General features: G+C 51.5%; 4 protein-coding genes across 4 annotated transcripts in view; all 4 read right to left on the bottom strand.

The window, feature by feature from the left end:
- Nucleotides 1-3,053, bottom strand: part of PLK3 (polo like kinase 3) — a 19,005-nt gene extending 15,952 nt beyond the window's left edge. Inside the window, exon 1 of the mRNA XM_078615312.1 lies at nucleotides 2,832-3,053. The gene's annotated coding sequence lies outside the window, so the exon portion shown is untranslated. The remainder of the gene's footprint in view (nucleotides 1-2,831) is intronic.
- Nucleotides 3,054-15,461: 12,408 nt separating this feature from the next.
- Nucleotides 15,462-51,539, bottom strand: AP1M1 (adaptor related protein complex 1 subunit mu 1). Its single transcript, XM_078615082.1, has 12 exons — nucleotides 50,858-51,539; nucleotides 40,525-40,681; nucleotides 37,865-37,932; nucleotides 35,207-35,337; nucleotides 32,245-32,392; nucleotides 31,672-31,798; nucleotides 29,292-29,434; nucleotides 27,515-27,586; nucleotides 26,333-26,491; nucleotides 24,023-24,148; nucleotides 22,901-22,976; nucleotides 15,462-20,968 (listed from the first exon to the last, which is right to left on the bottom strand). The coding sequence occupies exons 1-12, from the start codon at nucleotides 50,897-50,899 to the stop codon at nucleotides 20,946-20,948; spliced, it is 1,272 nt and encodes a 423-aa protein (XP_078471208.1). The 5' UTR covers nucleotides 50,900-51,539; the 3' UTR covers nucleotides 15,462-20,945.
- A 22,845-nt stretch (nucleotides 51,540-74,384) lies between these two features.
- On the bottom strand, nucleotides 74,385-84,810 carry LOC144733277 (uncharacterized). Its single transcript, XM_078615081.1, has 2 exons — nucleotides 84,711-84,810; nucleotides 74,385-77,769 (listed from the first exon to the last, which is right to left on the bottom strand). Exon 2 carries the CDS (start codon nucleotides 77,757-77,759, stop codon nucleotides 76,413-76,415), a length of 1,347 nt encoding a protein of 448 aa, XP_078471207.1. The 5' UTR covers nucleotides 77,760-77,769; nucleotides 84,711-84,810; the 3' UTR covers nucleotides 74,385-76,412.
- An 11,890-nt stretch (nucleotides 84,811-96,700) lies between these two features.
- On the bottom strand, nucleotides 96,701-143,394 carry LOC144733275 (very long chain fatty acid elongase 7-like). The gene is given in 9 exon segments (XM_078615080.1): nucleotides 96,701-97,717; nucleotides 97,719-97,898; nucleotides 100,132-100,268; nucleotides 101,584-101,689; nucleotides 101,960-102,016; nucleotides 106,846-106,926; nucleotides 107,578-107,768; nucleotides 108,351-108,624; nucleotides 143,263-143,394. Coding segments are annotated over 8 exon segments (930 nt in total). The 5' UTR covers nucleotides 108,412-108,624; nucleotides 143,263-143,394; the 3' UTR covers nucleotides 96,701-97,600.
- Nucleotides 143,395-144,179: the final 785 nt, after the last annotated feature.

The following is a 144,179-nucleotide window of genomic DNA, read 5'->3' as shown; positions in this document are numbered from 1 at the left end:
GGTTACAACACACGGCACTTCTGTGCGCGCTGCGCGTGCCTCGCCGCCACTCACGACCCCAACAACAATTGCCGAAAACAAATCTCAGCAAAGCACCACGAGGATGATTACACGGATGACACTTTCACATTCATTGTATCACTACGGTAACATTAACACCAATCATCTCGCATACATCTTTCGGCACAAGATACTAATCACACACACACGCATCTCATTTCACTGGCCACTTAGCTCAAATAATAATCATGACCACCATCGGAATTCAAGAGACTGTGATGGTGGTGACACAGTAGGGGGCAAGGGTGGTGCATGGGCCCAGTCATCTCAGTCAGTCGATTCGTGGCACCTGCTGGGTCTGCCCCGTGACCTCCTGCCAGCGGGCGTTCGACACTTCACGTGGCCTCAACGTGCACCTAGCCTGGCACAAGCGCCGCGGTGACGTTACCACCACTTAGTGGCGAATGGTGGTTGTTGTTGGTGGTGGTGATAATGATGATGCATTTGCACAATAACTTAATGACACCGAAGACTCGCTCGTCCACCTATCTCAACCGAGGGTGTAAAACACCGACGTCAAATATGTACCCCGCGAAGCCCACAGCACTTAACCTAATCAGCAGAATCGATAGAGTTAATGAAGAGGATGATGGTGGTGTTGTATTCAATGTAAGTGTCAATATAGCCTCTCCCCACCGAACATCAACCCAAGATGAATAACACTGGTCAACAAAAAAATCTGATCTCAGATTTGCTCTATCACATCATTTTTATGCTATCGGCATACCCCATTTTCATTGATTTTACCCGAAATTAACTCTGTCACTTATGATTGCAAGTTGTTGCGAGTCGGTGACTGCTTTAGTGTTAAAACACGGCGCTGTATTTTTGGGATAGTGTGTTTATAATATCATTTTATGTAGATATCCACATTTATTTAATATTTTTCTTCTGCAGTTTTTATTGAAAATGCAATATTTGATCTCAAAAACCTGATGTGATGGATAAAAACTGATGCCAGATTTGGAATCGGCACCCCAAAATTACCTTAAATCCCTTGGAATACCTGATGCCAGAAAGAGTGTGTTGACCAGTGTTATATATCACTTATAACAGTAAATTATCATCTTCTTGGTTCTTTCGGTAAAGTCACGTAGAATGGAAATAATAAAATAATAAAAATAAAACATAATAAAATAATTCTCACGACGTTTCGGCCACAACGCAAGCAGCCGTCCTCAGGTGGAGAACAGGTCTGTCGAGAAGACAGAGTCTGAATGACACACCCCAGGCTCTGTCAGACTGTCTTCCCGAGACCTGTTCTCCACCTGAGGACGGCTGCTTGCGTTGTGGCCGAAACGTCGTGAGAATTATTTTATTATGTTTTATTATTTTATTATTTACATTCTACGTGACTTTACCGAAAGAACCAAGAAGATGAATCCCTGCAGTCACGAAAGCTTTAAATCGAAAAGTAAATTATCATTCAGAGATAGTACATGTTATTTACCCAGGAAAGCCACAGGCTGTCTCAATACTCTTTTTCAGGAGGGTCCTGCTACATTGAGGATGCTTGGCCAACACCAGTGTCACATTGTATGTTGTTGTTGTTTTATGTAGCTATGGAAGGAGGAAATCCCACGCAGAGCAGGGCGAGGTGGGGAGGTGGTGTGGTGAACATTCAAACTCGAGAATCGATCCCCAGGTTTTTCTTCGCGCCGAGGCACGCGTGTCACACACCACCTGCACTGCCACCCCCACACCCCCACACACTCATTGAAACCCGACCACCGCGTTTACACAGAATCGTGAGCAACGATACCAGCAATGCAGAGGATGGTGGTTGGTGGTGGTGGTAGTGATGGTGATGATGGTGGTGGTGGTGATGATGATGGTCCATAGCGGGGGGGGGGGGGGGGTCCGGGGCTCGGAGCAAACCATCAACCGTGTGCCCCCCCCCCCTCCCCAAAGTGCAGGGCCCGGGACGGTCGTCCCGTAGCCGAAGGACGGCTCGGATGGCGATGTTGTGAGCATAGCGGAATAAACTATTCTCGCTTGCACGGATATCTTAGCAGAAGATTTTCTTTTTTTAGGAAAGACATCCGATTTAATATCGCTCAGACGGATTAGCAGAAACAATACAAGATGATGATGGCGGTGTTGATGTTGGATAGAACAACGAATTGGCTCGATTCTCTTTGCCGAAGTTATATCCCAGGCCGAGGTTTAACTATAACATTGCAACAAGGCGCAGCTTGCAGCCAACCACAGAAGACTGGTGATGATGATGATGACAACAATCAACGATGGAAGCTAAAATAATGTACAGTATGAACAAAGTCAATTCACGACTGTTCTCCGTTTTGCAAATATATTCATCTCGGCATAAGATCTTTGTTTTTAATTGCCCTCCTTACACATCCAACCACCACGACCGATTATTTAAACAACGCAAGATGATGGTGGTGGTGGTGGTGATATTTTAAAATATAATTCACCACACTCTGCGGGGTGTTCCAGGGCGCAACATTTAAACCAAACATCCCCCCCAGCCCCCCCTCTCCTCCTTCCTTGGAACCCCACTTCAGCGAGAAACGGCAGCGAGAAATTCACACGACAACAATTCCTCTGGATTACAATTACAACAGTGGTCATCCATCACCACCACCACCAACATTAACACTCATTATATCGTGGTCATGTATTTTATAAAATATAATGTATAACCGCATCATCCCCGTCTCTCTCTCTCGCTCTCTCTCGCAGCCCCCCACACACACAACCTCATCAGAATGTTTAGAAGCACAATGCGATTCGCCCCGAACGCTTGCCTGCAAACACCAGTGACGGTGGTGGGAGTGTCGACCACGACGATGTTTGCTGTTGTCGATGGGTATAATGCTGCTGCTGCTGCTGCTGTAGAACAAACAACGGAATGAATGAGTGAATGAATGGGTGAATGAGTGAGTGAATGAATGAATGGCTGAGCTGCGTCCTCTGCGCCTCTCTCCGTGCCGCTCCTCTCGCCTCGCGACTGGGGTGCCGACGTCACAGCCTATATCGAGCCTCCGTGCGTGTGACGTCACCAACTAGACGTGCGGGGGAGGGGGCGGGGGGAGGGGAGAGAGGGGTGGGTGGAGAGAGGGGGGAGAGGGGGGAGTTCGCTTCATTTGTGGGGGTGGGGTGGACAGGAGGGGAGGTGGAAATGGTGGGGGGGTGGAGGAGGGGGGGTGGAGGAGGGGGGGTGGAGGAGGGGGGGTGGAGGAGGGGGGGTGGAGGAGGGGGGGTGGAGGAGGGGGAGGTGGAGGAGGGGGGGTGGAGGAGGGGGGTGGAGGAGGGGGGTGGAGGAGGGGGGTGGAGGATGGGGGTGGAGAGAGGGGAGTTCGCTTCATTTGTGGGGAGGTGGAAAGGGTGGGGAGGTGGAAGGGGGGGGCGGGGTGGAGGAGGGGGGGGTGATGGGGGTGCGGGTGGGGAGTTCCACATGGCACATCGCGCAGCCTGCGGTCATCACCAGCAGCTGCAGCAGCACGATGGGAGCCACTTACACTGAAACATTTCCCAGCGGGCGACCAACGTGGAGATGGAGCTGATGAGAGAGACCAGCTCGCGCGCGTGTGTCGGGGGGCGTCTCGTCGGCCAACGCCGGTGACGATTATCTGAATGGGTCCTGGGCCTCCTCCCCTAGGTCTACTCAGCCTCAAATGAGCACCCGGGGCAGTGTGTAGTAAACATCGCCACTGGGGAGACAAAGGCGGCCGGGCGTGGTCGTGGCCACACCTCGCAAACAGCACTTTCCCCTACAGTCTGTTAAAGGCTATACGGGGGAATTGTTCCCCCTTGTCTTTGGTATGTTTGTATGTGACCTCGAAATGCACCTAGCCTGGTACAAGCGCTGCGGTGACTTCGCCGTCACTTCGTGGTGAGTGGCAGCTGTCGTTGTTGTTGTTGTGTGCGTGGGGAGCGGTGGCGCGATGGTTAGCGCGCTTCAACTACCAAAAAAACCCCTACCGCTACCCGCGTTCCATTCCCGCCCACGGCTATCATCAGCGGGCGCGAGATATAATCTCTTAACTGGTCCCTGGCCTCCCCTATGTCGACTCAGCCTTAAAAAAATAACCTAACGCACGACTTGGAAGATCGCGATTCAATTTGTGAGCAGGTGGAACAACTCACCAAGACCAAAACTCATTAATTGATGAAGAATTGCGCACGCTTCTCTTGATTGTTCACGTTCCGGTCTGGGTGCGTTCCGTCGCCTGCTGATCTCTCACTTCCCCCCCCCCATCTCTTTCTTCCCCTCTGTTCGGAAGCCACCGGCGCTGTGCACTTTTAAATCATCGAGAGCAGTGCTTCTAGAACTTTACTGTAGCGTTGCACCCCTTCTTCTTGGTTCTTTCGGTAAAGTCACGTAGAAGGGAAATAATAAAATAATAAAAATAAAACATAATCAAATAATTCTCACGACGTTTCGGCCACAACGCAAGCAGCCGTCCTCAGGTGAATAACAGGTCTGTCGGAAAGACAGCGTCTGAATGAATGACGCTGTCTTCCCGACAGACCTGTTCTTTACCGAAAGAACCAAGAAGATGAATCCCTGCAGTCACGAAAGCTTTAAATCGAAGTTTTGCACCTCTTTGGTTCTCAATAGTATTTTTTTCATGGTAATAAATACGTCGGTTTGATCAAACAAAGTAAGCTGTAACTTCCGTGCCCCGTGCTTAATTTGTGTTGTCGATTGTTACCGTTGTTACGTTGTTTTATCGCTTTATTTTGGTGAAAACATGGTTAATCTAAATTGTCTTATGGTTGCTCTTGTTGACTTGCACCACATCGGGATCTTAGCACCAGAGGTGGGACAAAGTCATTGTTATGCAAGTCCAAGTCGAGTCGCAAGTCATCAAATTCATGACTCGAGTCTGACTCGAGTCCAAGTCACATGACTCGAGTCCACATCTCATAGGTGGGACAAAGTCATTGTTATGCAAGTCCAAGTCGAGTCGCAAGTCATCAAATTCATGACTCGAGTCTGACTCGAGTCCAAGTCACATGACTCGAGTCCACATCTCATAGGTGGGACAAAGTCATTGTTATGCAAGTCCAAGTCGAGTCGCAAGTCATCAAATTCATGACTCGAGTCTGACTCGAGTCCAAGTCACATGACTCGAGTCCACATCTCATAGGTGGGACAAAGTCATTGTTATGCAAGTCCAAGTCGAGTCGCAAGTCATCAAATTCATGACTCGAGTCTGACTCGAGTCCAAGTCACATGACTCGAGTCCACATCTCATAGGTGGGACAAAGTCATTGTTATGCAAGTCCAAGTCGAGTCGCAAGTCATCAAATTCATGACTCGAGTCTGACTCGAGTCCAAGTCACATGACTCGAGTCCACATCTCATAGGTGGGACAAAGTCATTGTTATGCAAGTCCAAGTCGAGTCGCAAGTCATCAAATTCATGACTCGAGTCTGACTCGAGTCCAAGTCACATGACTCGAGTCCACATCTCATAGGTGGGACAAAGTCATTGTTATGCAAGTCCAAGTCGAGTCGCAAGTCATCAAATTCATGACTCGAGTCTGACTCGAGTCCAAGTCACATGACTCGAGTCCACACCTCTGCTTAGCACACAGCGTTTACATAAGTTTTTTAAAATAGATTTGCTGGTTTATTCTCGGATGTTTATGTTACGCGTCGTCGCTTTAAGATGTTCTGTGTTCATATTTTGTTTGTTGCGGTTGCCCCCGACTTAGGAGCCGCATGGCTCACAGGGCTACACCTAATCAATGAACTTGAACGATTTACCTTCTAAACAAAAACATCTGACCACGTCTCGCACCCCCAGAGAGGGCATCTCACACCCCCAGGGAGTGCCGCGTGCACCCCCAGGTGAAGAAGCGATGATCTAAATTCAAAACTCATTTCTTTAGAGACGTTTTGTGTGCGAGTGTGTGGTTTGTTGTACCTGATCATTTCTCAATCAGAAATAAGCCGGGGGGCTACTCGGTCCAGCAATTGCTAGAGCACGATGGATCATTATTATTTTATTCAGTAAGCGTGTTTAGGCAGGAGAGGGGCCTCACCGATGCGCCTTGCGAATTTTTTTTTATTTCGCTCACGAAACTTAATAACGAAATTAAGATAACGGCCGGGTATATGGTTCAGGAACCAGATTGAATATCAAGATTTTCTATATATACTGTACATGGAAAGTGAGATGTTAAAAAAAGAATACACACACACGGAAGGGCAAGTTGATTCACACACCCGGTTTATTTCGTAAAGCGAACGGATGTATCAGCACTGATATCGTGATTCAAACTGTCCTACACGCGAACGAGTGAAAGGTTTGAAATAGCTTGGGGGGGAAATACACACACACACGTCACCCACCCCACCACACATCCACACGCACAAAGATTCACCGTATGGCCTTCACAGACTGTTGGGGCAAGTGCTGTTAGCGAGCAGCACCGATGAAAGCCGGCACGGCACACGAGGGGGTGGGTGGGTGGCCAGCACCACGCCCAACAGCCTTTGTTTCGATGTGAAGCTTTCGTGACTGCAAGGATCCATACTCTTAGGTTGTTTTACCAACGTGACTTTACCGAACAAACCTAAGAGTATGAAGCCTTTGTCTCCCCCCGTGGCGATGTTTACTACACACCGCGCCAGGTACTCATTTGAGGCTGAGTCGACCTACGGGAGGAGGCCCATAACCGGTTCAGATAATCGTCACCGGTGTTGGACGTGAGCGGGAATCGAACACGGGTCTCTGCCAGGTTCGTAGCGGAATGGAGCGCTAACCACCACACTACCGCTCCCCACACACATCCACACAAAAACAACACACTCACTCTGCATGGGCCAGGGCAGACATCGGTTCCAACCGTGACGGCAACGTGTGTTGGTATAACGATTAAACACATTCCTGCGGAGGGAGCTGGTAGGAACGTTGGGTTGTTCGGTCAATGGTCAGGGTCAACGGCGGCGTGGTGTATTCCGCAAATATGCCCGACTGTGAGGGCAGGCACAAGCCGGCGTGAGTAGGTTAAACGTTGAGTTTTATAAGGGCACCACGGGGTGACCAGCCCCTCCTCACCCAGCCCCACCCCTCCCACCCCCCACCCAGCCCCACCCTCCCCACCCTCCCTACCCAGCCCCTCCCCACCCTTCCCACCCAGCCCCTCCCCTTCCCACCCAGCCCCTCCCTGCACGACGGACACAATAATCCCCTGTGGGCTGGTGTAACCAGGAGGTTCCTACCAGTATTATACGACCAAGAATGCGTCATTTATTATACAGTGGTGTTGTCACCCGAAGTAGGTGGCGACAACTGTCGTGGAATATCTGATCTGTGTCCATGCACACATGTGACGAGATATCCATCCATTCATTCAGCCTCACAGACTGCTGGGGCAAGTGTGGTTAGCGAGCGCCTTGTGAAGGCCAGCACTGCATACAATGGCAGTGGTGTGGCCGGATCAACAATACCCAGCCACCTTTGTTCCTGCCCCCGGCGCCGTTTATGTGGGCGACACATTGGCTAGGAGATGTTAACTACCTCGCCTGGTACACAGGAGGTCGTGGGTTCGATCTCGACCCTGACGCCTGCTGTATATTTGGAGTTTGCATGGTGGCGAGCTGTTAACTACCTCGCCTGGTACACAGGAGGTCGTCGTGGGTTCGATCTCGACCCTGACGCCTGCTGTATATTTGGAGTTTGCATGGTGGCGAGCTGTTAACTACCTCGCCTGGTACACAGGAGGTCGTCGTGGGTTCGATCTCGACCCTGACTCCTGCTGCTGCATATTTGGAGTTTGCGTGTCTCTCTCTCTCCCCGTGGTCGAGTGTTTTTTTCTCCGGGTCCTCCGCTTTTCCCCTCCACATTTATAAACACGCGTTTCGAGTCTTCGGCTGCTACAAATGTCCACGTGATAAGCCATCTCGTGGAGCCGTCACTTGTGGCCAGGTCGCTTCTGAAAAACGAGCCGTATACCTCAGAGGGCCTACCTAGTAAAATAATAGTTTAGTGTTTGTACAAGCCTTAGTGGTTATTAAGGCCGAGTCAACTTAGAGGGAGACATATTTTTAGTTTTTTTCGGTAAAGTCACGTAGGTTAAAACATTTTAATAAAAACGTTAAATTAAAATAAAATTAAAATAAAAATCACGACGTTTCGGAAACGTCGTGATTTTAATTTTATTTTACTTTTATTAATTTTTTTTTACCTACGTGACTTTACCGAAAAAACCTAAGAATATGAATCCTTGCAGTCACGAAAGCTTCAAATCTAGAATTAGAGGGAGACCCAGACGCGGCCGTGATTAAACTCGCCACCTTGACGTTGGACATGGGAGAGGACTCGAACCCCGGGTCTCTATGGAGGTGGTTCTAAGTGCAGTCAGCGAACCACCACAGCACACATCACGGAATCTTTTTGCCAGCGTCAAAGTATGAACAATAAGAATTGGTGTTCAAATCAAGATTGGTGCTTTACCCTTTCTGGCAGTAAAACATCAGGCGTTAAGATGTTCAAATACCAAATAGATACCTTGTTTTGCGAGGAATCAATTACCGCATTAACCACACACACAGGACTTCTGCTGAACGTGAACTGCTCTATGTGCAGTCTTCTTCATCGTGCCGCTCACTCCGAGCTGTCAATGCTCTGCTACGTGCATTGTCCTTGTGCTGTTCGCATGTCGGCGCTGTCCTCTGCCCGTGACGCTGGCAGCGAGACGAGGACAGGGAGAGGTCCGCTGCTGTTTCTGATGTAAGGCCGCTCAGTTTCTAGTTGGTGGATGAAACGTCTTGAACTCCCCCCGTGTATTGGCACCACCGCACGAACCCCACTCGCCACAATACATCAACGACAAGAACAACAACAACATCAACAAGAACAATCACAACATCAACAACAACATGAACGACACCAACATCAACAAGAACAATCACAACATCAACAACGACAACAAGCACAGTCACAACAACATCAACGACAAGAACAACAACAACATCAACAAGAACAATCACAACATCAACAACAACATGAACGACACCAACATCAACAAGAACAATCACAACATCAACAACGACAACAAGCACAGTCACAACAACATCAACGACAACAACGACAAGAACAACAACATCAACAAGAACAATCACAACATCAACAAAAAGCACAATCACAACATCAACAACGACAACAAGCACAGTCACAACAACATCAACGACAAGAACAACAACATCAACAAGAACAATCACAACATCAACAACAACAAGCACAATCACAACATCGACAAGAACAACAACATCAACAACAACAAGCACAATCACAACATAAACAACAACAACAACAAGCACAATCACAACATCGACAAGAACAACAACATCAACAACAACAAGCACAATACATCAACGACAACAGCGACAAGAACAACGAAAACAATCACAACATCAACAACAAGCACAGTCACAACATCAACAACAAGCACAATAACATCAACGACAAGAACAACAGGAACAACATCAACAACAACAATCACAACATCAACAACAACGACAACGAGCACAATCACAACAACAGCAACGACAAGAACGCCAACAACGCCGCACTGTTTATTCGCCACCCCCCCCCCCCCCGGTGCGTAGTGAGCGCGTATCGGACACAGCGCACATTGCCACCAGCCGCGTGATAAGAGTCGAAGTCGCGTCGTGGATTTGGTGCTCGTGTTTTTCGTTTGCTTGGTCTGGGAAGAAGATAAAGGGGCCGGGGTTTTCCCGCGAGGGAATTCGTGAGTATTTAACAGCCGCCAGTCACCACGTCGCTTTTATAACCCAACTCACACTTAACACCGGTCAAAGTGGTGGGGTTTGTGCGTGGTGTGTGGACATTTACCCCCCCCCAGCACTCAGCTGTGTGCGTCAGAGCAGAACACGTGGCACCACATTGCAAGCGGAAGATGTTTGTCGGTACGAGAATCTCTCTGAACGCGGCCGATAACGGTGGGGTTGATGTCGCCAATGAATGCACACGAGAGATATGAAACAATAACATCGCTCACGATATGCCCGTTCGTGTCGTATGTCCCTAAACCCTTGACGGCGCTGATGCATTTGGGGGATGAGGCCATCAATGCATTACAACAACCGGGTTGTCGGAGGCTCCCTGCTCCTTCACTAACCCACGTTGACCAGCGTGGTGAAGTATGGTCAATGTTCTTGGTTCTTTCTGTAAAGTCACGTAGAATGCAAATAATAAAATAATAAAAATAAAACATCATAAAATAATTCTCACGACGTTTCGACCACAACGCAAGCAGCCGTCCTCAGGTGGAGAGCAGGTCTGTCGAGTAGACAGTCTGAATGAGAATGATTTTATTTTTATTATTTTATTATTTCCATTCTACGTGACTTTACCGAAAGAACCAAGAAGATGAATCCCTGCAGTCACGAAAGCTTTAAATCGAAATTTATGGTCAATGTGTGAGAAGCCAGTCTAACACGTAGTATAGGGCTTTTCGCGACCGATAAATCGTGTAAATGTGTCGTTAAACCCGCCACCGCCCGGAAATCAAACAACGTGAATCAATTAACCCCCCCCCACACACAAAGTTCTTGCCACAAATGAACCACAACACCTGGCTGGATGCGCTTCTGTGGCCGTCTGGAACGCTCTTCCTTCCGATATTATGAAGCCGCTGGGATCTATGGCACTTTTTAATTATCCAGATGGAAAACTCAGGTCTGTCGAGAAGACAGAGTCTGAATGAGACTCTGTTTTCTCGACAGACGCTGTCTTCTCGACAGACCTGGTCTTCGCCTGAGGACGGCTGCTTGCGTTGTGGCCGAAACGTCGTGATAATTATTTTATTGTTTTATTTTTATTATTTTATTATTTCCATTCTACGTGACTTTACCGAAAGAACCAAGAAGATGATTCCAAGGATACTACCGCGAGTGTAGGAGCGCATTTTTAAAGAACCAACCGATGGCACGTGACACGTTTGATGGCTACATCGGCACGCTCTGGCCAAAAACCACACAAACGGAAAGTTCTACAACATCTAAAACAGGTAAGGCCCACTGAGCTATAACACATTGTCCTGCGGAGGGAGCTGATAGGAACGTTGGGTTGCTCGGTCAATGGCCAGGGTCAACGGCGGCGTGGTGTATTCCGCAAATATGCCCGACTGTGAGGGCGGGCACAAGCCGGCGTGAGTAGGTTAAACGTTGAGTTTAATAAGGGCACCACGGGGTGACCAGCCCCTCCCCATCCAGCCCCAGCCCCACCCCTCCCCACCCAGCCCCTCCTCACCCTCCCCACCCAGCCCCTCCTCACCCTCCCCACCCAGCCCCACCCAGCCCATCCCCTCCCAGCCCCTTCCTCCCCACCCAGCCCCTCCCTGCACGACAAACGGACACAATAATCCCCTGTGGGCTGGTGGAACCAGTGGGTTCCTACCAGTATAAGCTCTTTGTCAGCAGTGATCTGGCCACAAGTGAGAGCTAGGCCAGGTGGCTTATCATCTGTGACTCATGCTGCCGGCTATGGCTGCAAAGTTTGGTCGTACATGTTTATGTATATCGTTTATTGTTAAATTTGAATCACAGTTGCCATGATCACTGTTACATTGTTTTTATAACTTTATTTTGGTGATTTCTAAAACGTTTTGGTTTAGCCATATTTGTTTGTTGTAGTACAGAGTTAGCCTGATAACTTTAATCTAAATTGTCTTATCGTTGTTATTGTTTGACTTGCATCCCACTGGGATTTCTGCACACAGCATTGATATGCGTTGCTTTTTCTGGAAGACTTTGCTGTTTTTTCCTGGATTTTTCTGTTGCGCGTAGTCACTTTAAGATGTTCCTTGTTCATGTTTTTGTTTGTTGCGGTTGCACCCGAGTCAAGAGCCGAATGGCTCACAGGGCTACACCTAATAAATGAACTGAAATAAATGAACTGAACGTCGAAATGTATAGCAGCCAAACTACTCTAAACGCATATTTCCTAAATGTGGAGTGAAAAACCGGAGCACCCGGAGAAAAATCCACGCGACCACGGGGAGAGAGAGAGAGACACGCAAACTCCAAATATACAGTAGCAGGCGTCAGTGTCGGGATCGAACCCACGACCTCATGTAGACCAGGCGAGGTAGTTACCATCTCATAGCCACAGTGATGATGATGATAGAGAGAGACACGCAAACTCCAAATATACAGCAGCAGGCGTCAGTGTCGGGATCGAACCCACGACCTCCTGTAGACCAGGCGAGGTAGTTACCATCTCATAGCCACAGTGATGATGATGATAGAGAGAGACACGCAAACTCCAAATATACAGCAGGCGTTAGTGTCGGGATCGATTTCACGACCTCCTGTAGACCAGGAGAGGGAGTTAACATCTCGCCACAGCTGTATCTATATCAGGCCTCGTGAGTGTGAAGAGGCAATGAACCGCATCTTAGGTGTTCCTCGTCGCGCGTGTCGCGCAAACACACACTGGTCTACCGGCACTGGAATTTCACGCGCTCGGTTTTTGTTTTTCCACAGTCGCTCGTAATCCACTGCACAACCGAGCCGCGCTGGCGGTCGTGCCGAGCCAGCCTCAGCGCGGCTCGGGAAGGCACCAGTTTGTTTTCCCACTGAAAAAACCGTGCCGTAAGAGGGTTAGATCGCGTAAATATGTGTCATTAAACCCGCCACTACCCGACGCAGCAAATTAGTACGGTTTCTCACGCAAAACAAACGTGTCAATTAGTTACTATTTCAGCACAATGGCTGCGTATTGGGAGAGTAAACCCACGCTAATTCTAGATTTGAAGCTTTCGTGACTGCAATGATTCATATTCTCAGGTTTTACGTGACTTTACCGAAAAAACCTGAGAATATAAACCCACGCTACATTTTACAATCCGGGTCCTGTGACGTTTCACCGGGTATCGCGACCAGCCTCATCAGGGAGCGGTTGGAGGCTGGAGGGGACGACGCGGAACGATCACCAGTGACGTCACACACAATTAACGCGTCATTAGTCCCACCGCTGGTTCCGAGCCAGATGCACGCGTGTCTCGCGACACCATCGCATCACAGTTTGGTTCTGGCCCCGCTTGGAAAATAGCCTGTGGAAGAAAAACAAAACCCCCCACCCCGTTACCGTGACGGTTCCTTGGCTCGGCTCGGCTCGGAATGTGTCAGTGGAATGAGGGGCATAGGAAGGCAATCAACTCCACGTTGGGTTTCCAAATCTCCGGTGAAATATGCCGAATAAACGGAACCGGTTGTTCCACGCGGAAGATTTCGCATTCACGCACTACTTGATGGAGGACCAGGCGAAGTTCCTCAATCCATACTCTTAGTTCTTTCGGTAAAGTCACGTTGGTAAAAAACGAACTTAAAATTATTTGTTTACCTACGTGACATTACCGAAAGAACTAAGAGTATGAATCCTTGCAGTCACGAAAGCTTCAAATCTAGAAATCCTCAATCCAGCTCACAAAAACCAGGTGAGATTCCTCAATCCAGCTCACAAAGCCCAGGTGAGATTTCTCAATCCAGCTCACAAAACCCGGTGAGATTCCTCAATCCAGCTCACAAAGCCCAGGTGAGATTCCTCAATCCAGCTCACAAAGCCCAGGTGAGATTTCTCAATCCAGCTCACAAAACCCGGTGAGATTCCTCAATCCAGCACACAAAGCCCAGGTGAGATTCCTCAATCCAGCACACAAAGCCCAGGTGAGATTCCTCAATCCAGCTCACAAAGCCCAGGTGAGATTTCTCAATCCAGCTCACAAAACCCGGTGAGATTCCTCAATCCAGCTCACAAAGCCCAGGTGAGATTCCTCAATCCAGCACACAAAGCCCAGGTGAGATTCCTCAATCCAGCTCACAAAGCCCAGGTGAGATTCCTCAATCCAACTCGGAGATGCACGCGGTAGTGCGTGGTGGCTGAACGCTTAAGAAGAACAAGCCATGCCTAACACGCGGTCTCTAAACCCAAACGACTACGCTGTGACGAACTGAAAGGTTGACAGAAGCGACTTCGTCACACATTCCTCCAGCAGATGCTCGCGGTGGAATTTAAAACATCGAAATCCATGCAGTTACGACCACAACCGGGCGTGGACAAGAAACCAGCACCGCCGAAATATTGCTACGACCACGGTACAATTAAAACACATGGTGTCTACATTCCAATGATGTGCCCTTTAACATTGACATGTGCAACGTGGGAAAGCAAAACACCTGGGATGGATTTTATTTTTTTATTTCAAATTTTCTTGCTGTGGATTTCACACCTGCTGACGATTGCTTGTGTTGCAGTCGAAACGTCGTGAGAATTTTTATTGTTTTATATTTACATTATTTTATTATTTCCCTTCTACGTGACTTTACCGAAAGAACCAAGAAGATGAATACCTCGGATGGAGTTCGTAGATTACTAAGCCCAGAGTCGGGTGCGGACTAAGTCTACTCCGCTGGAGGCATTTGCTCTGCGTTTTTACCAGAACCCTCACTTGATGCAGCAAATCTGGCTGTGACGGTCCCACCTGATGACGGAGACTTGTGTTGCCTCCGAAACGTCGTGATTTTATTGTTTTATTTTTATTAATTTTTATTTCATTTTTTACCTACGTGACTTTACCGAAAGAACTAAGAGTATGTATCAGGGAATACTTAAAATGGCATGAGCAGTGGGTCCTCAACCAAAGTAAAACGTGGAATGGATGCCGCGTTATCCTGGGACTGGATCTCGACGCTTTGCCCCCACGCTTGTTGGTGGCTCTCGTGAAAATAAAACGTGGAATGAACAATCCACGAAATGGAGGATTAAGTGTAGAAATTTAGGGAAATTGAAGATCAGTGATTGGCTGTTAATTAAAAAAAAACTATGTTAAGAAGATTAAATACTCCATTTGGCTGATCTGAACACGTTTACAATCCTTCTGATTACTCAAACCTATTTGAATAATCGCAGCCCGTCAACTGGAATGTATCCTCTTGGTGACGGTGAAAACCGTGTTGTTTTAGTTGACCTGAAATTCATCACAGATGTTCACTCGCACAATGACTTGCTCCCTCAAATGTACCAACAGCACAATCAAGACCCGTCACTTCACGCAACGATAACATCCCTACAGGCAAGTGACCTTCACTCGGTGAGATCTTTCCTTTCCGCCGAGCGGAGTAAACAATTGGTTTACGTGTGTGCTAAAGTAAACCGACGATTTTAGCGACCCCTTTGAGAGCAGCATGCGATTGTGACAATTTGACATCGAGCAACGAACGTCGCACGGTTAATCTCGTCGAGACGCAGCAACTCGGCGGATATATCCTGACTCGTCGGGGTGTAGGCGGGAGTGCGAATATGCTCGGATCTGTGAACGTCAACATGCAACGGGAAACCAGGACGAGGGAGGTTACTGCACAGGAATGAAATTAAAAACCGCTTTAAAACGTGGGAGGGGGGGAAATGCTTTTAATTCGTTTCAACAAATGCACGCGATATTAACAATACATATCACTGCGCATGAAAATGCCAGATCTGAAAACGCCTATGGAAAGTGACGGTGACACCGCGTCCCATTACCGCGCTGCGCTAGGGCGGTTAATTGGCGAGGGCGGACAAGTGACACAGACGCGCGGCGTTGTACCGCGTCGTGTCGTCCGCGGGTTAAATCGGTCAAAACAGCCAGGCGAGGAAATCTCCCGACAAGAAGTTGGAAACGAACGCCGCGTACGGTTGACCTTTCGGGATGACCCACTCGAGGTGGAATCCAATTAGCGGACAATGTCACCGCTCGCATCAATCGTAGTCACGCGCCCCCCGTCTCTCGAGAGAGCGCGCGGTCACAAATCGTCTCTAGAGAGAGCGCGGTCACAAATCGCCCCGAAATCTCAAGTTCTGCTCGAGTCTTCTCGAAAATGTCACCCTCGTCAAATAGTCGGTCAAAGTCACCGAGTGACAGGGATGTCCAAAAAAACAAGCGAGCGAGAGACAAACTGTAACAGCAACAACAACAGAATAATGCGGCCAAAACAAAAACAGAGACATTTATTTCCAGTACTCCTGTTCAGTACTGCACTGCGCGCGTCAATGACTTTCCGGTTGGGCAAAATGCTTTCGTCGGCCAGAGTTACAACAACAACAACAAAAATACGCGTTTCAGTTTGTAAGAGACAAGCATGGTGCAGATCTGGGGTCCCACCGTCAGTGAAGCTATACACGTGGCACGTAGCAGGCTCGGTTCAGGACCCCAGATGTCACGAGAGGGCCTTCAAGTAAAGCCCTTCCATAGAGGGCATCTGGTCGACTCATCCACGCGGGTCAGACACATTTGAAGAGATGGGAGTACCCACACTTAACCTCCCACCAACACACGACCTGCTGCTGCCGATCGACGGTGGTGCCACCCAATCATCCTGCAGGATGGACGGATGTGGGGGGGGGGGGGGGGTAGTTTTAGAAACCCAGTTAAAATAAACCCGGTTATAATTATTTCTCAAAATGTTGCGTGGAGGTGGCTTATTCTGTTACTTAATCCGACTTATTTTCTCATGTGAACGGCGATGTAACATCAATAGATCTTCTCCAAAACGCAAAAGTTCATCTACAGGCACGTTCATAAAAAGACGGTGGTGGGGGGGGGGGGAGAAGTGAGATATGTAGACATTCAAAAATTGGAAACGATATTGTCTTGAGCCGGTGTTCACGAAGCCATTCGTACGAATGCGACGCCACACTCGCAGCCCCGGCCTTCACCCCGTTGTCAAACGGAAGGGCCACTCCTATCGTCGTCCTTCAGCATCTCTCGTGAGACGAGCAGAGCGCATCGAGCCAAGCGGCATCACTTCCTGCGACGTCTCCTACCGATGAAATGTAAATAATAAAAACGATGGAATCAGGGCGTCAAGCCACATACGACATCATCATCATCATCGCCGATTGGCCCGTAGGTAAAGATAGGCGGGGATTTTATATCGTCCGGTTCGCTTCCACAGCAGGGGCATGCGAGGGTGCACAACTTGATATGTTGAAGACGCAAATGCAATCGAAGTGACCTCGGCAGCAGTTCTGTGATGTCATCTTCCGGTGGCCGTCCTTTAACAACGGGGAAGCTGGTGGTGACGTCACAATGCATTCTGTGGGGCGGGGCGGGGGGTGACGTCACACCGCTTTCTATGAGGGTTCCGAATGGAAATCTCTTCGCCTTGGTCGCGCAAATGGAATGTAAATAGCTCAAGTTTTTTTTTACAGAAAGTATAGAAACCCCAGAGCCCTGTGGCGTCTCTCCTCGTGTGAACGTGGCTAGGACGTCACCCACAGCCTCACGTGGTCAGCCCTGAACTTAAGTCGCGAAAGACAACAACAACAAAAACCTGTTCTTATCTCGTAATGAAAACACAGGAGAGAGGCAGTGTGTCCGGCTGTTTGATGCAAATCTGAAGCTTTGTTAAATGGGCGAATAAAACATACTTCGCTAGAGTTTATATTTCGATTTAAAGCTTTCGTGACTGCAGGGATTCATCTTCTTGGTTCTTTCGGTAAAGCTACGTACAAGGGAAGTAATAAAATAATTTTAAAAAAACTATCTTCCCGATAGACTTGTTCTTCACCTGAGGACGGCTGCTTGCGTTGTGGCCGAAAAGCCGTGATAATTATTTTATTATGTTTTGTTTTTATTATATTTTTATTTCCCTTCTACGTGACTTTACCGAAAGAACCAAGAAGAAGAGTTTATATTTGTTTCACGTTGCCAGAGCAAGAAACACTGACGGTGGCGGAACGCTCCCCACGCGCTTGTCGGTACGTCACCAATGCTGTTGGCACCGGAGCGTCTTCCCTTCCAAGCACATTGAAGGCCCACCTCTTTTAAATCAACCCACTGTTGGTTCAAGGCCTCCTCCACCCGCACGCCACGCGGATGGTGGACGGGTTGTTGTCCGACCGTACGTCATCACGCTGGTCAGAGCGGAGTTGGTGAAGGCGGAACGTACAAGTGTGAGAGCATAGAAGTACAGCACAGCAAATGGATTTTGTTGCACTGCCCTTTTGCTGCTTGCCGCTACGTAAACCTGCAAAGCCCGACTTGCGTGGCGATCACCCCCGACAGCACGATCCAGGCTCAAACACTGCTCGGCTTCTGAGATCTGACGAGATCGGGCAAAACACCAAATTCTCGGCAAGAGAAGACTTGGCGTGGCGTAATTTCCACGCTTGTTAAATACGCCGCCGTAGACACGTTCCTGGAACACGTTCCTCCAAGGCCATGTTAAATTACACTTTCTCAACACTCTTGCATCAAGACGCACGCGTCCCGCACCCCAGGGGCACAAAGCCGCCAAAGTTGCGTAACGGCAAGAGAGGAGCTGTTTTGGTTATTGATCGTTTCCCTTGCAAGGAGCCGTGAAACCACGCGATGTTTGTGCGAAGCCCTTGGCGAATGGTGCGAATGTTTCGCGAGCAACGCCGTTGCATTTCAACGATGGAAATGAGCATTTGTCTCGGTTTTTGTTTGTTTGTTTGTCGGCATTTCTTTTGTACAGTTCTCTCTCTTCACTACACCCCCCCCCCCCCTCAAAGAGTGATGGGTAGCAGATACGGGCTTTTAATTTCAGCCTGGTCTGCCCAGCGTGTCGGAAACCCGGGAAATATCCCCGCACCTAGCACACCACATGCATGATGTGCATCGCTGCGGCGGATAGGTTCACGCAAACATTTCAAAAGAAATTAAGCCCCGTGATAGAATAAGAAAAAACGATGTGCGCGAACTGTAAACGATCGATGCTTAAGCGAACGATTCGATGCGCGTTGCATCGAGCGTCAGAATCCATGAGATTATTAAATTGATAGGGACCACGCGGGGAAAAATACCACCCCTCCACCACCCTTGTCGTCGCTGTGCAAACGAGCAGACAGACATCCCTTCTAATGCGGCAGGAGCAACGCGCAATGGTTCAGCATACGGTACACGCCACAGCCGTGGGCACGCGAGGCTGTAACGGCATGCCTCAAAGGTTTGGCCCGACACCTCGCGCTCAACCGATAGGTTCATTACTGCGGTATTGATTGGCAATGTTGTTTCGGCAGGTCGTTAAAACGGCGCGTACTTCCACGCGCTGTTGCGAGCCGCTCGAATCGAAAAACACTTTCACCGGCCCGTACGAAATGTAACATCATCTCCGGGCGACAGACAATGGGACGAAGCTCGGAGTAAAAAGTTAGGCCTTCGTTTTTCCGTACAAAGTTAAATAAAATAAAAATAAACAGAAGAACCCTGGGCGGGATAAACCCGCAATCAGGTCTCTCGAAAACGATCAACGAATTCTACGCGACAATACTGACTCCGTGGCGGTATCGGGGGGTTTCCCTTCAACCGCCTGCTACAACATTTTACACTTTTTACTCAGTAACTGCAACAAGGACAACACTTAAATGGGGAAGACGATGACCAACTCGCACGCACACACAGGTCGACCGTGGCTCAGAGACCCACACACGCACACACACACTGTGTTGCGACACACACACACAAGCACACTTCATTGGCAAGGTGAGTTTCACAGCAAGACGTGGGGGATGGGGGGAGGGGCAAAAGTAGTCCATGGCCCAAACCGAATATTTCACCTGTTCGTACAAGATTCGTAGGGTGGCGCAGTGGTAAGACTTGGGTTCGATTCCCGACACAGGTGTGGAGTTTTTAGGAGTTATTTTGTCTACTCCCCCCGTTATGCATGGGGTTTCCCTCCATGTTCTCTGGTTTCCTCCCATAGCTAAGAAAAAAAAACACATCCTATGTAACTGATTTTATCCAAACATCGCAATGCTGATAAATTACTCAATTGAGGCTACACAAAGGAGCAGCAGCAGCAGCAACGTCGCCCCCAACTTTGAAACCTTGTCAAGGACCCTCTTGAAAAAAAAATAAAGCGTCCTGAGACTCGGCGAGGCTTTCCTGGGTAAACAAACGAAACGATAATTATAATAATGGTGCCGTCTGTGGATGGCAAAGCTAGAGTTGGACCAACATCTTTAAATGGCCAATAAAAGTGAATGATGCAATAGCCCCGTGTACCAAGTACGACGTTATTACACAATCCGTCGTTATTAACCGTGTAAAGATCTTGATATCACAGAATATTTTCCACCTCTACTGGTACCCAATTCCGCTCTGGCCTGGCCCATGGAGTCAAGGTGGTCTTGGAGAGTCGCCGACCACCTGGATTAGGAAGCTACCCCGTGCCACTCGAGATCTCACGACCAGCCCAGGTGCTCGTGTCAATAAACCCCAACCTGTCTCGCACAGCCACAACATTATCATCGTCATCATCATGATAAGAGACGAAGAAATTCCTTTTGTTGGGCAGCGACATTTCTGGTGACAATCAACGAAATCCGGTCGTCTCCCTGCGGCGCAACACCACGATCGCCGGCATCCCACAGAGACGGTAGCTCAATACGTCCGGCAATACATTTGGGGGGCAAGTACGGCACCTTAAACGAGACCCGGCATGGAGTGGGAGGTGGGGTTTGTCTGGCGACTCCGACCTTGGGGGACTCAACCGACAGAGGAATTTGTAATGAAGTGCGGGGGGAGGAACGGGACGATGGTGGGAGGGGGGGGTGCACAGGAGCAGCTTTGCCTCGCTCATCCCCGGCAGACGAGAAGCATCCGCAGGGAGCCACACGGTGGCAAGCAAGCGGCACGGGCGACCGGGAACGTCACGGCAGCCCCCGGGCGCGGGTGCTGACGAGTTGACGGACGGACGGATGAACGGGCAGTTTGGAAAAGCGGTGAGGCGGAGGGAGGAGCTGGTGCTGAGGGAGTGGAAGGACCGGTGTGCCGTCGCCACCGACCGACCACCGACGTAGAGGCGCGTCTGGTGGCACCCTCCGTTGTCGGCGTCGCAAACGGGAGCCAGCGTAACCGGGAGACTCCGGTGCCTCAGTTGGTCCGGAGCTGGTAGTCTGGTGCAACAGCGACAACGCGGAAGGATGCAGAAAAATACTAATTAGATGTTTCAGTTCAAGAGCCATTCGGCTCTTGGGATGCAACCGCAACAAACAAAAACATGAACAAGAAAGCATCTTAAAGTGATTATGTGCAAACAGAAAAATCCAGGAGAAAACTTCAAAGTCTTCCAGAAAAAGCACCGTACACCAACGCTGTGTGCAAAAATCCCAGTGTGCAGAGTCAATAAATGCAACCGCATCTCCAGAGGCTGTACAAAAACGGTGGGCATATTCATTTTGTAGAGAGAGGCAGTCACTCATAGGCAGAGGGAAAAAGGGAGTTCTTGAACCTGGACTTGGGAGCAGACAGTCAAGCAGCACAGATGGTTGGGAGAAAGGAGTTTCAGGTTATGGGGAGCAGCAGAGGAGAATGAGCGACCTCCCCACGGAGCGAAGGTCGACCGGAGGCATCAACAGAAAGCCGTGGTTGCCGGAGCGGAGAAAGCACGCAGAGTGGAGCGAGGGGGATGAGGAGAGTGACAGGGAAGAGATGGGATGAACGAGCACGGGGAGCCGACAAGAGTGAGAAGAGGTGATGTTTACCAAGTGACATCTGCAAGTCAGCTACTGTGCAAGCTTATGGCAGGGTTTCCCAAACCATGGTGTCATGAATACCGGAGGGGTCGTGTTTTAGAGGCCCGTTAAGGGTCGTCAAAGGGGGGCCTCGCGTTGCAGCCGGAGCGAGCGGCGAATTAAAAATAACATGGCATGGGGAGTCTCCAAAGAGGCAACGGGCTTTGAAGGGTGGTGTGAGTTACAAGTGCTTTGGGAAACCCTGGCTTACTCCAAAAAGCCTGCTGCTTGTGTACACGTACGTTACGCCAAAAAAATTTAACTAAAACCGTTACTGGATATTTTTTTTAACTTGCTCCGTTTGGGAAAACACTTATTTTCAGATTCATGCCGTGGTCAGAAAGAGGTGTTGAGAAACGCCCCTATTTTGCTGGGCTTAACGCAGCAAATTCAAGTAAAATTTTCTTTTATCACTTTGCCCAATTTGATTCCGATTGTGCCATCTGCATCACGCCGCGAGACGAGGCCTCTGTTCGGATCCCTCGCGGGGGCAGTGACACGCTGCGTGCCAGCCAACGGCCCAAATAAGCAGATTAGTCAGGAGGTGCCACCGAAGATTAGCGGGATGAAAGCAACACACACGAGAGGGAGAGAGAGAGAGCTGCAAACGAGATGTACAGGTTGGCGGCCACACGTAGGAACGTTATGATGCAACAAAACCCATGACACGTAACGCTGTCCCCGTTCACGTAATATATGACGTCACGTGAATTACCCGCGGTAAAGAAATAACTATTGCCAACAGATTTTAGCGGTATCTTATTAATAGTGGTAGACCAGCAGCTCGCATGTCCTACTCCCTCCCACTGACGCACCCTCCAGCTAACTATCCAGCCAGCCAGCAAAACTTTTGTCTAATGTAGCATGAGAGTATGACAGTAACTCCCACACATTTGCATGGGATACATGACCGGGGTGGAGGCTGGCTGGCTGGTCGGGGGAGGGAGAAGCGTGACGCCAGCGCGTACGAACCCGGCTCAACGCCTGTGGGATGCGGGTGCCGTCATCATCACGCCAGCCAGGAATCCAGCCTGCAAACCTTTTCCTAACATTGTATGACGATAAGAATGACTCTATTTATGATGGGCATTGTGCAAATGCCTCGGCAAATCAAAACGCCTTCACGTCACATCTCATCTTCAAACATTCGAAGGGGTGAACCCCCCTCCCTCCCCAGTGGCAGCCTGCAAGTGGTCATTTATCCTGCCAGTGCAATAATTGCTGTGTGTGTGCATACGTATGTTGAACTTATGGAGTAATTTGTAACGTAATTATAATCACACAGGGCTGCGACAGGGCACGCGGCTCTCTCACCTCCGTTTTGCGTGATGTAGCGCACCCACGGCAGGGCCTGGTACCCACTCTTTTCGATGATCTTCAGGTATCGCACCTGGGATGCGCACAAACAACAAAAGACACAAGAAACCTATTCAGCACAGTAGACTGTTGAGGCAAGTCCTGTTCGTGAAACCCCTACTGCGGAGGCCAGCGGATAATAGGAATCTGAAATATTGGACACGGGTCACAGAAAACAGAAGAAAAACAGAACATTGCATAATGAAGTAACGGGAAGGATGCGTGCTTGGATTTACTGAGAAACAGACAGGCAGGCATGGATTAGAGGAACATCACATTGAATGCAAAGAAAAGTAAGTGGGCTTGGATAGAACACGCCATGGTTATAAAGGAACAATGGCCGGCGCTAAAGTCTTTGACAGTCAAAGGAGAGAACAGGCCAGAGAGAACGTGAACCGAGGAAAGATGGAGAGAGATGAAAGCAGCTTTTGAGCAGGAGCTTGACGGATTGTTGCGTCGTGGAAAACGCGCGAGATCACGATGGCTGGGGGAGGCATTCGTCCAGCAGTAGAGAGACCATGGCTGTTGCACGGTGCAGCCGTTTCCATCACGCACCGTAGGCTCTTAGGGGGCTTCCCACCTTCAGGAGGTGGGATGTCGGGATTGCCGTAATTGTACAGGTAGGAACAACAGTTCCACACTGCCCACCAGGGTTTATTTGTCTGTCTGTCGTGCATAGCCACGCCCTCGATTTGTATTTCATAGAGCGCTTCGGGCGGGCTCGGCACCACATGACGCGCCGCCCCACGCAGCTTGCGCCGCGTGACACGGATCGCACGAATGCGCTGTCCAACCAAGTTCCTACCTGCCCACTCCGAAGGAACGTGTTTATAGGGGCCCCCGAGTACCAGACCACAAAAATAGAGCAATCGATTACAAAACATCAATCGATTTAATCGACCGATACGTTTAGGCGTTTCCGCTCCACGCGCTTGGAGCTTCTCGAAGTGTTCCCGAGAGCTGTTACAGCCCGAGCCCGAAAACCTACGCAGCCAAATCGACCGATCGTCACGGTTCTACGGTAGACGCACAACACCGCGGGATAACCCCGCTGGACAGAGGGGGAGAGAGAGGCTGTACCTGTATGCCCGACGTGGTGAAGTATGGGATCTCGAACTTGACCGTGATGGGCGGCTTCCCCTCCTGCACCTCACTCTCAACGCTCGGGAGGCCGAAGTGAGCACGCATCAGGAACTCCTTACCGCCCTGATAGATGCAACGCACGCACGCACGCAAGCACGCACGCCAAATCTCGCGGGATATCGGCGCAAAGCGTCATTTCAAGTTCAAGTTTCATTTATTAGGTATAGCCCTGTGAGCCATGCGGCTCTTGAATCGGGTGCAACCGCAACAAACAAAAAACTAAAACATGAACAAAAAACATAATAAAGTGAATATGTGACTGAGTGCAAACAGAAAATCCAAGAAAAGACAGCAAAATATTGCAGAAAAAGCACCGTACACAAAAATGTGCAAAAATCCCAGTGGGGTGCAAGTCAAACAACAACCACAAGACAACTTAGATTAAAGCCATCAGTCTAACTCTGTACTACAACGAACAAACATGGCCAAACCAAAAAAACTTTTCGAAAATCACCAAAATAAAGCGCCCGAAACAAAAACTATTTTAAACTATTTTTTGTATTTACTTACCAGGTAAGGCCCACTGAGCTGTATCGCTCTTTTTCAGAAGCGATCTGGCCATCACAATTGATAGCTAAATGATGTGGCTTATCACGTGGAAATGTATAAGCAGCCAAATACGAAGGACTTGGAGAAATATCCACGCGACCACGGGGAGAACATGGAAACTCCAAATATACCAGGCGTTAAGGTTCGAGATCGAATGCACGACCTTCTCTATACCAGACGAGGCAGTTAACATCTTTCCACTGCGGCAATCTATTTTAGACAGGCATGGCACATGTAGGGGTGGTGACCCGGCCAAGTCACCACTCCCCACACAAACATCACCAGGGTTACACAAAACCACTGGTCGCACAGCAATGTGCCACTGTTCACCACACAACCCCCATCCCATGAGTCGATTTTACCGCACACACACACACACCCATTCCACCCCTCCTCACAAAGATAAAGATCCCCCGTATAGCCTTAACAGACTGTAGAAGCAAGTGCTGTTAGCGAGCACCTATGAAGGCCGGCACGGCACACGAGGGGGTGGGTGGCCAACACCACGCCCGGCCGCACATACACGCACTCACACACCTCTATAATATTACTACCACACTCCACACACACCAACACGCCACTCTTCACACACACACACACAAACCACTAGAACACTATAATTCACACTCGCACGCGTATACTAACATCTACGGCCTTTATAGTCAATCCACTGCTGAATAAAGGTGGCCTTCCCATGCTGTGCAGATCATGGAGATCCCTTGACCTAACTCGAGCACGCTGGTCAGTATAGGTTGGCAAAGACAAGGAACCATAGGGCGGTGAAGCATTGGTAAATTCCAATTGATTTTGTTGCACTGCCCTCTGCTGACAACAAAGCACCACAACACCAGGAACGCCAACACAATACACGGACAACAGCCGCTATTCGCCACAGTGTGGCAGTGATGTTACCATAGCGCCGATGCCAAGCTAAGGTGCACTTTGTGGCCATGTGATGTGTCGAAGACTCGCTTGCAGGAGGGCTTGGGACAGACTCGGGGTCCATGGGTTGACTGAGATGACTGGTATATGCACCACCTGTGCCCCCCTATTGTGCTAACTTCCTGTATTTTATCCATCTGGCATAGAATGCCACTCTATACAGAAGAAACACATAGCAAGTGCTGTTAGCGAGCACCTATGAAGGCTTGCACAGCACACGAGGAGCGGGTAGCCAACACCACGCCCGGCCGCCTTTGTCTCCCAGTGCCGATGCTTACACAACGCACAAGGTACTCGAAAGACCGAAAGACCCAAAGAATATTTAGATGTAAAGCTTTCGTGACTGCAGGGATTCATCTTCTTGGTTCTTTCGGTAAAGTCACGTAGAAGGGAAATAATAAAATAATAAAAATAAAACATCATTAAATAATTATCACGATGTTTCGGCCACAACGCAAGCAGCCGTCCTCAGGTGAAGAGCAGGTCTGTCAGAAAGACGGCGTCTGAATTATTTTATTGTTTTATTTTTATTATTTTATTATTTCCCTTCTACGTGACTTTACCGAAAGAACCAAGAAGATGAAACCCAAAGAATACTCATTTAATGCCGAGTCCACCTCGGAGAGGCGCCACCCCGCCCACCACCCCCCCCAGACTGGCTAAAACATCCACCCACTGCTCATCTCCCGACGCACGCTCAAGACGCGTGTGCAAATACACGTGTACCGACTCAAAGAGGCGGGGCTCGCGTCGTACCGGGAAGGACTTGACGGACCAGAGGATGGAGCTGGTCTCGGGGACCCACTTGATGGTTCCCACGCTGGTCTTGAACTTGGGCGAATCTGCGTCGTTGGGCACGGGGATCTGGATCTCCACGTTGCTCGCCGTCGAGCGCCGCTTGAACTGGCTCTTGGCCTGCGCGCAAGCAGATCCAGCACAAGGCAGCCCTCGTCACTAATTTGCCGCTAAAACAGCGGTCAAAGCGTTGATTAACCCTTTCCCATTCCGATGAGATACGTGCAAGTCATCGAAAAAAATAACTTTATTGGTAATAGGTTTTTACCCTTTCAACTGGTACAAAAACTGACACCTTTATACAAGGCATCATCTGGTCCAACACCAATGGAGACTAGGTTCTAAGAAAAGCTGTCTCGGGTGTGGACCAATCAACTTCAAGGACAGTGCATATCATTATCATTATCAGAGTTGTTTCTTTTTGTTTGCATTTTGACTGCCTGTGTTGTGGTTATTGCAAACATGATGCCTTGTATAAAGGTGTCAGTTTTTGTACCAGTTGAAAGGGTAAAAACCTACTACTATATTTTTCCACTGGTAAAGATGTCTCATACTTTATTGGTATCGAGGCTGCCGTGAGGCCATGCGGTGATGGCGTCTACTGGACATCTGTGAAGAAGAGCTTCATAGCTCATCAGATAGCTCCAGTATCAATATTCTGATGCTGTGGCACAGTTTGGCGCCGGCTATCATAGAGTGCAGTCGTGTCGCTGCAGTTCTCTGCGGTGAGTACAATGCATTCAAAAACAACGGCACCACCGCTTGCGTGTTCCAAGATTCGGTGGCGAACGGGACCCACCCTGCACCTTGCAGTCGTCTCGGAATGGAAAAGGGTTCAAAACACTTTTCTCGAGGCGAGTTGGTACAATGCCTTTCACGATCGACTTGATCAATTTTATTTCATAATTTTTATCGGAGTCCACCTTTAATCAGCACCCTTGGTGTACGTGTTCTCTACCGCTCTCTCTTGAGAGTGGAGGCCCTCCTGCCAGCAGTAGTGAAAAGAAAGCCATTTCAAGTAATTTCAAAACCCTTACCCGTACGATTAGAATTATTACCGTTCTCTGCTGCTGGCTTTGGGAATCCCTCCCTGCAAAATGGGGGGGGGAGGCGGGGTGGGTACGGTGGGTAGCACCCGCGTACCTTGATCATGATCTCCACGCGACTGTGCGAGTGTTTCTCAATCACGGACTCTATCCAGATGAGCGGTTTTACCTGAAACGGACGTTGATAAAATGGAACAAAAAAAGTAAGATGAGAGAGAAAGTGGCCCGTTGAATTCCATTCCTGCAGAAGCTCCCAGCACACACTGGAGCGAAACATCGGACGTCCACATGCCAAACAACAACACGTGTTACTACCGGCAACAACACGGCGGTGCGCTGCACGGCAAAGTGCGGTTGTGGCCCCCTGGTAATGAAGACATTCCCTCTTCTTCCCCCACACACATACACCTGCTCTCACGGCCACAACCACGGTTCCTGTGGACATCCACTCATCGAGTCCTCCAGCCATGCGTGTCGAGGGCTCGGCTCTAGACCAGACACCGACGGTTTCTTGTCATTCCACACGGTGTTCAGCCACCCACACTACGCGATGCATTTTCAAACCTAGATTTTTTAAAAATAATTTATTTAGAACTGCTTATTGTGTTTAGTTTGTTGTCCTTCCCCCCCCATCCACCGCTCACCTCCGATTAATACAGCTATGGTGTGACAGAAGCTCAACATACATAAATACCGCACCTCCGATTAACACAGTTGGCTACGTACGGTGCGAAAGAAGTTCAACATACATACACGTCACACTCACCTCTGCTTCTTCTCTCACAATGCTGCACTTTGGCATTCACTTTCATCGTCTATATACCCCCCCTGATAAAACCTTGCTCATTCCCACAAACGTATCAACTCTGATGTTGTACAGCGTTCTGTGATCCATGGATGAAGAGCACTGAGTAAGAAAAATGTATTATTCTCAATTACAACTTTAATGGTGCCGTTAGTTCATGGCTGCCTGGAAATGTGGGCCTCTGCTCAGCAACTATGATGTATACATGTTATGCTTACAGGGTGGCCACAAAGTCCCTTTGCATGCAATATTAGTTTTATTCACCGTATTTCCAGGTGAGGTTTCAACATGGCAGACATTCACGAGTTTATACAGGTAGGAACAACAGTTCCACACAGCCCACCAGGGATTATTTGTCTGTCTGTCTGTCGTGCATAGCCACGCCCTCGATTTGTATTTCATAGGCGGGCTCAGCACCACGTGACGCGCCGCCCCACGCAGCTTGCGCTGCGTGACACGGATCGCACGAATGCGCTGTCCAACCAAGTTCCTACCTGCCCACTGCGAAGGAACGTGTTAAGAGAGGGAAGGATGAGTAACTGCACACTGAGGATGGAGGGCAGCACACTGAGCGATTCGAATAAAGGTACGTCATCTCTTTGTTAGATGCCGAGGGACTGTGGCTACCCTGTATACATATTCGGTAAATCCTCGCAACACATTTTCGCTATAATGCGGTTCTTCCAATGCTTGGCATGCTACGTGGAATGCGGTTCTTCCAACGCTTGTCATGCTAAGCAGAACGTGCCCGTTTTAACGTTGAACGCGCACCGTTATAACACAGTTTCTGAGCGGTTGACGAATTACTTTCTCAAGCTGTGCGGGCGAGTGGTATGATACAGAACGTGGAACGATACGGTAACGCGATGGCATACCTTAAATTATTTGCCCCGCAATCTCACGGTCTGCGTACATCGCATCTTGCCAAACTTTATCGCAAAATTTTTTATCGTTTTCGCTTCGCGCTTTTTTTTTTTACGCGGAACTTTTCAGGAACGTATCTCCCTTGTTAAACGAGGGCTTGCTCCGTGTGTGTGTGTATATATATACACATAGGTTCCGGACTCACGTGCGTGTTGAGGCGGTAGCTCATGAGCTCAAACTCGCCGTCGGGAGGGATGAAGGAGATGGTGCGGTCGTTCTCAAAGCGTGACAACCGAACGCACTGGTGGAACTTCACGTCCTCCAGCTCCACCGACTTGCTCTTTCCCCCTGCGGGAAAAAGGACACCGACCCCCCCCACCCGTTAATGCCACTGGGGTGCGGTAATGAAGCACCGATTCATCGAACGAAAACGAATCCGCAATTCGACGTTAACGTGACAACGCCGCTTGTGCTGCCGAATGTCTAGTGACAATCACAACTTCTTTTTGTTATACTCACCAACTCTGGCTGTCGCCTGATGAGGCTGCTTGTAATTACCAGCAAAAGGTCGTACTCCAATTGTTCATGTTGTGGGTTTACTCTCCAACACACCGGTGTGCTGAACTTGTAACGAAATGGCCACGTTTTGTTTACGTGACAAGACTTAATCATAGGCCGTGTCGGGCAGTGGCGGGTTTAACGCCACATTTATAGTTACGCGATCCAACCCAAAAAAACCTCTATTATGGATAATATCTTCTTGGTTCTTTCGGTAAAGTCACGTAGAAGGGAAATAATAAAATAATAAAAATAAAACATAATAAAATACAATTCTCACGACGTATCGGCCACAACGCAAGCAGCCGTCCTCAGGTGAAGAACAGGTCTGTCGGAAAGACAGCGTCTGCTGAATGAACACTACCAAGCTTGGCAGCGTATATTTAAGCTGGGTTAGGGGAGGAAGGAATTCCTTTGTCAGGTCTTTACCGAAAGAACCAAGAAGATGAATCCCTGCAGTCACGAAAGCTTTAAATCGAAATGGATAATATCGGTCGTGACAGCCGACGTGCAAAACTTTTTTGTTCGTTTTCTTTATTATGACAAGAACCCAGCATAGAGAGCGCGGGGGGCAACAGAAATCCCCGTGGGCCGAAGCCCGAAACACAGTGCGCGCTCACACGGGTATGGGGGGGGAGCATTCGCAACTTGTTAATAGAGATGAGCGGGGCTCCCCTCGGGATTCACCGCGGCGTGCAAACGTCGCGTTGACAAGCCGAGGCCAGCGAGCATTCCACTGCTCCTGAATAAAACATATTGGCGAGGCGACACACAGCACTCGGGCGATGCCGATTAAAAAAACATTGCCAATTCCATCACAGCTGTGTTAGCCGAATGTTTTTTTTATTTATATTTCTAAGCGGTCGCTGAGCACAGGCCCAAAAGCCCAAACCGTCAAGAGGCCAACAACGGCACGATCAAAGTGTGCAACGCGTAAGAGCCGTGGATGTTTTTTTTTTTTAAACGAGCGAGGTTATTACGGGGGCTTAGGAAAAGGAGGCAGTGGGAGGGAATTCCCGGCGCATGGGAAGAAGCAGAAGAGGAAGCGTTGCTATGGCCTGCAGTGTGGTGGGTGAACACGGTGTGCATGAGTCCGTGCAGTCAGTCCGATTGGATTGGCGTTTCGCTCCATGCACCAGGAGCTTCCCGGGGAACAGAAACTCTCGCGCATTCAAAGTTTTATACGCCAATTAACTATCGTTTCAGCTTCTGACATTCTGAATCTTATCGAGGAAGTAAAGGATAAAGTAACATATTCTTAGGTTTTGTCGGTAAAGTCACGTAGATAAAACAAATTTGAATTAATAAAAGTAAAATAATAATAAAGTAAAAAAAATGTGATTTAAATTTTTAATTTTATTTTAATTTTACTTTTATTAATTTTAATTTTTTATCTACGTGACTTTACCGAAAAAACCTAAGAATATGAATCCTTGCAGTCACGAAAGCTTCAAATCAAGATAAAGTAACATTTCACTTCCCGGATTTTATTCAGACTTCCTGGACGACGATTGACGTAGTTTCAAGCGAAACGCTGCGTCCAAATGCTAAATTTGTTTGTGAGATTTTCTCAACTTACCGGTGAGTGAGACATAACAATAATAATTGGTGCATTAAACGCTCGTGATGATTACATTTGTTTGGCTGTGTCAGTGGAGGGAAGGGGGGGGGTAGAGTGTCATACCGACAGATTGTTAATTGGCATCCGTTCAACAAATATATTATTTATAACCCTGGGGGTGTGAGATGCCCTTTCTGGGGATGCGAGATCTGGCCAGATTCTTTAAGAAGGGTAAACCATCAAAACACAAATTCAGCACGGGCCAGTAAATACAACTACTTTGGTTTCAAACCTGTGTATTTATTAACATCAGAGATGTTTTGCTGATTGAGAACCAAAGCGGTGCCAGGCTGCAGTAAAGGTGAAGAACCACCAATTTATAACAAAGAACAGCACAAATTAAAAACCAATGTAACCTCTCTCCCACCACCGTTGACTTTGAGCCGGGTCACACAAAGGCACTTACGTCCGGTATTTTCAAAGAGGACTTTGTCATTGAGTCCCAGACGCAACTCGGGCATGCCCGACAGGAACACGCGCATCTTGATGCAGCCCACGATCTCGCTCCGCAGCACATTACCGTTGGCGCTCACCTGCTCATACAAAAAACCGAGTCATCCCGTTATTAACGTCATAACACTGCGTCGTCGTCGTCATCCTCATCGGCAGCAGTCGCGTATCAATCCAATGATGGATGAAGGTAACCTTCCCTTAACCGCTGCAATCTCTCGCAATCTGGCGACGTAACAATCCATCGAGCAACCGCACACACGAGATGATCTCTTGTGCCCTTCCACTCCTCGGCTCCCCCACTCCTTCCAAGCGAGCAGTTGTGCAACAGAAAATGCAATCGACGTATTCGGAATCAATTAATGTTTGGCAACGTGCAGCACGCGATGCAATAACGTCGCTAGAAACCGCCGAGCAGATGCTCGAAAGCACACCGTCTCTACCGTAAGCAAATGGTTGCACGACCACTCGCAACCGGTTGCAGCGAGATCCCCCACTTTGCCAAACGTCGTCGATGGCGCCACCTCACCAGCAGATTAACGGACTCGATGACGTCCAGGAAGACCTCGTTCTTGCGGTACTTGATCCCCTCCGACCGCCATGACACCGCGTTAGTGACGGTCGCGGGGAGCTGCGGGGCCCCGACCTCCAGCTTGTGCCCCTCCTGAGTGATGTACCTGTCAATCACGGGCAATAAGAGGCGTGCCAATGAGCCAGGTGTGGACCAATCACAGCAAAGAGGGGCGGAGTCCCAGAGACCGAGGAGGCAAAGCAGTGTTATCAGCAGTGGTCATGAAACGAAGTGGAACCCGGCACAGTGGAATTCTTCTTCTTGGTTCTTTCGGTAAAGTCACGTAGAAGGGAAATAATAAAATAATAAAAACAAAACATAATAGAATAATTCTCACGACGTTTCGGCCACACCGCAAGCAGCCGTCCTCAGGTGAAGAACAGGGCTGTCGGGAAGACAGTGTCTGAATCTCATTAAATCTCATTCAGACACTGTCTTTCCGACAGACCTGTTCTTCACCTGAGGACGGCTGCTTGCGTTGTGGCCGAAACGTCGTGAGAATTATTTTATCATGTTTGATTTTTATTATTATATTATTTCCCTTCTACGTGACTTTACCAAAAGAACCAAGAAGATGAATCCCTGCAGTCATGAAAGCTTTAAATAGAAGTGGAATTCTTTTCAGGAAGTTAGGTCAACCCCACACGCATGCACGCACGCAATAACCCAGGCAGCCACAACTTCTTCTTCTAACTCGCCTGCCTGTTTTTACAACTACAACCAACTGTTTCTGAGCCTCATTTATAAGAAATTGAGCCAAACTATGCTGCTGCTATTGACCACGAGCCAAAATGTGGGCGGCAAACATCTATTAATTTATTTATGTATTAAAAGCTCACTTTCTTCAGGACTGTAAGAGATGAGAGGTCGTCATCCAGCAGTGGATAAATCATGGCTAAAAGGCGATTACTGTTATTGTTATGAGAGTTAGACTACAAGGTATATGGGAGAAACTCACAAAATCCAACATATACATACACACACATTTGTCTCTTGTGTGTGTGCGCAAGTGCTGGTGAATAGCAGCAGTCCACTATAAGACAAATATCCCCCTTATAGCCTTAACAGACCGTTGGGGCAAGTCTTGCTAGCGCGCATCTATGAAGGCCGGCACGGTGCACGAGGGGGGTGGCCAGCACCATGCCCATCTGCTCTTGTCTCCTTAGTGGCGATGTTTACACACCGCACCGGGTACTCAGTTGAGGCCGAGTCGACCTAAGAGAGGCCCAGGACCGGTTCAAATAAACGTCACCGGTGTTGGCCGCGAGCGGGAATCGAACTCGGGTCACTGGGTTCGTAGCACAGCGTGCCAACTGCTACACTACCACCACCACCCCAGTCCACTTTGTACACAAATACACCAACAGAGAGGCTATAGAAAGTACTGCAATGGTCTCCCTTGGTGTCTTCAGTTAAATTCATATTACATGAGCGTGTATTGTTGTTCACCAGCAGAGAGAGGGTTTGAGTGGTATCCCAGAGCACTCTGGTATGCTTGCAAAAAAACTAGAAATAATTGCCCAAGCACACTAAGCAAGGCACTGGCAAAATACAATGTTACATAACCCAGTCCCTCCAGAAAAACGCGGAGTTTTTTGGTGATTGTTGCGGGCAAAAATCGTTGATTATGCGGCACGTTTTCTTAAAAAATGCGATGGAATATGCGGGATATTTATGCAATTTTATGCGATTAAATTGCGGGAACTTGCAAAAATTGCGGGAACTTGCAAAAATTGCGGGAACTTGCAAAAACTGCGGTTTGATGAAAAAGAGAAAAAAAAAGTGATTCCCCCAACACCCTATTCACTAGGTTACTACTTTAACGTAAAGAGTAATTTCGTATTACTTCCTATGATAAGCAAGCATACTACATCACAGAAAGTGCTGGGAATATTTAAGTTCTCATCTTGTTTTATTTCAGACCTTAACACACAGATGGCTCAAACTTACAAAACATTGAGTCAAACAAGTTCTGTAGCTTTACAAAATGAATATGCTACAACTTCTGCAAAAATGAATAAATAAAATATTAAAAAATAAAATGTGTGCTTCCTGTTTTACAGAGGTAGCTATGCAAAATAATTTGCCCCCACTGTCATGTAACACACTGGGGAACTGCTTTGCACGGTCTTTTGCGCTTATGTATGTTGGCAAATGAGAAAGATTTGCGGGCTTCATCATGGTTTCATTGGCATCGCGGGGTTTGCAACTTTTCAATGATGTCGCGTAATGAGTGACGTCACTTCATAACGTTCCCATGGCAACAGGGGAAATGGCTGCGCTTGTGTGAAGTAAACGCAACATTTTTCAACTTTCTGCTAAAATATATGTGACTTTTTGCAACGAAAATGCGGGGATCATGAAATCATGCAAGCCCGCATATTTTGCACGTGGAAATCTGCAATTTATGCGGCGAAAGTGCGGCGTATTTGCAAAAACGCGCCCCCCGCATAAATATGCGGACTTTGGCTGATTTTGCGTGAAATCTTGCGATCGCATAATCGCGTTTTTCTGGAGGGACTGATAACCTTACAAACAGTAGCCCACGCTAATTATAATTTTCATCACTTTGTCAATCCATTGCTGGATGAAAGCCTCCCCCCATGCCATCGCCATCTAGCACCCGCGTACAAGCCGATTAAATTTGATATTTCATATGCGAATAAAAAATGTATTCTTAAACTGCATCAATCGTAAGTGGAATTGATTTTAAATTGACGAATCAATGCATCGTTACACGGATGGAAAATACGGAAAACCCAGCGGGGAGAAACATTCTGCACCGGCCGCGAACGCCAGCCACGTTAAATAGTTCCACGCCAGGGACAGACCCCCCACGTGTAATTCTAGATTTGAAGCTTTCGTGACTGCAAGGATTCGTATTCGTGATTTTTATTGTATTCCCCACGTGTCAACTCACTCTTGCAGAATCCTGCTGTCCGTCGTCTGGGGGAAACCAAAGTCCATGACCTCGTCCATGAGCTCGTAGATGATGACAAAGTTGTCCCGGATGCTCTCCTCTTCCAACTCCTTGAAGTACTCACAGAAGACCTGGGCGTGGAGACATGACCCCCACGAGACACGAGTTTTTTGTTTTACTTTACAACGTTAAACTAAACTATTTTGTATTTTACCAGGTGAAGCCCACTGAGTTGTGTAGCTCTTTTACAGAAGCAACCTGGCCACAAATGATAGGTCAATGAAGCGGCTTATCACGATGAAATGTATCACGGCCAAATACTCGAAATGCACGTTTTTAAATGTGGAGGGGAAAAAACAGAGGACCCGGAGAAAAATGCACGTGACCACGGGGGAGACATGCATACTCCAAATATACAGCAGGCGTCAGTGTCGGGATCGAACACACGACCGCCTGCATACCAGGCGAGGTAGTCAACATTTCTCCCTGCCAACAGTTACTCAGCAGAAGCCCAAAGAGCCAAAACATCAGGCAGGCAGCCAGAAACAGACATCAAAAACTATGTAGGTTTTCGTGGACAATTTTACAATGATTATGTAGCCTTTTCGAAAAATCAACCACAAGTTAGCAACGTCAAAATTGTAACCGTTGAAAGAGTTAATACGTTTCTTGAATTCAGAGAGGCTATGAGCGTTTGAGAAGAGTGGCAAAGGGAGGGAATTCCAAGGTCACAGCAGTTCGGGGGAAGCAGCAGAACAAAAGGCGTTTAAACCACGTAAGCTGTTGAGTAACCTTGACTTAAAACTTTCGTGACTGCAGGAATTCATATTCCTTGGTTATTTCGGTAAAGTCAAGTAGATGGAAGAAAAATATTAATAATAATAAATAATAAAGTGAATACAATTAATAAAATAAAAACCAAAAAAACACTAATGTAGACTATAGCCTGGTTCTTAATCGGAATGAGTGTACCACAATCTATAATGTGGATTGTAGCCTGGTGGCTACATTAGTGTTTTTTTATATTATACTGGTAGGAACCTCCTGGTTACACCAGCCCACAGGGGATTATTGTTATCCGTCCGTCGTGCAGGGAGAGGCTGGGTGGGGAGGGGCTGAGTGGGGAGGGGCTGGGTGGGGAGGGGAGGAGAGGGTGGGGAGGGGCTGGGTGGGGAGGGTGGGAGGGGTGGGGCAGGGCTGGTCACCCCGTGGTGCCCTTATAAAACTCAACGTTTAACCTACTCCCCCCGGCTTGTGCCCGCCCTCAGTCAGGCATATTTGCGGAATACACCACGCCGCCGTTGACCCTGGCCATTGACCGAGCAACCCAACGTTCCTACCAGCTCCCTCTGCAGGAATGTGTTTTTTTATTCACTAATTTTTTTGTTATTATTTTCTATCTACGTGACTTTACCAAAAGAACCAAATAATGTTGTGTAACCAGGTAAGCTGTTGTTTATCCAGGCAAGCTGGCAACCCCTCTCTTCATGTGTCCACCCAGACAGGTGGAGCGTATGACTGGGTGGGGGGAGAGGTGGTGTGTCAGGGTAGGAGTGGCCAAGTGGGCAACAGAGGCCTTTGCATGATGAGGTGGTCAGGAATCTGGGCCAACACCACACACTCACACATCACCTCGTATCCGTCCCGTAACCTTGCTTTTACAGGTCAAATTTATAAGAATGTAATGAATGACCTCAATAGATAATGTCATTACCGATAGATGTCTTGTAATAACACTGTTGCCGTTTTCATACCGCATAATATGATAACGTTTAACGATTTTTTTTATGAATATTTAATAAAAGTAACCATTCATTGAGATGAAGTGCCATCGTCAGGATGGATTCAAACGAACGGAGCAGTCGTAATGGCGATTGTGGTGCAAGTTGGCACAGTTTTTTTACGCATGTGCACGTTGTGTCACGGTAAAGCGTGCCAAAATAACACGGACTTTCGAATTTCAATGGTACGCAAAATCGCACAGGAGATTGCGCAGAATCTCGTTCAAAAAAAAGTTTGCCGCTGCATATGCAGCAGGCTCAACCGCCACTAATTACACAATTGAAAATTTTGCCAAGCAACGATTTGACACCCAGCAATTAACATAATCATCGTGTTATCTTATTTTATATGAATCGAGCACGCCTTCACTCAGGGTGCTGCACATGGTAAAAAAAATGGTGACACAATAAAATGATTGAGATGGCAGATATATGCAAGGGTTGATGAATGAGTGACCGCGATAGAGGGGTACTTAGGGGACCACGAGAGGAAAAGGGAGGTAATAAGAAGGCACAGAGGGGCGGGGGCAGGGCAGAGGAAGAGAATGGGCAATGGAATAGACGTACGTTTTATGTGTTACATAACTTTGCACCAAACATCTTGCAGCTCACGGGCACTTTAACCCCTAAAAATGTATTCCACTCATATCGTGTCGACATTGAAGGCTGAATTACTCAGAAGACCCCAAAACCAGTGAAAAAAAGCTTCATAGCTCATCAGATTCCTCCAGGATAAATAAAGATTATGATTTTGAAACCCTTATCTGCAGCGCACGGCTTAAATGTTGCATAAATAGCAATAACAATCTGATAAGGGATTTTAACACAAACACACGCGAGTGTACGGATAGCTGGGTGCAGAGCAGGCAAATCTCACCTGGACCATCTTGTAAAGGAAGGCAAACACGAGGGCAACATTGGCATTCTTCTTGGAGGTGGCCACAACTGGAAGACCAACAAAATCAAGGAAGCGGTGACACCAATGCACAGGCAACACACAGCAATGCCTATCTTTTCTCCTCTAATTATGATTATTATTTTGTTCATGTTTTTGTTCGTTGCGGTTGCACCCGAGTCAAGAGCCGCATGGCTCACAGGGTTATACCTAGTAAATTAAACTGAAAACTGAATTCTCCTCTTCATCGGCTATGAGATTGTTACATTTCGATTTAAAGCTTTCGTGACTGCAGGGATTTATCTTCTTGGTTCTTTCGGTAAAGTCACGCAGAATGGAAATAATAAAATAATAAAAATAAAACATAATAAAATAATTCTCACGACGTTTCGGGCACAACGCAAGCAGCCGTCCTCAGGTGAAGAACAGGTCTGTCGAGAAGACAGAGTCTGAATGACACACTCCAGCTCAAATAGTCGCTCCAAGCCTGGAGTGTGTCATTCAGACTCTGTCTTCTCGACAGACCTGCTCTCCACCTGAGGACGGCTGCTTGCGTTGTGGCCGAAACGTCGTGAGAATTATTTTATAATGTTTTATTTTTATTATTTTATTATTTCCATTCTATGAGAGTGTTCTTTATTGTAAGGCTCGCGGGCCACTTGGCAGCCCCTGGAGGCCTTTAGTGCGGCCCCTAACGTGGGGCCCCCGACAATACACAAATGTGAAAACACCCCATCATCATCGTGCTGTCAAAGTCGATCGTTTCAAATGTGATTATCAATGCATCATTGTTTGCATTTTTACCACGTGTGGTTAATGCAGACTTGATGTAATAGGTGTCTATTTGGCGTTTGAACATCTAAACACCTGTATTTCTGGCTGTTGCCTGATGAAGCTGGTTGTAATTACTGGCGAAACGTCGTGCTCAAGATTGTAAATGTTGTGGCTTGGCTCTCCAACACACCGGTGTGCTGTACTGGTGACGAATTGGCACGTTCTGTTTACGTGACAAACCTTACTAATTGGCTGTGTCGGGTGCTGGCGGGTTTAACAACACATTTATATATTTATGCGATCTTACCCAAAATACCTGCATTATGCCTGAATTTATGTCAGACAAGGTAAAGCATTTTGTCTATACCATTCAACAACTTGATACTGGCAAAAAGGTGGCGTAAATATCGTAATGACCGTCAAGCAGGAGTGGGCTTGAACAGGACACGGAAGAAGGGACGACGGCCGGTGGGAGAGACTCATGATGGTGTGGCAGCCCAAAGAGGCAACAACAAGCCCCAGATAGAGGTCCACCATGGAGACAGAATTATGAAATCGGCTCACGTGCAAAATTATTGCATCGCAAGACCATGAGAGATGACGACGTCTTGCAGAGGGCTTAATCCCGCAGTGGATAGATCACGGCTGACGATAAATGTATATTACATCGCAGCGTGTAAAACTGCCAGCATGTTGATGCATAGCTGCCAACATGACGAACAAAGGTATGCAAAATTTAATAACTCTTGGATTAGCAGACATTAGCATGGCAACAATCCAACAGGCAACTTCACCTTAACTCGAAATATTAATCTTGGATGACCTCTCAGTAATGCAGCCAAGAATGTCGATGTGGCTATGTGCATAGGGAAAATAAGTAGATGCACCATCAGTGTTGCACTGAAAAACTGTGTTCCTTCATATTCAAATATTGGTTATGACACGTCACCACAATTGTACAAACGGCGTCTTGTCACGAGAATAGCGATCCATTCGGATCGATCGCACAGCACCGCAACCTTTCGTGTTGAGAGAATGGCCCACAGACGGGGGTATCACAAAGCTACCTCTGAGATCCCTTACCTTTGAGATCCTTTAAAATGACCTCTATTCCACATAGCATAGGGCAACACTTTTACACCCACCGACCCCATCACAGACAGCAATGTTCATCACATGGCAGTCAAACCAATATCTTTAAAGCTCAGAGCTGAAATTTTTTGACAAATGAAGCGCGGAACTAAATTTAATGCGATGGGGTTTTTTTTTTCTCTCCGTCCGTGGGTGAATGGGCTAAGACCATCAACTCACGACACTTTGACAACCCGGTTTTAACCACAGGCAGCGGCTGCTTGGATTTGCACCCGGTTATACTGGTAGGAGCCTCCTGGTTCCACCAACCCACAGGGGATTATTGTGTCCGTCCGTCGTGCATCAAAAAATGGGAGTGGGGCTGGGTGGAGAGGGGAGGGTGGGGAGGGGCTGGGTGGGGAGGGTGGGGCTGGGTGGGGAGGGGAGGGTGGGGAGGGGCTGGGTAGGGAGTGTGAGGAGGGGCTGGGTGGGAGGGGTGGGGCTGGGTGGGGAGGGGCTGGTCACCCCGTGGTGCCCTTATAAAACTCAACGTTTAACCTACTCACGCCGGCTTGTGCCCGCCCTCACAGTCGGGCATATTTGCGGAATACACCACGCCGCCGTTGACCCTGGCCATTGACCGAGCAACCCAACGTTCCTACCAGCTCCCTCCGCAGGAATGTGTTCTCAGAGGCGCTGGAACGGCAAGCGGCTCTACATCCCGAGTCGCCCGGCCGCCCCTCGGCGCTAACGTGGCTGGCTCTCTCGCCTCGACACTGCAGACGGGCAAAGGATACGGTAGAGGTTGTTGTGCTTGATCCACAGGAAGCGTACGGGCCCGTGAGCCAACACCGGCGACACCATCCCCTCCTCCTCACGCTCCATCAGCGCCGGCAGAAAGTGCTCGATCTCCGACATTTCCACATCGCCGCGGTAGTTGCGACAGATGAGCACCTACACGGTAAAAGTCGTTTGTCAGCAACGTCAGGAACATACAGATTTGTAACTATTTATAGATGGAAATCGATTCTTAAAGAGTCGCAATACATGCATCGAATGGTGCGTGTAAGAACGGTTCATTTCCGATTTTGAAGTACGGTTAATTAACTGCCCATGACTCCAGTGTAGGGGAGGCTCTCATCAGGCTGTCAGATTGACATAGGCCTATGCATGTACTTGCCTATGACCAGATTACCTCTGAAGCTAAGCAGTTCTGAGCCTGGATAATGTTCAGATGTGGAGCTGCATGGCTGTGTGGTGGGCAGCAGAAGGAAAGTGCAGCAAAGTCCATTTCTGTACAGGTGTCCCTCGCTTTGTGCGGTAGATGCATTACAAAAAAGGTGCACAAAGTGAAACTGCACGAGTCAGCTGTCTGCCGAGTAAGCGCACACAGCACACACACACAATGTTGTCCCACTCCTACCGCACAGCTGCATCTTAGTAAATTGAAACCGCATCATATGGCGATTTTTGGGTAGAAATATGATATCCACATTAACGTGAAATCACACAAACGGAACCCACATAAAGCCAGAGAAACCTTAACTGTATGCTCACACATCTTTGCTCCTCACCTTCACCAAACAGCATGCACCAGAGTGGTGAAGTGTGGTCAAAGAACCCCATGACCAGCAAGGTATGGGGAGGTGCCTCATCCAGCAGTGAATTGACAACGGATTTTTAGACAAAACATTCCTTAAAATTAAATTGGCTGAAAATCCCAATAAAATAGAACCCTCTTGAATAAGAGTCTTGAGACTCAGGCTTTCTTGGATAAATACAAGCATACTTTAACCATTAGTACAGCAAACAAATCCCAATATTCATGTTTTAGATAGATATTTATTTATTTATTTTAGATCTCTGCAATTTATGTGGTTTGTAAAAAAGAAAAATCCCCATAAAATACATTTATAATTTTCCTAAAGTTGTTTATGATTGGTTAACAGAAACTCTGGACACTATGCAGCCACCACGAATTGTACACACCCTACAAGGGCATAAGGGGGAATCAATTATTGATGTTATATTCTTTGGGTCTTTCGGTAAAGCCACGTAGATAGAAAAAAAATAAAACTAATAACAATATCACGACGTTTCGATCGCAACACAAGCAATCGTCATCAGGTGAAAAATATAGCGGGAGAGCTGCTGAGGCAGGAAAAAAAATCTTTTTTAAATATTTTTTCCTGCCTCAGCAGCTCTATTTTCACCTGATGACAATTGCTTGTGTTGCAATCGAAACGTCGTGATATTTTCATTTTCTTATTATTCATTTTCTATCTACGTGGCTTTACGGAAAGACCCTAAGAATATGAATTCCTGCAGTAATGAAAGCTTTAAGTCAGGATTTAATTCTTTATATTCCCGACTGATAATTGCAATAATTCATATAACAATACAATAAAACTGACTCTTGAGAGATAAGAATGTGGGGTGCTTTCACTCAGCCATGGTTTGAGAAAATGTTGTAAATTATTACTATTGTAGGATAGATAGCCTGCAATATAACATTTTTGAAAACCTTCATTAAAGTTAATCCTTTAGAAGAAATTACACACTCACCTATGCAGACCTCTCATCAAATTCCAGAGTTAGGTAACAGAATTTGAATGTCTACTCTTGGCGAGGGAACAGCTTGGAGCGTCTCCTCCCGCCACCACTGTGAGTGCTTTTCCAAACAACAAAGGAACTCGTGAGACACGTCCAAGGCAGCAAGTGACCAGGAGACGTACTGACAACATCGCTCAATGGGTGGTACAAGACCTGCGGAAAGAATTTAAAGAACCACAGTGACATTGTCGCGTGGACGTCAATAACACATTCCTGCAGAGGGAGCTGGTAGGAACGTTGGGTTGCTCGGTCAATGGACATGGTCAATGGCGGCGTGGTGTATTCCGCAAATATGGCCGACTGTGAGGGTGGGCACAAGCCGGCGTGAGTAGGTTAAACGTTGAGTTTTATAAGGGCACCACGGGGTGACCAGCCCCTCCCCGCTCTTCCCACCCCCCACCCACCCCCACCCCACCCCACCCAGGCCCTCCCCACCCCACCCAGGCCCTCCCCACCCAGCCCCTTCCCCACCCTCCCCTCCCAGCCCCTCCCCACCCTCCCCCTCCCTCCCCAACCAGCCCCTCCCTGCATGACGGACGGACACAATAATCCCCTGTGGGCTGGTGGAACCAGTGGGTTCCTACCAGTAAAATATCAGCGTAGTGCCTCCCAAAGCTTCGCTCCCATGAGAACCGTGGGCAATAAAGCATCGCCAGCGTGTGTACACGGCACACCATGCGCCAGAAGACGAACTCGTTAAACACCACTGATAAGGTATCTCTCCTAGAAGCGATATATTGGTGCACTCCTTTTTGCAGTGATATAGGAGGGAAATGTACTATGCTGTGCACACTTGAAAAAACTGTTGTGCAGATGAAAGATCGTATAGCTGCGGAAGGTATAAAATAAAATAAATTATTCAATTTTAAAATAAAATAAATTATTTCATTTTATACCTACGTGACTTTACCGAAAGAACCAAAGCGTATGGATTCCTGCAGTCACGAAAGCTTCAAATCAAGATTGAAAGATCGTTTAATTAAAGCATGCCAACCTGGGCCAGAATGTCACCCCGCCCCCGCTTCCACAGTTGAGTCACAGAATTACTACCCTCGACAAGAGTACTGCAAGTGCATCCCCATCGCTGTCAGCGCTTTCCCCCAACGACCAAGGTAGCTCACGGGACAAGTCTCCAGCGGGGGAATGACCACGGGATACGCTCACTGCCATCGCTCACGGGAGAACTGGGCCACAGGGAAGGAATGTGAAGATTTGACCACAGTTACATCACCGAATAGACGTTGATAAGAGATTACTGTGTGTGTGTGTGCAATGCCTCCCAAAGCTACAATCCCACGAGAATCTTGGGGACGATCAAATAAAGGTCACTGGGCTCAGCGAAGCAACGCAAGGCAACGACGGGGCAGTATATATGCCGCCGGATGACTCAGGTGATATATTTTTTTACAGTCATCGGAAATACGATTGATTGTGCCAACCGTTCCAACAATTGAACATGTTGTGGAAGAGGAGTCGCAGTATGATCTGCATTTTCGTGCGCATGAAAACAATTGTTCGGATGAAAGAAAAAGGTTGCCAAGCGCAACTTGAGAGATTGACATCAGCAAAACATTAACCACAGTCACTGCATTACAGAAGTAAAAAAATGTAATTTTCTGTCCATCTAAACCAGGGGTCTGCAATCTGCGGCTCTTTAAGGACTGCTTCGTGACAGCAGTCCTTAAAAGAGGCAGGATGAGGTAACTGCGGCTCCTGAAAATTGCGGTTGTACTCTTTGGTTCTTTCGGTAAAGTCACGTAGGTATAAAAAAAAAATCACGACGTTTCGGAAGCAACACAAGCTTCCGAAACGTCGAAATCTATTTATTTATTCATTTTTATACCTACGTGACTTTACCGAAAGAACCAAAGAGAATGGACCATTGCAGTCACGAAAACTTCAGATCTAGATTGACATTGCGGTTGTTTTTACCGAGTTCGAAAAAAATGCCGCCTCTTGCTATTTTGGTTGCCGACCCCATGACCATGGAAGCGTTCACCATGGAAGCCCAGTTCACCATGGAAGCCCAATTCACCATGGAAGCCCAGTTCACCATGGAAGCCCAGTTCACCATGGAAGCCCAGTTCACCATGGAAGCCCAGTTCACCATGGAAGCCCAGTTCACCATGGAAGCCCAGTTCACCATGGAAGCCCAGTTCACCATGGGAGCCCAGTTCACCATGGGAGCCCAGTTCACCATGGGAGCCCAGTTCACCATGGGAGCCCAGTTCACCATGGAAGCCCAGTTCACCATGGAAGCCCAGTTCACCATGGAAGCCCAGTTCACCATGGGAGCCCAGTTCACCATGGAAGCCCAGTTCACCATGGGAGCCCAGTTCACCATGGACAGGGGTCGGTGAACCTGCGACTCTGGAGCTGCGTGCGGCTCATTAAGCACTGCTTGGTGACGTTATTTATTAAAGACCCACCTTCTCCTATTCATCACACAATGCATTGCGGCTCTTGAAATATATTGCGTTTATTTTTAATATATATACCGAATTCGAAGAAAATGGCTTTTCTTGTCATTTTTGGTACGTTAAAAACCTGGCTATGTTTCCCCTTCATGTTTTGTTTTAATGCTTGCACATTACCTACAACCAAATCACCCAGAATGGGCCCCATAAAATCTTGATTTGAAGCTTTCGTGACTGCAGGAATCCATACTCTTTGGTTCTTTCGGTAAAGTCACCTGATGACGGACGCTTGTGTTGCGCCCGAAACGTCGTGATTTATTTTATTTTGTACCTACGTGACTTTACCGAAAGAACCAAAGAGTATGGGCCCCATAAAAGTCGGTCGTAGTGCTCAAGAATCAGTATGGTGAAGTATGGTCAAATAATCCCCACAATCTATACAGCGTGGCAAGGCCCGCATCCAGTAGTGTATTGACAATAGGTACGTCTAGTAGTAGGTTTTTACCCTTTAAACTGGTACAAAACTGACACCTTTATACAAGGCATCATGTTTGCAATAACCACAACACAAGCAGTCAAAATGCAAAAAAAAACAACTCTGATAATGATAATAATATGCACTGTCCTTGAAGTTGATTGGTCCACACCCGAAACAGCTTTTCTTAGAGCCTAGTCTCCATTGGTGTTGGACCAGATGACGCCAAAAGGCGTACAACTCAAAAACAGCGCACTATCAGAGTATTGAGAGCTCGGGGTAAGCATTTACACTATGAGACCTCCTTTACCAGTGGCAAAATATAGTAGTAGATGTTTACCCTTTAAACTGGTACAAAACTGACACCTTCATACAAGGCATCATGTATAAAGGTGTCAGTTTTGTACCAGTTTAAAGGGTAAAAACCTACTACTATATTTTGCCACTGGTAAAGGAGGTCTCATAGAATATATAGTGGAATTCAAATTGTCCCTATGTTCTTACAAAAATTCCATTCTCATGGCAGGCCCAACCTTTTACTCATACAGCTATTGATGGCATATTCGCACAGAGAGGTGGAATCTGACTAAGTGGTATTAATTTTACGCACCTTCGCCAGACTATTCGTATTATTATTCTTGGTTCATTCGGTAAAGTCACGTAGAATGGAAATATGCAGCAGTGTGGTGTGCAGTAGGGTGGGTAGAATAATACATAGTGTAATATTACATAAATATGCTAAAATTCCTCTTGATATGCAAATTATTTTGTCAAGGCGCTCTTCCTCCTCCCTCCCAGCTTAAATAGATGCTCCAAGCCCAGGACGTGTCATTCAGATTCTGTCTTATCGACAGACCTGTTCTTCACCTGAGGACGGCTGCTTGCGTTGTGGCCGAAACGTCGTGATAATTATTTTATTATGTTTTATTTGTATTATTTTATTATTTCCATTCTACGTGACTTTACCGAAAGAACCAAGAAGATGAATCCCTGCAGTCACAAAATCTTTAAATCGAAATATTAGTATTATTATTCCGCTTATTCACTCAGGAAAACCTCACCGAGTCTCAAGACTTGTTTGCAGTAGGGTCCAATGATGCTATGCATAATCCCAATTGGGATCCATGAGAGGTTTTTGGGTTAGATCGCGTAAATATATAGATGTGTGGTTAAAACCCGCCACCACCCGACACAGCCAACTAGTAAATGTTGTCACGTAAACAGAACGTGCCAATTCGTCACTAGTACAACACTAACCGGTGTGTTGGAGAGCCAAGCCACAACATTTACAAACTGAGTACGACGTTTTGCCAGTGATTACAACTAGCTTCATCAGGCGACAGCCAGATTTGTGGAGAAGTCTTACTGTTTCGTTCCTTATATAGAGGCGTAGATGTGTTGACCACCCTTCTGCGCTCTTGCACAATGTGGGGGGGGGGGGATTACTGAGGCAACGTACATTATGCATGTGCATTATGCGAGCCCTTTGAACGTGTCCTTCCTGTGTCGAGTGGTGGCGGGTTTTGACGACACATTTATATATTTACGGGATCTAACCCAGAAACCTCTATTATGGATGATATTGGTCGCGAAAGCCTACGTGTTAAACCCAATTGGGATGTTTGGCCAATACGAGTTACATTGAGCATGTTTTAGCTATGGGAGGCAGGGTAAGAAAAACATCCAGAATAAAGCCAGGCAGCACGGGGAGGGGAGGGACATAAAAACGCCACACAAAAAGATGCCCAAGTCGGGAATCGAACCCAGGCCATTCTTGCTGTGAACCACAAGTCTTCCCAACGCACACCACCTGCTGCCCATGTTGATGATGGGCTGGGTGGACCTTGGCATATATTTTGAACTCGTGTCGTTGTGATGAGCTCGGTGCTTTTCAAACATGAGCATATCCTGGTGCGATGTATAGAGAGCAAACGGTATTTAAATAAATTCAAGGGCATAACCTTCATTAATCAGAACTGTCAATATCTTGAGTAAATCCTAAGATAGCTGCAGTTAGTTATGATCTAATTCACTTATCGAGAAAGCAAATTACATTTATTAATGAACGTTTTAGTATTCGGCTGGTTGACACAATGTTTGGGAGTGAGCGCCTCACAATCTTAAAGGTTGTGAGTTCGACTCAGAGGTGGGACAAAGTCATTGTTATGCAAGTCCAAGTCGAGTCGCAAGTCATCAAATTCATGACTCGAGTCTGACTCGAGTCCAAGTCACATGACTCGAGTCCACATCTCATAGGTGGGACAAAGTCATTGTTATGCAAGTCCAAGTCGAGTCGCAAGTCATCAAATTCATGACTCGAGTCTGACTCGAGTCCAAGTCACATGACTCGAGTCCACACCTCTGGTTCGACTCCTGGTTGTGGAGGTTGGTGGAGTGGATGGACTCTGAGGTTGTCTTGTGAATATACTCACACCTGCCATCAACTTAACACGCCAATTATCTATTCACTGCTGGATGAAGCATCCGCATATCCCCAGCTTGAACAGGGACCTTCAACGCAAACATTGTGTCCAAGTCCTGCTCACGAGCCGATCTCATCGCTACCATATCCCAGAGGTCGCAATCGGGTACCCGATACCCGTACCCTACCCGATACCCGGCTACCCGTACCCGGCCGGGTACCCGTTTGCGACCCTGGTACGGCCGGGTACGGGTAGGCCGTGAGTCACTGGTGAGTAACCATTTGTCACTAATTTCCCAACGTCTTGTCTCTTCTCACAATTCAAGTTCCTAGAATCAACCCACCCGCGCCTGCAACATGGCTTCATCCCAGAGGTCGCAATCGGGTACCCGTACCCTACCCGATACCCGGCCGGGTACGGGTAGCCGGGTATCGGGTAGGGTACGGGTACCCGTTTGCGACCCTGGTGCGGCCGGGTACGGGTAAGGAATCAAAACCCGTTTGCGACCTCTGCCATATCCTCAACAGACATCCTCCCGGAAAAGTCTCCCTCTTTTTTTTTGGCTGCCATTCCATCTGGGTCGTGCACAAACCCACTTTACACTTTTTCAACAAGTCAATACGATGTCTCGAGCGCAGGAGGTTGCTCTATCTGACGTGTCGTGTTCCTCGGTCTGTCTCTCGGTGTAATAGCAAGCAAGCACCCTCTACAATGACCTCACCCCGCCGTAATAATGAGGAAAATTCCACCACTTCCTTTTGCACAGCAATAATGCAATTTATTTATCCAGGAAAGCCTGACCGAGTCTCAAGACTTTGTTTTCAAGACTCGTGTATTTTCATGTTTGGCCATTTCCATTAATATCTGCCTCTGTGTGCCATGAATTCGGAACACCCGGAGAAAACCTACGACACTTACAAATGACTAAAGCTCATATCTCCAGGCATGTTTACAAGTCCATTTCCTCTACAGTCAGCTACTGGCCATCTCACAACCCAAAAGGTTTGGGAGCTTCACAAATCTCGGTGTGATCCACCAACCCTTTCCTCTAAAGTGCTGGATTCACGATATGCACCACTACACCCCTATCACTTGTCCATTAAGCACTTTTTTATTACGTGGATTTTTGTTTACGGGTTGCGCAAATGCCATCACAATGTAGGAGAACTTTTACTGACCGTTGAGATAAAAATACTAAAATAAATCAGTAGTAGCGGGGCTTGGACATGACACACAGTTAGAAGTGATGAGAGCCAGGGGTAGAGGCTAACGACGGAGTGACAGCCAAAGGGCAGAACAAACCCATTGAAACGACGGAGCAATGAGATCGGCTCGTACGCATGCAGGCGCTCGAGGAATTTGGCGAGTCGCAAGACCACGGCAGATCTCAGTTTTCATTTACTAGGTACAGTATAACCCGGTGAGCCATGCGGCTCTTGACTCGGGTGCAACGGCAACAAAACAAAAACATGAACAAGAAACATCTTGAAGTGACTACACGCAACAGAAAAATCCTGGGGGAAAAACCCAGCAAAGTCTTCCAGAAAAAAACACTGCAGATGGCGATGGCCTTCCAATCCAGCCGTGGATATAACACGGCCGACGATTTACGCCGACGCACAACAACAACAAAAACAACTCTGCATATCGGTGCATTGGCTCCGTGACTGCGTGTGCACATACAGGTAATGAACACCAGCCAGCCAGCTATTCACGCCACACCCTTGTACCCCCAGCAGCAAATGCGGCCAGGCTCTTGCCTGCAAGTTGACAGCACCGATGACGGGCAAAGATCATTCGCCCACGGTCACTTGCTCCCGTGCGCTCAGCCGGTCACAGCAGACACTTTGAAGCACATCCCCACCAGGATTAGGCCAAGGCAGAGTGCACGCGTATACAGTGGCTCGCGGCAATGTGCCTAGTCATAGTGCACAGGGGACATGTAGTAGTAACCCGTCGCTTACTGGATGTCCGTTGCGTGTACACATAGCCCACACAGTAATGAACTAAGCAGCGTGCAAGCATAGCTAACAGCGTAGTCTCTCGTTATAGAATACAGGGAGAGAGCAGTGCACAAAACCCAGCAAGTGTGTAGAGCCATAGCTTCTAGCATAGAACATAACCACAGTACTATATATACTATATAGTTACAGTATAACCCACAGCAGTGTCTAGCCAGTGTATATTCATTGAACGTAGCCTAGTACTTATCCTTAACATGCACGTATATCCCGTAGCACACTGATTAGTCATAGTGCAGAGGCAGATAGCTCATAGTACAGCACTTCACCAATGAACATACAAACATTCAGTGCAGACACAGCTAACAGCACAGAGCACACAGCAGTGTAACTGGCATAGTTCATAACGTATTGCTTAATCCCAGCCAAGAGAAAAATCCAATCACGAGACGTGCTTGCCAAGCATTGCTCAATAGCAGAATAATTATCAACAGGATACAAACATAGCCGACGGAATGATAACCCATCGGCGCACGCCGCTAAACTACATGTGGATTTGCCCATGGGGCAGTACTGAAGCAGTGTCTAGACAAAGCCCACAGCATAGTGCCTTGCCAAGAGAGTCCAGACAGTCCATGGCATATTACCTCGCAGCAGTTGTGCAAGTACGAACCATAGCCCAACCCATAGCCCACAGGAATAGCAGCTAGCATCGTCTCCAGCCAGTGTAGATACAGCTCACAGTACATGTGTGTGCGGTTAAAGCCCATGGCATAGCTACTATATCCAGGGTGTACAGGTACGACCAGTATACACAGACGCAGCACATGGTAAGGTTTAGTCATTCGGGTAGGCAGAACCCATAGGCACATAGCTCAATGGCACAGCACTGCTGCTTTCAATACATCGCAAAACAACAGACTGTATTCCAGAAGGATATGCACAGCACACCACACAAGCACATGTAGGCTTAGCTCACCACACAATCATATGCAGACACAGCACACCACACAATTACATGTGTGCATATCTCACCATTAAAGCACAAGGCTCACCACACAAGAATATGCAGACAGCACACCACACAATTGTATGCACACAGCTTACCACACAATGACATGTATGCATAGCTCACCATTAAAGCACAAGTAAAGCTCACCACACAATGGCATGCAGACACAGCACACCACACAAGCACATGTACACATAGCTGAGGCACAGCCAGGCACAGCAATTCCTACCTTCCCCTTGAGGTCCAGGATGAACACAGCGGAGGCGGACATAACGGTGTCGTGTCTCCCGCCCCCAGTGTCTCTCTCCACGTGTCTCTTTCTCCACGTGTCTCTCTCCTCTCTCCACGTGTCTCTCTCCCCGTGTCTCTCTCCCCGTGTCTCTCTCCACGTGTCTCTCTCCCCGTGTCTCTCCCCGTGTCTCTCTCCCCGTGTCTCTCTCCCCGTGTCTCCCCTCCACCAGGTCGCCTCCTGGCTGTGTCTGCGTGTCTCCGCGTGTCTCCAGCCCCGTGTCTCTGCGATCCCACGTGCGTCTCAATGCGTCTCGTCTTCCCCCAAGTGTCTCCGGCTCATGTCTCGAGTGACCCGAGTCTCACTCGGTCTTGTCCCCCCCCCCCCCCCCTTAAGTTGCCTTATACGCGGTGTCTTCCCGTCTCCAGGTCAGTCTCGGGGTGTCCCAGCCCGCAAGGTTGTCTCCTGTCCCTCACTCTTGTCTCCCCTAGTGTCTCCCTTCGTGTCTCGCCTTCGTGTCTCGCCTCGTGTCTCCCCTCGTGTCTCCCCTGTCTCTCCCCTGTGTCTCCCTCCGTGTCTCCCCTGGAGTCTGCAGTGAGTCTGCAGTGAGTCTCCAGTGAGTCTAAGTTCGCCTCCACGACCACGCGTGTCTCGCCTGGGTCTACTGTGTGAAGGAACCGGGTAACCCGGTTCCCTCAAAAAGGAAGCAGGGAACCGGTTCCGACGCGCGCCTCGCGAGGCTTGGAACCGGATCCAGGCCACGCTCCTGCCCAAACGTTTCAATTACATAAACATCTGATGATTGCTTGTGTTGCAGTCGAAACGTCGTGATAATTTTATTGTTCTATATTTTTATTACTTTATTGTTTCCCTTCTACGTGACTTTACCGAAAGAACCAAGAATATTAATCCCCCACCCATTAATGATTAACAATAAAATTGCGATCTTCACTTAAAGCTTTCGTGACTGCAGGAATTCATATTCTTTGGGTCTTTCGGTAAAGCCACGTAGATGGAATTAATAAAGAATCACGACGTTTCGATCGCAACACAAGCGATCGCAACACAAGCAATCGTCATCAGGTAAAAAAATATAGCGGGAGAGCTGCTGAGGCAGGATGTTATAAAGGATTGAGATTTTATTAATACTTTTATATTTAAAAAAATAATAAAAACGTTTTTATTTTATATTAAAAATATAAAAATGAAAAATAACAAAAAACACTAATGTAAACTGCAGCCTGGTTTTTAGTCAGGGTACACTCACAAAGTCACGTGAAAAAAGTGAATGAAAATAATAAAAAAGAATAATAAAAAACAAAAAAAACACTAGTGTAGACTGTAGCCTGGTTTTTAATCGGAGTACAGTCTACATTAAAACCAGGCTACAGTCAACAGTGGTTTTATTATTTTTATTTTATTATTTTTATTCACTTTTTTACGTGATTTTACCGAAAGAATGTGAATTCCTAGAATCACGAAAGTTTTAAGTAAAAAATAAACACAATTGTGATACATAATTATGTTTATCACAGTGACAACATAATTAGAATTACAAAAATGTCACCACAATGATACGAATAATTATGTTTAATACAGTTATGGTGACAACACAATTATAATCCCATAAAGAACATTTACGACAGAGTATATCTATGACAGTTATAGAGACACAATTATCCCATAAACAAAATTCTGACACAAAATGATACTGATTAAAGTTATAACACTATTGCAACGCAATAAAACTGAACGCAATTATTGTAAACATAATTGTGTTAATGGGCTATCACAATACAATTGCAAAAACAATTACACAAGTTTAATGTTCAGCACAACTCAGAACTAAACCATTGCAATTACAAAGCCCATTACAGGAGCTATAGCCAATGTAAGGGGCCGTCCATAAATGACGTCACGCGATTTTGGACGATTTTTGACCCCCCCCCCCCGTCACACGGCGTCACAAAAAGTCTGACCCCTCAAATATGACGTCACAAAGCTCTCCCCCCCCCCCCAAAAAAATAAAACATGCTTCAAATTGCTTTAAACTATTGTCATTGTAGTGCGTATTTAATGTGGCGCTGTTGTAGGAGAAAAGATTAAAAAGCATATTTAATTAAGTAGAACGTGTTGTCTATATTCATTTAAAGTTGCGCATTTTTACGTGACGTCACATGTCTCAACCCCCCCCCCCCCCCTTGTCACACATCGTCACAAATGTCTGACCCCCCCCCCTAGGTGCGTGACGTCATTTATGGACGGCCCCGAACTGCAAAACAATAATCAACGCAGTTACAGTGAACACCATTATATTTTACTGTGGTTACAAAGACAGCACAGTTATAATCCCAAACACAAACTTTAAACTGAACGAGGCTCCCACGTGGTTCTGCTGCCGAGACTCTAATAGTCTAAACCGGCCCAGGGTTTGATTACGTTAACAAACACATTCCTGCGGAGGGAGCTGGTAGGAACGTTGCGTTGCTCGGTCAATGGCCTGCAGGGTCAACGGCGGCGTGGTGTATTCCGCAAATATGCCCGACTGTGAGGGCGGGCACAAGCCGGCGTGAGTAGGTTAAACGTCGAGTTTCATAAGGGCACCACGGGGTGACCAGCCCCTCCCCAACCAGCCCCACCCCTCCCACCCCCCACCCAGCCCCACCCAGTCCCTCCCCTCCCACACCCCACCCAGCCCCTCCCACCCCCCACCCAGCCCCTCCCCACCCAACCCCACCCCTCCCACACCCCACCCAGCCCCTCCCCACCCAGCTCCTCCCTCCCCACCCAGCCCCACCCCTCCCACCCCCCACCCAGCCCCACCCTCCCCACCCAGCCCCTCCCCACCCAGCCCTTCCACACCCTCCCACCCTCCACCCCACCCAGCCCTTCCCCACCCCACCCTCCCCACCCAGCCCTTCCCCACCCAGCCCCTCCCTGCACGACGGACGGACACAATAATCCCCTGTGGGCTGGTGTAACCAGGAGGTTCCTACCAGTACGTGACTTCACCACTGCGAGTCGTTATCCACTGCTGGATGAAAGTTCTCCCCCACCACGTAATCGATAAGACGCACGGCCAGGTTTTCCCCAACTTTATTATAATTGTTATTATATAAGTGCTAAAATTAAACAACACGAATGTTTGTGTACATAATCATATTAAACGCGAGAAGTTTACGCGATTTGCGGTGCGTCTTATGATCCGAACACGATATAAAAACATTATTGTCAGTGGTAAGATTAACTCTTTGCCCGAAAAAACACAAATTATGATTATGATCGCACGCACTATGCAAAGTTACGCATTTTTAACACTTCACGTAAATTATACTTAAAAATTCGCCGGCATTACTCAATCACCGTTAATCCGAGGTAATTAATTACAATCTGAGGTAATTTCCTTCGCGAAAGAAAATCAATTCTTTCAAACTAATCACACTTCACACCAACATACGATATTTTTAAAGCGATTGGGCTTACCTTTTTTTTGTAAAGCACATTAATCAATGTTAAACTTTAACATTCTGAAAACGTTTAATTGCCGTGATTCGGGCAAAAATAAACCGGACACCGCACCACGTGACACCGGCAGAGCCAATTGAGCGCGGGCCACAACTTTACCTAAGCGGTCTATGAAATATAAACGCCGCAGTGGGTGGGCGGCCGCGTTAACAGAGCGAGGGGCGGTCAGGTGAGTTTATATTTCCCACCGCGCATAAGCAAGTGGGCTTGACAACATGTAACGATTAAATTTCGATTTAAAGCTTTCGTGACTGCAGGGATTCATCTTCTTGGTTCTTTCGGTAAAGTCACGTAGAATGGAAATAATAAAATAAAACATTTAAATTAAAATAAAGCATAATAAAATATTTTATTTTTTATTATTTCCATTCTACGTGACTTTACCGAAAGAACCAAGAATATGTAACGATCCTTAGGGTTCTCGCGACACGTGGAGTTTCGCATTGCGATTGGAATCCGCGAGACCTGCCTCAATGCCGCGTGTGGAATACCGTGTGGCATTGTAGACTGTGCAGTTCTTTGTCTCAATGCTCCGCTGGATGAGAGCCTCCCCTATTTGACCACCGCGCGGGTCAGTGCAGGCTTTGGGGCTGTCCATAAATGACGTCACGCGATTTTGGACGATTTTTTACCCCCCCCCTTCGTCACACGGCGTCACAAAAAATCAGACCCCCCCCCCCCTCAAATATGACGTCACAAAGCTCTGCTCCCTCCCCCCAGAAACATAAAAAAATGCTTCAAATCGCTTTAAACTATTTTCATTGTAGTGCGTATTTATTGTGGCGCTGCACTCTAATGTTGTAGGAGAAAACATTTATAGTGGTAGGAACGAAGTGAACCAGCCTACAATAGATTATATCGTCCGTCCGTCCGTATAGCAACATCGCCCCCTACTGCAAACATTTGGCAGGACCCTACAAAAACCTTTAGACTCAGTGAGGCTTTCCTGGCTAAACAAGTGTAACATTCCCTTATAATTCCCTGAGATAGTTTTTTTATTCCCAGAGATAGTTTTTAATTAAAACATTTAAATTATTCCCTGAGATAGTTTTTAATTAAAATATTTAAATTAAAAATTAACTCATTCCCTGAGATAGTTTTAAATTAAAACATTTAAATAAAAAATTAACTCACAGCGGCCTAAAGCCTACAGCTAGGCCTAAAGCCTAGAACTAGGCCTCAAACTCTCCCTTCGTATCGTACCCCCGCGTGTGTGAAAGGGAGTTAATGTTTAACAATGTTACATTCCCTGATGTTTTTAAATAGAAACATTTACATTTAAAGCTTTTACATTAATCATTAAAACATTTAAATTAAAAATTAACTCACAGCGGCCTAAAGCATACAGCTAGGCCTAAAGCCTAGAACTAGGCCTCAAACTCTCCCTTCGTATCGTCCGATTAGGTGTAGCAGCATCGCCCCCTACTGCAAACACTTGGCAGGACCCTACAAAATCCTTAACACTATCTGAGGCTTTCCTGGCTAAACAAGTGTAATAATACATGATGTTTATATTCTTTGGATATTCGTTCCTACCAGCCCATCCCGCAGGGACCTGTTTTAAAAAGTCAATTTAATTAAGTAAAATGTGTTGTCTATATTTATTTAAAGTTGCGCAATTTGATGTAACGTCACATTTCTCAAACCCCCTCCCCTCGTCACACATTGTCACAAATGTCTGACCCCCCCCTCCCCTAGGTGCGTGACGTCATTTATGGACGGCCCCTTTGGTGAAGACACGAGTCACGTTTCAAGTTAATACTGGTAGGAACCTCCTGGTTACACCAGCCCACAGGGGATTATTGTGTCCGTCCGTCCGTCGTGCAGGGAGGGGCTGGGTGGGGAGGGAGGGGCTGGTTGGGGAGAGGAGGGTGGGGAGGGGCTGGGTGGCGAGGGGAGGGTGCGGAGGGGCTGGGTGGGGGGTGGAAGGGGCTGGGTGGGGGGTGGGATGGGTGGGGCTGGGTGGGGAGGGGAGGGGCTGGTCACCCCGTGGTGCCCTTATAAAACTCAACGTTTCACCTACTCACGCCGGCTTGTGCCCCCCTCACAGTCGGCCATATTTGCGGAATACACCACGCCGCCGTTGACCTTGGCCATTGACCGAGCAACCCAACGATCCTACCAGCTCCCTCCGCAGGACAATGTGTTTTTTGTAGTAAACGAGGGTGATGACTTGAGGCGGAGCAAGCGTGAGTCTCACGTGCAAGTCAGTGGCCTGTATGTACGTTTAACTTCGTTCGCACCGTACGTAGAGGGGCTTTAGTCTGCCAGTAGGATGCGTTGAGTGCAGTGCGTGATCGCCGTTGGGTATTATGTTGCGGTGTAAATGTTCCCAATTTGGACCCTGACGCCGGCACACAATGAGCGGCTCTTGCGCATTACGCCACAGGATCTTTAACGCCCACAGGCGGTGTGTGCAGGAGTAAGGTACTCTATTGCCATTAGCAAACCTGTCAACCCCTTATCCGTGCCTACCTTGTTACAGAACAAATCAGACCTCACTGGTCACCCCGTGGACTTTATACATCTCAACGTGCATCCTACAAAGTCACATCACAAGGTGAGAAACACAAACAAACAGACAAACATTGTTGCTCGTATTGAAACGGCTGTACACCGTATGGACCTGAAAACTCAATTTCCCCTGTACAAGAATACGGGGTAAACCGTGTGGGTTGACAGCTATGCATTATGTACAGGTTATTAACACCGGCAGTATTAGTCAGGGCGGCCGCTCGGTTCGAACCGCCAACCTCAGCAACAACTAGCGGCGAACGCACAGCCGTTGCGTTCTGCTGCACTGCCCACAAACGTAACATCCTCGGGAGGGGTCCCGCTTCCAGTTCCACTTCGTGCGAAGGCGATCGGTGTTGTTATCGATTAATTATCGAGTGGTGATCACCTTGTCAATGATTGTGGGGGAGGGGGGGTCGCCGCTCGCCCAGCGTGGTGCCGCGCCGGTCCGCGAGACAGGCAGTGATTGGTGATCTCCACGAGATCGGCGGCCGATGGGGAAGGAAATACCCAAAGATCGGATAGGGCAGATCTGTGAGTCTCTATGTGGGATTCTAGATTTGAAGCTTTCATGACTGCAAGGATTCATATTCTTACGTTTTTTCGGTAAAGTCACGTAGGTAAAAAAAATTAAAATTAATAATAGCTGTGTCACTTGATACAGCTATCGTGCTGTGACGGTTCCACCTGAAGACGGAAGCTTGTGTTGCCTCCGAAACGTCGTGATTTATATTTAATTTTTATTTTACTTTTATTAATTTTTTTTTTACCTACGTGACTTTACCGAAAAAACCTAAGAATATCTCTATGTGTGAGTCTATGGGTCTATGTGTGAGTCTATGTGTGAGTCTATGGGTCTATGTATGAGTCCATGTATCGTTGAGTCTATGGGTCTATGTGTGAGTCCATGGGTCGTTAAGTGAGTCTATTGGTCTCTGGGTGAGACTATGGGTCTCTTGTGTGAGACTATGGGTTTCTTGTGTGAGTCGTCTATGGGTTTATGTGTAAGTCGTCTATGGGCATCTGTTTGAGTCGTCTTTGGGTCTGTGTGAGTCGTTTATGGGTATCTATTTGAGTTGTCTATGGGTCTCTGTGCGAGTCTTTGAGTCTCTTATGTGAGTCGTCTATAGGTCTTCCGTGGGTCTCTGTATGCGTCGATGGGTCCCTGTGTGAGTACGGGTCTGTGTGTGAGTCGACGGGTCTCTGTATAAATCTATAGGATTATGCAGGTCTCTACGTGAGGCTATGGGGTCTCCGTGTGAGTCTAGAAGGCCAGGTGGTGGGACGCAATTAGAGCGGTGATTGCGCGAGCACAACACCCACCAACCTCTGTCGTGATTGCATCTCTCTAAGTCGATTGACGTGCGTTAACAGTCCAACTGCTCGGGCAATCGAAATGTTTGTTGCCTCTCATCTCTGGCCTGAGGTTGATAAAGATACACAGGCGCAGTCCTGCAATTTGCCAGCTCGCGCAACTGCTGGCGGAAGGGTCCACACTCGAGTGACCTCCAGAGAGCTCCAACCTCCCTCTCGAGCAGCGGTTCTTATTCTTCTTTAAAAATTTTACACCTTGCCATATTTACAACATGTTACCCTATTTGTATTTTAGGATTGTATATTACGGCGAGTTTACATTTTATATTGTATACTTATTCAAAAATGTACATACTTTAGCCCCTGAGTATTAGTTAGACTTTGTAATTTTAGTATAGTTAGACTGTATACCACTTATTTAAGTTTTAAGATTCCTACATGTTGAATGTATGCACCTTCCTGCCATAGTAAATTCCTTGTTTGTGCAAACTTTCATGGCGAATAAAACCCTTTCTGATTCTGATTTCTGATTCTTAACCTGGGGGTGCGAGATGCCCTTTCTGGGGGGAGTGCGAGACGTGGCCAGATTTTTTGTTTTAAAGCGAAATCATCGAAGCACAGATTAAGCACGGGCACGTGAGTACAGCCACTTACACCATTGGTACCTCATTTGGCAGTACAAAATATGATACAGTGAAACCTTGGATTGCGAGCATAATTAGTTCCGGAAACGTGCTTGTAATCCAAAGCACTCGTATATCAAAGCACTCGTATATGAGTTGTGATCACGTGACGCTCGGCAGACAAAGCGTATACACGTACTACTCGTATTGCAAGACCTCGCTCGTTTATCAAATGAATATTCATTAAAAAAATGTGCTCGTCTTGCAAAACACTCGCAGACCAAGTTACTCGCAATCCAAGGTTTTACTGTAATTGTTTTTTTACCCTTTTATCTGGCAACAAAACTGACACCTTTTTTACAAGGAGTCATGTTTGCATAGACCACAATACCTGCAGTCATAATGCAAACAAAACACACAACTCTGATAATGTATGCACTGTCCTTGAAGTTGATTGGTCTACACCTGAGACAGCTTTACTTAGAGCCTAGTCTCACATGGTGTTGGACCAGATGACGCCAAACCACTTAGTTTCATCAAACCTCCTCCTATGTATTTATTAACACTGTGCATTTTTGAACGCTTGAGAACCCGAATGGGGTGGTGCAAGGCTGCATTGGTGGTCTCTGGTGGCCTGCTACTGCTGTACACACCACCCGCCACTAGACGGCATCATCCGCGTTGCAATGGGGTTTTCACAAATGTGGGTAACATCTCGAAACCTCCAGCAGCATCAACAAATGTGAAAACATCATCGTGCTGCTGTCAAACCCCAATCGGCAAAAGTACCCCCCCCCCCTCTTCTGAAAAATAAGTCAAGAACACTCCTCTGGAGGGTGATGCAGTCTGTTCTCCGATAACGCGGAGAACAGACTGCATCCTGATGAACACCGCCTTTTAATGCTCTTATACAAGCTCACAACTTTATCTATCTGTGATGAATGTTGCACTTCCCGTCGTTTTCATGCAGGGGGCGCTGCAAACCTACGCGCCCCCTGCATGAACGACGGAGGCACAGGGACAGACGTTCGATCACGTTGGAATCGATCCGCAGACGGCGGTCTTCTCGCACGGCCAGCTCCGTGTCACCTTATCTCGATCCCGCAATCCCAAACGGGTGAAAGTCCGCATCGAACCGAACCCCCGCCAAGGCCATCTACTTAACGACGAGAGAAAATTCACACGAAACGTCCTTTTCAATGAAGTCTTCCAGATGTAAAATGATATAAGCTTTTAATGAAGGAATACAATTATCTAATTCAAACCATAATACAATTCAATCTTTATTTGAAGCTTTCGTGACTACAGGAATCCATACTCTTTGGTTCTTTCGGTAAAGTCACGTGGGTAAGAAAATAAAATAAGTCACGACGTTTCGGGCGCAACACAAGCATTCATCATCAGGTGGGAAAGCGTGATCTGCTGCTGAGGTGGAAAAGCATGGTCTGCTGCTGAGGCAGACTGATGATGGACGCTTGTGTTGCGTCCGAAATGTCGTGTTTCATTTTATTTTATACCTACGTGACTTTCCCGAAAGAACCAAAGAGTATAAAACAAGATAATTGGTTTTTTACCCTTCTATCTGGCAACAAAACTGACACCTTTTTACAAGGAGTCATGTTTGCATAGACCACAATACCTGCAGTCATAATACAAACAAAAAACATAACTCTGATAATGTGCACTGTCCTTGAAGTTGATTGGTCCACACCCGAGACAGCTTTCCTTAGAGCCTAGTCTCATATGGGTTGGACCAGATGACGCCAAAAGGCGCACAACTCAAAGACAATGCACCATCAGAGTATGAGAGCTCGGGGTAAAGCATTTACACCAAGCTCTCATACTCTGATGGTGCGTTGTCTTTGAGTTGTGCGCCTTTTGGCGTCATCTGGTCCAACCCATGTGAGACTAGGCTCTAAGGAAAGCTGTCTCGGGTGTGGACCAATCAACTTCAAGGACAGTGCATACATTATCAGAGTTATGTTTTTTGTTTGCATTATGACTGCAGGTATTGTGGTCTATGCAAACATGACTCCTTGTAAAAAGGTGTCAGTTTTGTTGCCAGATAGAAGGGTAAAAAAACAATTATCATATTTTTACTGGCAAATGAGGTTCCCATGGAGTATAAAACAATTCAAAGATGTTTCATTTTAAAACTTCAAAACGGAGCATCGGGTGCTTGTGTGAATGCGTCGTTCGTGTGCAACTTTTTTCGTGACTTTCCTGGCCGAAGGCCGTCAATGTTTGTGAGGGGCGACCCAGGCGACCCCGAACAAACCCCTAGTAGATAATATTGGGGTAAGGCACAGTCCGCGAGAACACCGTGAGATGCGCACGCAGGCTGAGCAAAGACCGAGGCTCGTGGGTAGCATCTAGAAGCATCCAGCAGCATCCCAATTGCCTTGTGCGATGATGCTACACCGAGGCAGCCGCACAGCCGCTGATTCATACTCGCGCTGCGACGTAGTTCTGCTCACTCAATCGCGTTATGTCCAAATCGCATCCACGTTATGAACGAAGAATGCATTCCCTAGTACGTTGTACGTCCCATGGCATCATGTCCAATTCGTCTTCTTGGTTCTTTCGGTAAAGTCACGTAGAAGGGAAATAATAAAATAATACAAATAAAACATAATAAAATTATTCTCACGACGTTTCGGCCACAACACAAGCAGCCGTCCTCAGGTGAAGAACAGGTCTGTCGGAAAGACAGCGTCTTGCGTTGTGGCCGAAACGTCGTGAGAATTTTATTTTATGTTTTATTTTTATTATTTTATTATTTCCCTTCTACGTGACTTGACCGAAAGAACCAAGAAGATGAATCCCTGCAGTCACGAAAGCTTTTAATCGAAAATGTCCAATTCGCTTGATGAAAGCACGCGCTATAGGCGAACGGACTGTATTGGCCTACTCTTCCACGCTCGCCAGCCGTCTTAGGAGGAGGTGAGAGTACCCACACCTTACCCCACCATCACACGTGACCTGCCGTCGATCATCGACTGGACTGTAGTGTGAACCCATTGACCCTGGGTTGCATGTCGCCACGTGGTCACCACCTTACACCACGGCGGCATTGCCTCCTTGGACGATTACTCTGTAAATAAATGTGACCGGACGAGATGTCACGCAGATAATGCCAAACACATTTATTGAACTATTGTGGATAAATATGACGCAATCACGAAACCGATTATTAATAACTCCGCGCATTTTAACTGTTAACGTTGGACTTCTTTCGCACCGTACGTAGCCAACCATGCTGATCAGAGCGGATTGGGAGTGGTGGCGCAGCGGTTAGCGAGCTGCAGGCACCGCCCAATGCCGGACGGCGGTTGCTTAGCACGTGGTCTGTAACGGAGCACTTTGGAGGCAGCCAGGGTTGGTGGATCACCGCACACACGTTGTGAAACTCCCTTCTTCCCGTGGGTGTCTAGGTGTCATAACCCTGGCTCGCCAGGAGAGGGCGGTACAACACAAATGTGGACTCCACCGTCTGTATGAGATAGAGTGTTTCCCCCTCGCACGCGTGAGTGTTCATCTCGCCACCGTAGGGCGCCACGAGATGTTAACTACCTCGCCTGGTATACAGGAGGTCGTGGGTTCGATCCCGACCCTTGACACCTGCTGCTGTATATTTGGGGAGTTTGCAGTGTCTCTCTCTCTCCCCGTGGTCGCGTGCATTTTTATCCGGGTCCTCCGGTTTTTCCCTCCACATGTATGAACACGCGTTTAGAGTAATTTTGCTGCTATACATTTCCACGTGATGACAAGCCACCTCGCTGAGCTGTCACTTGTGGCCAGGTCACTTCTGCAAAATATCCATATAGCTCAGTGGGTCTTACCTGGTAAAATAAAAAAATGTGTATCAATAATTTGTAGTTTCAGTTTCCTGCTAAATGTAGGCACTCATTATTTGGCCAATAACTGAATATACAGAGGACCGCAGAGCTCGGGAAACTGTTGGCAGCTCAAGCTACCCGAGTTTAATTCCCGGCTCATGGCCAACAACAACAACAACAAGCAGTGGAGAGTGATATCTGAACTGAACCGATCCTGTGCAGCACCGATCCATTCATCAACAATCTGCACCGATCAAAGTGGTGAAGTATAGTCAATCAACGTGTCCGTTACGGACATGACGTGGGGGAAGGCCTTCATCCAGCAGTGGAGTGACAGAGCCGTATTTAACCATTATTCGGTATTACTCTAATATAACAGACAGGTTATTGTTTTACTCTTATATATGTAGTGACATCGCTGGATGTCAACATGCTGGGTGCAGTTGTGGTGCCACAGCGACGGGGCCGCTCGGCCGAGCCAGGGAGCCGCCCGGCTTCCACCGCCGCACTGCCCCCCATCACCCCCCCCACATAAACACGCACCCGCACCCACGTAGGGCCTCGTGGTCGGGTCACCTACCCTGAGTTTTCACCCGAGGGCCCCCTAGGGGGGTTACCCCACGGTTTCTCAGGGCCAGGGAATTGGACAGGACCCTTCCCAGGCCAAGTAACACTGCGGCGCCGTGGGCGGATTTGAGATCGCACGACCACGGCGAGCTCAGAGAGCCCCGCAGTTAGAAACGCATACAAACACAAACACGGGTCAGCAAGGCAGATAGCTGGGATCAGGAGCCGGGACGACTGATTGGTCGAAAGTTCAAAGGCCGGCGGGATCGCAAAAGAGCGGGAAATCCTAGGCTCAGGATTGGTCGAGAGACCAAGGCGGTCGGGACGGGGGCGCCTAGCCTTTGATGTGAATAGTTTAAAAGAAAACGCAGGGGCAGTAGGGAACTCTCTTCTTCTGGAGTTTGGACACGGGGTCAGCGACGAAGGAGTCATCGGGCGAGCCGCTAGATTGTCTGCAGGACGATCTGAGCGCCGCAAGGTCACCAAGGACTACAGACGGTATCGTGTTGCGCGCCTTACAACACCTCAGAGCGGAGGGTAGGATCCGTAGGAGAGGGTTAGTTCGGGGTAAGGACGAGTAGGAAAGCGGTTTAGCAGAGAGCGCAGCATAGAATAGGGCTACACGGCACCAGAGTGTGGGTTAGAAGCGCCTTGCTGTCCCGCACACACACACGGGTGGCTCGGTTGGTTAGCAAGGGCTAATAAAATCTCGAGCGTAGTAACAAAACCGTGTTGTTGGGTGTTTTTGGAACGTGGTATTAGCGTGCACTGCATTCGCGAGTGTGTGGTCGTTGTACGCATAAAGGCCGTGGTCTCTGTACGATTGTGCGGGTACGGAGGTGTGTGCGTTAACGCCCGGGGAGAGCACTTTTGGTGTGTTGGCGTGACTACGCAGCCGTGTGAGAGGAGAATCGTCCTTGTACGATATTTGTGTTGACGTGCACGCGCGAGTGGGGGAGGGGACGAGTCGTCGTGTCGGCGTGTGCCCCGCTTGCGTGCGCTCGTTACTTGCGTAAGCTCTCGGCGTGCGTAATCGGCGTGCCCAAGGTGCGCGATCGTAACGTGGGCGGCCAGCGCAGCGCAGAGCGGCGCAGGAGTGGGTATCGCGTGTGGAGCTGTACGCGTGTGTGCGCGCACGTTCACGACGTGTGTAACACAGGTGCGCGATCCTAACGTGAGTGGTCAGGGTTGGGTGAGTGCCGTGCAGAGCTGTGTGTGGGTGTGCGCGTGCGTGGTTATCCATGCCTGCTACGCGGACCCGCGGTGGAGGGGAATCCTCGGGTGACGGCTCCCACACCCTGGGTGAGGAGCCTAGCGGCGGTTCGCTTAGCAGCGGGGGGGCGATTGATGATGTTAGTCCGGCCGTTAGTATTATCGAGGGAGGGATCTCGGGGGCTAGCGACCCCCACAAATTGGTGTCAGAAGCGGTACGGACCCCCGCGTTACCTCACGCTAAAATAAGACTGATATTTACCGGCCGGGGGGCCCCTTCGTGGAAGGCATTCGCCCGCAATCTCTTAGGGGCCAAGGAAATTAATGGATGGACGGACGCGCAGGCAGTACGTCAACTTAATATGAATCTTGATGGGCGGGCAGCCGATTTTGTAGAAGCGTTACCCGCGAGCGCACAGACACAGCTAGAGGAGCTGATGCGCCGACTCGATCAGCGTTTTGGCACGCGTGACGAGGAGGAAGCAAAATCGGCCTTAGAGGCGCGCCGTCGCCAACCTGGCGAAGATCTCCGTGATTACGCCGAGGATGTGCGCGAGTTAACAAAGATCGCACGCCCGGGGTACGCAACTGAGGTTATTGAGGAACTGGCTGCCGAGAAAATCCAGCGGTACCTGTCTCGCACGGCGTGGTGGCAGCCAGACATGAGCTGCCCACGTCTTCCCTTTAACACCCTTGTCGAGCGCGCACGTAAGTGTGAAAGAATTCACAGCGAACGCGCGCAGCTCCGGGGGCTGGGACGAGAGCGCGCCATTGCGAGCCTGCTCTCGGAAGACGAGGAGGAGGAACAGGAGCTCGCGAGGACGGTAAGGGGCCGGGAAAGAGAACCTCCAGTGTCCCGCGAGACAACCCCGGGATGGGTTGCCGGTATACAAACGGGTATAAAGGATGTCTCCGGCCAGGTAACCCAGGTAGGTGACAGGGTAACCCAGGTAGGTGACAGGGTAACCCAAGTAGACAACAAGGTAACCCAAGTACGGGCACACATGACTGCGCTGGAGACAATGGTAGAGACGGTCCAGGCCGAGGTAGGAGGATTAACTGGGAGGATAGCCCGACTAGAAGCAGAGTATGAGCAACAGCGCACGGGGGGAGGAGGGAGTGGGCAGAAAGTTCGCCACAGAGCCGCCACTCCTCCCAGGACGTGTTATGTGTGCGACCGTCGAGGGCATCTCATGAGGGACTGCCCTCAGCGCGCCCGTGCGAGGCCGATGCATAGGTCAAACACTAAGCCCCCCCTAGAGAGGGGACCACCAGGGGATGAAATCGACGTAGACCCGACCCAAACCAGCTGTAATAATAATGGCGAGCGAGTGATCCATAAACAGGTTACAACGACAACACCCAAGGGCGCATGGACCTCGGGCGATTGGCTGCGGGAGCTGGTGGCAGGGATAACGGGAGCCACGTCGCTGGTGGAAGGCCAGGTGAACGGGCAGCGCACCCGGATCCTGTTGGACACGGGCGCCGTGGCCTCTCTCATGAGCGCCGCGCACTGCAGCATGCTCGGGGTGGACGTGGGCTGCCTGCAGGCCCCGGATCGCGCGCTGCACACGGCAAGCGGAGCCGGGATGGGGTTGCTGGGGAAGGTCTCCCTCGAGGTCCGTCTAGGAAACCAGGTGTGCACACAGGAATTCTACGTTTCGAGTGTGTTGTGCCACGAGTGCATTGCAGGAACGGACCTCCTGGAAAAGTTGGGACTTAACGTACAGCCCCGGCAACGATGCGCTACGGTGGAGGGCAGCGGGGAGCGGATTCCGTTCCTAGGACAGGAGCCGAATCGCCCACGCTTCACACCCGTGGCCGCTACGCTGGTGTCGGCCGTCACCATCGGGCCTCTCGCCGAGATGCTGGTGCCAGTGGCAACCCTCTCCACCGACCCAACCCACCGACCATCGGGCGAGGTAATGCTGACTCCTCACCCGGAGTTGGCATCGCGATACGGGGTGGTAGGGTCAGCCACACTGGTAAACGCAGATGGGGGCCGGCTGTTTATACGTGTGTTTAACCCACACAGTACCCCGGCAATGATACGACGACGCACCCCGGTAGCCACCGTACACCCCCTGCACGCTCGCCACTCGAACGACTCGGTGTTCGCACTCTGGGCGGAGGACCCTGGCCGCCCCGAGGACAGCCAGGATCTGGCCTGGCGAGTCGGCCCGACCCCCCGAGCCGAGATTGTTCCCCTGCAGGATGCGCTACATGTGCCTTGGGCAGCCTTACCTAAGGGGGAGGCCGATCAGCTGCGCGGGTTATTGCGGGAGTACGCCGACGTGTTCAGTGAGCACGATTCGGACGTGGGCCGGACCGACCTGGTCAAGCACCAAATTGACACAGGTGCAGCCCGACCCATCAAACTCCCCGCATACCGAGTGGGCGCGCCTGAACGGACCCAGATCAAAGAGGCAGTCACGGATATGCTACGCGATAACATAATCCAGCCCTCCGCGAGCCCTTGGTCTGCCCCGGTGGTACTGGTAACGAAAAAGGACGGATCGACTCGGTTCTGCGTTGATTACCGAAAATTGAACGCAGTCACCCTCGGCGACGCTTTTCCCATCCCACGCATCGACGACACCTTCGACAGTCTCGCAGGAGCGCGGTATTTTTCCACCCTCGATCTGGCGTCCGGTTACTGGCAGGTGGAGATGACGGAGGAGGATCGGCCAAAAACAGCATTCACCACCCCGATGGGCCTGTTTGAGTTTCGAGTGTTGCCGTTCGGACTCACTAACGCGCCCGCGACGTTCCAGCGGTTGATGGAGTTGGTGATGCGGGGCTTGCAGTGGGAACAGTGCCTGATTTACCTGGACGACGTAATAGTGTTCAGTAGGTCGCTGTCCGAACACTGGTCCAGGCTGCGGGAAGTATTCCAGCGACTGCGAGCAGCCCATCTCAAGCTCAAGCCACGTAAGTGTTACATTGCGCAACGCGAGGTGGGGTACCTCGGACACCGAGTCAGCGAGGCAGGGGTGAGCACCGATCCCGAGAAGGTGCGTGCCGTAGTGGATTGGCCGCGGCCGAGGAACCTGACGGAGATCAGGTCATTCTTGGGACTCGCCACTTATTACCGTCGATTTGTAAAGGGATTCAGTGAGATTGCACGCCCCCTCACCCAACTCACCTCCCCTAAGAACCCCTATCAGTGGTCGGAGGCCTGCCAGACGGCTTTCACCACACTCAAAGACCACCTCACCCACACCCCCACCTTGGCTTTCCCAGATTTCACCACCGATTTTATTTTGGACACTGACGCCTGCAGCAGTGGGCTGGGCGCGGTGCTGTCGCAAGTGCAGGGTGGGACGGAGCGGGTCATCGCGTACGCCAGTCGGACCCTGAGCGGGGCCGAACTGAACTATTGTGTAACCCGTCAGGAACTGTATGCTGTAATTTTCGCGTGTAAACAGTTCCGACCGTACTTGTACGGCAGGAAATGTCGTGTGCGCACCGATCATTATGCACTGCAGTTCCTCCTTACATTCAAGGAACCGCGGGGGCAGATGGCTCGATGGCTGGCGCAGCTGCAGGAGTACAACCTGCAGATCGAGTACCGAGCGGGGCGGACACACGCGAACGCGGACGCCTTGTCAAGACGGCCCGCGGTGCGCGCTGAGACGAGGGAGGGAGACGCCTGCCCGTGCTTCACGGGGGGACGCTGCCGCCAGGCAGCAGAACCCAAGGAGCGCGCGGAAACTAAACTCCCCCCCCCGAGAGAGAGTGCAGTGTGCGCCACAGAGACCCTCGCAGGTGGCACTGAGGATCCCGTCGACCGCCCGGCAAGCGCGGGACCCGCGGCTCGGGACCCGATCGGACGGACCCAGGAGGACGTCGGCTGTGCCTTCCCGGGCCTAAACGACGAGCAGCTGAGACAGACCCAGCAGCGAGATCCGGATCTGGCGGCAGTGGAGGCGGCACTGCGGGAGGAAAAGAGCGCCCTACCAGGACCCTGGAGCGGTTTGTATGCCCGGTTGTGTGTACAGAACGGAGTGGTACGGGAGTTAACCGAGGCCGGCCAGCCGGGGTGTATCTGTGTTCCTGCCCAGGTGCGACCCCAGCTGCTACGACTGGTACACGACCACCCGCTCGGGGGCCATGATGGGGAACGGCGCACCCGGGAGACTCTGCGTCGCCAGTATCTCTGGCCTAAATTGGCGCAAGATGTGGCCGCCTGGGTGCAGGGCTGCCGGGCCTGTCAGCAGTGTGGGCAAAAGCCGGCGAGGTACCAGGTACCCCTGAGGCCGTTCCGAGTCAGTCGGACGAATCAGTTGGTCGGAATCGACCTGCAAGGGCCCTTTCCACGATCCCACCGGGGCAACCGATATATTCTTGTAGCGGTGGAGTACTTCACCCGCTACCCCGTGGCGGTGGCTATCCCGGATAAAACAGCCCTCGTAGTGGCCCGGGCCTTCGTGGAAAACTACGTACTTAAGTGCGGGATCCCCGAACGAGTCATTACCGACCAGGGTAGTGAATTCGAGGCCGAACTATTCCAGGCGCTGTGCCGAGAGTTCGGGATCCAGAAGGACCGAACCACGGCATATCACCCCCAGGCGAACGGGATGGTAGAGAGGATGAACCAGACTCTGGCCGGGAAGCTTAAACGCATGGCGGCCGCGAATCAACAGGACTGGGACGAACACCTCCCCTATGCCCTGTTCGCCTACACCACCGCCGTTCACACATCTACAGGACAGACCCCGTTCCTAATGATGTTTGGTCGCGAGTCTCGCCTGCCCGCAGATCTGCTGTTCGGTGTCCCTCCGCCGCAACGGGAGGAAGGGAGCCACCCCGTGGAGCACTTGCTGGAGACCCTGCGAGGGGCCAGGGGCCGAGCCTACCCGCACGGAGAGGCCGCGCACCAGCGGCAAGAGCAGGGCGCCCGACCCCGTATGGAGCCCCCCTTCTACACTGCGGGCTCCGAGGTGTGGCTGTACACTCCCCGCGTCGGTGCCGGACAGGTGGGGAAGCTGACCACCTACTGGCGAGGACCCTGGATTGTGAGACGGCAGATCTCACCATGGACGGTGCTGATTCAGGGAGGAGAGAGGGGCCGGGAGATGGTGGTCAACATCCGCCGACTGAAGCCGTGGCGAGCAGCCCCCGAGGGGGGGAGCCCCGCCGTCCAAGTACCCCGAAACCCCGGGGTCCCCCTACCCCCCGTGCCCGGGGGCCTCGCGCAGTATATGGGCCCCACGGAGCCCCGGGCTCCGAGGGGCCCCGGGCGGGGCCGGGGGCGACGAGGACGGCGACCCTTAAACCCCACCGCCTCTGAGTTTGTTCCCCAGCCCGCAGGTGCCAGAGACCGAGGGGAGCCGTTGGAATGGAGGAGGAGACCACCGCCGGAGCCCCAGGAGACGGAGCCGCCACCCCCGAGGCCAGCCACAAGGGCCGGGCGAATCCCGCGGACCCCGCGGCGATACCTCGTGGGGGCAACCCAGGCGAGGTGCTCCAGTCAACCCGGGACGGGGACTGGCACCCCGGGGGGCTATGTGGTGCCACAGCGACGGGGCCGCTCGGCCGAGCCAGGGAGCCGCCCGGCTTCCACCGCCGCACTGCCCCCCATCACCCCCCCCACATAAACACGCACCCGCACCCACGTAGGGCCTCGTGGTCGGGTCACCTACCCTGAGTTTTCACCCGAGGGCCCCCTAGGGGGGTTACCCCACGGTTTCTCAGGGCCAGGGAATTGGACAGGACCCTTCCCAGGCCAAGTAACACTGCGGCGCCGTGGGCGGATTTGAGATCGCACGACCACGGCGAGCTCAGAGAGCCCCGCAGTTAGAAACGCATACAAACACAAACACGGGTCAGCAAGGCAGATAGCTGGGATCAGGAGCCGGGACGACTGATTGGTCGAAAGTTCAAAGGCCGGCGGGATCGCAAAAGAGCGGGAAATCCTAGGCTCAGGATTGGTCGAGAGACCAAGGCGGTCGGGACGGGGGCGCCTAGCCTTTGATGTGAATAGTTTAAAAGAAAACGCAGGGGCAGTAGGGAACTCTCTTCTTCTGGAGTTTGGACACGGGGTCAGCGACGAAGGAGTCATCGGGCGAGCCGCTAGATTGTCTGCAGGACGATCTGAGCGCCGCAAGGTCACCAAGGACTACAGACGGTATCGTGTTGCGCGCCTTACAACACCTCAGAGCGGAGGGTAGGATCCGTAGGAGAGGGTTAGTTCGGGGTAAGGACGAGTAGGAAAGCGGTTTAGCAGAGAGCGCAGCATAGAATAGGGCTACACGGCACCAGAGTGTGGGTTAGAAGCGCCTTGCTGTCCCGCACACACACACGGGTGGCTCGGTTGGTTAGCAAGGGCTAATAAAATCTCGAGCGTAGTAACAAAACCGTGTTGTTGGGTGTTTTTGGAACGTGGTATTAGCGTGCACTGCATTCGCGAGTGTGTGGTCGTTGTACGCATAAAGGCCGTGGTCTCTGTACGATTGTGCGGGTACGGAGGTGTGTGCGTTAACGCCCGGGGAGAGCACTTTTGGTGTGTTGGCGTGACTACGCAGCCGTGTGAGAGGAGAATCGTCCTTGTACGATATTTGTGTTGACGTGCACGCGCGAGTGGGGGAGGGGACGAGTCGTCGTGTCGGCGTGTGCCCCGCTTGCGTGCGCTCGTTACTTGCGTAAGCTCTCGGCGTGCGTAATCGGCGTGCCCAAGGTGCGCGATCGTAACGTGGGCGGCCAGCGCAGCGCAGAGCGGCGCAGGAGTGGGTATCGCGTGTGGAGCTGTACGCGTGTGTGCGCGCACGTTCACGACGTGTGTAACACAGGTGCGCGATCCTAACGTGAGTGGTCAGGGTTGGGTGAGTGCCGTGCAGAGCTGTGTGTGGGTGTGCGCGTGCGTGGTTATCCATGCCTGCTACGCGGACCCGCGGTGGAGGGGAATCCTCGGGTGACGGCTCCCACACCCTGGGTGAGGAGCCTAGCGGCGGTTCGCTTAGCAGCGGGGGGGCGATTGATGATGTTAGTCCGGCCGTTAGTATTATCGAGGGAGGGATCTCGGGGGCTAGCGACCCCCACACAGTGCCGGCTCGAGAGGGGCACGGCGTGCGGTGGAGCGACATCGCGTTGTGGGTGTAGTACCAGCCCTAGAGGGGCCCGGTGAGCGCTGATTGATCGCGCGAGATGGCACGTGCAGTGCCGACCCTACAGGGCAGGGTGTGTGGGTGCAGGCAGAAGGATGGGGTTACTCGAGGCCATGGCACTCTGGTTGACCCAGGAGGACACGTGACCAGTTAAGTCTACAAAGGGGCCCCAAGCGGGGGCTAGGGGTGGTCACGTGATTGGGACCCAGATCCTTCCCTAGGATTCTGGAAGGTGGACGTTGCCAAGGGCGGAGCCGGCCACGCCGCAGAGAATATCAGCCGGGTCCCGGTTGTTGTTCATCCTGTAAGAAACCTTCGTCTTCGTTCTACGTTCAACGAGTCTCCAATATGTGGACCCGGGCTGAAGCTGTTGGTCCCGGTCCGTAGTAGCAGTTACGTAGTGACTAGTGTAGCTAGATTGGTGGTTATCACCCGGTTAACTACACCAGTTACGTTGTCACTAGTGTAGTTACTAGTGTAGTTAACCTGGTGGTCACCACCATAGGTTGTTATTCTGTTAAGGGGAAGTTACCCCGTGTGTGTTGCCTCCAAGTCTACGTCTGAGACTCAGTTGAATCCATTACATATACAGTACAATGTAAACTACTAAGTTGACCTGCGGCCGCGTCTACAGCACTGAAGTCACGCTGCTGCCTGCCACAGGTGTCCGATTCTATGCTCGTATCACTTGAAGTCACGGGGAAGGTCCACACCTCTGTAGGGAAGGCCAAAACCTCTGTAGGGAAGCTCCAAATCTCTGTAGGGAAGGCCAAAACCTCTGTAGGGAAGGCCAAAACCTCTGTAGGGAAGGCCAAAACCTCTGTAGGGAAGGCCAAAACCTCTGTAGGGAAGGCCAAGACCTCTGTTGGCCACGTCCTCTTTGGGGCCTCTCTCCCATTAAGCCGTCTGGCCTTTTGTTTGTAAAAGGGGGATTGTACAGGGCACAATGCTCGGCTCACGTGCGCGAGGAAGACCACAGAGGGATTCCGCGGATGGATAACGTCAAAGCGTGGTGGACGAGGCTCACGCCGGAACAGACAACGAGAGGATAGGTAGGGGACATGAGTCAGTGGCGAAGGATTGGCCGTGGTTGCGGTTCAACCCCTCTGATCGAGGACGGCTGAAGACAAGAGAAGACCCTCCGCTTGCTACCCCCCCACCCCACCCCTCCACCACCCGCAGCCTCTTACGTTTCGGCACCTTTCCCTTTTGAAGGCCTTCGCCTCTCTCGTGTTGGCCCAGCACCGCACCACTCCCCCTTGTACACAGGGGTGGGTTGGGCTGTTTTAGGTGGAGGTTGTGGGGGTGGGCGGGGGGGTCAGCAGGGGGTGGGGAGGGGTGAGTTGGGGGGGGGGCAGTGGAAGTGGGGCGGCTTTGAGACGACCACAGTCCCTCTTGGGGCAGCAGTGCAATCGAATCCAAGTCGTATTTAAAGAGCGCCTCCACTCAAGGCGCTTCGCGACGCGCCTCACGATACGGTGACGCGGAATGGAACGGCGCAGGTGCCAGGGGCGTAACAAGGATCGAGGAATGAGTGACAGCAGCGAGAGAGGGGGGTACTTTGGGATCACGAACTGGCTATGGGGGGGGGGGGGCAGGAAGGAGTGGAGAGGATAAGGGAGGGAAGAGGAAGGGAATGGGGACGTGGCGAGGCTTTAAGAGAGGAACGGAAAGAGGTTAAGGAGGAGGACTGCGTAATGCACAGGGGAAGTTGATTCCACTATGAGATCTCTTTTACCAGTGGCAAAATATAATAGTAGGTTTTTACCCTTTTAACTGGTACAAAACTGACACCTTTATTCAAGGCATCATGTTTGCAATGACCACAACACAAGTAGTCAAAAAAGCAAACAAAAAGAAGCAACTCTGATAAAGATGATAAGGACAGTGCATATTATCATCTTTATCAGAGTTGCTTCTTTTTGTTTGCTTTTTTGACTACTTGTGTTGTGGTCATTGCAAACATGATGCCTTGAATAAAGGTGTCAGTTTTGTACCAGTTAAAAGGGTAAAAACCTACTATTATAAGTTGATTCCAGTGGAGGGGTGCAAGGAAGGAGAGGGATCAAACACGGGGACTGGGCACGGTGAGGAGGGACAGAGAGAGAGAGAGGAGATTGCAGGACGAGAGGGGGCATGGAAGGAGATGACAGAGGCGATATGAGGTGTGGCAAGGGCATGAAGGGACCCACGAACTAGCGGTCATATTTGAAAAGACAGCGGTGTCGTGAATGGGGAGCCAGTGGCGCTGAAGGAGAACTCGGATTTCTTTAAACAAATTCCTCATCAGTGATGTGCGGAATGACTACACCTCTTCCCTGACATATGTCCAGAGTGGAAGAGTAGGCCAAGAATAGCCTCTCTCCAGAGGCTCCCACGAGTGGGAGACCCTCCCCGAGCAGTGAGCATGTGATCGATTTCAAGGCCGTGCCTCTAACGCTTTTACTTTTGATGGGAGATTTCGGGAGCGTTTCACCAACTCCTGGTGAGAACACTCGCCACACAACGTCCGGATAGGCCTCGATTTGTAACCAATTTAGAGACCACGGAGGGATGATGATGACTGGCTGTTGGTAATGATGATAATTTCCCGATGACAGTGATGCGGATGATGATGGCTCGATGGCGGGGCTAATGATGATTGATTGTTCAATGCTGCTGATTAATGGCTACCAGTTGCTGGTGATGATTGGGTGCAGCTGATGAATCATTATCATGAGTTGGAGCCGATGATGATGACGATGTGAGCAGTGCCGGATTAAGCTAGTGCGGGGCCTGTAGCATATGTTATAAAGCGGCCCTAAATAAAAAATAAAACACGTAAATATTAGAACACAAAATGTTTTACTTGCACAGTAAAGTAATTGTATTTTTTTATTTGCTATACAGACAGATAATACAACAAATCATAATAAAGGTTTTTGGGTTAGATCGCGTTATTTATAAATGTGTCGCAATCCTCCACCACCCGACACGGCCAATCAGTAAAAAATGTGTCACGTGGACAAAAGACAAATAGTTCACTACTTTAGCCCACCGGTGTGTTGAAGAGTGAATCCACAACATTTACAATTTTTGAGTAGTACGACGTTTCGATCCGGCAATTTGCCAGAATAGTGAAACCCATTCAGGCGCAGTGATTTGAGGCGGAGGGGGGGGGTATTGTAATTATATAATAGATTAGTAATCAGTCAATTGTTATGATTAGTAATCAGTTGTAGATTAGTAATTAGTTGCAATGTGTATTATTCAACAACTTAGCCCAATTATTATACCCAAGCAGGTGCAGAGATCAGAAGGGGGCGGAGGGGAGGAGATGGTTATTGTAATTATATACTACGTTTGTAATCAGTTAATTAGTATGCGTTTCCCCTATAAGGAATTGTAATATGTATTATTTAATAATACGCTTTCAGGCCGCACTAAGCCTGTAGCTGTCAGAGCGATTAAAGTTATTTCTGTTTCTCTCAATTTCAATGGATTCTCTAATTAGTCTTGGCCAGTAATAATTCGTTTTACACAACACTTCAACGTTATCAAAATCAATTGAGTGTCCCTGTTGGCAAGCATGTTCTGCCACTGCCGACAGTTGTGTTTGAGATAATTTAATATTTATTTGGTGTTCTTTTAGTCTTACGCTGATGTTACGTCTCATCTGTCAAATATAGCATCTGCCACATAAACAATTAATCCGATATACACCTTCTGTTATTAATTTAGGTAATTCGTCTTTAGTGCAAGATACTAGTTTTTGAATTGTGTGTACAGTACCAAATCTTACGAGGCTAAAGTAGTGAACAATTTTGTCTTTTGTCAAAGTGACACATTTTTTACTCACTGGCCGTGTCGGGTGGTGGAGGGTTACGACACATTTATAAATAACGCGATCTAACTTAAAAACCTTGATGATTAATATTGGTCGCGAAAGCCTACGTGTTAAATACGACAAATAGCTAACCTTAAACACCCAGTCGTTCATAAAAGTTGAAGGCAGTATAGTACTATAGTAATAGAGCAAGTGCAGAATCACTGAACCGGAATTGATAGCTTGAAATCATTTAACGTGGGGCCCTTGAAAGTGCGGGGCCCGTAGCATATGTAGCTACTTTTGCGACTAGCATAATCCAGAACTGGATGTGAGGTGGTTTTAATACCCTCGTGTTGATGATTCGTCGATAGTGGCGGCGATTTCTGCTGCTCTTGCTGATAATGCGAATGATCATTGACGGTGGTGGTGATGATTGTAAGCTGATGCTGATAATGACGACGCTGCTGATTATGACGACGCTGCTATTGCTAATGACGCTGACGATGATGACGACAACATTCCAGAACCATCGATGGGCAGTGACACGGCCCAGCGGGAGCGCGTTCGCGGCTCGTTGTTGGAGAGTCGTCGCGGTTCAAATAAAAACGGCGGCCCCAATTAATACGCCGGGTGTATTGACCGTCAAAATACGCACAGTGGTCGTTTGAAGATCCCGTGGCGTCACTGGCAAGAGTAGGCCACTGCGTGCCAGCGTCACGGTGGCAAATTTGATAAGTTTGATAAAAAAAAAAGTTTATTGGATTATACACGCGGGAGCGATCAGAACCCTCCTGAAAATAAAATAAATGTCACGAGGCTATGTCAAACTTTCCTGGGTAAACAAGTTTAACAAGAAAAAAAAAATCGATACAAACGAAAAAAAAACGCTCCATCCCGGTCATGTTTTTGAAAAAGACGTCCACCAACACCATCACCGCCGCCACGTACCCCAACAATCTCTCCATCACCAGGTACCGCCGATCTTCAATTCATCTGGAGAAGCGACCGCCGTCCTTGGCTCTCCCATCACGGCTTCCTCAACTTGCCCTATCTCCTCACCTCCTGCTCGCCGGCACTGCCACCACCACCAACACCACCGCCACCATCGTCATCCGACACGTGCACGGGTGGCACCAGGCTGTAGTAATGATCTGGCGCGGGTAGATTCACGTATATGGACACCTCCACCTCCTCCTCCTCCTGCTCATCTTCACCTTCCACGTGCACATCCGTCTCCTCCGCCATCGTCGGCGCATGCTCCTTGGATCTGTTCGGCGTGGGGAGGTTCTGGTACTCGGACTCGGGGCGTTCCGTGCCCAGCTGCAGCAGCAACCCGGCGCGCCGATCGAACCCCGCCGACACCGCGGCCGAGAGGTCTGACCGCGATCCACCCGGGCCTGACGCCGCCGCCGCTGCTGTCGCCGCCGATGCTTCTGCGGACAACGAGGCCGACGAGGACGAGGACGCCTTTGCGAGGGGCCAATTCTCGTAGGGGCTCGGGTCACACGTGCCGGCGTTCGCCCGGTCACCTCCTCCGCCGAATTCTCTCTCTCGCCGAGGGCTCGGCCTGTAGATGTAGCTATCGTGCTCGGCATCGGAGCTGCGGATTCGAGAGCTGAGGCCCGACTTGTGGCCGGGGCAGCAGCGGCGACAGGAGGAGCAGCAGGAGGAGATGACGGGGTCTAGGTGGCGCTTGCATCCCAGGTAGAGCGTGGCGATTATCAGAGCCACCGCGACGGTCCCTACGCACGCGTACACCGCCGTGTGTGACTCCTTGCAGATGTGCTCGCGTGACACGTTGGTCAAGGACTGTCCCGACAAACTCTCCGGAATCGCGCACTCGACGACGATCTGTGGCCCGGACGACGATGAATACTGCACCTCTGCCATCCTCTTCACCGCCTCGTACAAGTCGCAGTCGCACTCGATAGGGTTGCCCCTCGCGTCCAGAGCGGTCAGCCCCCTGTGGGTGATGGACCTCTGGAGGTGCGTCAACTCGTTCTCGCCCAGGTAGACCTCGTCGAGGTCGCGAGCCTCGCCGAGGAACGGCTCGGGCAACGTGGCCAAGGCGTTCCCGACGAGATAGACGGTGCGCAGGGCCGGTACTGCGGGGATGTCCACGACGCGCAGGCCGCAGTGGGACAGGTCGAGGACTTGGAGCGACGTGAAGTTGAAAGTCGCCCTCAGTTGCTCGAGGGAGCGCGCGCAGCCGGAGCCAGAGACGTTGAGGCAGCAGGAGCCGGGGTCGGTGGCGTTCCAGGCAGTGGGCTTGCACGAGCGGCACCGCGGAGGCGATGTGCTGGCGGTGGTCTTGGGCGGAGAGAAGGACGAGGAGACGCAGAGACGCAGCAGCAGCAGGAGGAGGAGGAGGGGGGGGGTGCCGTTGTGGATCATGGTCTCGACTCTGAGAGATGGGAGGAAAGGGAGAGTGAGTGAGTGTGTGTGAGTGATTGAGGTGCTCGCTAACAGCACTTGCCCCTACAGTCTGTTAGGCTATACGGGGAATCTTTATCTTTGTGGTGGTGGTGTAGCCGTTAGGGGCCGTCCATAAATGACCTCACGCACCTGGGGGGAGGGGTGGGGGTCAGACATTTGTGACGATGTGTGACGAGGGGGAGGCGGGGTTGAGAAATGTGACGTCACATCAAAATGCGCAACTTTAAATATAGACAACACGTTCTAATTAATTAAATAGACTTTTTAATAAATGTTTTCTCCTACAACATCAGAGTGCAGCGCCACATTAAATACGCACTTCAATGACACTAGTTTAAAGCGATTTGAAGCATGTTTTATTTTGGGGGGGGTGGGCAGAGCTTTGTGACGTCATATTTGAGGGGGGGGGTCTGACTTTTTGTGACGCCGTGTGACGAGGGGGGGGGGGATTTAAAAATCGTCTAAAATCGCGTGACGTCATTTATGGACGGCCCCTTAGCGCTACGCTGTGCTACGGAAACCCGGCGACCCGAGTTCGATTCCCGCTCACGGCCAACACCGGTGACGATTACCTGAACCGTTCCTGGGCCTCCTCTAGGTCGACTCAGCCTCAAATGAGTACCTGGTGCGGTGTGTAGTAAACATCGCTACTGGGGAGACAAAGGCGGCCGGGCGTGGTGTTGGCCACCCACCCCCTCGTGTACCGTTCCAACCTTTCATAGGTGCTCGCTAACGGCACTTGCCCCAACAGTCCGTGAAGGCTATACGGGTATCTTTGTCTCAGCGTGCGTACCGTACAACAGTCCATGTATATACTGTACTAGCTTTACTAACCCGCTTCGCCCGGGACTTGGATTCACCTTTGACTCCCCAGTGCCGATGTTCACACACCACACCAGTTACTCGTTTGGGGCTGAGTCGACCTAGGGGAGGCCCAGGAGCGGTTCAAAACTTCAAATAATCGTCACCGGTGGTGGCCGTGAGCGGGAACGAACTCGGGTCGCCGGGTTCGTAGCGCAGCGCGCTAACCACTACACCACCGCTCCCCCCCCCCCCCCACAGACACACACAGACAGACACACACACAGACACACACACGAACACACAGACAGCGCGCTAACCACTACACCACCACTCCCCACACACACAAACACGCGCGCGTCCATAGGTACACATACACGCGCTTGCTGCAGACACACGCAACTTTCAGGGTGCGTACGGCAGTAAACGACTGAAATAACAAAGCGGCAATGCTGCGCGAAGAACGCCTTAGACCTGCAACACATTTGTATATTTCACTTTCGCTGCGGAGAGTTGGGGGGGGGGATACGTGACGTCAGCAGGCACACTGCGCGACGCTTCTGCACACGGGTCACTTGACAGCTGTGACGTCACAGCTCACTTGCCGTGCAAAATATCTGCATTATTGCGCCCCCCCCCCCTCCACAATACAAAAGTATTTTTTTTTTATAATTTGTGCATGGTGTGCAGTCTGGAAAGTACCCACATGGCAAATTTCAAGTTTGTTGCATGTCGGGAAGTACGCTATACATTTTGAACAGACACACATTCACAAATTTCCCTTTCATATATATTGATGATGATGCAGCACATTGGGAATCAACGCGAAACTTGGCTAAAAAGTCTACACGGGGGATCTTTGAATGGATGTGTTACGTTGTGGGTGGGTGTCCTAATAGGGGGCGGGGGGGCGAGGGGTGGATCTTGTGTCTTTGGTGTCCTCATCGAAACGGCCGCACATGCAGCCACAAGACGACTTCCTCCTCTTCTCTCTCTTGCGCGTGTCTCTCGACGCGAGAGAACGCGTGCCGTGGCCGTGGCAGATACGGAGGGCCGGGAGAGGGGGGGTGCGAGTGGTTCGCTTATTCACGATGGCCCGGTCCCGTTGAGGAACCAAACCCCCCCGAGGGATTAAATCGGTTCCAAGTTTTTTTTTGTTCCGCCGCGCTAGTGCTCGAACCGCTCCTCGAGCCCAGCGGAGTCGATGCACCTCGGACCCGTCACCGTCTCTCACGGGGACGCACAGACTCGCATAGACACCCATAGACTCACATAGAGACCCACAGACTCGCATAGAGACCCATAGACTCGCATAGAGACCCATAGACTCGCATAGAGACCCATACACTCGCATATGGACCATAGACTCGTATAGACACCCATAGACTCGCACGTAGACCCACAGACTCGCATGGAGACCCATAGACTCGCATAGAGACCCATAGACTCGTATAGACACCCACCGACTCGCATAAACACCCATAGACTCGCATGGAGACCCATAGACTCACATAGAGACCCATAGACGCGCATAGAGACCCATAGACTCATACAGAGACCCATAGACTCAGAGACCCATATACTCGCATAGAGACCCATAGACTCATACAGAGACCCATAGACTCAGAGACCCATATACTCGCATAGAGACCCATAGACTCATACAGAGACCCATAGACTCAGAGACCCATAGACTCGCATAGAGACCCATATACTCACATAGGGACGATAGACTCGTGTAGACACCCATAGACTCGCATAGAGACCCAAAGACTCACATAGACACCCATAGACTCGCATGAAGACCCATAGACTCGCATAGACACCCATAGACTCACATAGACACCCATAGACTCGCTTGGAGACCCATAGACTCGCATAGAGACCCATATACTCAGAGACCCAGACTCACATAGGGACCCATAGACTCGCACAGAGACCCATAGACTCACATAGAGACCCATAGACTTACATATACATACTCCCAGAGACACATAGACTTACATAAAGACCCATATACATACGTAGACTTACAAAGAGACCCATAGACTCACATAGAGACACGGATATGTGCATAGAGTACACAGACTCACGTAAGACTGAGATTTGAATAAAACATATATTTCCTTTTCTTTTTTAAACAAACAAGTAGAGGAAGATTTGAGTCGACAATAATGTGCCAATCGACGTTGCAAACGACATTGTAAACATTTTGGTTTGTGTACACACAGTAGGAGAGAGTTACAGCCGGAACTGCCTTTTGTGAAATAGCGGATGGAGACACTTCCCTCTGCCAGCAGCAGCATCAGCAGCATCAGCAGCATCATCAGCAGCAGCATCAGCATTAGCAGCAGCATCATCAGCAGCAGCAGCAGCAGCATCATCAGCAGCAGCATCATCAGCAACAGCAGCATCAGCAGCAGCATCATCGGCAGCAGAATCAGCAGCAGCATCATCAGCAGCACCAGCAGCAGCATCATCAGCAGCAGCATCATCATAATCAGCAGCATCATCATAATCAACAGCAGTTGCATTAGCAGCGGCAGCATCATCAGCAGCAGCATCATCATAATCAGCAGCATCATCATAATCAACAGCAGTTGCATTAGCAGCAGCAGCATCATCAGCAGCAGCATCATCATAATCAGCAGCATCATCATAATCAACAGCAGTTGCATTAGCAGCGGCAGCATCATCAGCAGCAGCAGCATCAGCAGCAGCATCATCATCATCAGCAGCAGCAGCATCATCAGCAGCAGCATCAGCAGCATCATCATAATCAGCAGCAGTAGCAGTGGCAGCAACATCAGCATCATCATCAGTAGCATCATCATAATCAGCAGCATCATCATAATCAACAGCAGTTGCATTAGCAGCGGCAGCATTATCATCATCAGCAGCATCATCATAATCAGTAGCATCGGCAGTGGCAGCAGCGGCAGCAGCATCAGCAGCATCAGCAGCAGCGGTAGCAGCAGCATCCGCATCATAATCAGCAGCAGTGGCAGCAGCAACATTAGTAGCAGAAGCATCAGTGTCATCATCAGGAGCGCAGCTGCATCAGCATAAGGATAATCAGCATCATTATTAGTAGCATCAGCAGCAGCATCCGTAGCCCCAGCATCACTGGCAGCAGCATCAGCAGCAGCATCAGCAGCATCAGTGTCAAGAGCAGTCGCATCATGAGCAGAACAATCTTCAGAATCATCATCAGCAGCAGTAGCAATATCGTCAACAGTAGAATCATCTTCGTCATCAGCAATATATATCATCTTCAAGAAATAATCAACAGTTCATCAGTAGTAGCATCATGAGCAGTAGCATGAGCATCATCAGCAACAGCATCAGGAATTCAATCAGCAACAGGAGTAATATCATTTATAATGCACGCTATAAGCAGATATTTTCACCAATAATTACACTGTGGAACAAAAAAAAATTGTTGTAAGTGTTATTTCCTAATTGCTTATGCCTCAAAAGTACAGAAAGTGGCTATTAATCCCCACAAACTTTGCTTTTGTGACCAGGACAGTGATATTTTTAAATGTACCTATTGTCAATGAGAAAACGTGGTGTGCGTTTGTGTCATTCCTTCACGTAAAGTCCTGGTCACAAAAGCAACGTTTGTGGGGAGTAATAGCCATTTTCTATACTGTTTAGGCATAAGCAATTAAAAAACAACACTTACTACCCAGGAACAAAAATCGTGTTACATAGTGTTACCATCAGGTGCGGTGTGTAAACCTCAGCACTGGGGAGACAAAGGCGGCCGGGAATGGTGTTGGCCACCCACCCCCTCGTGTGCCGTGCCGGCCTTCAGAGGTGCTCGCTAACAGCACTTGCCCCTACAGTCTAAGACTACACGGGGGATCTTTGTCTTGTGTGTGCACGTATCACCCGCGCCTTGTGAGAGCGCTAACCAACTGGGCAGTTTACCCACAATGGAGGTTTGTTCCTTTGGGTTAGATCGCGCAAATATATAAATGTGTCGTTAAACCCGCCACCACCGACACAGCCAATTAGTAAAGGTTTGCCACGTAAACAGAACGTGGCCAATTCGTCACTAGTACAGCCACACCGGTGTGTGTTGGAGAGCCAAGCCACAACATTTACAATCCGAGTACGACGTTTCGTCAGTAATTACAACTAGCTTCATCAGGCGGACAGCCAGATTTGTCCAGTTTACCCACATTGTGCCCCACCAGGCGCACCTCAATGCACAGACAGCCCTTTGCGAATCCATTCCTTGATGAAGGGCCTTCTCCACCCGGCACTGACCATACTTCACCACGCTGGTTAGTGCGTGGAGCAGATCCACGTCATCATAATAATCGGGAGTGATGATAGCCGTGACCTTAAACGTGGCACCCCAACCTCTCCCAACACACACCAAATATTTACTAAATGAATATCCCAAATGTAATTTCGACCTGTCACCGATATTTCATTTCATGCCAATCTCCAGCTGTCTCGACGCAGAGCCCCTCCCTCCCTCCCTCCCCTCACCATTGTTAGTGTCAAACACGCTCACTTAATGAGTAGCCGTCAGTGAAATCGTCAATCATCAATCGCACTCCTATTAACAAGAAGCTAATAGCCTCGGCGTTACCCTCCCTCCTGGCTGGCCGACTGGCTGCTGGCTGGGCTCCGTGGCTGCCACCATAGCAGAAGCAGAATCAGAATCTTTATTTATACTGGAGGAATCCGATGCGCTATTAAGCTCGTGTTCGCGGATGTCCAGAAGGGGCGCGGGGTGAGAACGTCACAACAAACAGTACAAAAAACACGATGGTAGTGGAAAGCACAAGAGAGGTAAACACATGACCCAGACGCATACAAATACAACTAAACCCAACCCCATCCTATCCTATCAGGCAAAACCCCGCTGAGGCATTCACTTTTTTTTCAGAAGCGACCTGGCCACAAATGATAGTCGCTCAACAAAGTGGTCCCATCATTTGGACATTTATAGCAGCAAGATCATCGCAATGCCATGTTTCTAAATGTGCCGGGGAAAACCGGAGGACCGGGAGGGAAACACATTTCACGTGACCACGGGGTGAGAGAGACACACGAACTCCAAATATACAGCAGCAGGCGTCAGGGTCGAGGATCGAACCCACGACCTCCTGCATACCGAGGCGAGGTAGTCAACATCTCCTAGTCACCGTGATGATGATGAGAGAGAGAGACACGCAAACTCCAAATATATAGCAGCAGGCGTCAGGGTCGGGATCGAACCCACGACCTCCTGTTTACCATGCGAGGCAGTTAACATCTCCCAGCCACCGTGATAATGATGAGAGAGAGGCACGCAAAATCCAAATATACAAAATATACAGCAGGCGTCAGGGTCGGGATCGAACCCACGACCTCCTGTATACCAGGCGAGGCAGTTAACATCTCCTAGCCACCGTGATAATGATGAGAGAGACACGCAAACTCCAAATATACAGCAGCAGGCGTCAGGGTCGGGATCGAACCCACGACCTCCTGTATACCAGGCGAGGCAGTTAACATCTCCTAGCCACCGTGATAACGAGAGAGACACGCAAACTCCAAATATACAGCAGCAGGCGTCAAGGGTCGGGATCGAATCCACGACCTGTAAAAACCCACGACCTCAACGGGGATTTTCCACGTAACACAAAAAAACATAAAATTGCAGCGGCGAAAGCGGACGTTGGGAGAAAGAACAATTACTAATGATAATAATGATGATGATGATGATAGGGTATAAACATCTAAGAGGTGGCAGTAACGAATACGGGAGACCGGCGGCCACGGTTCGTTTAAATTCGCCCCGGTTTCAATCGCGCATTTGCATAATAAACACAACTCATCATTATCATCATCATCCATCGGCTGAAAACATGTTTAAATAAACAAATGAACAGCTAATTCCAGATCGTTATGAAAAATAAGAGTCTGACAACTTAGCGTGTCTATCTTGGATAAGTAAATATTAATAAAGGTGATTAATCATTTTAAGATCGAGGCGGGTTACGTAAAATCAACTTGTAACGCACACAAAAAATATATACATACACCCAACGCAGGTCCAAACCGATTCAAAACAACAAAAACACGAATTTAAATTCAATTTACCAGAACGCCGCACGCGTTAATTGACGACAGATGCCGAAGACGTTTGGTCGAGATGGTTGGTGGAAGGTCTCTGATGTAGGCGGTGGAGCGAGCGAGCCGGCCGCTGTCTCCAATGCAGTAGGAGGAGGAGGAGGCGTTGGATGCGGGGTTGATGCTGGCGGTGATTGTGATCGTGGTGGGTGGAGCAGGTAAGGGGAAGGTGTGAGCGTGAGCTGCCCCGACTCACACGCATGGAGTTTGTGGAACATGGAACTCACCTGGGGCTTTCTCTCACTTGATGCAGCTAATCTGGCTGTGACGGTCCCACCTGATGACGGAGACTTGTGTTGCCTCCGAAACGTCGTGATGTTATTGTTTTATTGTTATTAATTTTAACTTAATTTTTTACCTACGTGACTTTACCGAAAGAACTACGAGTATGAATCCTTGCAGTCACGAAAGCTTCAAATCTAGAATTCTCTCACCTGGTCCATCCATATACGACGAGGACAAATTACATAACAAAATATATAAGCGGACAATGCATCGCTTAGATGTATCCGTCTCGCTGCACTTTCAATTATTTAGTAAAACATTCCTTACACAACCCCATCGGGACCACCTCCGCTTGAGCAAACACTCGTGCAGCCCAAACACCGGCGAACTTTGCTTCGAACTAGGATGCCCCCCCCCCACCCCGCTATTCTAAACATCCACACAGACCGATCCCCTAGCGTTCCAGGCTACGGACTTTTGGCGATCCGGCCCGGCTTTTTGAAATGTCCCTGCAGCCTGATTAAGTTATTTTTTTATATTTTTAGTTTTTTTTTCACTTCTCACTGTACATTCGCTCCCCCACCCTCGTATCCCCCCCCACCTCGTATCCCCCCCCACCTCGTATCCCCCCCCCACCTCGTATCCCCCCCTCCTCGTATCCCCCCCCCCACCTCGTATCCCCCCCCCACCTCGTATCCCCCCCTCCTCGTATCCCCCCCCCCCACCTCGTATCCCCCCCCACCTCGTATCCCCCCCCACCTCGTATCCCCCCCCACCTCGTATCCCCCCCCCCCACCTCGTATCCCCCCCCCACCTCGTATCCCCCCCCCACCTCGTATCCCCCCCCCCACCTCGTATCCCCCCCCACCTCGTATCCCCCCCCCCACCTCGTATCCCCCCCCACCTCGTATCCCCCCCCACCTCGTATCCCCCCCCCCACCTCGTATCCCCCCCCCCACCTCGTATCCCCCCCCACCTCGTATCCCCCCCCCCACCTCGTATCCCCCCCCCCACCTCGTATCCCCCCCCCACCTCGTATCCCCCTCCACTTCGTATCCCCCCCCTCCTCGTATCCCCCCCCCACCTCGTATCCCCCCCACCTCGTATCCCCCCCCACCTCGTATCCCCCTCCACTTCGTATCCCCCCCCTCCTCGTATCCCCCCCCCCCACCTCGTATCCCCCCCACCTCGTATCACCCTCCACCTCGTATCCCCCCCTCCTCGTATCCCCCCCCCCACCTCGTATCCCCCCCCACCTCGTATCCCCCTCCACCTCGTATCCCCCCCACCTCGTATCCCCCCCCCCCTCGTATCCCACCCCGCCTGGTATCCCCCCCCCCCCCTCGTATCCTCCACCCTCGTATTCCCCCCCCCCACCTCGTATCCCCCCCCACCTCGTATCCCCCCCTCCTCGTACCCCCCCCCCCACCTCGTATCCCCCCCCACCTCGTATCCCCCCCCACCTCGTATCCCCCCCCCCCACCTCGTATCCCCCCCCCCCCCCTCGTATCCCCCCCTCCTCGTATCCTCCACCCTCGTATTCCCCCCCCCCCACCTCGTATCCCCCCCCACCTCGTATCCCCCCCCCCCACCTCGTATCCCCCCCCCACCTCGTATCCCCCCCCCCCCCTCGTATCCTCCACCCTCGTATTCCCCCCCCCCCACCTCGTATCCCCCCCCACCTCGTATCCCCCCCTCCTCGTACCCCCCCCCCCACCTCGTATCCCCCCCCACCTCGTATCCCCCCCCACCTCGTATCCCCCCCCCCACCTCGTATCCCCCCCCCCCCTCGTATCCCCCCCTCCTCGTATCCTCCACCCTCGTATTCCCCCCCCCCCCCACCTCGTATCCCCCCCCACCTCGTATCCCCCCCCTCCTCGTACCCCCCCCCACCCTCGTATCCCCCCCCACCTCGTATCCCCCCCCCCCACCTCGTATCCCCCCCACCTCGTATCCCCCCCCCATCCACCACACCCCCCTCTTTCTCCCTCCCCGGCGTCGTGAATGCGTTGCCATGGCGACTGCCACGCCCACGCCCACGTGCTCACAAAGGGCTCTCACCTGTCGCACCCGCGCCGTTGCTAGGGGCAACTCGGGCACGTGTTCCTCGGCAGCGGGGCTTTTAGCGCCATTCCACAGTCGCATGGCAGGCAGTCGCACGCAACGAAATGTAGCAACTGGTGTTTTTATTATTATTATTTTACTAGCTCTGTTTGCCCGTCCTAGGGCGTACGCTGCAATATTAAAGATGTACATTTGCGTTTTGTTGTGCGATTGTAAAACCTGTTAGGAAATGTCGCGCAGCATTTGAGCGCAGCACTGCATGAACTGTGCCCGAAACCCCCTGGCGTCACGTCACAGTAGCACTGTGTTTAACTATGGAAATTAATTAACCGCTCTGATGCTTCGTATTTCTTCCGCTTTCGCTCGCTGGGGTTGGAAACAATTGGAATTCGATATGTCTGCAAAGGGGCCGTCCATAAATGACGTCACGCACCTAGGGGGGGGGGGGGTCAGACATTTGTTACGATGTGTGACGAGGGGGGGGGGGATAAATGTGACTTCACATCAAAATGCGCAACTTTTAATAAATAGACAATACGTTCTACTTAATTAAATAGACTTTTTAATAAATGTTTTCTCCTACAACATCAGAGTGCAGCGCCACATTAAATACGCACGACAATGACAATATTTAAAGTGATTTGAAGCATGTTTTATCTTTTTTGGGGGGGGGGCAGAGCTTTGTGACGTCATATTTGAGGGGGGGGTCTGACTTTTTGTGACGCCGTGTGACGAGGCAGGGGGGGGGGGCGGAGTCAAAAATCGTCCAAAATCGCGTGACGTCATTTATGGACGGCCCCAAAGTCACAGGGAAATGTTTAATGTAGCCTAAGTAGGAAGCGTAAAGGTAGACGTTCCTTTTTGTTTGAGGTGGCGAAGAAATAAGGCAGCAAATGCACTGCGATTAATTATTTATTGCCTCAACTTTGTATAAAGATACGTGAAATCGAAAGCGAATTAGCGAAAAAAAGTGTCAGCCGGCAGGCACACGTGAATAATAATGAGCGGGGGGGGGGCATGTCGAGTGACGCCACGCGCGGGACACATACACACACAGCCTTTATTTTGCTCGTGATATTAGTTGCTGCGTTGATGTCTTTATTAGCTTCACTTTGCATAAAGAAAGGGGAAATGAAAGGTTATTTGCGTCAACAAATTTTTGGTTTCCGCTCCACCTTGTTCATGGGGAGTGACATCACGCGCGTTACACACTGACATGCTTGGCTCATTATAACACATTCCTGCGGAGGGAGCTGGTAGGAACGTTGGGTTGCTCAGTCAATGGCCAGGGTCAACGGCGGCGTGGTGTATTCCGCAAATATGCCCGACTGTGAGGGCGGGCGCAAGCCGGCGTGAGTAGGTTAAACGTTTAGTTTTATAAGGGCACCACGGGGTGACCAGCCCCTCCCCACCCAGCCCCTCCCCACCCAGCCCCTCCCATATGTTACAAAGGGGCCTTAAATGGAAAAAAAACAAATATTAAAACACATTTTTTTTATTGCATAATAATTGTATTTTTTCATTTGCTATACAGCCAGATAATACGACAAATCGCTAACCTTAAACAAACAGTCGTTCGTAAAAGTTGAAGGCAGTATAGTACTATGGTAATAGAGCAAGTGCAGAATCACTGAACCGGAATTGATAGCTTGAAAGTGTAGTAGCTACTACACATATGTAGCTACTTTTACTGGTAGGAACGAAGTGGACCAGCCACCAATAGATTATATCGTCCGTCCGTTTGTCCGTCCGTCCGTCCGTCCGTGTAGCAACATCGCCCCCTACTGCAAACACTTGGCATGACCCTACAAAAACCGAGACCTAGGCCTGAAACTCTCCCTCCGTATCGTACCCCCGCGTGTGTGAAAGGGAGTTAATGTTTAACAATGTTACATTCCCTGATGTTTTTAAATAGAAACATTTAAATTTAAAGCTTTTACATTAACAGGTCCCTGTGGGGTGGGCTTGGTAGGACCGAACAATTGAATGGCTATAATAAAATGAAATGGCAAAAAATGGGCGCCAATAAGTGGATGGAAACGTAGACGTAGTGGAACATAAGAAAAATAAAGTAGTAGTAACCGTTGTGCAAAAAATAATAGTATTGCACAAGTATGTACCTACGTGAGTGCAGCTTAGAGCAGACACAGTGAGTAGTAACAATCTGCACGATATGCAGCGCCGTCGGCCACGCCCCTATCACTATTAGCCCCGCCTTCTCGCCCCCGGTACTGTATTCTCGACTGTAGACTCCGCCCCTTTTCGCCAACGGCCCCTCCCTCCATCGCGCTAAGCTCCGCCTCACACCGCTTGACCCCGCCCCGGTCCCCCGTGGCCCCGCCCTCCACCCGCGTAACCCCGCCCCGGCCACCCGTGGCCCCGCTCCATCTCGGTGTCCCCGCCCAGCCCCGCGTAGCCCCGCCCAATACACCCCGAGCGGGGGAGAGATTCCCAGGCCTGGCTCGGCTGGAGAGCCGCCGACGAGGGGGGGGGGTAGGGAGTTGTTTTTAATGTAAAAGCTTTAAATGTAAATGTTTCTATTAAAAAAACATCAGGGAATGTAACATTGTTAAACATTTACTCCCTTTCACACACGCGGGGGAACTATACGAAGGGAGAGCTTGAGGCCTAGGTCTAAGCTTTAGGCCTAGCTGTAGGCCTTAGGCCGCCGTGAGTTAATTGTTAATATAAATGTTTTAATTATTTATGTAAAAGCTTTAAATGTAAATGTTGCTATTTAAAAACATCAGGGAATGTAACATTGTAATTAAAAGCTATCCGAGGGAATAAGGGAATGTTACACTTGTTTAGCCAGGATATCGTCACTGAGTCTAAAGGTTTTTGTAGGGTCATGCCATGTGTTTGCAGTAGGGGGCGATGTTGCTACCAGTAACAGGACCTTGCGGGGTGGGCTGGTAGGAATAATACTAATACCGGTACAGGGATATCGACCGCATGCACACGCGCACACACGCGCATAAACGTACACACGCACACACACCGCACGCACACACACATACATGCACACACGCACACGTAATGAAGTTGTGTTGCTACGCTTCCAGTTCGCCGTGAATAACGATCCGAAGCCCAATAGCGCCCATTCATCACGCCGCTCGAGTGGGCCGGACACGCACACACGCACGCACACACACGCACACAGTCACACATATACACACACGCACGCACACACAGACACGCACACACACGCACACACACGCACACACACGCGCATACACACGCACACACACGCACGCACGCAAACGCACACACACACACACGCGCAGGGGGAGCGGGCGGCCATCTTGTCGGACGGACAAACGGACGCGGACGGACGGACGGACAAACGGACGCGGACGGACGGACGGACAAACGGTCGGACGATATAATCTATTGGTGGTCTGGTCCACTTCGTTCCTACCAGTAAAAACAACTCCCTACCCCCCCCCCCCTCGTCGGCGGCTCTCCAGCCGAGCCAGGCCTGGGAATCTCTCCCCAGCTCGGGGTGTATTGGGCGGGGCTACAGCGGCAGGGGGCGGGGCTACGCGGGGCTGGGCGGGGCAACGGCGCCAGGGGGCGTGGGCACGAGGTGGAGGGCGGGGCTACGCGGGGTTACGGCGGTAAGGGGCGGGGCAACGAGCTGGGGGCGGGGACACCGAGATGGGGCGGGGCCACGGGTGGCCGGAGCGGGGTTACACGGGTGGAGGGCGGGGCCACGGGGCATCCACTTATTGGCGGCCATTTTTTGCCATTTCATTTTATTATAGCCATTCAATTGTTCGGTCCTACCAGCCCACCCCACAGGGTCCTTCGTCGTGCAGGGAGCTGGGTGGGGCTGGTCACCCCGTGGTGCCCTTATAAAACTCAACGTTTAACCTACTCACGCCGGCTTGTGCCCGCCCTCACAGTCGGGCATATTTGCGGAATACACCACGCCGCCGTTGACCCTGCAGGCCATTGACCGAGCAACCCAACGTTCCTACCAGCTCCAGGAATGTTTTGCTACGAGGATAATTCGGCACTGCCCCCCCCCTCTCTCCATTGCTTCAACTGCCGCGCCGGGACGTGGAATCGAACCTGCGACCTCTGGATAGCAAGTCGATCGTGCTCGCCACATCCCACCACGGCAACAGCACGGGGTTTTGTCTTTGCATGCCAATAACAACCATGATGATACTTGGCGAGTAGATGATGGTTATATCTTGCTGCTGTTGTTTTTGTTTTCTGTTGCTGCCGATTCTCATGACATTTTTTTGTTTACGATGGTGGTGGTGAGGGCGGTAATGGGTCGTCTTTTTCACACACAAACCAAAAAAAAAGAATTCCATCCACAAAATGTATGCATCCATTTTTTTATTTTATTACTATTATTCTTTACCAGACGGACGACGGAAATAAGGAGTGAAACAATATCTTCCTCGTTTTTTTTATATTATAAAAGTAAGAATGTTAGATCAAGTTATCGTGTAACCTGACGGTGCGTTGAGGTCAACACGTGCCGGTCAACACGTTGATGACGCATTGATTTCGACACATGACAGTTGACACGTGACAGTTGACGCGTGCCGGTCGGTCAACACGTGCCAGTCATTCTACGCGTGCCGGTCAACGCGCCAGTCAATCCGTGCCAATCAACGCGTGCCAGTCAGTCAACGCGTGCCGATGCAGACACCACAAATGGACACCAACAGCATGGGCCAAGCAGAAGCAAGGTGGGCAGGCGGGGGGGGGGGTTTAGTCGGTACCACTCGGGGGGAGGGGGGGGGGAATCGCTACCAGAATCCACCATGGGCAGAAGAAAGCCGAGCGTTCATTCGGAAGATTGCGTTCCATATGTACACACGCACACACGCACGCGCGCAACTCAATATATTCCTTGTCATACCGTCCCGTTAAGCGGGAGCGGCCACAGCGGTCGTGCGAAACGGCCGAAGCATTCGCCCCACTTGCTGTTGCAGAGAGGTTGGCGGTTCGCATCCGACAAGCCGCACCGGTTAATACTGCGGACGTATTAACTCGTAAAATGCTTTTGCTGCTGCTGCTGCGGCTATGCACCGTCTGCTCAACTCACAGTAAACGCCAATGACCCCCACCTCTCCTCCACCACACCCCCTTCCGTGACATTTGAAAAAAGAAACCAGTAGTGGGGCCCATTGCGTGCCAGGTGTCGCGGGCCAGATTTTGCTATCATTTGATAAAAAAAATTACCCCACCACTAATTACAACATCGCCCTGTGCTCCTGCAGAATGTGCGCGTGTGTGCGCGAGAGATACGTCGCGCCTTGGCCACAGATTTCGCTCTGATACCAAATGTGCTTACGATGATGCCGACAATGATGACGTTTCATTTCAGATTTACCCGCCTATAACAATATTCTCGCTCAAACGATACGTTGGGACGCTTCCTCCTCCAACGTCGTCTTTCCTCGAACAAAAAACAAACCACGCCGACCTTGCTATCATAAATAATTCGCTATCTAGGAGATACAAAGCTTCAAGAAAATCATTGCTAGCATTTACCACCCCCAGGTGGTACCAAAAATCTATTTTTCGGGCCATGGGATTTGACATTTTTAGGAAGGCACAGACGGGGGGGGGGGGCTTCTCAATTATTTTTTTGAAGGTAAATGTGCAGGTAAAGCACTTGCCTGCTCGTGCCACTGGCTGCCGGCGTTACGGGCCTCTCCGCTCAGGTGAGCTCAACAGTTTCGACCTCGGGGAGGGCATCGCATTGGCCTACTCTTCCACGCCGGTCAGTTCGTCCTGGAAGGAGGTGGGGCGGCCGGGGGGGGGGTTACCCACACTTTACCCCCCCCCCTCCACCGCCACACGCACGCACCCACATGAGCGCGACCTTCCGATCGCCCGGCCGCCGTCGACCCATCATCATGCCTGTAAGCACCAGCCGGGGGGTGGCGGCATTTGACAAAGGTCGCCCGTCGTCGTGAACATCGACTTCACACGACTCGCCTGCCCCGTGCCACGACATTGAACAGAGGCCGGTCGGCGGTCTGGATTTAATTTAACTATATATATAATCTTCTCAACTTCCTTAACGCATTCCCGACGCAAGCATACTTGAGAGACAAGACCATCAACAAATCCTTACGTCATAGGTCCTGGGGGGGGGGGAGAGTCGGGGGATGGGGGGAGAGTCGGGGGGTGGGGGAGAGTCGGGGGGAGGGGGGGCCTCATCGATTGCGCGTGGAGACAATGATCGGTGCCGTTTTCGACATCGATTTCTTTTGATTTCCCCCTCCACACCCCCAGTGGTCACTTCCAAAACGGTCACAGACGACGACGCCGAGAGAGGAGGGGCCTTAGAGGGGGCTGCGGCCCCCAGAGCCTCAGTCGTGGAAATTCCACATTCCTATGGCGGGGGTCGGCGGGGGGCGACACCAGCCTCTTCTCCCCCGCCGGACATTTACTGTCGACGTCCCACAAAGTAGTACATCATTTACGAACTCCCGACGAAATGATGATGATGGTGTCCGTGTCAAAGCCCAGGCGGGGATTTGAACATGTGACTCGGGAGGTCTCTATATGCACAGCACAACGACGGTTGGCTTTTAACAAAGTGGTATTCAATGCGCACACTCCTGACGGACACAATTACGCTGGCGAGGTTGTAGGTTTCGTTCGCGAGCACCTATTAAGGTGGCCACGATACGTGCGGGGGAGGCGGTGTGTGGCCAGTACCACGGACACACGGGACACCTTCGGCTTCCCGGCGCGAATACGTTCCAAGGCCTCACCGCACGGCGCCACGATGCTGCGTGGTCGATGCCGATTTTGCGCAGAGCCAACCTCGCCGTGGAGGTCCGATCCAGGTTTCTTTTGGACGTGGCCAAGAGTTGAACCCGAGTTCAGCAGGATGTGAGCACGTACGCGCGAACATCTCCCCAACACACAGGTCCAGTCCAGCCTCGCACGTCAAGCCACCAATGTCAGACCGGCGAACCACGCCCGGCCGCCTTTCGTCTCTCCGGTGCCGATGTTTACACACCGCGCCAGGTACTCATTTGAGGCCGCGTCGACCTAGGGGAGGCCCAGGACCGGGTCAGATAATCGTCAATGGGTGGCGTTGGCCGCGAGCGGGAATCGAACCCGGGTGGTCGGGTTTCGTAGCCCAGCGCGCGAACCGCAACACACAAAACTCGCACATTCACCTTGCGTCCTCCAGAGAGCGTTATAAATTCAAGTGGTTACATAATCACTCCTCATCCACCAGGGCTCTCCTTCCACATCTCTCCTTCTCGTGTTTTTTTTATTTTGTACAAGGTGAGAGAAAGAAGAAGCAGCAGCAGCAGCAGCACAACAACAACAATAAAGCATAAACGGGCAAACAGGAGAACAACGAAGCAGAACTGGCCAACAACATTTTCCTGGACCCCGGGGGGGGGGGGGGGGGGGGGACACACGTCTCCGTGGCAACGAACGGTGGAACGATCGCGGCCCGAGGAGATGGAACGTCACCCGCGCTTCACTTCCCACCGAATATCCCCACCACGCAGGTCGACGGCGCGCAAGCGGCAGGAGGCACGGGCACAGCGAGAGAGACAGAGAGAGGAGGTATCAACTGGATGCGGTGCGTCGGGCGAGGGAGGGGTGTACGTGAAATCAAGCCGGAACCCCAAACCAAAACGCCACCACAAAGGGGGCATATCCGGGGTGATTATGATTTTAAAATGTTGGGAATGGAATGGACTGGGCTCCGCCCGCACCGTCATGGGAATGTGTAACTTCTATAACCGGCTCGGGTCAGGCGGGACTCGCCGGAGCGGAGAGAGGCGCGTGACGAGTGAGCAAAGGGAGCGGAGTTCCGTCTCGAGAGAGACGGAGTCTCCACTACTCGCCAGCGCGGGGGGGCATCGCGGGCGCGCCCCCACCACTCGTACGGCGAAGCGACGTCAAACAACGCAGCGACCGTCGAGAAAGAAGCAAAGGTCCTCATTCGTTCATTCATTACCCCCCTCCTCCTCCCCCCCCGTTATTCATTCATTGACCGCGGAATAACGTCGCGAAACTTTCGCCACCGAAGTTTGGCATTTGCTGGCGGGCGCACGCACGGGAACGGATTGATTTGCGCTTCTTTGTAGCGAGTGCAGCTCCCTACTGTACGTCCCCGCGGTCGTGCCGCCCTGCGGTGTTCGGCGCGACGTCCGACGTTGAGGCACTAGCGGCTCGCGTTGCTGCTTCGATGAAAGAAAGAAAAAAAATAATTGCGTCGAGAAAATCTACATCAAGAACCGGCGCGACCGAGTCGGCAGCGCCGTCTGAACGAGCAAGCGAGAGGGCGAGTGAGTGAGTGAGTGAGCGAGCGAGGGCGAGTGAGTGAGCGAGCGAGCGAGAGGGCGAGTGAGTGAGTGAGCGAGCGAGAGGGCGAGTGAGTGAGCGAGCGGGCGAGTGGCTCAGTTCGCGACGCAGCCCCAGCACGCGGAGCGGAGCGTGGGGTTCGTACGACGGCCAGCGGGGCGATGATGGGCGGGTGGGCGGGCGAGCGAGCAAAGTCGCCCTCTAATACTGCGACACAGTGGACGACACCGACGCACAGACAAAGAGCACCATTTTTGTAAAGGGGGGGGGGGGGGGGAGAAAAATATCTACCGTGTTAGTTTTGCATCCATTAAACCATCCGCCAGCTCATATCTGTCTATAATTATCATTATTATAATTCATATTATCACGACTATCATTCACCGTATTCTCCCGCATCATAAGACGCTCCGGAGAGCGTGACCGAACCCACGTACAAAACTTGCGCCCGATCCGTCTATAAAGTTCAACAAATCTGGTCACGCACGCACGGCTACCCCTCCCCCTCCCCAAATTTAACTTTAAACTTCACAGGGGTGGGGGGGGGAGCGGAGGGGTTGGTGCTCCTCGATCTGGAGAAAGCGGGTATCAAACTGACACTCGGAAAGTTTGCCAAGCTTCCACCGGGCCCCGCAAAGACGATTGTATCGCGGGGCGAGAGCTCACTCGGACGTTGTTGGCCGGACGGATGGACGAACGGACGGAGGGACAGACGGAGGGGATGGATCGATGGAGGGACAGAGACACAGAGCGACGGAGGGACAGACGAAGGGATGGAGAGTCGTTTCTTGGCGGACGGCGCGCGAGGGATGGGTAGAGGCCACGGCGGCACGGCCGCCGCTATTTGTTTTTTTTCCCCGGAATCTTTCGCACCCAGTTTTTGGGATCACCGGACCCAGAGCCGACTAAACTCCCGATGGACAGAGAAAAATAAATCTAAATAACTCGGGACGTCAACATGCCATCCCACACATCGCGACGATGACCTCTGACCTACCCCTGCCATCCCCCCGCCCCGCGCATTCGTTTTGTACACGACGTACGGAGTCAAAAACAAAATCGATTTGGCAAATCAGCTTTGTTTCCGGTTTCCAAGCATCAGCCGTGCCCCCCCCCCATCCCCACCGCCACGGCTTGGCCTGCAAGGCTGGAGCCCAACCTGCCGCGAGAGCCACGCAGGTGACGGTGGTGACGGTGGAGGAGGGAGCGATTGGCGGGCGTCGTGCGATGGCGTTCAACGATTGCCGGGTAAGAGCGAGAGGATTGACACCTCGGACCAAGTCGACGCCGGTACGACCGCACGACGAGCCGCGAGCGCCGACCTCGGTTCAGCAAATGACCACGGGCTCACCCACTGCCACTCCATCCTGGCGATCACCTCTTTATTCCGTCCACCAAACGGTTAACACGCGCACGGGCACCCCCCCCCCCAGCCCTCGTTATCATCGTCAGCTCGCCCCTCCCGCGTCACCTCCCAGCACCCCCCGTCCCTTCTCTCTCCACCGTGACGAGGTTTCGGCGCGCGTCATAAATAATATTTAGGGAGGGGGGGGGTTGTTGTTCGGCTCCCCCACCAGTGTTGTTGGGTCGTGATAGGAGTCGTCACCGTTTCTTCATTGCCATCGTCATCGTCACTGTGGTCGTCACTTCGTGGTCACCACCTCCTCTGCAGTTACCATTGCTATCATCGTCGTCGTCGTCAATACCTTGGTGCGCAGTCCCGGTCATTAACGCAATTGTCGCTATCAACGTTTTTATTATTATTGTCGTCGTCGTCGTCGTCATCGCTGTCAACCTTGTCATTAACGATCGCCGTCCTCGTTATTGCCGCCGTCAGCCTCAGTCGTCGTCTGTCGTAATCATTGACGTCGTCTTCATAGTCGTCGTCATTGTCGTAAAAGACATCACAATCTTTGTGGTCATTGTCAATATCATCATCGTCATCATGATCCTCAGCGCAATCATTGCCGTCATGCTTATCGCCGTCATCATCGTCACGGTCATCGTCATCATCCTGCTCCCGAGTGACATCATCGTCACATCGGTTGTGACCACGATCCTCGGTGTCACCAAAGTCATCGTCGTCATCGTCGTCGTCATCGTCGTCCCTTACCATTATCTACACCGTTAATGTCGTCATCATCCCCATCATCACCGTCGTCGTCATCATCGTCGTCGTCTCAAGCGGGTCACGCCCGCGGAACTTTCCACGTAACGACGACGACGACGACCGCACGGAGGGCTCCTCCCCCTCCTCACTGGGCCTTGTGCTTGCCGTTGAGCTGCCCGTTGGTGACGTTGCCGTTGGCGACGTGGTGGTGGTGGTTGTCGTCGTGGCGACGGCGGTACCCGTCGCCGCCCGCCGCTCCCCCCCTCCAGCTTCTTAGGCGGGCGGAGGCCCTTGGTGTAGGCCTGGTACCAGAAGTTGAGGAAGAGGATGAGGAAGACGAGGCCGTAGACGAAAATTATGTAGAGGAAGATGGGGTAGTTGTAGGGGCAGTCCTTGAGGAAGAAGAACTGGGCGATGTGGGCCTGCACCAACACGAACTGCACCTGTGCGGCAGGAGGGGGTGGGGGGGGAAAGGTCAACAGGCAGAGGTCACAAGCGGGAGGTCGTCGGTTCCATCGCGACCCTGACGTCGCCTGTTGTATATTTGGAGTCCGCGTGTTCTCTCTCTCCGTGGTCGCGTGGATTTTTTTTTCCCCTCTGGGTCCTCCAGTATTTTCTCCTCCAGATTTAGAATGAACGTCACGCGTTTAGAGTTATTCGACTGCTGTACGTTTACACACGATAAGCCACTTCGTTGAGCTATCATTTGTGGCCAGGTCGCTTCTGAAAAGAGCTTTACAGCTCAGTAGGCCTTGCCTGGTAAATAACACAGTTGTATCTTCTTGGTTCTTTCGGTAAAGTCACGTAGAATGGAAATAATAAAATAATACAATTAAAACATAATTAAATATTTTATTACCGAAAGAACCAAGAAGATGAATCCCTGCAGTCACAAAAGCTTTAAATCGAAACATAGTTGTAATCTTGATTTGAAGCTTTCGTGACAGCAAGATTCCATACTCTTAAGTTCTTTCGGTAAAGTCACGTAGATAGAAAAATAAAATAAAAATTAATAAATCACGACGTTTCGATCGCAACACAAGCGGTCGTCCTCAGGCAGAAAAAATAATCCAGCGTTGGAACTGCTGAGCCAGCTTCCCCCGCCTGCTTGCCCATCACCACATCTATCACCTCGTGCTGTTGTAACAGCTCTCTCGCTGGTTCAGTAGTTCCACTGCTGGATATTTTTTTCTGCCTGAGGACGACTGCTTGTATTGCGATCGACACGTCGCGATTTATTTATTACTTTATTTTATTTTTCTACCTACGTGACTTAAATTTCGATTTAAAGCTTTCGTGACTGCAGGGATTCATCTTCTTGGTTCTTTCGGTAAAGTCACGTAGAAGGGAAGTAATAAAATAATAAAAATAAAACATAATAAAATAATATAATATAATATATTATAAAATAATTATGCTTTATTTTTATTATTTTATATAATAAAAATATTTACGCTTTATTTTTATTATTTTATTACTTCCCTTCTACGTGACTTTACCGAAAGAACCGAAAGAACTAAAGAACATAGTTTTAGTAGTATTCAAGGTGCACCCACACACAAACAAAGACAAAGATCCCCCTTATAGCCTGAACAGACTGTTAAGGGTAAGTGCTGGTAGTGAGCATTTATGAAGGCCAACATGGCACACAAGGGGGTGGGTGACCAGCACCACACGCGACCACCTTTGTCTCCCCAGTGGCGATGTTTACACACCGCACCAGGTCATCATTTGAGGCTGAGTCAACCGAGGGGAGGCTCAGGACTGGTTCAGATAATCGCCACTGGTGTTGGCCGTGAGCAGGAATCGAACACGGGTCACCAGGTTCGTAGCGCAGCGTGCTAGCCACTGCCACTACCGCTCCCCCAAAGCACACACAACAACAACAACCGCCATTCGCCACTAAGTGGCGGTGACGTCACCACGGCGCTTGCCCCAAGCTGTGCGCACGCTAAGGCCACGTGAAGTGTCGAACACCCGCTGGCAGGAGGTCAAGGGACAGACCCAGGTGCCATGGGTTGACCGAGATGACTGGCCGATGCACCACCTGTGCAAACTTCCTGTGTTTTAGCCACCCGGCGCTCCTCTTGTTGTTGCGAGCGTCGCTCCTCTGCCCTCTGCTGTTGATGAAGCGTGACTGCCTCCAACTGCCTAGTAGCGTCCTTCACAAGCCACCTCCAGAAGCCGATCTTGACACCACTGGTACCAGTCGTCAGCAAGTCTACTCAGCTTCACATTCTCCCGTACCACATCACTCCAGCTCTTCTCCGCGCACGTTTAGCCCCCTCTATACGACCAAACAAAAACTGTTTAGGCATGTGGTGGCTGGGCCTACGGGTTTCATGACCCAGCCAACTTAACCTTGCCTGCCAGAGGAGCTCACCGATGAGACTTTGTCCAGATCTTTCAAGGATTTGTGAGCTCCTCACACAATCCAGCCTGGTTAAACCCAGGATGGATCGTAGGCATGCCAGCCTAAATGTTTCTAACCGGTGAAGATGTTCCATTAGGGGGGTTCACGTTTCACAAGCGTAGAGAAGGGAGGGAATGACCGTGGCCGAGAAGGCCCGAAGCTTCGTGTCGAGCGACAGACCAGGTAGCTTCCACACAGCGTTACGCAGCCAATGAAGAGAAATTGCCGCGCACACACACGCACAGGTACGGGCGTGCACGTACCAGCTGGATGACGGTCATGTATTTTTTCCACCAGATGTACTTCTGGTAGGCGGGTCCAGCGGCGGCGAGTCCGTAGTAGCTGTACATGATGACGTGCACAAACGAGTTCACCATCCCGTGGAAGGAGCCCAGACCACCTGCACGCGTTCACGCACACAGACAAAGATCATGGGACCTCCTTTGCCAGTACCAAAATATGGGAATAGGTTTTCCCCTTTTTTCTGGCAACAAAACAGGTGGACCAATCGGTTTCAAAGACAATGCATATATTATCAGAGTATGTTTTTTGTTTGCATTCTGGCCAAGTATTGTGGTTAATGCAGACATGATTCCTTGAAAAAGGTTTCAGTTTGGTGTTTTAACATCTTAACACCTGTTTTGTTGCCAGAAAAAAGGGGGAAAACATATTCTCACAGACAAAGATCCCCCATATAGCCTTAACGTACGTTTGGGGCAAGTGCTGTGAAAGAGAGCATCTGCGAAGGCCGGCACGGCGCACGAGGGGATGGGGGGGGGGTGTTAACACCACGCCTTCCCTACTGGCGATGTCTACACACCACACCAGGTGCTCATTTGGAGGCCGAGTTGACCTCTGGGAGGCCCAGGACCGGTTCAGATAATCGCTGGTGTTAGTGGCCGCGAGCGGGAATCGAACTCGGGTCGCCGGGTTCATAGCGCAGCGTAGCACTAACCACTTCGCTACCGCTCCAATACCGCTCCAATCCGCGTGCACACAGGTGCATGCTGGGTTGCTTGTAAAGGTGGACACGGCGCTTGTGGCAGCGAGGACTGGGTGGTGTGGCAGGAGCGACGCACGCCTGCGTGTGTTCTTGTCCGTTTACACGTTCGAACAACAGCGGTCCTCCGACAGCCCCGTTCCGTGTTCCCGTAATTGAACGTGGAAACCGTGTTGCGGATCTTTGCGAGCAGACTCAACGCGCTATTTTCAAAACGCAAATTTCATTTGCGCAAAAATATTTTCGGTTTCCTGCTGCGATGCAGTTGCTTTAGTTCCGATTTCTAGGTCGCTTCATCACTGTTACCGAGCTGTAAGCCGTCGCTCCTGGCCGATTCGGCAACACACGGATGGGGAGGGGGGGGGGGGTGCCGCTCGTGCGAACGATACAGCTCCTTGTCCGTCGCGTTCTCACCACCTCGCCTAACGAAAATAAACTCGGAATACCCTCGCTGCACCCCGGCGACCTGGAATTGAACCCAGGGGTTTCATCAGCGCTCCATCACCGGCTTCTCAGAGCCGCTCCTGTCCCACCACCACCACCCTCCACCACCGCCCCCCCTCCAGAATCGGCGGTCGACAAAACCGATTCGCCCGGCAGCGGGCAACACGGACGTCGTTGCGTTCGACGCAAGTTTATTCGAAGCAAAAACATCGCGACGCTTTAAACCTTTCGACCACGGGCCGCCCCCCCCCCACCTCTTGGCGACACTCACCGGGAGCAAACTTGACCCCGAACCACCAGGTCCAGGGCATGATGGTGTGGTGGTACACGTGCAGGAACGTCACTTGCGCATTCCTCTTCCGCAAGACGAAGAACACCTGGACCGCGCGCGGGGGAAATCGGGCAGCCGGGGTCCGAGGGGTCGCAGGGTCAGAGGGTCAGAGGGGTCGCAGGGTTTGGGAAATTCTGCCTTAAAATGTTATCATGGTTAGCGTTAGGGGTAGGGTCTGGTTGGCTAGTGTGGTTGGGTTTAGTATTAGTCTGGTTGGTAGGTGCAGTTAGTTTTCGGGACTGGTTGAATAGCGTGGTTGGCCGGTGTGGCGAGCGGTCGGGGGGCGGGGGGGGGGGACACTCCTCCTTATTCTCACCGTGTCGAGAAGCTCAATGAACTTTGAGAAGTAGAAGAGCCAACAGGTCCACGCCATCTGTGGGGGAGAGAGCGAGAGAGAGAGAGAGAGTGGGGAGAGGAGGGAGAGAGTGCGGGGAGAGTGGACAACGGCGACTGTTAAAAGCTTCCGATGTGCGGCCCTCCGTGCGTACGTAAAATCGGAACGGGAAGGGGTTCTGTTTATTTCGCTTAACAAGCGTGACCACTTGACCGGCTGCTCAGGTGTCTTTCCTCGCGCGCTGGTGAACAATAAACCCTCGATATGGACACGGACAAAACGCTCTCTAGATGATTTGAAAAACACGTGTGCAGCCCTTTGCCTGCGTTACCGATGGATGTGCGTACGTGTAGCGTTCCAAACTCGAGACACCAGTTGGAGGTACTCTATTTGCGACCTTGGCAGCCTTCGGGGATAACTCCATACTGGGTCAGGACAGCCAGCACGATGCCAGACCCACACGGCTGCAGAGTGGAGACGATCACGACGACGACTACAGCACGACCAGTTCCATTCCCCACCGCAGCAGCAGCCCCGACTGAGTCGGAGCTCGCCGCCTTCTAGAGTGAACGGCGTGGCCAGGCTGCACCCTCGGGCCCACCCCCGCCCCCCTCTGGATCCCCCAGATTGCTCCGTGCTTTGCCCCCAGATGCAACTCGAAGAACGGGCTGTTACCCCCGATTCGATTGTCTGCCAATCGCCCAGCGACACGCGCTCCAGTGACTCATCCTACGTCACTACACACGCATGTTGAACTTCTCTCGCACCGCGCGTAGCCAAAGTGCTAATCGGAGGTGCGGGCAAAGGACAACAAACTAAACACAAAGTCCTCCTGAGCCATGGCCCTTGGGTCATTGGCGGGGGGGGGGGTCGGCGGTGGGGATGACCACGCTGGTTCAGGAGCCAAAAATACAACGACGGCTCCCACAATGCAATGTGGGCGGGTCGTTGCTGACCCCTGTGCCCCCTACTGGACACCCGTGAGAAAGGAAGAGCTTCATAGCTCATCGGATTCCAACCAGGACAAATAAAGACTTTGATTCCAGCGTGGCCGTGGGGAGCTCAGCATGGCCGTGCTGCCGCCAGAGGGCGCAAAGTTGTTTCGTTTCTTCTCCGTGGTGGCGAGATGTTAACTACCTTGCCAGGTATGCAGGAGGTTCGTGGGTTCAGTCCCAACCGATGGCGGAGCCAGGATTTTCAGGTGGGGGGGGGGGGGCAACCCCTCCAGCAATGAAACATGATAGAGGAGTTGTAGGAAGTAAGGACTTGTCCCTTGCTTTTTATTTGACGCGTGTGCGGCGATGGCGCAGCCATCGATGGAGGGTCGAATTCGAACCGCGTCGTGTGATCGGCATCGCGCTCGCTGAAGCCGTATACTGTAAACGCAACTGCGCACAATTCTGTGAGTCGCTTATAGCTGCTTTGCCGTTACTTGTTGCCAATTATGGACTCAGACTAGTGTCCTATCATCTCATAGAGTCCCTGGCACGTAATAATATGCTACACAGTGGCAGTGGGGGTCGCAAAATTCCGATTTATTACTAATAAACCTCAATGATCCGATCGAAATCCCTAATTTCGATCGGATCATTGGGGGGCACGTGCCACCCCCCCCCCCCCCCCACTGGCTTCGCCAGTGGTCCCAACCCCTGTATATATTTGGAGTTTGCGTGTTCTTCATCTCCCCGTGGTTGCGTGAATTTTTCTCCGGTTCCTCCGGTTTTCCCCTCCGCATTTACAATCAAAGTCAGTTGAGAGTATTTGGCTGCTATAAATGTCCACGTGATAAGAGACTTCGTCGAGCTGGCAACTGTGGACAGGTCGCTTCTAAAATGGAGCTAGCAAGCTCAGTGGGCTCCACCTGGTAAAATAAAACGAGTTTACGTTTTAGTTCAACTTCTTTCGTGCGGCAGGAGCGAAACGTAACAGTTGTTGGAACGCGTTGTCGTTGAACGCCAAGTTTGTTTCAACCGATCCGAGGATTGCAGCGATACCGCCAGGATGTTGATGGGGGCGCCGCGGTGGTGAGACGTTATCTCCCTCGCCTTGTATGCAGGAGGTCGTGGGTTCGATCCAGACCCCCGGCAATGCCCGTATATTTGGAGTTGGCATGTTCTCACCGCGGTCGCGTGGATTTTTCTCAGAGTCCTCCAGTTTTTTTCCCCCCCTCCACGTGCAGAATCAACGTTTCTGAACCGGTGCCGAGTCTCCCTTGGGGTCAGACTCGGCCTCAAGTGGAGTACTTGCTGCGGCGTGTACACATCAGCCAAGGCTGGGCCGGCCGTGGTGTTGACCACTCACCACCAGCACTTGCCCCACCTGGCCTGTGAGAGGCTACACGGCACGGGAGGGGATCTTTGCCTTTTGTATGAGCGTCAGCGAACACGGGCAAGTGGAGTGGGGGGGGGGCTAATAGACTGACGTGTACATCTTGATCACTGGGCAATGCTATAAAAGGGGGCGTTGGGGGTCCGCGTTGTCGAACGCGACGACGGATCCTCGCACGCGAGATGTCGGACACAGCCCGGGATTGTCTCCACCGCGCCGCACTCATCGGCAGCCTCTTTAGAAACTCCGCCACACCTCAGCCAAACCAAAGCCCCCCCCCGCTTCCTACCGCCCCTCTCCCCGCGGCTCAGTCAGAATTACACAACCCACCACCACCACCACTACCCCTTCATTTATCTGCCAAATGCACCCTACCCCCTCCTGCCTACCCCACCCCCCCACGGCTACAACCACCGACGAGCCAAATAAAAAAAAACTCCGAAACAATCAATTCTTTCTCGCTGTACCGGAGAGAGAGCAACAGACTCTCCTCTCTATGTTTTATATATTTTTTAAATTATTATTTAGTGATGAACCCCCCCAACCCCGCACCCCCCCCCCCCACGTGAATTCCGTGCCAAACAAGTTTAAAGACAGTGCGTGGCTGTGATAAAAACAAAAAAAATCTACCGCAAGCACCGACACACGTGGCAGCGCCTCAAGACGAACCCAACGTGCCATGCCCCAAAAGGATCGGCCCAAGGAAATCGGTAGACATTCGAGAGGGAAATGTTTTCGTTAGTTATTGGCAGTGACAGGCTACATCCTAAATATGTCATAAAAATCTCTCTCACTCGTATCTCCAGATTCCTTGGGCCGATTCTGCAATAACGAACGCCCCTTACCCCCCCCCCCCCACTGCCCCCCCCGCCCCCGTCTCACGCGAAGCAATCTCACATCAACCACCCACCCACCCCACTGGCCTGCACACCGGGCCGTGGCAAGCGAGGCAACGATTGCCAGGAGATGGCGGTACTAATGGTGGCAGTGATGGTGGCGGTGGTGATGGTGCCAGTGGTAGTGTAGTGGTAGTGTAGTGGTTGCAGCAGTGGGTGGCTGTGATGGTGGTAGTAGCAGTGATGCTCGTGATGACGGTAGTAGTGACAGCGATGGTGCAAGTGGTGGTACTGGCAGTAGCAGTAGCAATGGTGCAAGTGGTGGTAGCATTGATGGTAGTGGCGATGGTGGCGGTAGTAGAGGTGGCATTGGTGAGGGTTTGTGATGGTGGCCTTAGTGGCGGCGAAAGTGGAGGTGGCAATGGTGGTGGTTGGAGATGGTGGCGATGGTGGCGATGGTGGCGATGGTGGCGATGGTGGCGATGGTGGCGATGGTGGCGATGGTGGCGATGGTGGCGATGGTGGCGATGGTGGCGATGGTGGCGATGGTGGCGATGGTGGCGATGGTGGCGATGGTGGCGATGGTGGCGATGGTGGCGATGGTGGCGATGGTGGCGATGGTGGCGATGGTGGCGATGGTGGCGATGGTGGCGATGGTGGCGATGGTGGCGATGGTGGCGATGGTGGCGATGGTGGCGATGGTGGCGATGGTGGCGATGGTGGCGATGGTGGCGATGGTGGCGATGGTGGCGATGGTGGCGATGGTGGCGATGGTGGCGATGGTGGCGATGGTGGCGATGGTGGCGATGGTGGCGATGGTGGCGATGGTGGCGATGGTGGCGATGGTGGCGATGGTGGCGATGGTGGCGATGGTGGCGATGGTGGCGATGGTGGCGATGGTGGCGATGGTGGCGATGGTGGCGATGGTGGCGATGGTGGCGATGGTGGCGATGGTGGCGATGGTGGCGATGGTGGCGATGGTGGCGGCGATGATGGCGGCGGTAGGAGTGGCAGTGGCGGTGGAGGCGACGCCGCCGTGAGCCGGCTCAGCAGATTACTCGCTAATCGGCTCCTGGGCTCAAATCCCGGCAGCTCAGTCCCCCGCCCCCCGCATCGCCCCCCCCCCCCCTCGTGCCCCCGCTCCATCTAAAGCTAATTAGCATCCCTCTCCTTTCATTCACCCCTTCACTCATTCCCCCTGCCTCTAATTCAATCCTTCACCTTGCCCCATCATTCAACTTCGGAACTAATTTCTTCCCTCCCTCTTTCACCTCTTAATTGCTTTCGTCCCTCTTCGACTGCATCCCTTGCCCGCCTGTTCATTCATCTCCTTCACCTCCTTCCTCCCCTTCTCTTTAGATCCTTCACTCAATCCTTCCCCCCCTCCCGCCCCATACGTCCGTTCCCGCACGAGCGCCACCCCCAACGCGGTTTCGGCGAGAGTCCAAGCGCAGCGCGGGTGAATTTTTGTACCGGTTCCCGGGTCTCCCCTAGGTCGACTCGGCCTTGAACGATCACCCGGTGCGGTCCGTGTAAAAAAACAGCAACACTCGGGGGAGACAAAGGCGACCGGGGGTAGGTCTGGTCACACCACCCCCTGGTAGGCATTATCGGTCTTCACAGGTTGCCCGGTAAGCGCACTTGCCCTGAGGGTCTGTGTTGGATATATCGTTGTGCGTGTGTTTGTGCGTGTGCGTCACTCACCCTGACGGCCTGCGGAGAGTTTGAGAAGTCGACGAGGTCACACCGGTACGTGTAGCCAGTAGCCCAACCCGACATCAGGAACTGGAGGGAGGCAAAGACCGACAATTCTCACGAGTTTGTGTTTGCGTACAATTCTAAGTGGCCTTATTATGGATGATCCACCCCATGGCAGGTCCACGGGCCTCTCCCCGAGGGCTTCTCCCCTAGGACCTCTCTGCCGAGGGCCTCTCCCCGAGGGCCCAAGCGCCTCTCCCGGCCTCGTCATTAAAAACGCTCAGTATTGGACCTTATCTGGTAAAATAAGTAAAAATGTTTAGTTTAAAATAATTGTTTGTCACGTGGTTCTGTCGCCACGTGGGCCGACGTCCTCCTGCCATGTAACATCGACGTACATACACGTGCAATCATTTAATTCATTAGTTCTCTTACGTATAGCCCGAATAGACTGTTGTGGCAAGTGCTGTTAGCAAGCCATCTGTGAAGGCCATCATGGCACACGAGGACGTGGGTGGCCAGCACCACGCCCGGCCGATTCGTCTCCCCCAGTGGCGATGTTTACACACCGCACCAGGTACTCATTTGAGGCCGAATCGACCTAGGGGAGGCCCAGGACCTGTTCAGATATCCGTCACCGGGTGTTGGCCGCGAGCGAGCGGGGTTCAAACTCGGCCCGCTGGATTCGTAGCGCAGCAGCGTCTGCTGCTACACTACCACCGCCCCCCCCCCACTCACCTCGTAGCACAGGTAGATGGAGAAGACGACCATGGCGGCGTTGTAGGCGACGAGGGCGCCCTTGAGCTCGAAGGGCTTGCGGTTCTCCATGAGGCGCGGGCCCAGGCGCTTGACGAAGTACACGTAGGCCGCCAGGATCACCGTCTGCAGCAGCGGCGACGACATGAGCGGCCAGTCGGCCACTCGGGGGTCTGGGGGGGGGGGGGGGGGGGACACACGCGCAGGAGTTACGGAGAGACACGGGGATCATGCGCACGCACGTTTAGTATTGCGATGGTATTTTATGGAGGTGTTGGGTGGGACACGTGGGGTTCGTGTGGATGGACACGGGACGCATGGAGAGACGTGGAGGTAGCAATGGGATTCGTGGGGGTGCTTGGAGACTTGGACAAAGATGCCCGGCACCCCACCCCCCCCCCCCCCCCCCCCCCCGATTGCCTTAACAGACCTGTTGGGGCAAGTGCTGTTAGCGAGTAGCAGCACCTATGTAGGTCGACACTTTTGTCTCCCGAGTGGCGATGTTTACACACCGCACCAAGTACTCATTGGAGGGCGATTCGAAATAGGGGAGGTCCAGGAAAAGTTCAAACTATCGTCACTGACGCATACACACGGGAAAATGGAGATGGACACACGGAAAAATGGTGGACGCACGTACACCGGTGACGCATGTACGAGAGCCTGTCCTGGTCCTCCACTAGGTCGACTCGGCCCTAAAAACAAAAGTGACGTCCATCATCGACGCCTATCGATCCGGCTCCTCCGGCGTTTACCTGCATCCTTGATCCAGTTCTGGTACGCCCTCGTGGCGTCGGCGGTGAGTGCCGTGAGCATGGCTGGACCTGGCTGGACTGGACTGGACTCTGCTGGACTGGAGTTGGCAGGACTGGACTGGAGTTGGAGTTGGCTGGACTGGAGTTGGCAGGACTGGACTGGACGCGACTTGGTCAGTGCTGGGGCAGCTTCAAGCCGACTCCGGTCCGATCACGTTGGGACGAGAAGAATCCCGACGGGCTTGGGATGGACTGGATTGACACGGCGTGGTCTCTGTAGGCACACACAAAAAGACAAAGATCCCCCATATAGCTTTAGACTGTTGGGGCAAGTGCTAGCGAGCACATATGAAGGTCAGCACGGCACGCGAATGGGTGGGTGGCCAGCACCACGCCCGGCCGCCTTTATCTCCCCAGGCTGCGATGTTTACACATGGCACCAAGTACTCATTTGAGGCCGAGTCGACCTAGGGGAGGCCCAGGTCCGGTTCAGATAATCATCGCCGGTGTTAGCCATGAGCGGGAATTGAACCCGGGTTACCGGGTTCGTAGCGCAGCGCGCTAACCTGCTGCACCACCGCTCCCCCACATGCACAGACACACAGACACATGGGGACACACACACGCATTACACAAGTCGTCACGATCAGCAGCCGCGGCAACAGCAGCCATGGCCTATCCACTGCTGGATGAAGGCCTCGCTCCAAGCCGTCGCCGTCCCAGCCCCGCAGCGTGGCGATTCCACACAGCCTCGCGCACACAAATCAAATCCCGCCGCTCCATCTCCGCGAGACCGACGGTCGCTCTCTCCCGGACGTGTTCCATCCCCTTATTAGGGCGCCACGGTGGCGAGATGTTAACTACCTCGCCCGGTATACATGAGGTCGTGGATTCGATCCAGACCCCGACACCTGTATTTATTTGGAGTTTGCACGTCTCTCTCTCTCCTCGTGGCCGCATGGATTTTTCTCCAGGGGTCCTGCGGTTTTTCAGCCTCCGCATTTCGGATCGGCCGCGGTAAATTTCCACGCGACGACAACCCCACTTTGTTGAGCCCATAAAATTGTGGCCATGACGCATTCCTGCCCGAGCCGCACCCCATTTCGCTTTTGCCCCCAACGAGCTCGGGATGACGTTGTCAGGTCTGCACGGCAACGCCTCTCCCCGCTCCTTCTGCACCGTCTCTCCCGGGGAGCCCTCCTGCCCAGATCGACTTCCGCAACCCCGAATTGAGCACCGTAGTGTCCCGGTTCGAGAGTGCCAATAACATCGCCATTGGGAGAGACAAAGATGGCCCCACAGGGGGGGGGGGGGGGGGGGGGAGGGGGAGCACGGTTCTGACCACACCACCATCTCCCTTCCCCCGTGTTTGTTACGCGACGGCCTTCAGCAGGTGCTTGCCGAGAAGCGTCCACCCACAAACCCGCACTTGACCGGCATGGTGAAGTACGGTCAAACGAGTACACCCAGTGACGGGACACGGCACGCGGGAGGGGCTTTCGTCCAGCAGTGGATTGACGAGCAGATGTACAGTGCACGGTTACATAACCAGGATGGAGGCAATGATAAAGCAACTGGAGAAATGCACTTTTCTTTTTTTGGAGAAAACGGCCCGTGAGACAAATCGCCAGGAATGTGCCCGATCTGGTGGCGTCTCGCAAGCCAAAGCAGCGTCGAGCCCGAGATCAGCGTGCACGGGACGGGTGCTGGAGGCTGCTGCTGCTGCCGCCGCCGCTGATGATGCACGCCGGGTACACGTGCGGCAGCCAGAGGGCGGTGCGGCACAATTCATTCTATTTATTTTGTGAGTGAACACTTGCACCCACCCCCCCCTCTCCTCTCTTCCCCCCACTAAAGGAGGACATCTCAACAATGTGCAGTGGACATTGAACGGAGGTAGTCCCGACCTATAAAACAGCATTTAAAAAATATATAAAAATGAGGGGGTGGTGGAGGGGACGCAAGGAAAATTAAAAAAAAGAATGCGGCCTTGGCAGAGTTTGACCGAACTGCTCGGCGCTCTGCGGCCAAATCCGAGGTCCGGCGGTCGAGCGATCCAGATTCTTAGGAGCCACAAACTCGAGAAGGCCCGGGACACACCTAACTAGCGCCCAGCGCGGAGCGGCGAAACATGCCAGGTTGTGCTCGCAGGGCCTGCGGCCTGAGGAGCGCAAGGTGTGTATCTACCAGACGGAGTCTCGGGGGGGGGGGGGGGGGGGCCCGACGGGACAGCAGGTAACGAGCACCAAGGCAGTTTTGAGCTTTGCAAGTCATACTCTTAGTTCTTTCGGTAAAGTCACGTAGGTAAAAAATGAAATTAAAATTAATACAAATAAAACAATAAAAAACAAAGAATCACGACGTTTCGGAGGCAAAACAAGTCTCCGTCATCAGGTGGGACCGTCACAGCCAGATTTTACCTACGTGACTTTACCGAAAAGAACTAAGAGTATGAATCCTTGCAGTCATGAAAGCTTCAAATCTAGAACTTTGCAAGTCATTGCAGGAACTTCCGCTGTATGCGATAGCCGACTGGTTAGCCAGTCGGTGTTGGACTACATTCCACGCTCGCTCCAAAGTCGACACTCCCCCACCTTCCCCAAACCTGCACCCCACTCAGAGCGGTGAAGTATGGTCAAATATTTTTTTACAGAGGAGACCCCCCCTCCCCCCACCCACCTCCGCACGGGCGTGAAAAGAGTGGGGGGCACTCCTCATCGAGCAGTGGATTGGACACGGCGTTTGTCCCCCCGCAGCAACGCCACCGCGCCCGGGCCGCTTCGCTCACAGTGCACGTTAAAGACCTTGCGACGTCATCAGCAAGGGCGTGGTGGTGGTGGTGGGAGGGGGTGGGGGGGTGGTGGTGGTGGTGGGAGGGGGGGTGGTGGTGGTGGTGGTGGGAGGGGGGGTGGTGGTGGGGGTGTGTACAATTTTTTTTGGCACGGTTTTAATAATTACACCGCAACTTTATCTTAACCGGTTTGGGAGACAAATCACAAACCGCGACAATAGTAACACTGCTGCTGATGTTCCACGCCACCTGCTTCACTTCACAGCGGCCGTCAAGGATGCCGTGACGCCATTCGCAAGAGTGCCGGTGGGTGTCGTGGGTCCGAATTTTTCCCAACATTGGAAAACGCCGCCGCCGATTGTTCAACCGGGATCACGCTGCAGAGCGAGTCTCCCAAGTGGTAAAATCCACGGTGTTTTTTTTTATTGGGGTTCGATCGCACGAATTATAAAAGTTGTCGTTAAACGCGCCGCCGCCCGACACAGCCAATAACTCTCTTTGGTTCTTTCGGTAAAGTCACGTAGCAGTTGTCCTGCTGCATCGGTTCCGCCTGATGGCGGTCGCTTGTGTTGCGATCGAAACGTCGCGATTTCATTTAATTTATTTTCTACCTACGCGACTTCACCGAAAGAAACAAATAGCATGGATCCCTGCAGTCAGGAAAACTTCAAATCTAGAACAATAAGTTATCTGGTTCAGCACGAACCGGTTGTGTGCGTGGGAGAATAAACCCACGACGTTTCGCTGGTAATTACAACCAGCCTCATCAGGCGACTGCCAAAAAGGTGGCGGGTTTAACAGACACTTTCTCATTTACGCGATCTAACCCAGCAGAAACCTATTGTGGACAAATACCGGCTCGCGAAAGCCTAAGCGTTAAGCGGAATAATACAAATAACATTTTATTTGAAAAAGAAAGTCAACTCGCGAAACCCTTCGAGCACAGCTGCCGACGAAGCTACCTGTGTATGTATGCTGAACTTCTTTCGTGCCATACGTAGCCAACCGTGCTCAAAAATCGGGACGACAAACTAAAACGCAAAAAAGTGGTTTTAAAGAAATGAGCAACCTGCCGTGCGCGAGCGGGCGAGCGGATGAGCGGGGATCATCACACCGCCGCCGCTGCCACCTCCACCACCGCGGTGGCGTGCCGGCGAGCCCACCGGAATTGCGATGCAGGAGGTCGCTGGTTCAACCTCTCGTCTCCCGGCGCGGCTGTTCGGTTGAAACAACGCCCACTGTCCAACCAGCAAACGGCTTCACCGTGGTTATTCTACGATCGGCGGGGTCGCGTGGAGCGTGGGATACTCTCATCTTTTCCAGGACGTACTGGCACGCAGCGTGGGAAGAGTAGGCCAAAGGGTACCCTCTAGGAGGAGGGGCTCTCTCTCGAGTTGTGGGGCGCGAGTAGGAAATTGCAGAGCTGTGCCTATACCCTCTTACGTAGTGTGGATTAATGAATGAAGAGGCGTGTATGTTGCGCTCTACAACGTAACGGGGCTGTCCCGGCGCGGCACGAGGCGGTTTAGCACCTGCGCCTGGCTTGGCTAAAGACATCAGCCCACCCCAAGTGGTGGGGGAGGCGGGATGAATAATTTCGTGAGTCATTTCTTACATTTGTTTTTTTTAGTTATGGAAAGCCAGGAGAACCCAGGAGGAAATGCACGCAGAACTGGGGGGGGGGGGGTGGGGGGGACCGGGGCAAGTCATTTGCAAGATTGACTCTGGGTGCATCAAGTCTGCTAATAGAGGGGGGGGGGGGGGGGTGGCGATTGCTGCGTAATCCCAACCTAATAACTTGCGGAGTCGTTTTACCAATTAGCTAAATTTGGACCTCGAACTCCGGGCCCACTCGTGGCGAACGACATTGTGGGATCTTTAGAACGTCGGCCGTGAAAGTGAAGCGGACGGCACGCAGCAACCGTGGCATTATTATTAAAAAAATCGCCACCACTTGGTAGTCGTTACGCAGCGCACACTTAACCAGGTCGGCCGGTAGATTCGTACCGTGAAGACCTCTAACGGCGGCGGCAGCGACGGGCGGGGGGGGGCCCTTCCTGCCGTGGAGGTGCCAGCGGTAACCTGCCTGCGCCACCCTGCTGGCAAACCCCCCAACCCAAGCCCCCCCCCCACTCACCGCCAGCGACCAAAGTTTAAAACGGTAGCACGGCAAATGAAAGAAACTATACGAAACTTCTTAGCGCAGCTGTAGAACAAAAGGGGCACTTTGTATTTTTCCAGCGTTATTTATATGACGAGGTTCTCATTTCACGGCGTGCTTGAGATTTAAAAAAGCTGAGCCTCTCTCCCTAAGCCGGGCAGCATGAGAAGATCTTAAGGGGGGGGGAGGGTTGCCAGATTTACAGCAGGGCTTATGCCGGCTACTTTTCTTGGAGTTTTAATTAACAATGTAATTAAAGTGTACACGGCAAACAAGTTTTCAATCTCCTACGGCACATAAACCACCCACCATTAAAATGGAGTCGGCCAAAACATCCCCAATATTTGGGCCAGCAAATGTTGTTGGGAGGAGTAGTTCCAGCCCAGCGAGCACACGGGCTGGTTATTCTTCCAGATACCAGGTATGAACACTCGCTCACGGAGTTGGCCAAACAGCATATTATATGACGACAGAGCTTGCACGTTTAAAGCACTATAGTATTTTGGGCCCCAATAATTTTCCAACGGAAAAGTCATCTAATTAAAATTACCCTCGGGATAACTGTAGATTTCACAGACCGAGTGTTGCCCAACCGTTTGAAAATGATCTTTACAGAAATGTTAAACTTTTAAATAATCCTCATCAATCGTTATCGTCGTAGTTATTGTGATATTGGTCTTGGCCAACATCCTTGTCGTCGCTATAATCATCACCGTAATCCAGACTCTTTCAGGACGGTGTTGTGCCACTTGGGATGTGTAGCCATGAACTCCACTCGCAATGAAGAGAATGTTGAAGAACACATTAAAGGGCAACACAATGAACAAGAAAAAGCTCTGCGCGGATGGATTCACGAATCCACTTGTTGTACTAACCACATCTCACGGCGGCTGCTTCGCAACACCACAAAAGCCCACAACAACAACAACCTGGTATTCCCAGGGCAGTCTCCCATCAAAGTATTAAACCAGGCTCAACCTCCGCTGACCCCCTTCGCCGGAACAGCGTGGTGACTTACGGTCAAAGCACCCCCCCACTGACCGACAGTTTTTATTTCATTCAGCGAATGTTTTTTACACTGCACGTGACTTTTACGCAGAGCACCAGATACGAGAGAAAAGTGAACGATTACAGGAATGCACGTGCATGTATATGCATGTCGATAATGTGGAGCAGACCAAGCTTCACGGTGGCCTTTCCCCGACAGTGCAAGGGAGGCATTCACCCAGCAGCAGGCCGATACCAATGTACAAAAACCAAGCCGGCTAAAGTGGCTGCGGTATCAGAAATACAGGGCCTGCCACGTTAAAAACCCCGGTTTGGTGGCGACCTCTTGCCCATCATGCCGCCAGGGTAGATAAAACGGATACCACGTTGTGACAAGTTAACAGCAGCTGTCGTAAGGAGTATACCAGTCCCCGCCATTGAAACGTGGAATCTCCACCACCCGGCTTGCACCAGGTACTCATTTAAGGTCGAGTGGACCACGAGGAGAGGGCCCGGGACTGGTTCAGATAAATCGCTGCCGGTTTTGGCCGCGAGAAGGCAAATTGAAGTCGGGTCCGCCGGCGTTTAGTAGCACAGCGTGCTAACCGTTGCGCCACCGCTCCCCACGTGCACCTTTCCTGCTCCCGTCCACCCCGCGAGGAGGATGGGGGAGGAGGATGACTGCCACCAACACCGAACCCACGACAGCCGAGAACTCACGACGAATGGGCAACACCCCCCCTCGTTCCGCCGCGATTCCTCGTCACCAGAACTTCATCGTGACCGCCAGAAGCAATCCGCCCCCCCCACCCCACCCCGGACCCCACCCAGAAAAGTTGCAAAGCCAGTTTCCACCACCGCCACCACCACACACGAACCCTGGTCCAGCCATCCAAATGACGCGGAGCAAGCGAGGGGAGCCGCGGCTACGAACTCGGCGACGAGAGGTCGATTTCCCGTTCACGGCCAACACACACCTCCAATATCTGAACCGGTCGTGGGCCTCCACTAGGTCCACTCGGCCTCTCAAAGGGAGCACTGTACCCTGGTGTGGTGTTTGAACATCGCAACCGTGGAGACAAAGGAGGCCGAGCGTGGTTCTGGCCACCACACCCCCTCACGTGCCGTGCCGGCCTTCATCGGTGCCACTCGCTAACAGCACTTGCCCCAACAGTCTGAGGCTACACGGGGGATCTTTGTATTTAGTGGTGGTGGTGGTGATGACGGCGGTTGCTAACGCGCTTACCTAGACAGCCTCGCCACCCTCTTCAACTGACATCATCATCACACCTCTGTGCTGTCCACCATTATGGAGGTCGCACTCATTACACACAGAGTGCTCGCCACAAATGAACCACATAAAAACCCTCGCTGATGCCGGTCAAGGGGCAGCAGCCACCATCAAGTGCACTCCGGTCACCCGCGCATCATCATCAGCAGCAGCGGATTTTGACAAAGCCACCGAACAAAAGACGGTGGTCACCGCACCGCGCGGCGCTTTCAGGTGCGCTCCTGCGGCCGTCTGGAATGCTCTCCCTTCCGCGAGTAGGAAGCCGCTGGGAGCTATGCACTTTCAAATCATCATCTAGGGTTGACAAACAAATTTCTTTGGAACTGCTTTGTTGTACTCATTGTTTTTTTCGGTAAAGTCACGTATGTAGAAACGTCGTGATTTATTTTAATTAAATTTTATTTATTAAAATTTAATTTTATTTCCACATACGTGACTTGACCGAAAAAACCAATGAGTATCATTTCTGCAGTCACGAAAGCTTCAATTCTAGATCACTGCTTTGTTGTGTTTAGTTTGTGGTCCTTGCACGGATGGCTACGTACGGTGCGACGGAAGTTCAACACAGACACACACGTGCGTGCACACAGCAGCAATAAACGCTCACCGCCTAGGCGGCGCCTTTGAGGACGGGGCCCTCCTCAATAACCGACTCACCTGGGGACGGGAGGGGAGGGGGCAGGAGGGTGCGGCGAGACATTGACCAACCCGGAAACCGGCCCAGGCTCCGCGCCCGAACGAGCCGTTACCGACCTATGGGGATGGCGCGAGCGGGGCAGGAGCGTCGCGCCGTGAACTCTCACCCGACTTGGCACGCGGTCCCGCGCGCACGCACGCACGCACGCCACCTCCTCTTCCGTCAAGGACTCCACAAGTTTACGGGGGGGAGGGGGGGGGGTGCCCTTTCCCTAGGACAGCTGGCGGGTATCACCGACGTTCGTTTATGCGAGTTTGACCTACGCCGATGGGGAACGTCGAATGTGAAAACGGGTCCAGAGGTTTTGGCTCGTGCCGAGCCAACGATCGAAGCAAGCCCCAACTCTGCCGATTTTCCATATGTAGAGGTTTTTTGGGGTTAAACCGCGGAAAAACGCAAGTGTCGGTAAAACCCGGCGATTCTGCACACGTACCCAGCGATCGTGAAATCGCTTCGGAAGGCCGCCAGCGGCGGTAGCGCAGGGTGTGACGGCGCGGGGCTAGTACCACGCCGGTCCGCCTTGGTCTCCCCGGTGCTGACGTGTCACGCGCACACTCACCACACCAGGCACTCGTTTAACAAGGAGAGTCCATCTTGGGACAGTTCAGGAATCGGTTCGGATGAAAATCGACCTCGAACTTGGGGTCGCCGGTGCCTTGGGGCAGTGCACCGACCGCTGCGCCACCGCTCTTCACAGTCAAAACGCACACAAAGACAAAGATCCCTCCCCTATAGCCGACACAAGATTGTTGGGGCAAGTGCTGTTTGCGAGTGCCTATTTAGACAAAACTACTCACGCACACACACGAACCTTCGCGCTCACCCGATTGCAATCACGAAGGACGAGGAGGCGTTAGCTATTAACTCACTCGTGTCAGTAAAGTCGACAATCCTTTACGACCGGACCCGTGTCTTTGCCACGACCGGTGATGACACAAGCATGGGACTCTCTCCTCACGCCGCGACTCACGAGGCCTGGATATCAATAACAACCACCCGTCCCGGGCAGGCCCAAAAACGACCTTCGGGCATGTCCTCGGCTAATTAATGTATACGCACCATTAATTATCCATAATTCCAGGTTTTTTTTGGGGGGTTAGAAGATCACGTAAGTAGATAAATGTGTCATTAAACCCGCCAGGTTTGTCACGTCAACAAAACATGGCCAATTCGTCACTAGTACAGCACGCCGGTGTGTTGGAGAGTAAACCTACAACATTAGCAATCAGAGTACGACGTTTCGCCAGTAATTACAACTAGCTTCATCAGACGACAGCCAGATTCGTGGAGAAAACATTAATTAGCCGATATGTTAATGGAGGACCGCAGAGCTTGGGACAACTGCTGGTACCGGGCTCACTGGCCCGGCTGTTGCTGCCTTCCTGTTTGACTGTGGTTCCTTCTCGCACTGTGTTACATGTTGACGCTATTAGAATCGCAAGACCGGCACTGCCCGCGTATATTTCCGTGGGACACGCGTCCCGGGTGTAGGGTGTAGGGTGGGGGTGGCACAACATCAGCATGCAGATGCAGGGTGCGATGTGTCCGCCAGCGTGCCAGCCGGCCAGCCAAACTTTTTTATAAAAATATATAATACATGAAAAACTCCCTTCCGTGGGCGTCGAGGTGGCCAAGAGATGGCAGGTACAGCGAAGTGTGGACTAAATCTCCATCCGTTCCACGCAATCGAGATCGAAACATCGGTGGCAATTGGGAGCCCCGATGGATGACGGAATGCTGGGGATGGGCTCACGACGGTTTCTCTGCCGGGAATTTCTACCGCTGGACAGGGTTTGCCGCTCGTTGGCGAAAGCCTCGCCGAACTGGAATTGCCGCACCCACACCCGCGGGGTCCGCGCCCAGCAATTATTATGGGGGGCCCCGCCGAGTTAACTTGGGGCGGGTTCGCAGTAGAGAGATTATGTTGGGCGGGGGCAATCTATAGGAAGTCATCTTGATGGATTTCAAAGCCGACAACGCTCTTAAAACCCCTCAAAACCCAACACTAAATCAAAAAACCTTAACCCAATCCCGACCCTTAAAGCCAACTATAAACCAAACCATAAAGCCAACTCTAACAACCCCCCCCCTTAACATCAAACATTAAAATGTAAAAAAATGACAAGTATTTATATTCGGGGCTATTGAGAGAAAAAAAATAATATTTGTCATATTTTCCAGGAGACACGAGGGCTTCACGTTTCAAATTCCTGCCAGCGTCGTCATCATCATCATCGTGCCGCTGGGGGGGCAAGCCGTTGTGCTCACAACACCCGCAAACCCAGCGCCCTTGCACGGGAGGGGTTGGTGGATCACGGAGACCGGCGACACTCCCAAACCCGCTGGGGGGGGGGGGGGGGGGGCTGCAAGGCGCCTCCAGCAGCGGGTTCGCCAACCCATCCGTGCGGGAGCCGTGTGGTCGTCCACGAACATGTCGGCCGGCACCGCCAAAAGTAGCAGCGGAAACTGTAGCAGCACCGATTTATTCCACGCGGCTAACGAGCGAGCGGGTTAACACGCGATACGGTCACCCGACCTCCTATCAAAATGGTCGGCGCATTATCCACCGATACTGCCCACAAGAAGAAAGAAATTGGAAACCGCGAAAAGCTCCACGGGACCACCCCAGGTGCTGACAATTTCTGGTCTGGCAAATTCGCGGATTGCAGCCACGGTGGAGCCATTCGCACTAAGGGGGTGGACAGAGGCGGTAGGTGGCGGGGGGGGGGGGCGTGGGGATTTAACAAAATGCGCCCCTCCACCCCCCCCTCGTTAGTTCAACCTCTGCACCGGGAAACGGCTTGCGAATCCGGCGTTGGGTCCTCGGGACGACAAGGCCGCCGTGTCGGCAAAGAACAACACGAAACAAGACGAGCCGACGTCGGCGATGAGACGACAGCGGTGGGGAAGTTTGCCGCTGGACGGCAAGAAACCACACGTGACGGCGGCAGGGGGGGGGGGGCGGCCCGGGGTTCGTGAATCGCGCAGAGGAGGAGGCCAGGAAGTGACCGCAGACCACGGCGCTTTTACGAAACTTTGGTGCCACGGGCAGACAGATCGATAAGACGGACGGACACAGAAGAGATGGACAGGCGGTCTCCGGAAGGCGGTCATACAAGACGGACCCACTGACAGACAGACGGACACTGGGTCCGTCCGACAAAGACAGACGCACACCGTCAGCGAGATAGACCGACGCACAGAAAAACTTAAAGACGGACCAACCAACCAAGCACTCACATTGCTCTCAGGCCTCTTATTGGTCGGCTGAGAATAACATTGAAATTACATCATGGGAAGGAATCTTCGATGCTGCCGTTCTCACTGGTGCTTCTGCCGATTCAGCAGTGGTGCTACACACCTCATTCCTCCTTCACTAGAAACATTCTTCACGCTCGTGGCGGCAGCGTGGGGTGGGTGCGGCGCCCATCACCGCCAACAGGGCCCCAAAAGACAGTAGTGGGAATTCCACATTCCTCTGGTAGGGGTCCCCCCACCGCATGTACGACAATAGTGGCGAAATTGTGTGTTTTTTTTTTTTAAACGCCACGTCGTGGTGTATTGAGAGTCGGCATCACCTCCCAAACAAGTGGGGGGGGGTGGGGTGAGGGCATTTCAGGTCACTTCTTGACATCTCAGAAGCAAGTTCTGCAGTACCCACTTCCACGGGCATTTCTCGACCACTGAGCGATGCAGCGTCTCTCTGCACAGATTAGGGTCCGTAGCAGGGGAGGAGTGGCGAAAGTGCCGCCGTCGGCTGCGAGGTCCCAGAGGGTCAGAGGTCACCTGACGAAGAGAATGTCATGGGCAAGTTCGGCGATATCCGCTTCCGTGGAATGCTTCTTGTAACACTGAGAAGCGTCGCAACTGCGTCCGCAAGACATCCGGATGGATTCTTCGTCTCGACAACGACGATGAACGCGCAAATCGGATTAAACGACAACAACAAAAAATGTTGGACACGATAAAACAAAACAAAAAACACGAAAACCTGGCACCGGACCGCTTCCCACACAAACACAGCGGAGCAAGTAACGTCGCTCTGTCCATCTCCCAGCGGAGACAATGGAGCGCTGACATTATCAATTACCAAGACTCGCGCGCTCCCACTCGCTTCCCCCTCGCTCGACTCTCCCCGAAGCTCGCTCCGGCACAAAGCTCGGCTTTGTAAATACGTCGTCCAGGCCCCGCGTCACAATCGAGGCCTTTGTATGGCTCGGCCAAAGCGCGGCGTGGGGGACGGGTCCCCGCTAGAACAGGGTCCCGCCACAACGGACAAATGACAGTCGATTAAAAAGACCCATCGACCCGGCTCTAAGCAGAGGCGGAAGGTGGGCAGGTGAGTCGCCTGGCGAGTGGGCAGGCGAGTGGGCAGGCGAGCGGGCAGGCGAGTGGGCAGGTGAATGGGTTGACGAGTGGTCAGGTGAGCAGGCAGGCGAACGGGCAGGCAAGTGGGCGGCAAAAAAGGATGCCGAATCCACTGGGAGGTGACCTCACCCACACACGTTGCCCTTTGCCCTCCGCTGTAACCACGCTCTTCCGCTCTTCCGCCTTCGCGATAACCTCAAGTCGGCGGGGGTGGCATTTGCATCGCAATCGCGGGGGTCATTGGCCGGGTGGGGTCGTTGCACCCACCCCCCCCCCACAACGTTGGCCCAACGTCTCTCCCCCCCACCCCACCTACCCCAACGATGACCCACGGTGGTGGCGGTGACATTTCAAGCAAAGCCACAAGAAAAGCCAACGTGTGAAACGTCAGCCGATTTAAGAATGTCGCTTTGTGTGTGTATAGGCAGTGATTAGCACCACCACCACTCCCACCCATCACCATCAACCCCGCTACACGCCCACCATCATCAACCCACATCACTCTCACCCCACAAAACCATCAACCCCCCACACTACATCACCTCTACCCTCATATCACCCCCCACCCCCCCCATATTTCCATCACCAAAAATAGCCTCTGGTGGATCTTCCGCCAAGTTGTGGCGAGCGCGGTGAAAACTCGGCTCACGCCCAAGGGACAACGCGCTTGGCACTCCAAGCGACTGCCCCAAACTCTCGATTACGGGCGTTTTAAATGAAAACAATGAAGAAAGCATGCGCACGCGTGGCAGAGGTCGGAAACGGGGTTTGATTCCTTACCCGTACCCGGCCGCACCAGGGTCGCAAATGGGTACCCGTACCTGGCCGGGTACGGGTAGCCGGGTATCGGGTATCGGGTACCCGATTGCGACCTCTGACGCATGAAGAGCCGACAGCCGTTTGTTCTCGGGAGCTATTTTAAACGGGCGACGAGAACACGTTCGGTTCCCGAGCCCCACGATGACGTCGCGAAGCCACAACGCCGCGTTCACGACGCCGCCGGGAGGGAGTGCGACAGACGTGGCGAGTCCCGAGTATCGACACAAATTAAAATCGCAAAAGGCGTCGCTCGTCACGACACGTCATCGCGATCGCCGCCCCCCCCCCCCACCGCCCAATTACACAAGGACACGTGGACCGAGCCGAGAACTAAAACGCAATTTAACAGGTGTGGGGCCGAAACATCCCTCAATATAGGATCGCAAAGCTCGGGCAAATTGTTGGGCGACACCGATTCTGGCTCTGCCTTCCCCCGTGGTCCCCCCCCCCCCACCCCGTGCCGCCTCCCAATTCCCAAACGTTGCGCGCGTTACAAAATGGCAAAGATTATCTTCAGTGGTGGCTTTATTTATTTTATTGCTATTATTAGTATGATCACCACCATTCAATTATGAATGGGTTGTTGGCAAACAAAAAAACGAGCGTGGAAAGAAAATAAATCAAACCGCGGAGAGGAAAAAAAATATAAACTATTCCAGGCCTCGCGACGGCCAAGCCAGATTCCGACAGCGGTTGCCGCTGGGCGCAAACTTTGACCCAATTGGCAAAGGACTGCGAAGACGCTGAGTTGGGGCTATTTTCGACTGGGGGGGGGTGCGTGGAGTTACCATGGCTAGGTGACACCCCCCCCCACACACCCATGTGATCGCATCGCACCCTAGAGACTCAAAAACCCACTACCCCCCCCCTCTCTACCCCAGCCCAGCCCGTGACACCAAGGACAGACTTCTCACCCACTTTCTAGCTCGCCGCTGATGCACCCCCCCCCCACACACTCGCCCACCCCACCACCCACCCACACGTTCACCCCAGTTGCTAAAGCTCCCCATCTCACCCACCCATCTTCTAATATCACAAACCTCGCCCGACGTTTCGCTCGCAATTGCAACCGGCATCGTCAGCAGGCGACTCGCCAATGGAATCGTCTTCTTGGTTCTTTCGGTAAAGTTACGTAGAAGGGAAATAACAAAATAATAAAAATAAAACATATTTATTATTTCCCTTCTACGTGACTTTACCGAAAGAACCAAGAATATGAATCCCTGCAGTCACGAAAGCTTTAAATCGAAAAATGAAAATATACGTTAAAATTAGATAACAGTGAAATGTATCCTTACAGTATACATGTATTTGTAATTCATGTTATAATGCACGTATCCCGGTCCCGTGATGGTTGTTGTCATTTTATTCGCTGGATCGCGTTCGCTTCGTCTCATCAACCTCGTCATTGTTGTTGGTGCGATGTGCCTGCTGTATATTTTCTTAACATTAATGTGTTTTTGTTCCTTCAAGACAACTTTAGCCCGCATCTCTCACGTGTTCCCTCTCCGTTGCTGCCTCTTCATCCGTACGTTGTGTTTAAAAGAGCTTCATAGCTCATCGGATTCCTTCAATACAAATAAATATTTTAACTCCAGTTCTGTGCCGATGCACCACGAATCGTCGTTAAAACTCCCAATTGTGAATGTTGTTGCAACGGGTTTGCTCTCCAACACTCCGATGTGCTGAAGTAAGTAACCAATTGGTACGTTTTGTTCACGTAATCATTAATTAAACAATTTTGATTTTTTTTTACCAGGCAAGGCCCACCGAGCAATATATCCTCTTTTTCAGAAGCGACCTGGCCATCAACAATGATAGCTCAACGAAGTGGCTTATCATCATCATCGTGGAAACGCATAGCAGTCGCCAAAGACTCGAAAACGCACGGCGATGTCGATTCCAAATGTGGGAGGGAAAAACCGGAGGACCCGGAGAAAAATCAACGCGACCACGGGAGGAGAGAGACACGCAAACTCCAAATATACCGACGGCAGGGTCGGGATTGAACCCACGAGCTCCTGTACACCAGGCGAGGTAGTTAACATCTCACCACGGAGGTGAGATGTTGAAGCAGCATCATCATCGCACATTCCATTTCGACAACAGAGCTATTGACACCCAACAGCGGAGCGTGGCTTCTCCCGTGCAACCGAATTACACCGGGAGTCACGTTTCAGTCATTTTATGTTGTGACTCTCCAGCTAAAAAAGTTTAACCTGTGGGCCTTTCCACTGGAAAATTCCAACTCGACATTCTTGACATGCTTGAGAGTTATGACTCTCTCTCTCTCTGCCGCAAGTTTTGTTTTAAGCTCACCAGGAATGCTGACAAACCGGCACCCAGAGCGAGCAACGTGGACGCTGCTGCCAAGCACCGACGACTCCCTCCACTACTCCCTCTCCTCCTCCTCGACCCAGCAGCAGCAGCTGCAGCAGCTGCAGCAGCTGCAGCAGCTGCAGCAGCTGCAGCAGCTGCAGCAGCTGCAGCAGCTGCAGCAGCTGCAGCAGCTGCTGCAGCTGCTGCAGCTGCTGCTGCTGCAGCTGCTGCAGCTGCTATTCTCAGAGATCGCCTCAATGCCACAAACCCGCGGCGTCGTTGCGCGCCCTCTGCCAGGCCACGTCTCTCTCACCCCACCCCGCTCCCCGAGCACAAATGAACAACCACATCACAACCGCGGCCACTGCCACACCGGAACGCCCCCCCCTCTCGCCCGCACCTTTTGTTCTAGGCCCACCTGCTAGGCGAGCACCCCCCCCACACCGTCTTGGCTCACCCAGCCACCCACACTCACCAACCCGTTCCCCATCACGCAGCACGCTCACCCAAACCGGCCCATCCACATTCCGACACACCGATTCTCGTGTCTGTGTGACCCTTTAACCCCCCCACCCCGCCCAGCCCATCAGCTCACCCACCTACCTCACCTGGTGAACTGGACCCACCAACTTTCTCATGCGCAGGGCTCAACCGCTCAATCGCCCGCCAAAACTCGCCCCCCCCCACCTGCTCGCCCACCCACCAATCAACCTGCTCGCCCACCCACCAATCAACCTGCTCGCCCACCCACCAATCAACCTGCTCGCCCACCCACCAATCAACCTGCTCGCCCACCCACCAATCAACCTGCTCGCCCACCCACCAATCAACCTGCTCGCCCACCCACCAATCAACCTGCTCGCCCACCCACCAATCAACCTGCTCGCCCACCCACCAATCAACCTGCTCGCCCACCCACCAATCAACCTGCTCGCCCACCCACCAATCAACCTGCTCGCCCACCCACCAATCAACCTGCTCGCCCACCCACCAATCAACCTGCTCGCCCACCCACCAATCAACCTGCTCGCCCACCCACCAATCAACCTGCTCGCCCACCCACCAATCAACCTGCTCGCCCACCCACCAATCAACCTGCTCGCCCACCCACCAATCAACCTGCTCGCCCACCCACCAATCAACCTGCTCGCCCACCCACCAATCAACCTGCTCGCCCACCCACCAATCAACCTGCTCGCCCACCCACCAATCAACCTGCTCGCCCACCCACCAATCAACCTGCTCGCCCACCCACCAATCAACCTGCTCGCCCACCCACCAATCAACCTGCTCGCCCACCCACCAATCAACCTGCTCGCCCACCCACCAATCAACCTGCTCGCCCACCCACCAATCAACCTGCTCGCCCACCCACCAATCAACCTGCTCGCCCACCCACCAATCAACCTGCTCGCCCACCCACCAATCAACCTGCTCGCCCACCCACCAATCAACCTGCTCGCCCACCCACCAATCAACCTGCTCGCCCACCCACCAATCAACCTGCTCGCCCACCCACCAATCAACCTGCTCGCCCACCCACCAATCAACCTGCTCGCCCACCCACCAATCAACCTGCTCGCCCACCCACCAATCAACCTGCTCGCCCACCCACCAATCAACCTGCTCGCCCACCCACCAATCAACCTGCTCGCCCACCCACCAATCAACCTGCTCGCCCACCCACCAATCAACCTGCTCGCCCACCCACCAATCAACCTGCTCGCCCACCCACCAATCAACCTGCTCACCCACCCACCAATCAACCTGCTCACCCACCCACCAATCAACCTGCTCACCCACCCACCAATCAACCTGCTCACCCACCCACCAATCAACCTGCTCACCCACCCACCAATCAACCTGCTCACCCACCCACTCTCCAGGGCGCCCCACTCACTCGCTCACCTACCCCACTCACCACTCGCCCACCCACCAAACAACTCCACCCATTCCACCCACCAACCTCACCCGCCCCGCTCACCCAACCTTCTCCAAGCCCACCCAGCCACCCACTCGTGTACCCCCCCCCACCCACCGCAAGTCAGCAGCTCTCTCGGCCCGGCACGGCACAATCCGCCCATTCATCCAAAACCCACGTGCGCACACGCACACAGACACGCACACACACGCACACACACGCACACCCACATCCACACAGACACGCACACCCACATTCCTCAGGGTTCACTTCTCATTAACCAGTTTAGGATCACGCACAATCACATGTACGGTGGCTGGCACGGGAGGTGGGGAGGGCGAGGGGGGGGTTACAGTACATCAGCTGCTAGATAGAAAGTTGCTGAGAAAAAAGTATCTGTCCTTGCTGTCACATTGGCCAGACCGGGGTGGGAAGGGTGGGAAGGGGGTGGGGGGGGCTAGTAGGGTAGGGGGTTGGTGGGGGGGGCTGGTGGGGGGGGGCTAGTGGAGGGGCTAGATGGGGGGGGGGGGTAGTGGGGTTTTGAGTCTAGGGTGTGATGCGATCAGAGATGAGTGGGGGTATTGGGTGGAGGGATCGTGCCATACGATCACGATCAAGATGATAATGATGATAATAATCCCACGAACGAACCCTTGAATAGATAGGCGGACAACGCACACCACCTTCCGATTAGCATGGTTGGCTTAGGTGCGGTGCGAAAGAAGTTCGGCAAACTGACATTTCCATAACAACGCCACTGAGTGGCGGTGAGCCTCAGCCAGTGCCTGCACATCTCAAGTGCATGGAGGGGGGGGGGGGAGTTGCTGTTTTCATCCGGGTTAAAGGGCCACTTCAAAAGGAATCTCGGAGGTAGCTCTGTGCTCTCCGCTTCAGCGGGCCTTCCTCTCGTGACGCAGCACCGCTCCGCGAGTTTCCACACCCCCCGAAATATTTACGATTTTAGATGGTGGAGTTGTTTTTTTGGTTTGCTTGTTACGCATTCAAAAAGTAACTTTTCGCCACGAGGCAGGGATCAATGATTGGCAAGCTCCGCCCTGAAGGAGTCCCCCAACAGCTCGTGCTGACCGGCCACGTGTACCAGAGGTCGCTAACGGGTTTTGATTCCTTACCCCCTGTACCCATACCTGTACCCGGCCGCAGCAGGGTCGCAAACGGCTATCGGGTATCGGGTACCCGGTTGCGACCTCTGACGTGGAGGGATTTTATGGCCCGAATCTCAGGACGCTTCGTACATAAACGACGAACCCACACACAGCCCCCCCCTCACCTTCAAATAGCGTCCCCCCTGTTCCCCACTCCCCTTCACCTCGCAAGATTCGAGCCCGAGACCAAGACGCCCCAAGACGCCCCAAGACGCCCCAAGACGCCCCAAGACGCCCCAAGACGCCCCAAGACGCCCCAAGACGCCCCAAGACGCCCCAAGACGCCCCAAGACGCCCCAAGACGCCCCAAGACGCCCCAAGACGCCCCAAGACGGCCCAAGACGGCCCAAGACGCACCTCGTTCTCTCTCTCGCTCTCAAATCCCAGGGCTGGCGTTGCGACAGAGGACGAGGAAGAAAAAGAAGAAACACGCCAATGCGGAGCGGCTGAGATTAGCGCCTCGCAACCAAATGTTGTGCCCGTGGGTCGTGCCTCCCCCCCCCCCCCACTGGCCACGATACAAACCCCGCCGCCGATCTCGTAAAAAAATAAAATAAAAGGGGGAGCGCGCAAACCCCGCGTCGTCAGGCCGACGCGCCGGGTCCACCCCCTCGCAGCGGCGGCGGCTTTTTGGCCGGGCCGTAGACCTGCGCCGTCAGAACGGTGCGAATAACAAAAGTTCTCGATTTGAAGCTTTCGTGGCTGCAAGGATTTCATACTCTTAGGTTTTTTCGGTAAAGTCACGTAGGTAAAAAATAAATAATAAATAATCAGATGACGGAGACTTATGTTGCCTCCGAAACGTCGTGATTTATAATTTTATTTCTATAATATGTATTTTTCTTATTTATTTTTACCTACGTGACTTTACCGAAAAAACCTAATAGTATGAATACCAAAAGTGTTAAATTGTTCTTGTCACGGCAAAGTTGCCGTACGGTGCTCGAGCAAATGTAGTCATGAAAGACGGTCACCCGGCATCGCGCGGCGCTCTCGGACGCGCGCTCCTGCGGCCGTCTGGAACGCTCTTTCCTTCCGACGTTAGGAAAGCCACGCGGAGCCACGCGCATTCAAATCATCCGCATTGACAAACACCTCGAGAGCTGCTTTTCGTGTTTGGTTTGTGGTCCTTCCCCCGCACTTCCGATTAGCACGGTTGGCCACGTACGGCGCGAAAGAAGTTCACACGGACATATTAAGACCGGTGTCCCACCGCATTAGTGCCGGAGATGAAAGAACCTTAAATCAACCCCGCCCCCCATCCTCCCCGCCCTCTCTCACTGTGAAATAAATACACCGTGTTTCTGGACAGCGTCTAAAGATGCGGTCACATTTAGATGCCACGTAAACCTACATTGTATTATTGTACAGACTCGCACAGAAACCCCATAATCCCATACACATACCCATAGTCCCATGAAAAGACCCAGTCCCATACAGAAACCCACAGTCCCATACAGAAACCCACAGTCCCATACAGAAACCCACAGTCCCATACAGAAACCCACAGTCCCATACAGAAACCCACAGTCCCATACAGAAACCCACAGTCCCATACAGAAACCCACAGTCCCATACAGAAACCCACAGTCGCACAAATTCGACAACTTGAGGACATGACAATGTCGGCACAATCTAAACTTAAATTGTCGACATGGTTTTATGTATTTAAAGTTACATCGCCCAACAGGACTGCTCATCAAAAACAAAAGAGGTGGCCTCGGGGCTCCGAGCGTGTGAGCACCCACAGGGGCAGGCCGCCCGCCGCTGGGGCAGGGGCCAGCAAACCTGCGGCTTGGGGCTCTTTGGCTGCCCCACCCCCCCATCCCTGGGCTCTGTGCCCCCCCCCCCTCCCTGGGCTCATTGGCTGCCCCCCCCTCTCTCATTTGCAAGCAGCCGGTTTTAAAAACTTTAATTTGAAGATATTTGATTAACTATGGCCAGGGAACGGGGTCACTGTGGGAATGTGTTGGTGACGACAAAATGTACAACAGTCGAACTGTTAAAGATTAACCGCAGAGAGGGGGGGGGGGTACTAAATAGCCGCAGTTTACTCCATCACCCGTTTTGTTTGAGTCAGAATGTGTTGTTGTTGTTGCTGTTGTTATTATTGTCGTCTTGCTGTATACCCCAATGCTGTGTTCGTGTACAAGTCGCCCTGCGCATGCGACGCGACTCAACTATTTTGATCAAAGACGACGAACAACAACAAATGGCTCCTCCTCTTCTTCCTCTTCTCCTCTGTAAAGATTGCCCCCCCCCCTGCACTAGACCGAGATTGGTGACGACACCTTGACACATCACGTGACTAACGTCGACACCCCCCCCCCCGCCAGCTTATCTTATCGGTTCTCGGTGATTCATCCGTCGCCTTATCAGCTCGGAACAACTTTCGCCATTGACTTGCACATCCGATAAGGGGGCCCCCGCCTTTTGACACGGGGGGGGGGGGGGGGGAGTACAAACTCAGCTTGACCGATACCGATTTGCCCCACCAACAAAAAACACCGGTATAACACACGTCCATTGCACATGACCGTCCATCCCTCCCTCCCAGCCAAACCATTGTTTTGCATTTTATATAGAGGCCCGCCTCTCGCCACCTTCCGGACAGCCGAATTGATCTCGCTTTGCCCATTTCTGTTTCTCAATTCCTTTCCCTCCACCGCATCTCACTCCCGCTCCCATCACTTGAACCTCTCCCCCCCGCTCCACTCCATCACCTCTCACCCTCGCTCCACTTATTACCCCGCTCCTCTTCTCCCATTCCCACGCAGATGTGCCGCACGCCTTCTTGGAGCACCGCGGGTTATCCAGCCAGGAAGCTCGTTCCGAACATCGCGAGGGTTGCGGCGACGATCCGCCCTCGGCGCCTGGCCAAGCGCGCTACGAACCCCACAAGCTCCAAGTTCGATTCCCCGCTCGCTCGCGACAACGGCGACGAACATCTGGCAGCAGTCCTGGGGCCTCCACCTAGGTCGGCTCAGCCTTAAACGTTAGTGCCTGGGTACAGTGTGTACCGGGGAGACAAAGGCGGCCGGACGGCCGTGGTGTTGCCCCCCCCCCCCCCACCTCGGATGCCGTGCCGGCCTTCGTTGGTGCTGCTCGCCAACAGCACTTGCCCCGAGCACTTGTCGGTCAAAGGCTACATGGGGGATCTTTGTCTTCGTAACGGTAGCGTCGGTTCCTGTGGGATTGAGCAATCTCCCCAGTTAACACGCCTCAACCGCCGCCGGCGTGTTGAGGTGTATTTGTGTTTGCGCGGAGCAGGTCCACTAACAAAACTTGCCCCATCAGCCTTTGTAGGCGACGCAGGACATCTTTGTCTTTGCTCGTGAAAGCGCGTGCGCGTGCGAGATGTCTCTGGCCCGGCAATTCACCTTGGCCACACAAAAGCCAAGCGTCGCGTTGCCGGGCACCTGCGAGCAGTGTCGCGGATTATTGCGGTGACACGCGGTGACACGCGGTGACACGCGGGTGAGACGTCAAGCGCCACAACGAGATACCGTGCGATCGCGTTCGTTTAGCCCACAGGAAAAGCCCCACAAAGTCCCGCACGGCTCCTTGTCGGGAAGGTCCCTGCCAAGTTTGTCGACGTGACGCGGAGTGGGGGGCAATGTTGCTGCTGCTGCTGTTGCTGCGTGCGATCCCGATTAAATAATTAGCAGAGCAAATTTGTTTTGCAGTATTGGGATGTTGTTGCTTGAGGACAGGTACATTGTGTCTGTGTGGTGTGTGGAGCTACGGTAGGAGGCTCGTGAAGGATGCTGCTGCTAGTCACTTAGAGGCAGTCGCCGTCCAACAACGGCAACGGAGGGCCGAGGAGCGACGCTCACAACAACGTGCGGGGCGCCGGGCGGCTAAACCGTTGGCACGGTAGGGGAGCCACAGACGGCGCGTCGGCCGGTCGTCTCAGTCGGTTAACCCCACGACACCTGCAGGGTCTGTCCGGCGACCTGCCAGAGAGCCTTCGACACTTCACGTGGCCTCAAAGTGCACCTGGCCTGGCACGGGCGCCGTGGCGACGTCTCCGTCACTTGGGTGAATGTCGGGTCGGAGGAAGGAAAAAGGGCGAGGAGGAAACTCACGAGCAATCGTGTGGAGAACCTACAAACTCAACTCGCCTCTCACACGCACACAAAGATCCCCCGTGTAGCCTTAACAGACTGTAGGGACAAGTGCTGTTAGCGAGTAGCACCTATGAAGGCCGGAACGGTACACGAGGGGGTGGGTGGCCAGCACCACGCCCGACCGCCTTTGTCTCCCTAGTGGCGATGTTTACACACCGCACCAGGTACTCATTTGAGGCTGAGTCGACCTAGGGGAGGCCCAGGACCGGTTCAGATAATCGTCACTGGTGTTGGCCATGAGCGGGAATCGAACCCGGGTCGCCAGGTCTGTAGTGCAGCGCGCTAACCACTACAATACCGCTCCCCACTACACACTCACACGCACACACTAAACTAGTTTTTATTTTACAAACTAAGGCCCACTGCTGTACCGAGCTAGGCGGCTCTTTTTCTTTGCTGCCCGTCTGGAACGTTCTTAATTACGATATTAGCAAGCCACTGGAGCGGTGCACTTTTACAAAACTGCTTTTGCGCGTTTAGTTTGTTGTCCTTCCCCCGCACCTTTCGATCGGCACGGTTGGCAACGTACGGTGGCGCGAAAGAAGTTCAACGTACGTACGTAGGTGCCGTGTGCGTCGGTCAGTCGTCCCCTAGAGCAGGGGTGGGGGGGGAACCTCTTTTCTGCCAAGGGCCATTTGGATATTTACAACATCATTCGCGGGCCATACAAAATCATCAACTTAAAAATTAGCCTGTTATATTTGGTCAAACATTTAATTAACTCACCCCTAATGTGATGGCTGGAACTGCTTCTCTTTGGTGAGGCGTGTGATGTCAGCTGGTATTGATGATGTTGTTGCTACTCGCAACTGCTTTTCCAGGTTTGCTCCTAGATTTATTTAATTTCGAGTCCCGCCTGCGGTTGCCTTGGCAGGGCCACACCAAATGATTCGCGGGCCTTATACGGCCCGAGGGCCGGACGTTCCCCACCTCTGCCCTAGAGCATGGGTCCATCCCGTGGACCTTCCTCCCCACACATCACGTGGCCTCAGTGCACTTAGTCTGGCACAAGCGCAGTGGTGACACCCACACCCCCCATTCCTCCCTACTTAGCTGCCACTGTTATTGTAGTTGTGCATGAGTGTGCACGCATTTGTCAAGTATGCGCGTGTGTGCGCGTGTGTGCGCGTGTGTGCGTTGGGACTTTTAAAGGCAACTGCAGTAAGTGAGCACTTGATTAAAATCTGTATGTTGAACTTCTTTTCGCACCAGACGCAGGCAAGCGTGCCTCACGATGTGCTTGTGTGCGCGTCCCCTCCACCAATTGTACGATGAAGGCCATACGGGGGACCTTTGTCTTTGTATGATGTGTCTATGTTTATGCGTGTGTGAGCGTGGGTGTTCAAGTGGGGAGCGGTGGTGTAGTGGTGAGGGTGCTGAACTTCGAAACCCGGCGAAGGGAGGTCGATTCCCGCTCACGGCCAACACCGGTGACGATTATCTGAACCGGTCATGGGCCTCCCCTAGGTCGACTCAGCCTCAAATGAGAACCTGGTGCGGTGTGTAAACATTGCCACTGGGGAGACAAAGGCGGCTGGGCGTGGTGCTGGCCACCCACCCCTCGTGTACCATTCAGGCCTTCATAGGTGCTCGCTAACACTTGCCCCAACAGTGTGTTAAGGCTATACGGGGGATCTTTGTCTTTGTGTATGCAAGTGTGTGTTTGTGAGACACTCTGTATGGTCCGTGTGACTGTGTAGGGGTGTACATGTGTCTCCGTGTGTGTGTGTGTCTCCGTGTGTGTGTGTGTCTCCGTGTGTGTGTGTGTGCCACTGTGTGTGTGTGTGAGCCACTATGTGTGTGTGTGCGCCACTGTGTGTGTGCGCCTGTTGCGTGCGAGTGTTGGCAGTCTTTGCCGTAGTCGCCGTGGGAACGGCACCGCTGGGTGTGGCGTTTTCTCCGCGTCGCGACGTTCCAACGCTGCAAGTCACGAGTTCGCGTCGAGACCCAGGCGGGAATTCGAGACAGAGCCGCAGACATCCATAGACTGCCGCCATGCACACACAGATCCGTAGACTCGCATAGGGTAACATTACGGGGTGTTCTTGTTTTACTAAGGAGGCCCATGGACTCGCATAGAGACCCATAGACCATCAGACGGGGAGGGGGGGGAGTTGCATAACCCACAGGTGAACGGAAACGATTCGTGGAAATCATCCAGCGTGGATTTACCTCCCACTCCCCCCACCCAAAATGTTGCCACATTCTCGGGGGGGGGGGGTTTCTTCAATGGACAGCTTCCACTTGCACTCACGCACACCAAAAAAGACAAATATCCCCCGAATAGCCATTTATCAGGCTGTTAGCGAGCACCAGTACATGGGGGGGGGGGGGGGTGGGTGGGTGGCCAGCACCACGCCCGACCGCCTTAGTCTCCCCAGTGGCGATGTTTATTGAACACCACACCAGGTACTCATTTGAGGCCGAGTCGACCTCGGGGAGGCCCAGGACCTGTTAAGATAAATCGCCACCAGTGTTGGTGGCCGTGAGCGGGAATCGGACCTCGGGTCGCCGGGTTCGTAGCGTAGCGCTAACCGCTGTGCCACCGCTCCTCAAGCTGACCGAGGTGGTTCAGAGGTCAAGCCAGCAGCTCGCAAATCGGAAGGTTGCAAGTTTACGTCCTGGTTCGGGGGTTGACTCGGCCCCATCATCATCCCCCTCCCCCACCGTGATCGATAAAATTAGTACCCATATACTCAGAGACTCACATATGATGAAAATGAGGATTTTGTTGTTTGGAAGAATAGCAAGATTAGTAGATATTTAGAAATAGAACATTTTAAAAGTAAAATAAACAACCGTATTTTGAATTAAGAGTGAAAGTATTCAAAGTTGCTGCTACATTGCATCCTGGGCAAGTGTTGCAGTGTGCAGGGTCAGGATTTGCACAAATTGGAGTCGTGACATCTTTATGTCAAGGTTGTTTTTAAATCCGTTATATTAAGTTCGCTTGCTTGCGCGCTTACGACCGTGCAAATCTTTTGGTCGTTTTTTAACCCACTTCCCGTGATCCAATCGAGCTGACATTTTGCACAGACTCGTTGTGCGTGACAATTAATTTTCGTGAAAACTTTTTTCCAAAATTTTCAACATTTTAGGATCAAAAAAATTATATTTAATTACCAATTGCTTAATGGTGGCAGGCAATCATCTGACCCATAGGTGGCAGCCATCTCAAGCCAGAGGACGAGAGGACTCTAGCCGCCACGCATATAAAGGATTTATAGTGAAAAACTTTGTTTTTACGGGTTAATTTTTTACACATCCCACAAGGCACACGGCATAATGGGGAGTGCACACATTCAGTAGCATTGGTTCAAACAAAAGCAAAACCTCTGGACCAGTTTCCACACTCGGCTGTTTCGTCAGCGTAACCAGGCTCGCTTTAACAATTGCGTCAAAACAAGTAGACTCTGGGACAGGTTTCGATAATTACACTGGTCAACAACAAAAAAAATTCTGGCCTAGACTTTTGCAGCTGTTTTAGACCAATTTCAGGATGCCGATTCCAAATCTGGTCTCAGATTTTCTCTATCACATCTCATTTTTATGCTATCGGCATACCCCATTTTCATTTATTTTACCCGAAATTAACTCTGTCACTTATGATTGCAAGTTGTTGCTAGTCAGTGACTGCTTTAGTGTTAAAATATGGTGCTGTATTTTTAGGATAGTGTGTTTATAATATCATTTTATGTAGATATCCACATTTATTTAATATTTTTCTTCTGCAATTTTTATTGAAAATGCAATATTTGATCTCACAAACCTGATGCGAGACAAAAACTGATGCCAGATTTGGAATCAGCACCCCAAAATTACCTTAAAACCATTGTTATACCTTATGCCATAAAAAGTGTATTGACCAGTGTTATTCATCTCATCAGCAGAACCATGCTCGCTCGAAGCGATTAGCACGATTGGCTACGTACGGTGCGAAAGAAGTTCAACGTACACACAGTCATACAAGCAAAAATGTTTTTTAAAAACTCCGGACCGGTTTCGGCATTCGGCTCTCTCATCAGCAGCGCCAACTTTGATGACATTACGACATCTTCTGGCTCCGTGCGAGTCAGAGCTAAGGAACCTGCCCCGCCCGTGAAGCACAAGGGGTCCCTACACCGGCCGAGAGAACAGATGGGGAGATCCGGGAGGAGGGAGGGGGAAGGGGAGGGGCGAGGGGGGAGGGGAGGGGCGAGGGATGAGGGGAGGGGCGGGGGGGGGCTGCTATATTTGTCGCTCGATGATTTCGAGTTTTATCGCTGCGGTGTGTGCACAAGGCAGGTTCGGTGCCAGCCTCTCGGTGTTTACCCGGAGTCATTCACCACCGGCCAGCGAGCGTCACCGACTGTGCGAGCGAGTGTGTGTGTGCATGACACATGCGTAGATTACACACACACACAAGACAACGATCCCCCGTATAGCCTGTAACAGACTGCTGGGGCAAGTGCTGTTAACGAGTAGCACCTATGAAGGCCGGCACGGCACATAGGTGCTAGCTAAGAGCACTTGCCCCAACAGTCTGTCCAGGCTGTACGGGGGTGATGAGATTTGTCTTTGTGTGCGAATGAGATATGCATCGATTGTACACAATCGATACACAGCACTTGCCCACAAAGTATGTTAAGGCTATACGGGGGATATTTGACTATAATGTAGTATGACACATTAACCATTTGCCCATATACAATGTTTGTGCATAGATTACACACACACACAAAGGTAAAGATCCCCCATACGGTGACGCAAACTGCCGGGGAAAGTGCTGTCGCTGTGACGTCACTGCAGGGCTACGATGACGCTTTTGAGTACAACTTCAAACAAAAACTAAAACTTCCCTGTCAATTTGTGCTCCCCTCTCCCCGTCTCCCTCTCCCCGTCTCCCTCCGTCTGTCCTCTGCACCAGCGTGGACGGCACCCTCGTGTTCACCTTCTGAAGCGCTCGCTCGTCACCGTGGCGTGCGCGATGACCACCACCACCACCACGTGACTTTTCTTTAGTATTGTGCGCGGTGCTTTTAGCGTCACAGCGCGTCGATTTGTAGCGTTTATTTTCATTTGTTTGCTGGTGACTTTGTGTATTTCACATTGAAATCGCCTCCAGTGCTTTTGCTGCTGGCGGCAGTAAAAGTTGTTTAGAAGTCTCCGTCTCTCTCTCCGTCTCTCTCTCCGTCTCTCTCTCCGTCTCTCTCTCCGTCTCTCTCTCCGTCTCTCTCTCCGTCTCTCTCTCCGTCTCTCTCTCCGTCTCTCTCTCCGTCTCTCTCTCCGTCTCTCTCTCCGTCCCTCTCTCGCCATCAGAGAGCTTCCATGGGTGGCGGAGTTGGTCCCTAGCGAGACTGCAAGCGACGCACGTGGTGGGCTAATGCGAAGTCCGTCGAAGAGATTACGCAACACAGTCGAAGAGATTACGCAACACAGGCACAAAGACAAAGATCTTGATGCAGTCATTTTAGCTGTGACGGTCCCACCTGATGACGGAGACTTGTGTTGCCTCCGAAACGTCGTGATTTATTATTTTATTTTATTTCCATTATTACTTTTTTTTTTACTTTTAATTTAATTTTTTACCTACGTGACTTTACCGAAAAAACCTAAGAGTATAAAGATCCCCCCCCCCTGTATAGCCTTGACGGACTGTTGGGGCAAGTAACAATCCCACGAAGGTCGGCATCGCACAAGACGGCGGTGGGCTCGCCAGTGCCGCCTTGTGTGCCGGTGCGACTCGCCGACCCGCTGGACATCTGTGACAAAGAGCTTTATAGCTCCTCGGATTCCGCCTGCAGTCCAAACAAGGATTTTGATTCCGACGTTCACGCACAGCACCAGGTACTCAGTTGAGGTCGAGTCGACCTAGGGGGGGGGGGGGTCCCGGACCGGTTCTGATCATCGTCACAGGTGTTTGCCCGCGAGCGGGACTCGAACCTGGGCCACCAGCAGCAGGTCGCAGCGCAGCGCGCTCACACACCACACTGCCGCTCCACACACACACACAAAGATAAAGGCAAAGATCCCCCTCCCGTATAGCACCAACAGGCTGCTGGGGAAAGTGCCGTGTGCGAGCACCTATGAAGGCCGGCACGGCACACGAGGGGTGGGTGGCCAACACCACGCCCGGCCGCCTTTGTCTCCCCAGTAGCGATGTTTACTCCACACCGCACCAGGTACCCATTTGATGCAGTCGACTTAGGGGGAGGCCCATGACCGGTTCGGATAATCGTCACCGGCGTTGGCCGTGAACGGGAATTGAACTCGAGTCGCTGGGTTTTGCAGCGCAGCGCGCTAACCACTATACCACCGCCCCCCCCCCCCCCCCACACGCGCGCACAGGTAAAGGTGACATGGCACCCAAGCCTTCAGCACTTGCACAACTCGATGGCAAATGGCTCGCCGCAACAACAAAAAAACCCGTCACGCTCATGCACGGTGACACATGGAGTGGGTGTGGTATGGTGGGTGTGGGTGGTGAGGTGTGTGGTGGGTGTGGGTGGTGAGGCGTGTGTGTGTGGATGTGTGTGGTGCTGGCCACCCACCCCCTCATGTGCCGTGCCGGCTTTTATAGGCGCTCGCTAACAGCACTTGCCCCCTACAGTCTGTTACAGGCTATACGGGGGATCTTTGTCTTTGTGGTGCGGCAAAAACAACCCCCTACCTTCTCGTTGGTGCCGGACGGCAACGCTGTGGTGGGCAGTGCCGTGGGGGGGCCAACTTAGATTGGCCATTCCCCTCGTGGCGTTTGAAACCACCACAGCGGCCAAATGGGGGCTCTGGACGGGTGCGAGGGGCTTGTAACCCCTCCGCCTTCAATGAATTACCACAAAGCCACGACCTAAACATGTCATTAATAAGCTTGTGCCGGAGGCCCCGGGAGGACAGACGTCTATGACGTCTCCTGGCCAAACCCCATTTGTCCGATGCCAGGAGACTGAATCCTTACCCTCGGGGCTCGTCCAGAAACAACAAAAAGCCACTACGGGTGGCCACGTGGAATGTTCGAACGCTCACTGCGGAGGAGAGGCTGCCACTCCTCTGTCGGGAGCTGGACCGGTACCGCCTGGATCTCTGTGGCATTCAGGAGGTTCGGTGGACCGGCTCTGGCTCCTGCCACCATGAGGGGTGGACAGTCCTCTACTCGGGGCAGGAGACTGCCAAACAACTGGGAGTGGCTCTTCTTCTGAACAAAAGAATTAAGGGGGCGTGGGAGCGTGGCGGTGAGGTGTGGGAAGCTGTAAGCCCCAGGCTACTTTGGGCTCGCCTTCCCATCAACCAGAGGCGAGGAGTGGTGGTCGTGATTACTGATGCCCCCACCGAAGACTAACATCCATGGAGGGATGCAGGCAAGGCCGATGAGTCAGATGCCATCTATGACCTCCTGTCACAGGTCAACATTGGGAAGACAAAGGCGGCCGGGCGTGATGCTGATAACAACCCCCACCCCCTTCCGTCGTCGTGTGTCCATGGGTTTCTATGATAGTTTCATCTATGGGATTCTATGATAGTTTAAATATATGGGTCTCTGTGATAGTTTAATCTATGGGTCTCTATGATAGTTTAATCCATGGGCCTCTATGATAGCATAATCTATGGGTCTCTGATTAGTTTAATCTATGGATCTCTATGATAGTATAATCTATGGGTCTCCTCTGAGTAAAATCCATATATACCCTATGCAAGCCTGTGGGTCTCTATGCAAGTCTACGGATATCTGTGTATTGGCTGCAGCCTATCGATCTCTGCGGCTCTCCACGATTATCCCATGGATCTCGATGTGATCATCACGAGATGCTCGCTAAGAGCGCTTGCCCCAACAGCATGTAGGCTACACGGGGGACCTTTGACGTTGTAAATGTGGGAGTGAGCGCCTACTTGCAGGCGACAAATGATTGACAGTCAGCCATCCCATAACACCTGGGGGGGGGGGGGGGGGTCTGTCACGGGACACTTCGTGTGACGGCCTCAAAGTGCACTTAGCCTGGCGCAAGCACCATGGAGGTAGACGCCAACCACCAGTGACATGTGTGTAGGTGTGCCAGGATAGGTGCACGATGCGTGTGCACTCACAAGTGGGAAGGTGTGTCCCGTTCGCGCTCAGTGGCAGAGGAAAAAAAAATGTCGAACCGGTCCTGGGCATCGCCTAGGTCGACTTGGCCTGAAACGGGTATCCGCTTTGCGTGGTGCATTAGCGATCGGCACTGGGGAGACAAAGGTGGTCGGAAGTGGTGCTGGCCACCCACTCGCCAACAGCTCTCGCCCCAACAGTCTGTTAAAGGCTACGCAGGGGATATTTGTATTTGAGCCACATTATCAGCATGTATTACATTTGCTCAGTTCGTGTGTGGGTGGACGTTGAACTTATTTCCGTGCCGAGTCTCAGGAGATACGGATGTTCAAATTCATAGCCTCTGGCTCTTGAAACCACAAACCAAAACGCCTAACCATGAGGTCACTTAATTTAGTCAATACTTTTTTTTTTTACACTAAAATAATGACAAACATTGTTACAGAATCTAACCTCTCCCCGGTAATAGGGTGGTGGGTGCATGTGTAATAATAAATAACAATAAATATTACACGTGTGCCACCACATTTGAGCGTTATTTCAGACGCCACGTTTCCGCGGAACGCTTGAATCACCGAGTGAACGTTGACGTGAATGCAACACGCTCACATATGTCCCTACTTTCCTGTATCCACTCAGCGAACTCAATCAATTGCCTTATCGATAACGTATTTAATTCCACCATTCAGATTTGTTTTAAAAAATTCGTTCGCTTGTCAATTCATTCACGTAGAAGTTCAACCGTCGCATCGTGTCATTGCGTTCCTTTGCTACTCATTTATTATTGCATTCATTCATTCATTCCTCCGTGCTTTCATTCAGTTTTTCCACCCTTTCATTCGTGTATCCCTTCAACCATTCGTACAATATTGAGATGTTTCATCCGTTGCTTCTTCTATCCACTCTTTCATTCACTTACCCGTGCATTATCGCCTTTAACCAGTTGTGTTTCATTCGCATAGCTATCAATGCATTCAATCATAGGCCAAGCAATTAATAACTGCCACATTAATCCCAGATTAAGGAGAGTTTAATTATGGGATTGAGAGCCTCGATGATGCGCAACGATTCGCGATAAAGATTAATCGATTATTTTAGTTCATTTTCTTTTAGCTGGACATCTGTGAAACTAATGGACATCGGTCGAAAAAAAATCGATCTTCACAGCTCCAGTGCAAATAAAAAAGATTTCTGATATTCTGAGTGCGCTGAACGGGGGCAACAAACACAGCCAGCAAATATACAGCGCTGTGATAATCAAAGCGTAAATAGATAAAGAGGAAACAACTGCGTCACTTGAAATAAACAAAGGTCATAAAGGTGATTTATGACGAGAACTGAGAAGATAGAGGCGATGATGATGATGGGAGGAGGGAAAGAGCAGAGAGAGAGAGAGAGGGCGAGAAATGAGGTGAGGTTACCTGCAGTGTGGCGAGTGAGTAGATATGGTGAGCGAGTGGGTGATAAGGTGAGTGGGTGAATGGGTCATGTAGCCAGCATGCCCAGCCACCGCATGCCAAAAAAGCAGCTTCTGTTTGGCCAGATCAAGAGGGCCAAACCGGAGCGACGGGACTAGAGAAGAGATGGAGGCTGATGCGGTACGGGAGGATGTGGAGCTGAGTGGAATTGCCGATTACCGGCACCAGCGGTGTCAAGACCGGCCTCTGTGGATGAGGCAGCTCGTGAAGGAAGCTACAGGGCAGTGCCAGGCTAGGTGCACGCTGAGGTTACTGGGCGGTTTGGAGGCAGTCGCCCTCCAACAACAGCGGAGTGCAGAAGAGCGACTCTCACAACAACGGGCGGAGCGCCGGGTGGATAAAATATAGCAAGTTGGCACAGTTAGTGCATCTTCCATTCATCTCAGTCGGTCAACCCGTGGCCCCTGGGGGTCTGGCCCGTGACCTATCAGCGAGCCTTCGACACTTCACGTGGCCTCAAAGTGCACATAGCCTGGCACCGGTGTTGTGGTGACGTCACCCGCACTTAGCGGCGATTGACGGCAGTTGTTGAGTGAGTGAGTGAGTGGGCGAGTGGCTGGGTGAGTGGCTGTGTGAGTGGGCGAGTGGCTGGGTGAGTGGCTGGGTGAGTGGGTGAGTGGCTGGGTGAGTGGGCGAGTGGGCGGGTGAGTGGGCGAGTGGGCGGGTGAGTGGGCGGGTGGGCGGGTGGGCGAGTGGCTGGGTGAGTGGGCGAGTGGCTGGGTGAGTGGGCGAGTGGCTGGGTGAGTGGCTGGGTGAGTGGGTGGGTGGCTGGGTGAGTGGGCGAGTGAGATCTGCAGTGTGATGGTTTAACACAGTATGGTTGAGAATAAACAGTCAGGGTGTCTGGTAGACTGAGTGATCGACACTAGTGAAGAAGAAGGCATCAATAATTGAAGGTCACGGGAATATTAACAATGGCAGCAGCGGTAGAAGTGTGACAGGGAGGCGACTGACTGTGTGCGAGCTAAGATTGCCGACTCGCCATATACAGCTCAATAGATACAAGTTCTCAAAGATTCACCCGGGTACAGGTTATACACACACACCTCTACAGGTCTCAACTACATACCCCAACGTGGGAAGACCTAAACTCATACAGAACTTAATCGAATCGTCGACCGTCATCGATTCTTACAGGTTTGCAATTCGTTTAAAAACTTCACCGTGCACATTCAAAACATAAATCTTATGCAATCGCCTTCTTGCCACCAGCAATGCCACCAGCACCGCCCATCATCCTGCCCGGCCTCGGCTAAAGTTACAGGTGAACGCAAACACACACAGCCCCGTTGTCAATCCATTGCCTCTCCCACAACCCAACAAGCCGTGTCGGTCATTTGACCATACTTCACCACGCCGGTCAACACCGGTTGGTGTGTGTCTGACGGGTGCCCGATTAGCATTCGCCAGTGGTGTTTTAAGCCATGGTCTGGAATCCAACTCGGGTATCCGCCTGGGTTCACGGCGCTCTTGCGCTAACCACTGCGCCACCGCTCCCCCCCCCTCAAATGCAACATTCACAGCTTACTTTGATCAATCCCATCCACTAAATGGACAAAGATTTTCCGAGACATGCCATGCAGGTTACACATAAAACTTCTACAGCCAGTCTATACACGTTGTATGTTGTTAAGACAATTTAAAAATGGAGGTATGAGTCTCGCCGCAGGAATGTGGAATTTCCACTGCTGGTGGCTAAATGGGTCTGGGATAGCACTGCCGAGCTTTAGACAAGCGTCTGTTGTGGCCAGGACCACGCTAGGCCGCCTGTATAGACCCAGGTATTTCATTTAAGGGCCGAGTATAAACACACAGCAGCAGCGAAACAGTACGAGCTTAAAGTCGAACAACATGTGACACTGATGAGAGCCGTGAGGGCGTGAATTGAGCTAAAATCGCACAGCAGCAGTGCGCCAACCGCTGCGCCACCGCTCCTCACACACACACAGGACAAAAGTTCCCATCCGTGTGTAGCCTTTAGCATGCTGTTGGGACAAGTGCTGTTAACGAGCACCTATGAAGGCCGGAACGGCACACGAGGTGTTTTTGTTGGTGGTTGTAGTGTGGCCGAGGAAAGCACACGCGACCGCCTTTGTCTCTCCTAGTGCGTGTACACCCACACGGACGAGCATGCACACCCAGTGGCAACAATCGAATTAACTTTCTTCCCACAGCCACAAAAAGGGCGTGTCTCTCCAACCAAGTTTACCCATCAAGTTCAATCCACTGCTCGCCTCTGCGGTGTGTGCGTACGTGTACGTGCGCTCTGGTATAAATACATATACAGCAGATGCGATTTGTATCGCGGAAGTGGGGATACAAAGACGGCCGGGGGGAGGGGGTGGGATTGAGTATGAATGTCCCAACCAGCGCACACGAGTGGGATACTTTAATAAAATCAAACATTGATGAATGAATGGATCAAGCCATCAAATCCTTCCAATCCACGCCGTCCTGGTACGGGGGGGGTAGGGGGTGTCTTACTTTTGACCATACTTCACCACCACCGTAGCCACGCGCACAAACATTTGGCCGATGTAACAGCGGCGGCTGCGGGTTCACGCTTCCGATCGCCATGTGAATAAGCTACCGGTCAAGTCCACTGGCGCAAGACGTCCAAGTTATCATCATCATCCAGCGGTGGATTGAGCATGTCTGGGGGAGGGGGGGTGGGGGGGAGGGGGGAGGGGGGATGGGGGGGGGGCTACAAAACTTTAACCGTGAAACTTACCCGAGAATGAGAGAACTGCTTTGGAATGGTCGCTGGTAACACCGCCAACACCACCACCAACGCCTGCGTCTCCTCTTGCTTGGCCCCTACCGTGTGACTCAGAGCGAAGTTGGGAGCCGAACTTTAACAACGAGACCGGGGGGGGTGGGGAGTTGGGCGGGGGGGGGTAGTGGAGGGGGTGGGGGGTTTGCTGCAGTGAGTGGGGGTGGGTTTTTATGGTGGGCGTGGTCCTCGCTCCACGGTCACGCCCACAATTGACCAAAGTCACCGCCCACTGGCGATCAGCTGATCCACTCAGTAGGCGGCTTGGGTCCGTCACCTCGTTAATATTCACGCGAGACCACCCCTCCCGCACCCTCCAGCCCCCACCAACGTATCCGGGGAGGAGTCACGGGCGGGGTGGGGGGGAGGGGTAGTGGTGGGGGGGGGGTGACCACTTGCGATTTGAATTGACGCAAGTGGTCTCAGTTGAAACACGCGACTATGGTGGGAGGGGGAGGGAAGTTCGTGCGGTGACTAAAACAATGCCGTTTGCAACTCCGCGAAGGAGGAGGAAAATGCAAACTCCGCCGACTTAAGATGTTTGAAGGGGGAAATATTGTCAGAGAAAAAAAACTACGTTGAAAATTCTAACTAGATTTGAAGCTTTCGTGACTGCAGGAATTATTCTTTGGTTTCTTTCGGTAAAGTCACGTAGAAAGAAATTAAATTAAATAATAGAATACGACGTTTCGATTGCAACACAAGCAACCATCATCAGGTACATATGAATGAAATATAAATTTCGATTTAAAGCTTTCGTGATTCATATTCTTGGTTCTTTCGGTAAAGTCGTTGTGGCCGAAACGTCGTGAGAATTTTATCTTATTATGTTTTATTTTTATTATTTTATTATTTCCCTTCTACGTGACTTTACC

The sequence above is a fragment of the Lampetra planeri genome, chromosome 46, assembly GCF_965212315.1.
Source record: "Lampetra planeri chromosome 46, kcLamPlan1.2.h2, whole genome shotgun sequence".
NCBI classification, from domain to species: Eukaryota; Metazoa; Chordata; class Hyperoartia; order Petromyzontiformes; family Petromyzontidae; genus Lampetra; species Lampetra planeri.
Note: the sequence above shows the minus strand (reverse complement) of the source record. Positions and strands in the feature narration are given on the sequence as shown.

Bases quoted from the DNA above. Each gene is read 5' to 3' on its own strand.
- AP1M1 (XM_078615082.1), bottom strand. From the start codon at position 50,899: ATGTCCGCCTCCGCTGTGTTCATCCTGGACCTCAAGGGGAAG. The intron at 37,933-40,524 runs GTATCCTTTGCC...TTGGTCTTCCAG, and splicing joins CAAGCACAACAACCTCTACC to TTGTGGCCACCTCCAAGAAG. The intron at 35,338-37,864 runs GTGAGATTTGCC...CTCCACGCCCAG, and splicing joins TCCTTTACAAGATGGTCCAG to GTCTTCTGTGAGTACTTCAA.
- LOC144733277 (XM_078615081.1), bottom strand. From the start codon at position 77,759: ATGATCCACAACGGCACCCCCCCCCTCCTCCTCCTCCTGCTGCTGCTG.